Source organism: Bubalus kerabau, chromosome 2, assembly GCF_029407905.1.
Source record: "Bubalus kerabau isolate K-KA32 ecotype Philippines breed swamp buffalo chromosome 2, PCC_UOA_SB_1v2, whole genome shotgun sequence".
Classification (NCBI taxonomy): Eukaryota; Metazoa; Chordata; class Mammalia; order Artiodactyla; family Bovidae; genus Bubalus; species Bubalus kerabau.
In genome coordinates, this window is record NC_073625.1 from 190,562,367 (window position 1) to 190,701,253 (window position 138,887).

Consider the following 138,887-nt stretch of genomic DNA (forward strand, 5'->3'; position numbering starts at 1 on the left):
TCAACAGTCATTAACAAAGAAAAGACACCGACTTTTGTTCCCAGATTTGGGGAGTAAATGATGGGCTCCTTGCCCAGGACTGTTACTTAGGGAAAGTGCCCTTGGCCAGCTTGTACTGGGGATTTTTTTGGACAGAGCAGAACTTCACTGGGTAGGATGTTAGGACAAAAAAGGCAAGGACCCGGATCATTTGGGGAGGGTCCTGAGCATACAGCAGGCACCAGAGAAGAGGGAACCTACCCCAACCAAGCCTTCCCGTGTGCGCAAGTTGCCAGCCCTGTGAGACGGGCTGCAAATTTCCTGAATATTCAGTGGCTGTTTCCCACTGCCTGGGGTCCACTGCCCAGAGGGTCCAGCTTCAGGAGGAAGGCACATACAGGTTCAAGTATGCAGCCTTGGCTTGTGGGTGAGCCCGCCTTCGTCTTTGTATCCCAAGTGCCTTGCCTGTCTGGACCGCGGGCAGCCATGGTCCTGGGCCCAACTCAGTCACCGCCTTGGTCATAACCCCCTGGGCTTTGTCTTCTTTCTGTAAAATCAGGAGACATGAGCTTGTTCTGCGGCCGTGGCCGTGACCAGCCCTGTTCCCCCATCCCAGGGGCCGGACTCCCCAGACACCAACTGCAGGATTCCCAGCCCAGGCCCTCCAGTGCAATTGGCCCACTTTGGAACTTTGCTGAACACTCCCAGACAAGCCCTAACGGAACCCGGGGTGTGCACCCGAGATCTAAGCGCTGGGGGACACCCGGAAGCCCAGGTGGTGGGGCAGGGGCATCTTGGGCACAGCAGGAGGAGGCTGGAATCTGGCCTTGGAAGACTCTGCCGTCTGCGCTGAGATGGGCAGTGGGTCATGGTCAGCCCCTCCCCCCGGGAAGTGGCAATCACGCGTGTCCCACCGCGTGACGATGTTGTTAGGAAGCAGTGACTTCCGGCCATGCAAATGCTCGCGAGTCACGGCGTGGCTTTAGGAAGACACAGGCCGGGGGTGGTGTACACAGGTGACAGAGCGTGACCGGCTCTGCCCAGCGGGTGCGCACCTGCAGAGTGGCCACCGCCCTCATGGAGGTCTGGACCCCAGGCAGCCTGCCCTCTCAGGAGGGAGCTGGGGCAGCAGCCTGACCTTCTGCTCTCCTGCCCACGCCCACCCTCACCCCTATGGGCTGAACCCACGGGGAGGGAAGAGCTCCTTCTGCACGGTCCCACAGCCTGGGGCCCCTCCTGTGTGCTCTTGTCTGAGCAAAGAAGCCCGATCTCCTGCATTGGCAGGCAGATTCTTTACCACTGAGCCACCTGGGTACCATCTCGATCTCTTCTTTACGTGGTGAGACCAGGAGGTCAGCTCGAGAGTCTAGTGGAGGGAGTCCAGCTAGTCTGGAATTGTTTCAGAAAAAAACTGCAGGGGTTTTGGAATTTGACACAAACAATTTAAACGTGTGTAGGGAATTCCCTGGCTGTCCAGAGGTTAGGACTTCCACTGCAGGGAATGGGCTTGATCCCTGGTCCGAGGACCAAGATCCTGCAGGCTCTGCGGCACAGCTCCCCCTGCTAAAAATGGATAGACCTAGTCTGCATATGCATCTAATCACCCCTTCTGTCCACTGTCGTTTCCCTCTACACCTTCATCTCTGTGTCTCTTTCATACCTGTACCTGCCTCCCTGACCTACCTGCCTAGGGACACACATCTGAGTTGATCAGTGACTCACCCCGCAAACATGCCCAGGGCTCCCAGGACCTTGAGGCTTGAGGGGTGGACCCTGGAGCATTCCAGGGTGCATGTCCTGATGGGCAGTCCCTTGGGCCAGATCCACCTCCTCTGATGGACCTCAGTGGGGATCTGGGAAGAACGAGCCACCCCTTCCCCCAATCTCATGGTCCACCTCCTCATCAGACACCTTGCACCCTCCCTAGGAAGCCCCCAGGAGCGACGTCAAGGGGGAGCTAGGCAGCTTGGAGCTGGAACTGGCAGGTCTGGGCATGGGATTTAGGCAGCACTGAGCCACACCTGTGTGACTGAGCCTACCTGGCAGACAGGCCACCCCCAGCTCTGACCAGAGGATCTGCCTCTGAGGCTGGGCCTGGAGGTCCCTCCCCCAGGCTGGGGGCTGTCACAGCCCATCCCACGGACAGCTGGGCCCTGGGACGGACAGGCTCCTTCTCCCCCGCTCCAGCATCTGACAATCCTGTCCCCCATAGGCAGGCCACCCCGACAATCACAAAAGCAGATCTAGCATCCTAACCGCATCCTGTCCCTTCCCCGAACATTGCAAGCCCTCTCTCCTTGGTCCTCACAGAGCCATGGGCGGGGGTGGTGGGTGCGGGGGAGGATGGGGTGGGGAGGATGTGGGGGTGAGGCAGAGCACGGCGCCATCCCCTGTGGAGGGGCCTGGCCAACCCATCTCAGCCCCAGGCCAGCACCGTGGCCTCCTAGAGGCCCTCACACCTGGGGGGAACCAGGCCCACCGTCCTGGCTCTGGGAGGAGTGCCAGGCTTGCTTCGGGAGCCCTGCAAGTGTAAGAGGCTTCTTTCTGACTTGGCTTCTTGACGACAAAAGTTTCACTTCCTTTTTCAGGCCCTGAAGGCAGACAGGAAGTTTGGGAGGTGATCTTAAGCGAATTCTTTGCTTCGCCTCTACCCCAGCTGAGCTTTACTGCGATTCTCCCAGCCTGTGGGCCCGTGATCATCAGGGATGCCTCTGGCTCCTGCAGGTGTGCCCGATGGTTAAAGTGGGTGCAGAGCCACCCTCGTGACCCCCCACCAGTCAACCGCAGAGCCCAGGCCCTGCCCGGAGCAGACACCCTCATGGTACCCACTCCCCCCATGGACAGGACCACTGTCCCTGAGAAAAACAGCGGCAAATGCACTGCCAGGCCAGGGCACCGGTGAGCAGCTGCTCCACAGAGTCCTTCCAGGAATGTCCTGCTGAAGTCACAGTCACTCATTCTGATTCTGTGTCCAGAGTCACCCCGTCCTCAGTGCCTGGCGGGTCCCCTCTGACCTTGGGTGTCCTTCTGCCCTTGGGCTTCCCTCTGGCTGTGGGGTGCCCCCGACCGTGGGCCTCTCATCTACAGCCAGGAGCCCTTTCCAGACCTGGGTTTTTGTAGTTGACAGCTTTTTTCGTGCCCTTTGTCACAGTTCTACTTTTGGCTTTATTCTGTTATAGAAGGTGAGGGATTCCCGGGTTTATCCCATCATTAAATAAAGGTTTATAAATAGCCCTTGAAAGCTGGGGAGATTTTATTGTCCTCCAAAGCTAAACTTCAGGTTTTCCCGTCATCAACCCCTGACCCTGGCCAGCCCAACCCCTTAATCCCCTTCAGTGACTTTTCCCACCTGCCTCAAGCCCTGGGGATCTATCCATGAAATCCATGGTGACATGAAGCCTCTTCCTTCCCAAATGGGGCAGGGCAGGGGTTGGGGGGGGGGGCGGTCTGCTTAGACTCCCAGGAACAAAGTTTCATTTTCTAATGTGGAGGTTTCATTGGAAGATAAACAGGGAACCCAATCGGTTAACTAAAGTAGAAGGTTCTAAGAGGATGCTCGCAGACACGGGTGTAAACGGAAAACGGCTCTGCGGGTCAGGTGCTTCACGCCTCCATGCACACAGCCCTGCGTGTCCAGCGGTTGAGGGCAGAGGTGGAAAGTCCCTGGCGACTCAGGTGCGAGGCGCCCGGGCGGCTGAGCCGTCGGGACCTGTGCCTTCCTGTGCGCCGGCCATGCGGTGCTCTGTCCTGCGTCATGCCTGGCTGTCCCAGTCCTGCGGAAGCGGCCCTCGAGCCGTTGGTGAGGGTGGGGGGTCTTCCATGTCGTCCAGGTCTGGACACACCAGCCCCCGTGTGCTCTGCGAGGCCGGCCTCTCCTGGACGCTAGCTGTGCCTCCTGCCACCCCACCCCCAAGCCTGCCATGCTTCACTCGCAATTGAGTGAACATTTGGTTAGAGTCCTTCCAATGAATATTCAGGACTGATTTCCTTTAGGATGGACTGGTTGGATCTCCTTGCAGTCCAAGCAACTCTCAAGAGTCTTCTCCAACACCACAGTTCAAAAAGTATCAATTCTTCGGTGCTCAGCTTTCTTTATAGTCCAACTCTCACATCCATACATGACCACTGGAAAAACCATAGCTTTGACTAGACAGATCTTTGTTGGCAAAGTAATGTCTTTGCTTTTTAATATGCTGTCTAGGTTGGTCATAGCTTTTCTTCCAAGGAACAAGCTGAAAAACCCTAGCTCCAGGAGTTGGTGATGGACAGGGAACCCTGGTGTGCTGCAGTCCATGGGGTCGCAGAGAATCAGACACGAGTGAGCAACTGAACTTGGTTAGAGTCCAGGCTTGGCATTTCCCATCCACTCCTGTTTTTTAGGAAGTGGTTTTGGTTTTTATTTTTTAAGTAATTTTTACCTTAAAAAACTGAAGTGTGGCTGTGAAGCCTCTTGGATTTGGCATCTGGAGTGAAAATTCCAATGCTGGCATTTCCACCTAAGTCAGCGTAGGGGCTGGCCTCCCCACCAGGCCTTGTAGGGTGGGCGGTCTGCAGTGACCCTGGGCCTGGCCAAGTGGGGAGGGGTGGGAGACAATGAGGAGGTGGTGCCTGGCATTCAGGGATAAATGGAATCTGCTGGACCTCGTCCTCCTGAGCCTGAGCCCCGTCGCTCTCACAGCCCCTCCCCTGCAGCCTTGGCCACAGCTGCGTCTGTCCTGTCCCTCCTCCAGGGTCAGCTGCTTCTTCTTCCAAGGACCCCTTTGCCAGCTTGGCTTCCAGCCTTGGCCCAGTGTGCATGGCCTCCTGAGACCCAAGACTCTGATTCCCAGCATCCCTTGTAGCAGGCCATGTCTGAGTGCACGTACTCCGGGAGGGGTGCTGCCCACACCTCCAAAAGGCTCTGACCCTGTGGGCAGGGGGCATGGGTCCCAGGGAAGGCTCAGAACAAGGTGGGGGCCTGTCCCTCCCCAGGCTGCACAGCCTCTTTAGCTGCCCTATGGGCTCAGTGCTGACTGCAGGCTGACCTGAGGTTCAGAGCTGGACACCGGCCAGGATGGGGATCTCGGTGAGGAGGACACGGGGAACCAGAGATAGCGCCCTGCAGAGCGACTTGCGGGCCCCCCTTGTGGCACCCACGAGGCACTCCTGCAGGGACAGAACTCTGATCGGCACAAAAGTGGGGGCCGGTGTTCACCCACTGGGCCCAGCTCCTGCAGGTGCTCCTTGCAGGGGAGGCGTGAAGAGGGCCATACTGGGTGCGGTCATCACAGGGGGAAAGGGCGGTGGCCACTGGGTTGGACCTCAGCCCTCCCCTCTGCTCAGTCTCTGCCCTCTCCCAACCCCCCTGGGGTCCCCTTCCCATTGCTCCATCTTTCTCCCTCCTCCTCCTGAGAGCTGTAATGAGTTGCTTGGAAATGAGCAGTTGCCTCAGTGGTGTCTGGCTCTGTGACCCCATGGACTGTAGTCCGTCAGGCTCCTCTGTCCATGGGACATTCCAGGCAAGAATATTGGAGAAGGTTGCTGTGCCCTCCCCCAGGGGATCTTCCCTGGAGTCGCACAGGGTCCCCCAAATTCATGTCAGGGAACCTCACTGGGAAATGGTCTCAGCTGATGTCACTAGTGAAGATGGGGTCACCCTGGGTAGGGTGGCCCTTAATGCAGTGACCCATGTCCATGTAAGGAGAGGAGAGCGCCAGAGACAGGGCTGTGGGCTGTGCCGGGGTCACCTGAGGCTCCGGAAGCTGCAGGAGACACAGAGAGGTCAGGGAACCAGTCCTGTCCACACCTTCACCTTGGACTCTGGCCTCTAGACCCAGAGAGAGCCGACATTTGCTGTTCGAGATGCCTGGGGCCCCTCCCAGGAGCTCGCAGCCTCACAGCTTGGGTGAGTCCAACCACCCTTGCCCCAGAGGAGGCAGACCCCGCACAGAGGTCCTGCCTGTCGGGGCCCCTGGGTCTGGGCCCAGCAGCCCTCTCAGGCTGCATTTTAGCCAAACCGCGGTGTCACTTTCTGGGTTTGGGTGAGGGGTCCTGCCCTGGATCTGCTGGGAGACTGTGGGGAAGTGCACGGGGCACCTGAACCACAGCCGCTCCCTCCAGACCCTCTCCTTCCGTGGACCGGCTATGCCCGGGGTCCTCCCCTGCCTCTCTGATTGCAGCCCCCTGCCTTGGGGAGACCACTCCCTCCCCCAGCCTGGGCCCCGGTGTGGCAGTGCCCCCCTTCCTGGTTGGCCCACTCCCAGCAGCTTCGGCACATGCAACCTGGGGATGAATCGCCCTCAGGGGGCGGGGGCGGGGTGAGCTCAGGCTCCAGGACACTGTGAGGGCGTGGGGACTGGAGCACGGTGAGGAGGGTGGGCGGCAGAGGAGGAGAGGAGGATCCTGGCGAGTTCCTGCCTGGGGCACACCCTGCCCTTAGGGTCACACCACCAAGACCCAGATCTATCCAAGTCCTTAGGAGACTTGGAAGGTGGTGTGGCCGTGGTTCTATTCCTGACACAGGGTGGCTGGCCAGGGCCTGCACAGCTCCTGGGCGTTGGGGCCTGTTCATGGGGGTCTCATGGGGACCCAAGCCCCCACCCCCCAGGAAGTGTGCACTGTGCCCTCCCAACAGCAGCAGTGGCAGAAGCCCCCTCCTGGGAGCTCAGGCTGAGCCCGGGGGTCACTGACACAAGCCCCTGAATTCCTGACATTAAAGCCCCTGGACAAGGTCCAGCCTTCCCCACACCCTCACCCCCCTGGAGCTGCCCTACCCTGCCCCTGTGACAAAAGCCCAGTTTCTCACTTCTCCCTGATGACGGCAGAATCAACACGGATTCGAGGAAAGTATGCCGTGTTTACTAGTAATGAAGGAGGCTCTCCCCATGGGACTCAGGAATCAGGAAGGAGCCCTGGGCAGCTGGGGATTGTGGCGGGGGCGGGTGCTGAGTCAGGGCTGGAGAACATTCAGGAATGCAGCAGACGGTTAGCGGTGGCCGGTGGGCCTGATGAGGGTGGGGAACACAGGGCAGGCCACGTTGGGGGGTACTATCTTTGGGCTGGGCCAGCGTGGGGATGGGGCGCCAGTCACCAAGGACGGAATGGTCCCAGGTGAGTGCCTTCTGACTGGAAACGGCCTCTTTCTGAGAAGCCGGGGCCTGGAAGGAGATGCAGACAGGATACGCCTGTTGAGCGCGGGCATTGTCCTGAGCTGCCTGCCAGCTTCCGGCCCAACCAGCAGCCAGTGTCACAGCGCCCGGGCCTCACGGGCACCGGCAGAGCAGGCTGGCCCTCTCCTGAGGGTCTCCAATGCCACGGCTGCCCTCCCCAGGGTGGGAGCTGCAGTCACGGAGAGCGTCCAAGCTGCAGGGCCCGGGGAGGCAGAACCAGGCTCCAGCTGCCTGCCTTGTGGGAAAGGAAACTGTGTGCTGGTCACACAGCTTCCCTTCTGCCCTCTGCCCTCTCAATGAGCCTCCCCGTACCAGCGGGCTCCACCTCCCTGACAGGTGTTTACTGGGGCCATAGGCTCCCAGAGACCAGACTCCTGCAGCCTGTGGCCTCCACCCACGGCAATGCCAGCACCCTGGACTTGTGCCCAGCCTCTGAGCTGGAATGTTCCCCGGTGAACCGTCAGTCACCTCTCCTGTACCCCATGCACATGGGGACCCCAACAGCAGCTCTGCTGTCCTGCCCTGCGAGGAAAGGTGACATGGGGATCCTCGGTCTTGGCTACTGACCTCTGGGCAGGACCCCATCTGTGTGGGACGTTGAGAAGTAACCCCCACCATCAGTAGGAACCCCCAAGAGTGACCAAATGCCTCCACACTGACCCATGTCCCCCAGGAGATGGGGCCACCCTGGAAGGGCAGGAGCTGGGTCCCCCACCACAATCAGGACTGGCCAAGTGGACTGAGTTGGTCCGCATGCTGACCAAAGTGTCTGGACCCAGGCATGCCAATAGCTTATATTCTCTGGAACCAGGCTTCCAAAAATGTCAAAACTCAGCACTCACATGCTATCCATAATACAGCTTGAGACGCAAGCAGAGGCCCCAGCGTGAACTGGCCGGGGGTGACCTGTGCGAGCTGGACAGAGTCGGCACTGCTGTGGCCCCAGAGGCCCGGAGGCAGCCAGGAGGGTGGGTCGGAGCCCAGCAGGAAGATGACGACTTTGGCACGGAGCCTGGAGGGCGTGGCCTCAGCTTCGGGAAGGCCAGGGCCAAGGCAGAGCCCACAAGCAAGTGGGAGAGAGTCCCTAGGGGCCCTCCCGGGCCAGGGTGTCAAGGGGGCCTGAGCCAGAGCCAGCCCTGCCGCTTCCCCAAGAATGAAACTGTTTCTGATTGGAAACCTGGAACCAGGCTCGGTCTCCCTGCAGTTGCGCCATCCTGCCAGGCTGAGATGCCCTCTCCCCACCCCCCCAGCCAGGGGCTGCTCAGGGTCTGCAGGCCGGGCCTCCGGCAGGGTGATGGAGCAGCGCTCCTGGGTACCTGTCCTGGCGTCACAGCAGAGTCACTGTGGGCGGGCCACGCCCACCTGCCCGTATCCACTTGGCTGCTCCTACCTGCCCGGCCCCACCTGCCACTTGGGCTTCTCACTCGAGATGCCGTGAGTCACCTTTCTGTCATTCTCTGAGGAACCACACATGCCTTCTAATGCTTTCATGTTAAAAGTCTGTGTGGATCCCACATCACACTCACGTACAGGCCATGTGAGGGCTTTTGGTACAAACACACACAGGATTCTTGAAACACTATTGGCTTAGAATCCACACCAAGCCGCCTTGTTGAGTTTGCTGCGAGTCTGAGTCTAGGAGGTGCAGGTCTCACATGCCCGTGGGTGCTGAATGACCACAGGGCGACAGGCCTGTTTCCTGTGGCGCGGGGGAGGCGCCCACCAGGCAACCTGGCAGACTCCGTCACAGAACCTGCTGGGAACACTGAACTGCTGGATGCAGTCCCGGAATTAATATGAAAACCACCTGGGCGGGGGCAGGGCATCGGGCCACCTGCTCCTGGACTTGGCCATGGCTCCACTCCAGTCACTCAGCGGGCCTGGTGGGCTCCAGGGACCCCCTGGGTGAGGCAAGGTTGCTGCCATGACCCTGCAGTTTCTCAGGGGAGGCAGGTGGGGGCACAGGCAATGGTGAGAGGCTGGCAGGGGCTGCCCAGCGAGATTTGAGGGAATGTCTGCTGTGTTTGAAGAAAAGCTGCCGTGGCCAGGAGGTCACCCTCTGTCCACTCATGGCCCCACTGTGAAGGACCATGACGCTCACCTGTCCACATGGTGTCCACTGGAAATGCTTGTCCCAGACCTGCCCACGTGTCCTCTGCAGTAGAGTCCAAGCCCTTGGCTGCCCTGTCCAGCTGCTCCGCCCAGCACAGAGCTTCTCCTAAAATTCCACGTGCTTTTGAGGAGGGAAAACTAGCTTCTGACCAAAACAAAGAAGGTTGGGTTTTCCTCCCAGTCAGCATCCTGGAGAGACGTGAATTCAGGGGGGCTTTCCAGTGTTTCCTGTTTTGTGCTTCAGGACACGCACATAGACACGGGGCCATTGGGCTGGAAGTGGGGTGGGAGCCTCACACGCAGACCCAGGGAGTGGCCGTTGAGTCTGGAGCGACCACTGCCCAGCACGGGTCATCTGGAAGAGAGGGCTCCCACACACCTCTTCCTGGACCAGACATTCTTCCTCCAGCTTCAGGAGTTCATCCCACAGCGAGTCCGGTCCAGGGCTGGGGGCAGGAAGGAGCTGTCATGGCCCTTCTCTTGTTCTGTGTTTGGCGGCAAAGGTAGGGGGCCCACCTACTTGAGGGCACGTGTAGCCCTGGGGAGCCACCATGCCAAACTTTTGAAAGGTTCATTGGGATCAGGGCAGCAGCTGGCACATGCTCCCGGGATCAGCGTGGTCCTTCCAAGGGTGCCTTTCATGTCCCCTGGATGCCAGGAGGCCAGTGTCCATGCAGTCCCGAGCTTCTGGCAGAGATGGTCCACTCTGCCCGGCCTGTCCGAGTCAGTTCTTGAGCTGCCATCCGACGTCCCAGCTGGCGGCATCTCCTGGGAGCCCTGGCCTCGTCCTGGGGGGTCCCTCATCACACGTGCTCTTGGAAGGAAAGAGGGGAGAGGGCGTGAGCCTGGAGTCCACTCATTCTCATTTCGGTGGCAGAGACTAGTCTTCTCAGGGCCCAGCACAATGAAAGCAGGGTTGAGAACGGCTGCAGGCAGTGCACACTGGACTCTCAGGTCTGCGGGCCCGGATTCCTCAGCAAGCTGTGTCCCGCATCCTCCAGGATGGGCCTCGGGGACAGGCCTCGGGAGTGCATCTGCTGCGGCACCAGGCAGCCGCGGGCCGGGAATCACCTGGATGAACAGGTGGGCAGGCACGTCGTGTGGGTCGTGCTCACCCTCCCCTGACAACCCTTCTCAAGGGCGGTTGGGGGGGAATGGGGTTCAGAGAGGTGAGGCCACTGGCTTCAGGCATGGAGCTGGCTGGCGGGACCCCAAAGGCCCTGGCAGCCCGAGGCACCTGTCAGTGGGAAACCGAAACCCAAGGCCCTGTGTGTGATACTTTCCCAGAGCGGGGCAGGAGCCACGTGACGTTTGCGTGGGAACTGTGAGGTGCTCGTCTGCACAAAGGGTCTGGACTTGCTGGAGAGCCCCACCCTGAGGGCTGTGATGGACGGAGACCAGGGGAACGGAGACAGGGTGTGGAGCGGGGGCATCATGCTCCAGGCTCTCTGCTCCTGCAAACGTTTGGAAAGTCCCAGAGTCAGCAGAGGACAGGGCAGCACGCCAAGAGGGAAGGCCTCCACTTGGGGTTTCACCAGCTGTGCACTGAAAGCACCTACTCCCTGGGCATTGAGCCACGCTCGTGCAGAGAGCCAAGCACCCAGCCACCCTGCCTGAGTGACCCAAGCTTCCTCCACACGTCTCCTTCCCTCCCGGCAAACTCACCTGCGAGCGCTAGCTCTGGCCTTGCAACCTGGGCACCTGCGGGAATTAAGCATAAATGCTCAGGGTGGGGTAGTGAAGCAAGGCCTCTCTGAAGACCCCAAGGGCCCCATGCTCAGTACCCTTCCCCGCCCCCACTCAACCCTCCTCTGGCTTCCTGCTCGGGTGAGGGGCTTCGCAGGCCACCCTGAGTCCCAGGACGAGACTTTATAGGAGGTCAGGTGGGAAGCACCTGGAGAGGCTTGAGGGCTTTCACGGCCTGGGTTCCAGGGCACCAGGCGACATCTCTAGGAGGTGGAAGCTGGCAGCCAGGGGGACACCCCAGGGCCACAGGTGGAAACCCCTCTCGTCAGGGCCTCCCACCATGAGTTGGATCCTGAGTCCAACCGCGCTCCCCTTCCTCACTCTCTGGGGGGTCTCAGCGGGTCCTGACTCTGTTAATAGGACCTCTGGGGATGCCCGCTGACCTCCACCTCCAGGCTGACCTGGGGAGACTGTGCTGGGCCCAGGCCAGCCATCAGCCCCTCTCGCTGACCCCTGGGTGCTTCCAGGGCCCACACTCTTGGCTTTCCCACTCCCACTGTGAGCCCTGCTTCGTTTCACGTAGCCAAACCCCAGACTTCCTGTATCTGTCTGAGTTTGGCCAGAACTGGACAGAAGGCCTTGAAGGGACTGGAAGGCAGCTCAGCCTCCACAGGGGCACTGCGACCTGACTTCCACATTAGTAGAGTCCTCCATCCTCCCCCAAACCCAGGAGACTGGCCTTCCCTTCGGGGGCGGGCAGTGTCAGGATCTCGGAGGCTGAGATCACACCCAGGAGCGTGCTGTGGCTACTACGCTCACTCTCGTTAGTGTGGTTAAACTGCGTGTCCCATGAAAGCGACACCTCTCAGAGCTTGTAAACATCTTGGGAAAGGCGGCCCCACACCCCAACAACACAACAGTGTACTGTCCACAGCACAGGTGTCCCCATACCTGTGTACCTTTTGGGTGGACACCTGCTCCTGCACAGCCAGCCTATGGCGAGAGCCAGGAGCACGATCACGGCCAGCACGGCAAGGACGCTAAGAACCGGCTGGTGTTTCCCGCTGTGGCTGCCATCGACTGGGTCCTCTGTGATGCTGTCCTTGGTTCCCGTGAACGTTTCTGCAGGAGAGGAAAATCACGCAGGGCTTACAGACAGGGAGGAAAAGGGGGTTTTTTCATCCTGAAGGACTGGGCGCTAAGAGAAGCACTGATCCAACAAGACTTCCTAGAGGCACTTGGTGGTTTTTAAGTTATAAAGCTGACGGAGACAAAGATTTCCTCTTTCAGGTAAGCCTTCCTCTCTTCTTGGGATGCCCCTTCTCCTCAGCCCACCAGTGAGACCTGTAACCCCAGTGCTTCCTAGAGGTTCACACCTGGGGATGGCGTGGAAGGAAGCATAAGTCTTCCTGGCTTTTTAAACTTTAATTCTTTCTAGCTTAATTGTTGGCTTAAAAAAAAAAAAATGGTGAAATTCACATAACAAAATTAACCATTTTATAACCATTCAGTGGCCTTTACTAATTTACAAGTTCATGCAGCCATGACTGTTATCTGATTCCAGAACTTTTCATGCCACAAAGGGAAACCCTCTGCCCACCAGCAGTCACTCCCCACCCCCTCCCCCGGGCATGCGTGCATGTTCAGTCACTAGGTTGTGTCTGACTTTTTGCAAACCTGTGGACTATAGCCTGCAAGCTCCTCTGTACATGGAATTCTCCAGGCAACAATACTGGAGTGGGTTGCCATTCCCTTCTCCAGAGGATCTTCCCAACCCAGGGATGGAATCCAAGTCTTTTGGGTCTCCTGCATTACCACTGCATCACCTGGGAAGCCCTTCCCTCCCCCGGCCCCCGGCAAACTCTAATCTACATCCTGTCTGTTTGGGTTTACCTATTCCGGACATTTTGTACAGTGGAGTCATATGCTATGAGGACTGTTCTGTCTGGCTTCTCCCACTGAACATCATTTGCATGGCTCATCCGCGCTGCAGCATGCTCAGAGCTTCACTCCTTTTTGTGGCTGAGTAACGCTATACCTTGTGGATGGACACTCTGTGCTCACCCCTCTGTCCACCTATGGACTCTTGGGCATCCCCACGTTTTGGTTACTGTGAATAAGCTGCTGTGAACATTCACGTACAAGTATTTGTCTGAGTCTCACTTCCAGAGCCCTTGGCCACACACCCAGGTGTGTGGACCTGCTGGGTCACTGCTGATCTTGTGTTTAGTTTTTTAAGGAACCAGCAGACCGTTTTCCAGGGCGGCTGCACCACCCCGAATCTGTTGGAAGTGCACGAGGGGGCCAGCCCCCTGTCCCAGTGCCCCACCATGGTGCCTCTTAGGGAGCGGTTCTCAGGGGCAGACAGGCAACACCCTCCCCGGGCGGCTTGTGACAAGTGCCCCATGTTTCCCAAACCTGGAGAAGCTACAAACCAGACAGTGGCGAGGCCCCCCATGTGCCTTAGAACCCCCCGGAAGCTTTTCAACACATTCCAGAGGTGCTGATTCAGAGAGTGTGGGCACGTGATGAGGGGGCACAGGGGTTCCCAGTTGTTCCCCAGAGCAGCCAGGCTGAGACCACAACCCCAGGAGACCCTCCTGCTCTCCTCCCATCCCCCCTCCCCTGCCTCTGACTATCCTGCTGGGACGCAGAGTCAGAGGAGGCCTTTAGTGCAGCCAGAGGACCGTGACTGCTGAGCCACAGGGCTGCACCCGTATTCCAGGAGAATGCTCGGGCCAGACACTCCCGGCAGCCAGGATGCTCTCGGTACCAGGCAGGCCTGGACCCCATGCCCCAGCTCCTGCCTTCCTTCCCCAGCGTCTCAACCCTGCTAACAGGGACTCACAGACCAAGACAGCCTATGGCTTCAAAAAGGAGTCACCTGCCTGCACCCTTTTACGGCGGGCCTTGGGCAGTGGCTGGGCTCAGCTGGACCTGCTGGTGGAGTTGTTCTGGCTTCTTAGGGGGCACATGTCCAAAGAGTGTGGAAGGGGGCCATGCTGGATGGGGCTTCATCCCAGTGCTGCTGCTGCCTCATTCTGTGGCTTCTGAGATTTTCAGAGCCTCAGTCCCCCATCTGTGAAATGGGTCACCAAAACTGACCCCCCCCCCCGAGCACCAGCCAGCTCCTGCCCTCAGCATGGTGACACTCTCACCTCCCCTCCCTGCCCCGCCTCTGACGCCGCTGCCCAGTCTCCTCATAGGGGCTTTGTCTCCTGCCCAGTCACCCCCGGCCCGGCCTTGGGTTGGGGTCAGCATGCAGCCCCGTGGGGTCCCCTGGGACCTCACCTGTCTGGCCGCTCGTCAGGTTCTGGTGTAGCAGCACATTCTCAATGCAGCAGCCCACGTTGACATGGGGGGTTCGCCCGATTCTCAGGACGCTGACCACATCATACAGGCCCCGCGCATTCAGGAACACCGTGTTGTTCTGCAGGGCGCCGTCCAGCACGCTGTTGTCCGTCTTGTTGATCCAGTACACATTTGGCCGCGGGTAGCCGTTGGTGGACGTGCACGTGAAGGTGAGCTCCTCGTCCTGGGACGGGCCACTGACCACGGGCATGCTGTAGTTTGCTGCAGGGAGAGAAATGGGCTGAGGGGTGCCAGGTCCTGAAGGTCAGAAAAGGAGGGACACATGCCAAGGGCCAGGGCAGGGGGGAGGCAGCCATTGAGCCCGTGATGCTGGAGCGGGGGCAGGACCAAAACTGTGGTCTCGTCAGCAGCACAGGCTCCGTTCTGCCCAAAAGCCACCCCCCAGGTCAATAAGGAGGCTACTGAGTCTGGTGAGCAGTGAGCAGTGCCCACTTCCTGCCTCAATGGGGCTGGCCTCACTTGAGTCTAGTGACACGGACAGCTGGTGATCCCCCGTGTCCACTGAAGGGTGCCCCGAGCAGCCTGCTGGAGACGCTTTCATTTTCTGACTCTCCTGACCTCATTTAGTACCTTACAGCACTGCTTTCTTATTTCATCAAAAAACCTAGTTTGAGAGGTTTCCTTGGTGGCTTAGTGGTAAAGAATCTGCCTGCCATTCCAGGAGACGCAGGTTTGATCCCTGATCAGGGAGGATCCCACATGCTGCACAGCAACTTAGCCTGTGGACCGCAACTACTAAGCCTGTGCTGTTGAGCTTGGAGCCTCAACTACTGAGCCCATCACTGAGCTGCGGCTACTGGGCCCACATGCCCTGGAACCCGTGCTCCACAACAAGAGAAGCCGCCACAATGAGAGGCCGCACAGCACAACTAGAGAGGACCCTCTGTTTGCCACAACTACAGAAAGCTCGCGTGCAGCAATGAAGACCTACTGCAGCCAAAAATAAAATAAGTGAATTATGTAAAAGAGTCTAGACTGGGTTGAGCTGGAGAGTTCAAAGCAAAGACAGCAAGATGGGGAGCTCCCATATGGAAGCAGGCAGCCTCGGATACTGGAAAACAGTCTCAGGAGTTGAATGATCTTTGCTCCCCTTAGCTTGTACACACAGTTAAACACCAGACCACAGAGGGATCGGGGTTTTCTTTAAGGGAACACACAGGTGAAAGAGCCACAGGAAACGGCTGTCACTTACTGACACTTCTTCCTGGACATAAGGCTGGGATGAAATCAGCTTGGCCGTTTCCTCCGTCTTACCTGCCACATGCAGCGTGACCGCAACTTCCAAAATCTTTTTTAATTCCAAGGACTTCCGAAACACCAGGCAGTTGAACTTCTGCTCATCCTGGGGGGTGACGTTGCGCAGGTGCAGAGAGAAGTCGCCCCGCTTCATGCTGTCCAAGGACAGCCGAGCCCGGTCCTTGTAGTGGTTGTCACCGTGGCTGGCAGAGCTGTTTCCGGACAGGTGGTAGGTCACCACGGAGTCCACGTTCCCTTTGCCCACCATGCTGATTTGCCAGTAAACGTAAAGGTCGTTTAAATCGAAGCTGTTTCTTTCAGGGTAAATGCAGCGGAGCTGGACATCGCTGCCCACCATCGCTCGGACTTCTTCTTGACTCTCTGCAACCACCCACAGAGAACAGAAGTCATCTTCTGCACCTGACCCCCAACTTTGACATCACCCTATGGGGGGCGGAGGGGGGAGCTGCTGAGTTGCAAGACTCAAACTCCAATTGTGACTCATGTCAGTAGGAAAGGAATGTGTTAATAAGAAGCACAGAGGGAACCCAAAGTATTGTAAACATTCAGACCCTGGCGGTGAGCTGCTCCAGTGGAGGGCCAGGGCTGGTTTCCTGTGATCAAGCGGGAGACCAGCCTTGGGAGGATCAGGCCCTGGGGCACTGGGACTGCTCCTCACAGTTTCTGCTACTTCTTGGGATTTTAATAACAAATTCAAAATAAAAAGATTAAAAAAAAATTTAGATGTTTTCAAAGGAAGCATAAGCTTCTCAGTATCACTGTGATACTGCTTGCACTGCATCAGTGCAGGCCCAGCGAGGCTCTGGGGTGTTCCAGCCATCGGAATGCCAGCAGGGAGAGTGGCCACGCGCCCTGGCCCGTTCCTCTGCGGGCTGGAGGGCCGGACAAGGCCTCCATCTCCACTGTGGTGCCGCACCCCATTTCATGCTCTCCTGGATGCTGGTGGCTTTGGGGAGCACAGGGGCTGCAAGAAACAGGAAGCCCAGCTGCTGGCTCCTCTGGGAAGTGGAGGTTCTGAAACACTTGGGGGGAACTGCACTGTGCTTGCCCCAAACATGAAACAAAACAAAACCTTGGGGGCTGGTGGAGCGCTCCCTTTAGTGACTGTCAGTCCCACACGTTACCTCAGGCTTGGGGGCCCAACTTTGTCATAAGGACCCCTGGAAAAGCAGGCAGGCCTGTGAGGAGGGCCCCACTGACACCTGCCTCAGCCCTGGGTCCTACTGCTCAGCACTGAAGGGCTTGGAAGCCTCCCCAAGAGCACCTCCTGCACTTACCAGCTTGCAGGACCCAGAGCAGCAGCAGGAACAGTCCAGGACTGGGAAGAAACAACCAGAAAGCCAGGTGAGTCCCGCTTCTTCCAGACTAGGCAAGAGCCGGTTACACACATCATCCAAATGGGAATACATCCACAACCAGCCAGCCCATCAGCCCAGGGTCCCTGGGGCAGCCAGGAACTCAGGGAGAGGAGCCAGGACCGCAACCTCCCTGCCCAGCACAGCAAGCCCCTGCCAGGGACCAGCTCTGTGTTAACAGAATGCCCCTCACAGCAATTTTGAGAGTGAGATAAAGGGTATTGAGAGGGGTCACCAGACCCTTGGTAGTGTGGCTTCGCATGGATGGGGTCCAAGAAACTGTATAAAATCAGAAAAAAAACACTTTCCCGGCATTTGAAATTTGAAAGACAGGATGTAAGATGCTTGCCTCAAGGCAAGGTCAGAGCAGCCCCAGGACAACCTTCTGAAGGAACACAAGTCATTCTGGAACCAGAGCTGGTGGCTCCACCCAGCCTGTGGGCAGCTCAGCCCTGGGGGCCAGCAGATGTGTCTCAGCGCTCCCAGGCTCCCGGCACCTTCGGTCTGGGAGCCTCTGCGCCCTGAATGCCCCAGCTGTGACCCCCACCCCCCTCCACCCCCCGCCTCACCCGTGGCCTCCCTGCCCCTGCCCCAGCCCACAGCTCCCTGGGTCAGATAGGAGAAAGTGCACACTCAGGGGCAGGGTGGCTGGTGGCTGTGACATCCCAGTACTTTTATTTTCCTTTCTTGAGGGAATAATCTTTACCTGCATTTCTAACTAGGGAGACTAAGTGGTGGGACCGACGGGACGGAGGGGGGAAGGGGGTGGAAGGAGGGGGGAAGGAGGGGGGGCTTCTGGGTTGTGTGATGGGACACCTGGGGATGGGGTACCGCACCATCTCATCAAGTGGGGCACAGGCTGCCTACCCTAAGACTTCCCTGAAGGCAGCGTTTTGGCCAAAAGTGGAGGGGGAGTTGGGAGCAGGGGGCGGATAGTGGGGGCAATCCAGGCTTCGGGGGCGGTGGGCACCAGCCCGCATTGGAAGTAAATGAGCGACTTGGGCACAGCGCAGTCACGCCCTTCTTTTCCTCTGGGTAACCGCTGGGACAGGGGAGGGCAAGGGGGGAAGTGAGCGTGGGTCGCTGCGTCTTCTCAGCTCTCCGCTCTCCCTCCCTCGGCTGGGACCCGGCCCGAGCACACACCCGCGCAAGGCCACGGTCCTTCGCCGCCCTCCCGCCCGCACGTAACCGCACCTGCCGCGGCCCAGCCCGAGGCCGCCCCGCCTCCGCTGCCCCGCCAGGCGACTGGTCCCCGGAGATAACTTCGCTTCCCGGCGCCGCGCCTCCGCGCCGCGCCTCCGCTCCGTCCCGCGAACCTACAGGACGCGGCCGCGCACACACTCACCTCCTCGGCCGCATGGTGGAGGCGGAGACCCCGGCCCGCCCCGGAGATCTCGGGGCGCTAGAGACCGCAGCCAGAGGGAGGTCTCGGGCGGCGGGAGAACTCCGAGCACGGGCGACCTCGGGCCGCGGGAGCCCTCGGAGCGGCCGGCCAACACCAGCCGAGCTCCCGCCGCGCCTCGGAGGCTCTGGGCCCTGAGCGGGTCATGGGCTGAGAGCCGGGCGGAGATCGGCCTGGCCCCGCCCCTGGCCTCGCCCCCGGCCCCTCCCACTGCCTCGGCCGGGAGCTGTGGGAACCGAAGCGTGGACACTGACTCCCTAAAGTTAAGCCCTTCCCAGGCAAGGGTGCAAGTCTGGCCCCAAGGGTAGCAGGCCGGAGGCTCCAGGCCCGGCAAGTTGAGGACAGGGAAGGCCCCATGGAGGAGGGCGGCGAAGGCCGCTGCGGGAGTACTTACCTGGCTGAAGGGAGGCTAAATGCTGTCCCCCAAAGTCGCACAGAACGTCCGCGCCCCCAAGCGCCCAGCTTCCGCCGGCGCACGCCGGCCGCCCCACCCCTGCGCCCAGAGAGCCTGGCTGGGCGGGCTGGGTGTCAGTCTCCCGCCCTCCTTCCCCCTCTCGGAACTCAGTCAGTTCCTCCAGGGCTAGGTGACCTGAGAACTCCACGACTGTTCAGGAACGAATGAATGAGTGGCCGGAAGGCGGAAGGTAGGCAGGCAGGCCCCGTCTTCCAGTCCAGGCCTAGGTCACCCCCTGCCCCGCCGCCAAGTCTGGCTCCTCTGTCCTTCCTCCATCCTGGGCCTCCTGCCGCAGCACTCAGTTCAGTTCAGTCGCTCAGTCTTGTCCGACCCTTTGCGATCCCATGACTGTAGCACACCAGGCTTACCTGTCCATCACCAACCCCTGGAGCTTGCTCAAACTCATGTCCATCGAGTTGGTGATGGCATCCAACCATCTCATCATTTGTCGTCCCCTTCTCCTCCTGCCTTCAATCTTTCCCAGCATCGGGGTCTTTTCTAATGAGTCAGCGCTTCCCATCAGGTGGTCAAAGTATTGGAGCTTCAGCTTCACCATCTGTCCTTCCAATGAATATTCAGGACTGATTTCCTTTAGAATTGACTGGTTTTATCCACTTGCTGCCCAAGGGATTCTCAAGAGTCTTCTTCAACTCCACAGTTCAAAAGCATCAATTCTTCAGCACTCAGCTTTCTTTATGGTCCAACTCTCACATCCATACACGACTACTGGAAAAACCATAGCTTTGACTATACAGACCTTTGTCTGTAAAGTAATGTCTCTGCTTTTTAATATGCTGTCTAGGTTTGTCATAGCTTTTGGTGGCTGTGACATCCCAGTACTTTTATTTTCCTTTCTTGAGGGAATAATCTTTACTTTACTTTAAAAGAAGCAAGCATCTTTTAATTTCATGGCTGCAGTCACCATCTGCAGTGATTTTGGAGCCCAGGGAAATAAGGTCTCTCACTGTTTCCCCATATTTGCCATGAAGTGATGGGACCAGATGCCATGATCTTAGTTTTTTGAATGTTGAGTTTTCAGCCAGCTCTCACTTTCATCAAGAGGCTCTTTAGTTCCTTTTCACTTTCTGCTGTAAAGGTGGTGTCATCTGTATATCTGAGGTTATTGATATTTCCCCCAGAAATCTTGATTCCAACTTGGGTGCTATTCAGCTTGGCATTTCACATGATGTACTCTGCATAGAAGTCAAATAAGCAGGGTGACAATATACAGTCTTGTCGTACTCCTTTCTCAATTTGGAACCAGTCTGTTGTTCCATGTCCAGTTCTAACTTTTGCTTCTTGACCTGCATACAAATTTCTCAGGAGGCAGGTAAGGTAGTATGGTATTCCAATCTCTTGAAGAATTTTCCACAGTTTTTTGTGATACACACAGTCAAAGGTTTTATTTAGCATAGTCAATGAAGCAGAAATAGATGTTTTTCTGGAATTCTCTTGCTTTTATGGATGTTGGCAAGTTGAACTCTGGTTCCTCTGCTTTTTCTAAATCCAGCTTGAACATCTGGAAGTCTCAGTTCACGTACTGCTGAAGCCTGGCTTGGAGAATTTTGAGCATTGCTTTGCTAGCATGTGAGATGAGTGCAATTGTGTGGTAGTTCGAATATTCTTTGGCATTGCCTTTCTTTGGGATTGGAATGAAAACTGACCTTTTCCAGTCCTGTGGCCACTGCTGAGTTTTCCAAGTTTGCTGGCATATTGAGTGCAGCACTTTCACAGCATCAACTTTTAGGATTTGAAATAGCTCAGCTGGAATTCCATCACCTCCACTAGCTTTGTTCATAGTGATGCTTCCCAAGGCCCACTTGACTTCACACTCCAGGATGTCTGGTTCTAGGTGATTGATGATGGTTATTTGGGTCGTTAATATCTTTCTTGTATTGTTCTTCTTAATATCTTGCCACCTCTTCTTAATATCTTCTGCTTCTGTTAGGTTCATACCATTTCTGTTCTTTATTAAGCCCATCTTAGCATGAAATGTTTCCTTGCTATCTTTAATTTTCTTGAAGAGATCTCTAGTCTTTCCCATTCTATTGCTTTCCTCTATTTCTTTGCATTGATCATTTAGAAAGGGTTTCTTATCTCTCCTTGTTGCCTTTCACTTCTCTTCTTTTCTCAGCTATTTATAAGACCTCCTCAGACAGCCATTTTACCTTTTTGCATTTTTTTTTCTTGGGGATGGTTTTCATCTTGGATTCCTATACAATGTTATGAACCTCCATTCATAGTTCTTCAGGCACTCTATATAGCAGATCTAATCCCTTGAATTATTTGTCATTTCCACTGTATAATTGTAAGGGATTTGATTTAGGTCATACCTGAATGGTTTAGTGGTTTTCCCTACTTTTTCAATTTAAGTCTGAATTAAAGGCTCTGAGAAGCCCACCTTGTGGAAAGTTGTTCAGTTTTTGCTCCTCCAAGCCTGTGGGACTTGATGCTCTTGTTTTCTGGTCTGGTAACACTGGGGGAGCCCCAGAACCCCACGCTAAGGACAAACACTCTGTTTATTCCTTCTTCACCCCTCCCAATCAACTTGGCCTCTCTCCGGGAGTCCCAGCTGAGTCAGTGCTCCCCCTCCCTCCTTCCGCACAGGGCAAGTAGGTGCCAATGAGGTGAGGGGATGGAGCCACGAGGGAACAGGTGCCCTCTCTGCTGGGCATCCCTGGAAGGACCTGATCTCCTAGGCACCTGCCTCAGGTCCGGAGGGTCATGTCTTGGGTGGAGCAGGCAGGAGGAGTGTATGCTGCTGCCCTGGCTGATGGAGATGCTGAGACTTGCCTTTGGAGGGGGGTAGGAGAGGGAGGGTGTAAGGTGAGGGCAGAACCAAGGGGGCTCCCCTGGCCCCAGCCATCTCCTGCACGCTATCACTCTTTCAACCAAAGTTTAGTGCCCACCCACCATGGCCTGTGTGAGCACTAATGATAACAGCTTAAAACAAGAGAATCTCCGCCTGGTGGAAACCATCACTTCTCTGGAGACAAGAACAAACAAGACAAAGAAGTAAAAGAGATGGGCTGGGAGGTGGGATGAGAGGGTGGGGTTGCAGGTGGCCAGGGAGAGAGGCCTGCAGGCCTAAAGCCCAGGGGCTTCACTCCTCCCAGGTCAGGCTGGGAGACTGGGGTGGAGGATTTAAAGAGGCAAAGGAGGATTTACCCTCGCTTTTCTGTGGTCAGGAGCAAAGAAGGGACAGGGGTCCTGGTCAGGGCTCCTGGTCAGGTGTCCAGTGAGGGCACAGACAGTCTGAACCTGGGTGGGGGACGTCCTGAAGGGGCTGGAAATGGGAGCCAGGAGGAAAGGTAAGATTTGGCCAGGAGAGCTGGCCGTGGGCATGAATCAAATCAGAAACGGGGACTCAGGACGCTTCCCATTGTCAGAGCCAGAAAACCAGCGCTGCATCTAGAACACACTTAGTGGGGACACTTGATGATGGGAGTGAGCACCGCATCAGGCCTAGTGGGGCTGGAAGGGGCATGATATCGGTGGCCTTTGATCCTCTGCCTCAACAGCTGGTAAAGGAGGACAGCGTTTGCGGAGAGCCAGCCCCAGCATCACCAGCGTCACGGGTGAGGAGGAAGAGACAAGGGACCGTCTGCGCCGCGCTGCTTCTCACCTTCCCGGGTCCAGCCCCGCCAGCCCCGGGGTTCTCTCTGATTGGACAGGCGGAGGGCTGCGCTGCACTGACTGGCTGACGGCTGGGTTCTCCCCACCCTACCTGGCTCCCAGTAGGATGCCGCCTCTACCCGCAGGGAGGGGGAGCGGGACCGGTGGACCCCACTGCAACCTCAGATTGTTGGAGAGTACCAGGTCGAGCCCCCCTCGGTTAAAGTCTCCCTCGGAGGGTGCCGGCTCACGTGGACCCGGGAAGCGAAGGTGCCCAGTCGGTGTCTGGAGCGCAGCCTTCAGTGCCTCCCAGTTACTGCCCCAGGGCTGCGGAGAAGGAAACGCGGTGGGCTTCAAGGGGCTGACACCCTCGAGTTGGCAGCTGCTGGGCACTGGTGCCAGGCTCTGGCAGCCCTCCATGCCAGACCCCAGAAGACCAAGTGTTGCTGCCAGGCCCACCAGAGTGTGGGGACCCCAGGCCCAAGGAACGAGCTGTTGGTTGAGCAGGCAGACAAGGGTAAGGAGTGCCGCCAGGTTGGAAGGGGGCACCCACGCTTCTCAGGGCAGTGGGGCAGGGGCACCCCTGGAGTGGGCAGAAGACCAGTCCCAGGAACCTCAGACTGGCAAGTGCTCCTCAGGAGCAGAGTGATGTTCAGCAAGTTACTTAACCCTGCTGTGCCTGTGATTCCCATTTGTGAGGTGGGAATAGCCTTGATGTGAGGTCATCGTGAATGAATACATATAGAGCATACACAGCAAGACCCCCACGTGGGTTACTCACGGAGGGTTTCAAGGCAAGTGGATACACACAAATGGCCCTCGGGAGGCTTCCTGTGGGTGAGGCAAGGTTCTCCTCTCTTCCCTTCACTGTGACTGCTTCTCAGGCAATCGGGGTGGGAGTCAGGGGTTGGAGAGAGAAGCCCTCAGAAGGTTGTCTATGCATAGGAACCAAGAAGGATCTGAGGATCCAAGGCTCTGGGGGCAGATTCGGAAGCAGGACCCCACTTCCACCAAGTGGGGGCATAAAACAACAGAAATGCAGCCTCCTATCCAGTTCTGGGGGCTGGTTGCCCGAACCAGCCATCCTTGAGGGGCTCCAGGCCCATTAGGCTTTAAGCTCGCTCTGCCCCCGGGGCCATGCACTTGTCCTCTGAACGGGATCAGGTCTCCTCTGCCTCCCCTGACCAGGACCTTCGGGATCACACAAAATTCAGCCTAATCTCCCTGTCTCTACCTCCTCACCTCAGCCAAGTCCCCTTTTGCCATATAAGTTGATATTCACAGGTTCTGGGCTTTAGGACAGGGACATCTTTTGGGGGTCATTGTTCAGCTGACCACAGGGGGGTCACAAGGGGCCCCTGTAGTTGGGATTAAATATTTTTCGAATTTCAAGGTGTTTGAGAAAAAGCCAAAGATGTAAAGCTGCTTTGAGAGGCTCTGGGCCCCTGCCTGGCAGCAGGCGAAGGAGAGCAGACACCAGCAGGTCAGCTCTCTCAGCAGCGGCTGCCTTGGGTGGAAGTAGCTGGAGTCAGCCTGCTGGCAAACAGCTGTCACCAGACCTGTCCTGGCCTGGACCCAGAGCTTGGCCTCCCCAAAGGTCTCACCTGTGCTCGAGGCTCCTGTCCCCACTGGCCTTGCGTGTTTTCTGGGGCTGCATGACCTTAGTTCCATTACAAATCTTTAGCCCCTGGACAGGAGACCTGTGACATCAGAGTTCAGGATTGTCCTCCTGCCAGCTTGGAGAAAAGGTCTTCATGAAGATGAGGATATCTGTATCAGCTAGGGCTGTGTGTGTGTGTGTGTGTGTGTGTGTGTGTGTGTGTGTGTGTAGAGAGAGAGAGAGAAAATTGATTTCAAGGAATTGGCTCCTGTAATTATGAAGGGCTGATGAACCCTGAATCTGCAGGGTGAGCTGGCCAGCCTTTTTGCTCAGGGGAGGTTAGGTCTTTGATGGCTCAGGAGTTGCCCCCTGTCCCAGTATGATGGGGCCACTATGGTGAAATCCCACATACTGGGCAGCTTGCAAACAACAGAAACATCCTGCTCGGAGTGCTGGGGCTGGAAGTGGTGGATCAGGTGCCTGCAGGGTCAGGTGAGGGCCCTTTCCCTGGTCACACACTTCTTGGTCACACAGGCAGGGGTGGGTGAGAGAGCTCCCTGGGACCTCTTTTGTAAGGGCACTAACCCCATCTTGGGGGATTCCCTGGTAGCTCAGACTGAGAAGAGTCTGCTTGCAATGCAAGAGACCTGAGTTGGATCCCTGGGTCAGGAAGATCCCCTGGAGAAGGAAATGGCAACTCAATCTAGTTTTCTTGCCTGGAAAATCCCATGGATGGAGGAGCCTGGCAAGCTGCAGTCCATAGGGTCTCAAAGAGTTGTACATCACTGAGCAACTTCACTTCACTAATCCCATCTTAGGGTCACCTCTCAAAGGCCCCACCTCCTAACACCATCACCTTGGAGGCCAACTTGGGTTAGGATCAACAGGTGAATTATGGGTCACAGACATTCAGACCACAGCGCCCACCTGCCTTGTGAAGGGTTGTCTGCTTTACTCAAAGTCCACCGGTTTGCCAACCTACCCAGAAATCCTTTCACAGAAACCTCCAGGTTAACATCTGAACAAATGTCTGGGTACTGTAGCCAAGTCAACACTGAAATTAACCATCACAACTTCCATTCTATTTCAAAATATTTTAAAAACACCCTTCAGAAGTTCAGTTTTAACCCTCCCCCTTTCTTCCAAAAACCACCAGCTTGATCCCAAGCTGATCAGCACCAGCTGATCCCGAGCACGCCCCCAGTCACAGGGTGACGCCCAGGACAAGCGGAACCTGCATGCTTATCTGAGTCTAGGTCCCTTTGCGGGGTTTTCTGGTTAGTCTGGAAAGATCCCTTGTGGGTTTATCACATGTGGTTTGGAGCCAGCTGTGTCAGGGCTGCAAAGTCCTCACCAGAGCCCAGGGCAGACGGGGACCCTGCCTCCACAAGCAAGTCCCTCTGGGTTAAGGAGGACAGAGGTCACACGCTTCATGAGTGGACCTGGCCTCGGCCTCAACTCCTTCCCTTCAGCCTGTCCTCCCTTTGCTGACCAAGCAGATATTCCATGCTTTGCAAAGGTTTGGGATGTTTCATGTGCCTCTCACCAGGATGGGTGGTTTTAACCATCACAGCACACAGCAGTTATGAAGGCATTGGCTACGTGTAAGAATAACACAGGTGCAGCGGGGGCTTATAGCCACGTGTCCTGCTCCTCTTACACACACGTCCCATGTCCTACAGGATAAGGTAGCCCTAGTGGTAAAAAACCCACCTGCCAATGCAGGAGACATAAGAGACGTGGGTTTGATCCCTGGGTTGGGAAGATCTCTTGAAGAAGGACATGGCAACCTGCTCCAGTATTCTTGCCTGGAGAAGCCCATGGACAGGGGAGCCTGGCAGGTGCTCCCCTGAGCGACTTAGCACCTAGCACCACACACAAAAACACCAGAAAAGGACCTGTAATGATCATAATAAATATATTTGTAACTTCTCAACTGGACAGAAATGCTTCCGGCAGCACAAGGTGCATGACAACATCGGTCTCGTCCACCGTTAGACCCTGGGCTTCACCTCCTCCCACCAAAGGTCACAGTGGGGGCAGAACCACCAGATCCAAAGGGTGATGGTGGGTCTTTAGCAACCATGGGAAATCCAAAGTTAAGCAAATAAAATAATAATTTGAAAAGGAAAATAGAGACAATGTAAGGAAAGTTGCCTTTGTTCTAGGAAATGTCTTTTTTTCTTTTTTTTCACGGTATATGACTCATTCATAAAGAGGAAGTGAGTTCTGTTGAAAAATACTTGAAATACTCTCTCAGGGGGAGAAAGCAATTCTTCACCAGTGTGGCCGGGTCCTGGGCAGGGGACTTCACTCGCTGCCTGTCCTGAGCCAGTAGGGAGAGTTCCTCCTGGGACACCAGAGCCGAGTGCCTGCTGTGAAGGAGAAAGGGGCTCGGTGCCCACCCGAGGAACCCACAGACACCCTGGAAGCCAGGGGTACAGCCTCGCCAGGCTCCCCAAGGTCTCTGAGATAAACACGCTTATAAGAGCCCCCACCCTGTGTGAGTGTCTCACCCAGTGGGGGGAGGTGGTGACAGGTGTGTCCTGGGGAGTAGGGGACAATGGCCCCCACACCTCCCACTTCCCCCAGGGAGGAGCCATCCCTGGAGATGGTTCCCAAGGACAGACTACTGGCCCAGCTCACCAAGTCCCAGTTTGCGTGTGGAGAGGCCACCACGGAGCAGACCCACAGAGGCGGGGGGGTGGATCGGGGGCAAGGCTGGTCCAGCAGCATTCTGTGGCCTCCCTGTGGGTCCGACTGCACCCGAGCTGACCGTGGCCACCTGCAGGCCCTGGACCGCCTGGCCAGAGGCCACTCAACAGGGACCCCGCTCACCATGTGATGCAACCCAAGGACTCAAGGCTCCTGGACGTGGTGCTGGGCACCTCACTGGACTTGGGGAACATTTCCCAGCTCACTTTGGGGGTGAAGCCCACCCCAGCTAGCCCTCTCCATCTGCAGCTCCACCGTCCAAGGGAGTCTGGGGCTGTCCAGAGGCAGCTGCCCGTCACCTGGGCAGAACGCTCCCTACATCCAGTGAGGCAGGTCTCGCTCACTACTGAGGCAACATGGGTCTGAGGGGAAGCACCCGCTGTGTTTCTGGGGCCCAGGTGTGCCCCCAGGCCCCACCACCTCCCTCCAGGGGCCAGAAGTGGGGGGAGATGCCGTAGACGAGGCTGGGTGACCCTCAAGTCTTCAAAAAGACAGTGTTTCAGGAACCTGCTCCACCTTGCTGCCCACCTCCCCCCACTACAGTCCTGGGTGGGGGCCTGGTGGGCACCGCAATGTGAGCAGAGAGAAGGCTGGCGTGTGAGGTGGCAAAGAGAAGTTTCCAGAAACTGTCAAGAGGAGGGCACATGACTTACTGCCCTGGAAGATGCAGGCAAGACAAGGGCAAAGGCCAGATGCATGAGGTTTGGGGGAGGAGGCAGCCTTCTCCTTTAAGGCCCGGGGAGGGCATGCGGCAGGGTCAGGAGGGGAGGACGGTGTCGCTGGAGCAGTGGGGTGGCTGGGCCAGGGCTAGGGGTGTGCAGGGACAGCGAGGGGCTATTCCTGGGGATCAACAGTCCTGAGGATGTTCCGGGAGCAGAGAGGGGGCTGTGTGTGTCTTCATGAGCACATGTGTGTGTGCGTGTGTGTGCATGTGCTTGTGTGTGAAGGCCCTAAGCAGACCTGTCTGAGGGGCTAGAAGCAGCTCAGTGTGGCCCAAAAGTGCATGGCGAAACATGAGTGAGGATGTGGGCCTGTGTGAGTGTGTGCTCTGTGTGTGTGTGATGAGTGTGAGCTTATGAGAGACTGGGTGTGTTCACATGGGTTTGGGGGTGTGCAGGGTGAGGCAGGTGCCCGGAGCTTGGGGACAGGGGACTGGGGCACACAAGCCGGGTGGCTCACGTCCAGGAGTTCGTCCAGAGGTGAATTGCTCAGAAAGGACCAGTGTGAAAGCGGGGAGGAGGTCCCTGAAGTGGAAAGGGGGGCTGCTGCCCTTGAGCTTGTCCAGAATTTGTGGGGTGCCCCAAGCTGGCCACAGAGGCTGCCTGGGCACGGCTCCCTCAGCTGCCCTGGGTTCCCTGGTGATGTGCCCACAGCCGGTGTGCTTCCAGGCCTCCAGGGACCTCACGTGCACAGGGAGTACCTCTTCACAGCAGGGATGTTGCTCCACACATGCACGGCATTCTGGACAGTTCTGCCACGGACATCCTGGATGGTCACCGGGTCAATCTGAGGGATGGGAACACAAACTGTGACCTGGGGGCACCCACAGGCCTCAGCCACCACGGGCGCCCTGTGTGCACCCAGAGCACAGTCTCAGCCCTCCTGGATGGAAGCTGTCTCCCAGTCGACACTGTTCACATGGCACGTCTGTTTTCTTATAAATCACCTTATAAGGATAAAACTGAGTTACTATTTTAGACCTTTTAACCGGCAGATTTTTCATTTCCAAAGGTCACATGCCCAGGGACTCCCCGTCTGCTCCACAGCAGAGGTGGATTCCGTGAAGGACAAAGAATTCCTTGATCTCTGAGCCAAGAGCTGTGTCATCTCCGGCAGATAAGAAGCTTTGCGGGCAGACAGCAGACTTCCAAAAAGGTTGATGCCTCGTGATCCAAGGGAGCACCTGGATCCTGGGGCCAATCTCCCTCAAAAGGTCAGGGGAAGAGGGGCTGGGGGAGCCATGGCAGGAGAAACGGGACTGAGAGACCATCCAATCCCCAACATGCACCCTGGCGGCCTGGACTCCACCTCCTCAGACTCAGTCGGGGTGGCAGAACCTTTCTGGACATGTCAGCCTCTCCCGTGTCCACACCCCTGGCGGGGAGGAGAGCTCACAGCGGGATGTACCGGCAGGTACAGGGTAGAGACAGGCAGTCCTGTGTCTGGCACGTCTAGTTGTTCCCTGCCATCAGCAGAAATGTGGATCTACAGCAAAGTGGGAGCAGTCACAGGACACACGGTGAGTTCTCTCTCCTGCCTACTTTCGATTCGGGACTGATTCCGAGCGACCAAATGTGCTCCCAAAACGGTCAAGAGCCAGCATCTTTGCTGTCCCCCACGTCTGCTGGCAGCTGCTGCCCAGGTTTGGAGACTGGCTTTGGCTGGACTCAGGATCACATATTCATAGACTCGTCAATAATCAAGGAACCTTACAAGCCTGGTCCTCACTGCTCGTATGTGGTACCATGCCAGTATTTTTAAATTCAAGGTTCCCTAAAAAGGAGAAATAACCACAGATGGCGGAAGAAAGTAAGAGAATCATGAGGACACTTGGCTCAACTCTATGAAAATGATTTTAAACTTTACTTAAATGGATGGCATTCTGGGAAAACATAACTTACCAAAGTGATCTCAGAAAAGATTGAAAATCTTAACAGATTAGTTTCTACAGAAGAATTGCTCCTGTTTAAAACCTGGTTGACAATGACCAATCCAGACAATTTCACCGTTGTCAAATCTTTAAATATTTGTACAAAGCAAGCTTAACATTGGCATCCAAACCAATAAAAATAGCACAAAGCCAATAAAAACCTCACACACCTCTCTTGCACTTGTCAAAGCAAAAATCCTACATGAAATGCTGTTCACCAGAATTCAGCAATCCGTCAAAAGAGCCGCACACATGACTAAGTGGGTGAGTTCAGGAATGCAAGGACAGATGACCACTAGAAAATCTATTAGCATACTGTACTGTATAAAGGGCTTCCCTGGTGGCTCAGACTGTAAAGAATCTGCCTGCAATTTGAGAGACCCAGGTTTGATCCCTGGGTCTGGAAGATCCCCTGGAAAAGGAAATAGCAACCCACTCTAGTATGCTTGCCTGGAAAATCCCATGGGCAGAGGAGCCTGGCAGGCTACGGTCCAAAGAGTTGGACACAACTGAGAGACTAACACTTTCACAACAGATCTAAAGAATAAATTCAATTATCTCCATGAACATAAAAAAGAACATTTGACAGAATCCAACAATTATTCTTAATTAAAATGGATCAAAAACATAGAAATCAAGGGAAATGACTAGAAATTTCCTTAAGATAGTGAAATTTATCAACTGTGACCTCAAAATCAGCATCAGCCTAGGAGAGAAACACTGGGAACATTTCAGTGAAAGTTAGGAGCCAGGCAGGCATGTCCTGCCACTACTGTGATCCAGCGTGAAACCAGAGAAATGCAAGAACAGCGAAATTTGAGGTACAGAATCGGAAACAAAAAACTGTCACCGCTTGCAGAAATCTGCTCAAACACCTAGGAAGTCTACCTGAATCAACTGCAAACCACCGTCATCCACAAAGTAGTCCAATAAGGTGACAGGAGCTAGATCAATCTAGATAGATCGATAGTTTCTTGAATACAAATCAAAACCAGTAAGATACAGAATGGAAAAATCCCAACTGCGTAGGAGGAAAGAAGAGCAGGATACTTGGAGCCAAGGAAGGAAGGCAGAGAGCTGGGGACACCCTGTGGGCAGGCAGGGGAAAGAGCAGCTCTGCCGTCAGAGGGGCTATGCAGACATCCTGGGGGTGGGGGGCAGCATCTCTGAAAACAGCACATGGACCCCGCAACCTCTCTTCCGGAATCCACCCCCACTGACGTCCCCCCTCACATCCCTGCCTCGTAGCAATGTTTTTAGGAGCGAGAGATTAGAAACCACCCAACTGTGTGTTCATGGAAACAGGTTGAAGGCAATTTTTTATGTCCATACAAATAGAACAAAACAAAAACACGTAAATTAAAACAAAGAAGGAGAAAGGCGCTTTCCCAACAGAAGGATTTCCAGGGTAACAGGTGAGTGAGAAAAGCCTGTGGGCAGATTTGCAAGTTTGTGGAGATGTCCTGGAGGTGACAAGGGACCTAAAGACAAATGCAGTGGGAGTGGTGGGAGCGGGCGGCCAGGAGACATTTGCTGTCAATTTATAAACACCGGAACACAGCAGGGGCACGTCCTAAGATGAGGGGACACCCAGCCTGGCCTGGGGCTGCCCTGTGTGGGGGGTGAAATGAGCTGAGAAGGATGGGCCGGGTCAGGCCTGGACAGAAGGTCACTGAGTCCAGAAGTGGCCTAAAGGCCAGGACTTGGGCCTGAGGACAGAAAGAGCAAGGCTGTTGGTTCCCCAGGATGGGTGTGAGTGTGAGTGTGTGCACGGGTGTGTGCGTGCATGTGTGCAGATGGAGCTGGGTGGGGGGAGAAAGACATGGCCCCCAGTGGCAACTTCCTGAATCCAGAGCAAAGCATTGAGAAGGCACCATTGGGGCTTAGTGGTACGACAGCCCTCGTGGGCTCCGTGAATTCTAAGAAACCAGTCCTCAGGGCCGGGACCTAAGTGGTGCCCCCACCAAGGGACCTTAGTGTCCCCTGCAGAGGCCCCGACCTGCACGTACCTCCAGGAATCGAGTGGCCACGTCCAGGTCCTCCTCCGTCAGCACCAGGTTGTCCACGAACATCCAGAAGAAGGGCTGGGGGCTGCCAGGCAGGGGCCTCGCATACTGCAGGATGCGGTGGAACTGGTACACGTACCACCCTGTGGAGGGGGCGGGCAGGTGAGTCTGGCCTCCACCCACTGGGAGGGGCCTGGGACAGGAGTGCGGGGCTCCGGTGGGAGTGGGGAGGGGAGACCTCAGCTGCCTTGCAGCCGCCTGCCCCCCAGCAGCCTGGAGGGCCCAGATGTGCCTGACACCAAGATAGCACAGGTGCGAGGGGCTGGGTGCCGCCCCTGAGGGACATGCAGCCGAGCAGATGGGGTGGGAGGGGCGCCAGGCCGCCCTGGGGTGACAGACCCGCTCGCGCTGTGGTTGTGGTGATGGCCTCACAGGGCACACAAGACCCACCAGGACGTGCTCACTGAATACGGACACTGATACCTGTCTCTGATGCCCCAGCAAAGCTGTTTCTTTTTTTTTTAAGTTGCAGACAATTTTGCAATTCCTGCCCTCCCTGAAGAGTGCTGGGTGGGGTGTGTGGGAGGGGGTGGGGGACAAGAGACCCTGGAGTTTTAGCAGATGGCAGTTTCTTACCCGGGGGGTGGTCGCAGGGGTGGCCCAGGGCGGGCGTGGAGCCATAGGTGAGGTCGAAGGGGCCCCACTCATCTATCTGCAGGAGGACAGGGGCGGCTCAGGAGGGCAAAGTGGTCCCCTGGGTTGGGCACCTCGTTTGTCTAATCATGTGACTCAGGCTGACCCTCATGGAAGGGGTGGTGGGGCAGTGAAACCCACTGGGTCAGACCCACCTCTGTAAGTCAGGGGGTGTGGAGAACTCACTTCCTCCATCTGGAGGAGGCGGCCCTGGGAATCTGAGCACCATGATTCCTTTGTGCCCTCAAAGACCCTCCCGGGAGGTTGACACCTGGGCCCCCAGATTCATGCGTATTTCCTGTGTTGCTGGAAAATACACATCGAGCCCCTGATGGGTCAACGGACAGTGGGAGCATGAGCTGCTTCTGCCGCTGCAGCAACACCCCCACCCCAAGGCCCCCCAACTCCTCCTGAGTGGAGGACGTGCTTTCACCACCAGGGGCTCAAGTGCCCCTCCCACGTGACCAAGGGCCCCGGTTAGAGATACTGGCCCAAGTTATTCTTAAAAACAAAATAAATGAGACCCAAACACTGGATGCCTGGTTCAAACACTGGATGCCTGGTTCTGTGACAGCAACCCGTCCAGAGCAGACTTGGCTTCCCTGGACCCTCACCAAACCAGTGGACAGAAGCCCGTACCAGACACCAGCTCCCCACCTCGCGGCCTCACATGCCCTCTTGCAGCCAGCTCTGCCTCTGCCCCTGCCCCTGACTAGGTGCGCTCCTGGTGCTCTATAGCAGGGCCTCTATCCAGGGCTCTACTGCAGGCTGCAGACTGGGATGAGTACAGAGGGGTGTCTGGATGGGGAGGAGGCAAGGGGGCTAGAGGAGGCGAGCTTGAGCTGGGGGGCCGGGGTCTGCAGGCTGGCGGCTGCTGTGACGACCCAGAAAATGCCGTGAAGGAAGCAAGGTCTTCCTTGTTCTCCCCAAGAATCCTCCAGCGAGCACTCTGAATCCCCTGAGACCCACAGACACGGACAGCCAGATGCCGCCGTGCAGACATGGGAGCGAGTGGCAGCCGGATGCCCCGTCTCCAGGGTGCTGGCACTACAGGAAGGCCTGGGTCACGATCCTCACGAAGAGGACTGGGCGCTGGCGGGACTGAGCGATGACGACGCGCATGGCCGTCACTGTCACCACCGAGACTCCGAGCTCATCATGGGGGGGATCTAGACCCTCCACACACCAGCAAGAGCCCCTCCACGTCTGCTCTGTCCTGCAGCTCTGCAGCTTGAGGGGGGAGGCCTCGTATCACCGTCCAGCCCCGCCTGGACCATCCTGCCCTTTAAGGGAGGACCCCGCCTGGGGAGCCTAGGATGAGTGTGACCAGAATGCTCCAGAAATGCTCCCTGGTGGGACATCTGATGGGGCCAGTGGGGCGAGAAGACCCTGTTCTGGGCATCAAGGCAGGGCAGACCCCAGGGGGATGGACCGGTGGTGGGGGAGTCCCCAGGCTCAGCCAGAGAGGAGGGCTGGCCCCTGGACACACCCTTGGGTCAGACCAAGATGGGGGGGAGTAGAGCTGTAAGGCTCTGACTGGCACCCTGGGGGCAGAGTGGACTCCCTACGCTGGCTGTTTCCTTGCTGCCGCCTGCAATGGCCAGCGCTCCGGCCCCTCAGGCCCTGTGCCTGGGGTGGCTGGGCTCTAGGGACAGTGGGCTTTAATCCCGATGTGAGGGGCTCTGTGGGCCTCGGGCGAGGGCCCAGATCCTCCTGCAGAGGCCCCCGGAGGAGGCTTCCCATCCCTTTCCCACCCCAGGACGCTCTTGACCAAGCTGGCTGAGTCACTTTTAGGCCCTCCCTCCCAGGCCACATTCAAGACAGCAGGAACAGGCAGCGTGGGGGCCACAAAGCTGCCTCTCTCATCTCCCCTGTTGTGGGGACAATCCCCATGAGACCCCCCCCGAGGTCAGTCCTGCAGGGGGCTGCCCCTCCCCCTCTTTCTGCCTGGTCCCCTGTCCCCTTCCCCCCAGTCTGCTCTCACCAGGGGCCTGGAGGAGCTGAGTCTGCCCTCACTGGGGACCTGGAGGAGCCGGCAGTACTTACGTCCCTCCTCACTATGTTGGTGACGTCATCCAAATGTTTCAATCTTCCCGGCTTAGAACCATCTTCCAAAAAGCCCAGACTCGTCAGCTCTGGGTGGGGAGCCAAGAGGACACAGAGGGCTGGCGTTGGGTTTTGACCCAACGTGGAATCAAAGGCCAACGGCTGATCAGAAAGTACGGCTATCATATGGCGAGCAGACTTTATCTTTCCAGCGACGTGACGGGGTGACTAAGCACTGATTTCACAAAGTCAAGCCACGTGTTGCATGACCAGCGCTACAGGCTGCAGTGCCACTCTCTGGGTTAGGGAACCACGGGGCGGTGGCGATGCATGCTGACGTCACCCGGTCAGGCTGGGAGACAGGGCTGGGCTGCAGGAGAGCGTGCAGCCGAGGCACTGGAAGGTGAGCCCAGAAAGGACCTTGCGAATTAATAACGCATTGTCTGGGCAGGGCCTGGAAGGCTGAGTGGCCGTGGGCAGTGACTCCTGGGTTCCTTCAGGGGATGCTATGCTCTGTGTGTCTCGGCCCCCAGATTCTTAACACAGATGTGCACGGGGCCACTGTGATCATACTACCAGGCACTCGGCGAGCGCCAGGAGCAGGGCAGATGGCCCCATTCCACTTGGCCAGAGACTAACAGATGTATTTTCACTGATTCCTGTTACATCTGCTGAGCCCACAAGAGTCCACAGGATTTCCAAAGGTACCGGCAGGTGGGGGTCTGCTTGGGGTCTGCAGGGGCAGGACACCCAGGCAAGGCTAGAATGCAGCATGTGACTGCCTGGGTGATGGGGGCGTCCGGGTAGAGATTGAGAGTGCAGAGGGCCCGGCAAGGGGTGGGGCAGGTAAGGGGGCCAGGTGTGTGGAGGTGTGTGAGGTTCAGTGGCTCTGGGCAGGGCTGTCCTAGCAGAGAGCTGGCCCTATGGCCCTCACTGTGGCATTTCACACCCACCGTCTTGCTATGCGAATTTTCTTTCCAAAGCAGCCCAGCTGAAGGAAGGAGCCCCAGGTGCTCCTGCACAGCACACCCCTTGCCTCCTGGAAACGGCCCCCAGTCCCAGACATGCAGTGAGTGTGATGCTGGGGACCTTCGCACCCCCGCCCTCATTGCACACACCCTGGGTCCCCTGTGGGTCCCCTTGGAGGGGTCGCTCCAAGCAGACCCCTCTTATAGCATGAATCCTCAGGTGTCACTGCACCGACCTTTCTTGATGTCCCCAAAAAGGGATAGCACCCGGATGGGCTCTCTCTTCCACACAGGCACAGTTTTGTACATCTCAAGGGGACTCGCCTATTTATTAAAAAAAAAACCCAGAACATTCTGATGACTACCTAATCATAGAGCCCATGAGTGTCAAGACAAGTTCTTTCTGGCCTTGCACACCTGGAGGGGGCTGGCCACTCCTTGACCGCACTGAGCCCCCAGGCCTTCATGAAGACCCGGCCCATCCCCCAGACCAAGGCTCTTGCCCTCCCCCGCCAACTGCATCTCCAGCAAAGGGAAGGCAGATGCTCGGGACTTCACTGCTTGTGAAAGGAGATAACTCTGTCCCTAGAGAAACCACTTCCCTGTATTTCTTGGGAAGAGTCTCTGACCTGGGGCGCTCTGAACGCCCATGGCCATGGGAGACACTGGATCCCTCTCTGTCCCTTCTGCAGGCTCTGAACCCAGGCCCCAAGTCACCCGGCACCACCCGTGAAGGCTACCAGCGCAGGGCCTCTCCCAGGCCAGGCCTGAGCCAGCACCCATGTCTCCGCGTAAAGAGGTCAGGCTGAGGACAGGAGCCGAGAAGGTGTCCAGTAACACCCACCCTCCCATGCAGGGCACCAGCTGGCAGAGATGCGGTGGATCTATCCAGGAAACAAGCACTCCCGAGCCCCTGACCCCCGGGAGGCTTCTTGGCCTCCTATGAGCATGACATCGAGCTGTGGATGGATGACCAGGCCTGAGCAGGGGTGCTGCCTGCAAGCAGTGGAGGGTGGGGGTCCCAGGAGACCCTGAGCCCAGGACTGGAGCAGGTGGACGGTGCCCAAGGTGGGCAAAAAGTGAAGCAATGGGAGAGGGCAGGTGGTCCTGGGCTTCCTGGGGGCGTGGGGAGGGCAGGGCATATCCCGTGCAGGCACAGCCCTGACAGACACTTGGGGACGCACGTCCTGGTTCCCTGTGGCAGCTGCAGGAGCCATGCCTCCTTCTCCCTGCTCCCCTGGGGCAGTAACAGTGGTTCAGAGTATCTACCCTTTCCCCCTTGGATGAGAAACCCCTCCTGCAGTTTGCTGGTTTGGGGTCTTTTACACAGAGATGGGTGGCTTCTGCCACAAGATAGACCTGAAGAAGGCTCTATGGGGAGGGCAGGTGCCTAGTTTAGAAAAGCACCTTGAAGGCACCTGCTCCATCCAGTGTCAGGGAGTGCAGGGCGGTGGGGCCACCACGTGCCCCCATGGTTGGCCCAGCAATGCCAGGTGTGCAGCGACTCCCCAGAACCGGCCAGCCTTGAACAGCAGAGAAGGAACCTGAGGCTCCAGGCCGCCCCGGTCAGTGCCCAGCCTGCCCCGTCACTCAGCCCCCACCCCCTCTCCATGTGTCTCTATCCTACTCCTTCCTGGTAGATGACACCAATCACTGCATTTCATGTCACCCCAATCCAGGATGACCTCACCTCAAGATCCTTCTCTAAACTGCGTCTGCAAAGACCTTATTTCCAAAATAGGTCACATTCACAGGTACCGGAGGTTAGGACTCGGGTGTATCTTTCAGGAACAGACCTCAAACTACTGCGATGAGCCCACACTCCTGCCTAGCTCATGGCCCCGGCCTTGATTCCAGAGAGGACCCATGTCTGTGCCAGCTGTCCGGGCTGGACTTGGAGATCCTGCCCAGGCATTTGCTCCCACTTGCTGAGCTCAGAGGCCCACGTTTGCTGGGCACTCTCCTACCTCCTACAAATGCCTGGTTCCCAGGCTTGGGAGAAACAAATCTGCTGCGCTAAAGGGATTTGTGGAAGACAGACACCTAGTGGACACTGCTATCAAAGAGGAAGGTGAAAAAAGTGCATTTGCTCAAAAGCCTTTAACTTCATCACATAAGCAGAGCGGATGGGCATTTTGCAACCAGTCGCCGGAGGAAATGAGCCAAGTTAGGGCTGGCCGTTCGCCCGTTCTATCCTCCAGCCCCAGCTGCCACTCACCGCCTCCCGGTCATAGAAGGCCTTCAGCCACGTCCGCCACTTCCTCCTCCTCTGCAGTAGCCCGCTTCGGGGGAAGGGCAGACAAAGGAAGCAGACCCAGTTGCTCATGGCGTGAACCTTCCCCGAGGTCCCGGGGCCAACCAGGGTGTCAACGCACTCGAAACAGTAGCATCTGGAGTCAAACAGAAAACCACAGCGGCAGAAATGACACTGCCTCATCTCCAGGTGAAACCCCGGTGGCCCACTAGGCAGCAGAGAGCCTGCTCCTTGTTCTGGAGTGAGTGAAAAGACAGGTGGAAAGACAAAGCCAGCAGGGTGGGGAGGCAAGACTGTGGCTGAGGGAGGGGGTCAGTCCCTCTCAGGGACCTAGAGCCACAGGGCCCCCGTCATCTGCAGAGGACAGGGGGACCTGTGGACAATGGCGGATTTTCAAGACTCCCCTACGCCAGCTGTTCTCCTCCTCCAAACTTTAGCAACTAAGAAAGCAGGTGAGATCTCCCTATGAACTCAAGCACAGGAGCACCCACTGAGGGGACAGGGGGGCAGGTCTGGGGTGGGAGCTGTGGGTACAAGGATGGCCCAGAAGGGCTGCAGGGAGGGACTGCAAGTAAAGCTCAGGTGGGCACACAGCAGGGGAGAGCGAAGGCACCTGCCTGACTCTGGCCCCATGAGAGTCCTGTCCTACTTAACCATCAAGGGAGCAGCTATGCCTTGGCAATAAAAACAGAAAGAAAAATCACAAGCACACAGCTTTTGAGACCCCCTCCCATAGGTCAAGCGTACATGCATGCTAAGTCACTTCAATCGTGTCCGACTGTTTGTGACCCCACAGATCATAGCCTGCCAGGCTCTTCTGTGTGTGGGATTCTGCAGGCAAGTATACTGGAGTGGGTTGCCATGCCCTTCTCCAGGGGCTCTTCCCCACCCAGGGATCGAACCAGCATCTCTTACTTCTCTTTCACAGGCAGGCAGGCTCTTTACTACTAGTGCCACCTGGGAAGCCCCTCCCATAGGTCAAGGCTCTTCAGCAAATGAAACATTTGAGATGGAAATTGAAAGCTTTGGAGAAAGTCATCCTTTGGGGAGGTGGGGTAGGAAAGTCCCTTGCACTCCTGGATGCAGAGCCCAGAAGGACGGGTGTTCCCCAGGTTTATGGGCAGCAGTCCTTCATGACTCTGGATCCCCTGCACCCCTGGCCTCACCGGGTGCAGTCGGGATTCTCGCAGATGAGCAGTGTCTCCCCGGCGCAGCAGATGGAGCAGTAAGACTGGTACCCGTCATCGTCGTACAGGAAGAGGCACTCCAGGAACTTGTCCTTGACAAGGGCAAAGCCAGGCTGCCCACTCCGCCCTGAGGCTGCCACAAAGCCACCCTCACCTCCCTGCTTACCTTGCATGGAGCACACATCCCCCCCTCAAACAGAGGGTGCTGTGTGTGCACCTGGAGACTTCCACAGCATATACACACATCTGAGGCAGAAACCCACAGTCAACGTGTGTCACGGCACCGCCAGACAGAGCAACAGACTTAGCAACAACAGAAAAAGTGCAAGACCTTTACACTGAAAGCCACAAACTGCTCTTGAAAGAAAGTTCAGATGGGAGGGCATCCCATGTTTGTGGATCAGAAGACTAATGAGTGTTAAAATGCTGTGTGTCCTCAGTCACTCAGTTGTGTCTGACTCTTTGAGACCCCACAGACTGTAGCCCACCAGGCTCCTCTGTCCATGGGATTTCCCAGGCAAGAATACTGGAGTGGGTTTCCATTTCCTTCTCCAGGGGATCTTCCCGACCCACAGATCAAACCCACATCTCCTGCATTAGCGGGCAGATTCTTTACCACTGAGCTACCAGGGAAGCCCATTAAAATGGCAAGCCTCCCCAGATTGGTCTACAGATCTCTCTCAAAATTCCAGCTGGGATTTTTTTTTTTTTCTTTCTTTCTTTCTTTTTTTTTTTTTTTGCAGAAATTGCTAGCCTGATCCAAAAATCCATGTGTAAATGCAGGGGATCCAGGCTAGGCAAACCCATAGAGAAAAAAAGTAGATTCGTGGTTGCCTAGAGTTGAAAGAGGGGAGGGATAAGGAAGGAGTTACTGTGGGTACCAGTTTGTTGTGCAGGTGATGAAAATGCCCCAAAATTAGATTGCAGTGGCGGTGGCACTTTATGCATGATTATACTAAAAGACACCTTCAATGATGGGTCAGGGTCTTTAGGGTAGGTGGAGGGGATACAAGCTGGGCACCAGCCGTGTCGACTGCCCTCCTCCAGGGATGGACAACCTTCTTGAGCGGGCTCACACCCCTTCGCCTGGGCAGGGTGTGATGCTCACCTTCTATGTCTCGCTGGTTGACCTTGACTTCATATGCAATAAAATCTGGAAAAGAAAAGACGTAGTCCCTGCCTTAGCCTGTCTCCTACATCAAACAGGTCAAGAGACGAGCCTCAAAGTCCATCTTTTGAAGTTGCAGGACCCAGAGGGCCAGCACCACCCTCCCTCCTCCACCTTTCATACTGACATTTAAACATCCAAGCTGATCGCTGGGGTGGGGGAGGCTTGGAGTGGGGCCCTCCTGCTCCTGAGTGAGGCGTGATTATTCCAGAAGCCGGGAACCCTGGACAGTGTTCAGGCTTGAAGTGGGCATCCCAAGTGATGGGCCCAGTACTCAAATGAACCCTCACCTCTGCGGGGCCCGGGAGATGGTGGGGATGACAGTTCGCTGGAACCCACTAGGATGATGTCCAGACTGTGCTCCGCCTCCGGGTCCAGGACTAGGGTAGCAGACAAGGGGACACCAAACCAGGAGATAGGACAGACAGCGGAGAGTGAGAAGGTGCCCCATCAGCCTCCGTCTCAGAGCCTTGGAATCCTGGAATCCTTGTTCAGCCCCTACCCACCTCCCACAGTGACACTCACCCCTCCCAACCCAGGGCAGGGATGGTGTTGAGGGGCAAGAATATCGGTGGTGAGTGCCAGCCTCGAGGGGGAGTTCAGGGGTTGCCCATCAGGTGGGCCACTTGGGTCTCACAGGGCCCTAGGTCCTCCGTGGCACCTCCTCCGTCTGCATCCCCCCAGCTGTGGGCCCCTCAGCCACCCCATGTTCCTGCTGCCCCAGAGTCTCCCAGACCCCATCCAGCCTTGGTCTCTCCCAAGAACTCTTGAAGGCCGGGGGGCTCCTGAGAAAAAGAAAGGGCCTCACTGATTTCACAGGGCGGGGGCCATTGCTCCCTATCCGGCGGCAGGGCTGGGTCAGGGTCTGAGCCATCCATGGTGTCCAGGTTCAGGGTCCCGGGGGAGGAGCGAGCCATGGAATCTGGGAAGGGACTTCTTCCAGAATCAGCAGGAAACCAGGGTGCTGGACTCCTGGGGTGGGGGCGCGCAGGATGACGTAGGGATGAGGGCAGGGGAGGGCGGGGACCCCTCAGTGCCACTGGGTGTTGGGTGGAAGGGTGGAGGGCTCCTTTGGGGGTTCTCCTGCTGGGTGGGGGATTAGGGAGTCCTGGGAGGGGGAGGGGGAGGGGGAGGAGAGTCCTCACAGTGAGGAGGGATGAGAAGACCCGTGTGGGAGAGGAGGGTTCAGGGGGGCGGAGTGAGGAGGCTCAGTGATGGGGCCTGAGTGCGGGGGTGGGGGACTCAGGGGCGGGGCTTAGGGCTCTCAGGATTCTTGGCTGGGGGCGGGCGCAGGAGGGCAGGACCGGCTAGGAGGGAATTCAGGGGGGTTTAGGCATCTAAGGGGTGTGGTGCCTAGTGAGGGTGAAGGTTCTGGGTGGGATAAATGGTCGGGAGTGGGAGGGGCCAAGGGGCAATTAGTGGGGAGGAAGCTCAGTTGGCCTGGGGAGGGCTCATAGCTCCCTCCTTTCAGCTTGGGTGTGGTCCAGGTGGCCTGACTTACCTGTGTAAAGTTCAATGAGTGCTTCCCTGGTGGTCCAGTCGCTAAGATTCCAGGCTCCCAATGCAAGGACCCAGGTTCTATCCCTGGTCAGGGAACTAGATCCCACATGCCCCAACTAAGACCTGGTGTAGCCAAATAAATAAATAAATTATATATATATATATATATATATATACACATACACACACACACACACACACACACACACAAACACACTTTAAAAAGCTCAGCAGGATGTCAGGCAGTAGCTCTGCAGGGAGAAACCTGCCAAGGTCAAAGTTGACAGCAGAGTGGTCAGCAGAGTGGACAGTACTGCTCCCTACAGGGTGACACGAGGATGGTGTGTCACCTCTGTGGGCTCCCTCCCCACCTGTGACTCAGCCGCCACCCATGAGAGAAGCGCCGGAAGATTCCAGGGGCGGGACAGCCTGCAACATAGCAACATACCTGCCTGGGACTCTTCACAACTGTGTTGCTCATCAGAAAAAATCCGAGAAACTGTCACACCCAAGAGGAGCCTAAGGAGGCATGACGATTAGACTAAATGGGACAGAAAAATGACCTTAGAGGAAACCAAGGACATCTAGTAAACTATGGCTCATTAGCCTCAAGAATATTGTATCTGTTCAATTCAGTTATGTTCAGTCACTCAGTTGTGACCGGCTCTTTGCGACCCCATAAATCGCAGCACGCCAGGCCTCCCTGTCCATCACCAACTCCCGGAGTTCACCCAAACTCACATCCATCGAGTCGGTGATGTCATCCAGCCATCTCATCCTCTGTCGTCCCCTTCTCCTCCTGCCCCCAATCCCTCCCAGCATCAGAGTCTTTTCCAATGAGATAACTCCTCACATGAGGTGGCCAAGTATTGGAGTTTCAGCTTTAGCATCAGTCCTTCCAATGAACACCCAAGACTGATCTCCTTTAGAATGGACTGGTTGGATCTCCTTGCAGTCCAAGGGACTCTCAAGAGTCTTCTCCAACACCACAGTTCAAAAGCATCAATTCTTCAGTGCTCAGCTTTCTTCAGTCCAACTCTCATATCCATACATGACCACAGGAAAAACCATAGCCTTGACTAGACGGACCTATGTTGACAAAGTAATATTTCTGCTTTTCAATATGCTATCCAGGTTGGTCATAACTTTCCTTCCAAGGAGTAAGCGTCTTTTAATTTCATGGCTGCAGTCACCATCTGCAGTGATTTTGGAGCCCCCAAAAATAAAGTCTGACCCTGTTTCTACTATTTCCCCATCTATTTCCCATAAAGTGATGGGACCGGATTGCATGATCTTAGTTTTCTGAATGTTGAGCTTCAAGCCAACTTTTTCAGTCTTCTCTTTCACTTTCGTCAAGAAGCTTTTTAGTTCCTCTTCACTTTCTGCCATAAGGGTGGTGTCATCAGCATATCTGAGGTTATTGATATTTTTCCCTGCAATCTTGATTCCAGCTTGTGCTTGTATCAGTAGTGATTCACTAATTGTTACAATTGTATCACACTGAAGCAAGATGTTAATCACAGGGGTATGGGTTTGTGGGAGCTCTGTCCTAGCTTCAGAGATTTTCTATAGATACAAAGTATTCTAAAATACTTTCTTTTTTAACCACACTGTATTGACTAAACTCCCCAGGTGGCTCAGAGATAAAGAATCCCCTACCAGGGCAGGAAATGAGAGTTTAATCCCTGAGTAGGGACTATCCCCTTGAGAAGGAAATGACAACCCACTCCAGTATTCTTGCCTGGACAATCCTATGGACAGAGGAGCTTGGCAGGCTACAGTCCAATGGGTTGCAAACAGTCAGACACAACTTAGAAACTAAACAACAACAAATTATTGACTGTAGTCATCATGCAATACTTTATATCTCTATTTGTGAGTTATTTCTCTTTAACTGAAAGTTTATACCTTTTGACCCTCTTCATTCATTTATCTGGGCTTCCCTGGTGGCTCAGAGGGTAGAATGTCAAGCTGCAATGTGGGAGACCCAGACCCATTTATCCAGTCTCCACCTTTGGCAACCACCTTCTCTGTATCTGTGAGTTTGAATTTTTTATTTGTTTTTAATCCCACATGGAAGTGAGGTCATATGGTATCTGTCTTTGTCTGGTTTGTTTCACTTGGCATAATGCCCTCAAGGTCAATCCACGTTGTCACAAATGGCAAAATTTCATTCTTGTTTTATGACAGAGTAGCACTCCATTGTATATACACATTGTGTTTTCTTGATGCATTCACCCACTGATGGGCACTTTTTTGTTTATGTCTTGGATATTGTAAGTAATGCTGCAATGAATATGAGCGTGCAGGTATCTTCTCAAATCAGTGTTTTCATTGTTGTTGGATGTATACCCAGAAACGGTTTTGCTGGATTGTGTGGTAGTTCTATTTTTTATTTTTTGAGAAGGCTCCTTAGTGTTTTCCATGGCAGCTGCACCAATTTGCATTCTCACAACAGGGCACAAGGGTTTCCTTTTCTCCACATCCTTGCCAGCATTTGTTATTCTTGCATTTTTGATAACAGCCACTCTGACAGGTGTGAGGTGCTAACTTGCTGTGGGTTTGATTTGCATTTCCCTGATGATTGGTGATGTAGAGCATATTTTCATGTACCTGTTTGTTGGAAGACATACAGAAAACATCCATATATCTTCTTTTTTTTTTTTTCAGCATTAAATTTTATTTATTCCCACCACCATCTCTCTTCCACCCCAATGTATGTAACAATATCAGAAACCTGATTCTTCCCCCCCCCTTTTTTTTTTTTCATATATCTTCTTTGGAAAACATCTATTTAGATTCCTTGCCTAGATTGTACATCAAATTGTCTTTTGTTTTGCTATTGAGTTGCTATTGAAATTCTTCATATATTTTGGATATTAAGCTTTCATTAGATATATGATTGTCAGATATTTTCTCTAACTCAGTATGTTGCCTTTTCATTTTGTTAATGGTTTCTTTTGTAGTAAAGATTTTTAGTGTGAATATAGTCTCATTTGTTTGTTTTTGCCTTCACTGCCTTTGCTTTTGGCATCAAATCCAAAAAACCATTGCCAAGACCCAGGTCAAGGAGTTTACCACCTATATTCTCTTCTAGGGGCTTATGGTTTCAGGTTATCTGTTCAAGCCTTAAATCCGTTTTGAGTTAATTTTCGTGTATGCTGTAAGACAGAGGTCCAGTTTCATTCTTTTGCATGTGACTGTCTAGTTTTCCCAGAACTGTTAATTAAAGAGGGTGTTCTTTCCCCATTATGTATTCCTGGCTCCTTTGTCGTACATTACTTGTACATATATATGTGGATTTACTTCTGGGCTTTCTATTCTGTCCTATTGAGCCATGTGTCTGTTTTCGTGTCAGTGCCATACCATTTTAATTAGAGTAGCTTTGTAAAATAGTTTGAAATTAGGATGTGTGATACCTCTAGCTTTGTTCTTCTTTCTTAAGATTGCTTTGGCAATTTGGGGTCTTTGTGGTTCCACACAAATTCCAGGATTTTTTTTTTCCCTTTCTGTGAAACATGCCATTGGAATTTTGATAGTGGTTTTGTCAAATCTATAGATTATGTTGGATAATCAGATCAGATCAGATCAGTCGCTCAGTCATGTCCGACTCTTTGTGACCCCATGAATCGCAGCACACCAGGCCTCCCTGTCCATCACCAACTCCCGGAGTTCCTCAGACTCACATCCATCAAGTCAGTGATGCCATCCAGCCATCTCATCCTCTGTCATCCCCTTCTCCTCCTGCCCCCAATCCCCCCCAGCATCAGAGTCTTTTCCAGTGAGTCAACTCTTCACATGAGGTGGTCAAAGTACTGGAGTTTCAGCTTTAGCATCATTCCTTCCAAAGAAATCCCAGGGCTGATCTCCTTCAGAATGGACTGGTTGGATTTCCTTGCAGTCCAAGGGACTCTCAAGAGTCTTCTCCAACACCACAGTTCAAAAGCATCAATTCTTCGGTGCTCAGCCTTCTTCACAGTCCAACTCTCACATCCATACATGACCACAGGAAAAACCATAGCCTTGACTAGACGGACCTTTGTTGGCAAAGTAATGTCTCTGCTTTTGAATATGCTATCTAGGTTGGTCATAACTTTCCTTCCAAGGAGTAAGCGTCTTTTAATTTCATGGCTGCAGTCACCATCTGCAGTGATTTTGGATCCCAGAAAAATAAAGTCTAACACTGTTTCCACTGTTTCCCCATCTATTTCCCATGAAGTGATGGGACCGGATGCCATGATCTTTGTTTTCTGAATGTTGAGCTTTAAGCCAACTTTTTCACTCTCCACTTTCACTTTCATCAAGAGGCTTTTTAGTTCCTCTTCACTTTCTGCCATAAGGATGGTGTCATCTGCATATCTGAGGTTATTGATGTTTCTCCCTTCAATCTTGATTCCAGCTTGTGTTTCTTCCAGTCCAGCGTTTCTCATGATGTACTCTGCATAGAAGTTAAATAAACAGGGTGACAATATACAGCCTTGACGTACTCCTTTTCCTATTTGGAATCAGTCTGTTGTTCCATGTCCAGTTCTAACTGTTGCTTCCTGACCTGCATACAAATTTCTCAAGAGGCAGGTCAGGTGGTCTGGCATTCCCATCTCTTTCAGAATTTCCCACGGTTTATTGTGATCCACATAGTCATATTATCATTTTAATAATATTAGTTCTTTCAACTCATGTGCATATATTTCTCAATATTTTAGAATATTTATTCTAAAAGAGTTTATTAAGACTGTGTTTTAGTGGAGGGAAGAGAATAATGAAACTGACAATGATGATTAAATAGTTTCCCCTATGTCTGAGTACACTGTCTTGATTGCTTTCTCCTCCTTTTATTTATTTTAGTTTTTAAACTGGGACATCAGATTTAAAAAGATTATAAGGGCCAGAAGGGATTGGGGTGTAGATCTGTCACCTGATCACACACCCCTGCTCCCTACTGTGCCCTGTCTGTGTTGTTCCTGTGGCAAAAGAGGAATATGGGGGTTCCAGGGACCCATTCTAGCTCTACAGAAGGGACAAACTTCTTGTTGTTGGACCTGAACAGCAGGGAAGGCATCCTGGGGGCAGGAGCACCTGACCTAGCAGTGTGGAGCAGAGGCTTCTGGAAGGTTCCACCCAGAGTGTGTGGACAGGTACAGGTGGGGCCCCAGGACACTCCTGTACAAGTGCTTTTCTCTCAGGGTATCAGGGTACCATGCACCCTGAGGCAGCTTGGCAGAGACAGTGCCATCCGAAGGGGAGCATGGGGTAGTGGGAAGCCTAGTGGATTGGAAACAGGCCTCAGAGGAGCTGGCCTCTGGGTGACCAGCTCAGTCTCTGAGGCCACCACCAGCCTCAGACCCTGACACATCAAGCCCCTCTGCTGGTCAAGGGCACACTGTCCTCACCTGTGGACACCCCAGGAAGCCTGAAGATCACGCATGTGGGAGCAAAGGGCAGGACACAACACAGGTCTCCATCTCCAAGAGGACTGCATGCCAGCTGCACCTCTCCCTATGGCCTCACACCCAGCAGCGGATGGGCCCTGCTGGGGTGGTTCTGAAGATTCCTGGGTGAACCCCAACCTTGCCCAGCCCAGCCCAAGCTGCCTGACACCCTGCTTTCCCCAGTTAGGATATCCGTGAGGCTGGCATGGATGCAGTGAGGGTCTGCTGACACCCCTGCATGGAGCCCCTACCCGTCAGAGCCTCAGTGGGCCTCTGGTTGGTAGGTCCTGCCTGGCCTGGTGGTCACCCTCTGGGTGCTGGCCAGATAGGATGACCCACAGCTTGCTCCCAGTTTAGTTCAGAGGCTTTGGGGCCCAAGGGCATCCTGAATGGCACCTGACTCCAGTCAGGCTCAGCCCTGCACCCAAGGCTGGTCCAAATGCAGGGGTGGAGGGGGAGACATACAGCCTGGGGGGATCTTGTCTCAGTAACAGGGCACTGACCAGGTTTCCTGGGAAAAGGGAGGGACCCCACCCTGCTGCCCTTGTGTTGTCCTTCTGCACTCCTGCGAGGCCCCCAGAGCAGCAGGGGCTCAAGGCCCACAGCAGGCATCTGGAGAGGATTTCCAGGCACGTGAAACAGAGAGGGGGCCTGGGAGAGGTGTAGCCTCACCTTTCCTGGAGTGCACGCTGACCAGCGGCTGCTGACAGGACTGCTGTCCTGCATCAGGGAAGCAACAGTCGCATGAGCATCCACTGGGGACTGGGGTTCAGGGCTTCTCCTTTGTCTCAGGTGCCAGCTGTGAGCTCCTGGCCACTCGTAGGTCATTCAGGAGGAGAAGCAGAGACCACCTCTCCCAGACTATGGGCCTGGATGAGGGGGAGGAGATAGGAGCCCAGAGCTGACCCCCCACCACAGTGTGGGCTTGCTGACTCCAGACCTTTGTGCTTTCACTAGACAAAACTCCTGGGGAAATGGGCTCAGGGAGACAGGTTTCTGGGGAGATGGCCTGGGAGCAGTCGTGTCACATATCAGAAGCTGATTCCCTAACTTGTACTTCACACATAAGTGTTTTTAAATGTCCTGAGAAGAAAACAGTCTCTGTGGAAACAGCGTTGGGGAAAGTGGAGGATTAAGTGGGCAGGACTTAATCCTGCAGGGGTTCTCAGACCTTTATGCAGTGATGGAAACTGTGAAGTTCTAAGCAGGGGGTCACACACAGCCAGACCCAGACCCATCCCGTTCCCCAGGCTGCCCATGAGCACACTTCTAGAAGGTGGGAGAAGGGGCCGGCTGCCGGCCTGAGGCTGGTGCTCAGGCTCTGGCCCATGTGCCCATGTAGCCCTCCTCCGCCCTCCAGCCTGCAGTTGTCTTAACCATTAAAGTGTTAGCCACTCAGTCGTGTCTGACTCTTTGTGACCCTATGGGCTGTAGCCTGCCAGGCTCCTCTGTCCATGGAATTCTCCAGGCAAAAATACTGGAGTAGGTTGCCATTCCCTTCTTCAGGGAATCTTCCTGACTCAGGGATCAAACCTGCATCCCCTGAATAGCAGGCAGATTGTTTACTGTCTGAGCCACCAGGGAAGCCTGTCTTGGCCATTAGTGATGCCTTCCATATGCAGAGAGAGGAGACCCGTGGACAGCTTGACTAGAGTTGGGTTCGCGGCCTAACAGCTTGGACTCCTGGTGCTGCTGGTGGATGCCTGCGGCCACACAGAGCAGAGCCTCGGGCCCACCAATCGGTGCCCTGATGAGGGGAGCGGAAAAGATGCGACCTCGTCCTAGTCGCTGTGAGCACTAAAGCAAGGGCCTCCACCACCCCCAAAAGTGACTAGGCATCCCCCTCTCCTGGCCAAAACTGTGACTGCACGTCTTCCCTGCTGCTGCACGAGGTGCCCTAAGATGCCCAGTCCCTGCACATCCGCTCCCCAGTGGCACCCCATCTGGAGCCACTGCCTGCCTCGGGGAGGCTCGGGAGCAAGGCTGTGTCCAGAACCACTCAAGGTGGCATCCCTGAGGACATGACGGTGACTGCCCGCTTACTGGGTTTAACCTGCTGTTTCTCAAAGCTCACTTACACAAAGATAGTCCTCTCATGGTACCTTTGTAAACACTACATGGAGAACACTAGTTATATTTTCTGTGCACAGGCTATATATTTTTATAGACCAATATCCAAAGGTCTCAAAGTTTTCAAATAGTCGCTTTGAAACATTTTACCACATGAAAAATGGACGACCAGTGGGAATTTGCTGTATGATGCAGGGAGCTCGAACCTGGTGCTCTGTGACAAGCTAGAGGGGTGGGATGGGGTGGGAGGTGTGGGGGAGGCTCAAGAGGGAGGGGACATATGTATACCTATGACTGATTCATGTTGATGTATGGCAGAGACCAACGCAATATTGTAAAGCAATTATTCTCCAATTTAAAAAAATTAATTTTTAAAGAAGTCCCAAAGTAGACAATGAAATGGTGCTGGAGTCTGATTCCTTATTGCTACTGGGCTGTGGAATAAAACTTCAAGGTCAAATCTCTTTTCTCTTTAAACTCTTGAGTATTTGTCTTTTTCTTACTGATCTGAGAACTCTGTATGAGAGATATTAACTCTTAGCTAATCCTCATATACATGTCACCAATATTTTCTTCACCTTGCTCTATCGATTTAAATTTTTTTTTTTTTGCAATCTATTAGACAAGACAGCCTGTTCCTTGAAATAATGGAGAGCCAAATTAAAAGACCTGATTTGCACACACTTATGAGCTACCATTTAAGACAGGAGAGAGACAACAGAGGTGTACTGCCACTCTGGCACTTAATTACACTCAGGATGAAAAAAGGAGGCACAAAGAAGTACCCAGCTTTTGGGTGATTCACTAGAGACTGAAAAAGCCTGGCACTTTGAATGGACACCATCTTTAGGCCAACCTGCCATGAGAAGTCTAACTTGTCACCTCAACCACTTGCCTGACAGTTATTAGGGTTCTGGATGATGGGAGCGGAGGAAAGGGAGATGGGGGCGGGGGATGAGGAATAGAGGATAAGTCTTTTGTGAAAAATGGAAGGCTCTTTTGAGTTCTGGCAGGAAACCTGGAGATTGTTTACCAGAAACCAGAGTGGGGGTGACAAAGTTCTAGAAGATGTCCATCCAGTAGGTAGCAGTCAAGGGAACAGCCAGTAGCAGGCTGTTTTTTTTTAAATTTTTTTATTTAATTTTTAAATATATTTTTAATATATTTTAATATTTATTTAATATTTATTAATTTATTAATAAATTAAAATTTATTAATTTAAAAAATTAAAAAATTAAAATTTATTAATATTTAATATTTAAATATATTTATATTTATATTTAAATTTTTAAAAATATTTTAACACACAAATATCTTTGTCTTTTCTGTAATGGTTTTCACTTTTCCTAGCATACTTAAAAAGTTTTTCTCCACTCCAAAGTGATGTTAGCATTCATCTTTATTACGTTATTAGATAATATTAACATTCATCTCTATTTTAGCATTTTATTTCAGGATATTTTCTTGGTGTTTGGTAGGAGTTTTGCACTGATTAGCTGGTCTGACAGATTCATCGAGGGGTCCATCTGCCCCTCCCCACTATGTGTTCCTGGCAATGGAGTTATCACCCATAATTCACAGGTGTGTTTGGGTCTCGCGCTGAGCTTTGCCATTCACTCCAGCCATCTGCATCTCGGCACCAGCCCTCCTGTCCTCCTCTCTACAGCTTTTTAATGTTTTGTCTAGGCAGCTTCATCCCCTTCAAAAGTGTCTTGTCTCTGGTTCACTCATGTGCCAAAAGAACAGGAGACTCAAGTTCTAAACTCCCTTTAGTAATTTGATTGGAATTGTATTTGTTTTCGAGATTAAGGGCCACTTTTCAAAGCAATTTTTTATTGAAGTATAGTTGATTTAAAATGTTGTGTTAATTTCTGCTGTAGAGCAAAGTGATTCCGTTATACATTTCTTTTTCCATATATGTATCCTTTATACATATTCTTTCTCTATATACGTTCTTTTTCATATTCTTTTTCATTATGGTTTATCCTAGGATATTGACTACAGTTGCCTGTGCTATACAGTAGGTCCCGGTTGTTTCTTCAGTCTATATGGGACCGTTTGCATCTGCTCACCCCAGCCTCCCGATCCCTCCCTCTTCCACCCCGCCTCCTCCTTGGCAACCACAAGTCTCCTCTCGATGTCTGTGAGTCGGCTGCTGTTTTGTAGATATGAAGAATTGCTTTTTAAAATGCAATTAGGATATTAAATCCAGGAACATGGTGCATCTTCCTGTTTCTGTCTTCTTTTAAAAATATTATATATACCAATTACACCTTAATACAAAAGATACAAGCAAATGAATAATACAAATAAATGAAATGTGGGTACAGCACAGTTCTTACTATCTTTATTCCCAATTATCTGATACTCTGATTGGTATTGTGGATATTTCCCATGACATTCTATTTCCTACTTTTCATGTAAAAACAAACCTGTGCAGACAAACCATATTTAAGTGTATGGATTAAGTCGCAGAGTCCCTCTCGCTGTCCCCCCGCCCCCTGCCCAGAGCTCACACCTGCTCAGGCTCCTCCCAGATGGAGACATTTTCTTTTTCCTTCTCTTGTTTGCTTCACAATAACTGAGTCACCCCACACATACCGCACTGCTGTTTGCAGCAGATGGTAAGCACGGTGTGGGCCTGGACTCACCCCTCCTGCCCCTGGTCTGGCCGTCCACAGACGGGTGGCCTTGATACTCTCCGGTTTCCACTGAGGGACATTTTGGGGCTTTTCCTTCCTTCACCTTCACACGCAATCTGAGGGGGACTACCGTCTGACCCTGGAGCAGGTGACCTTTCTGCTTTGTTCCCTGCACACTCAGGGGGACAGGAACTGCTGGGGACCTTCCAGAAGGGATGTCCCCAGAGAACGCTGGTGTCAGTGCTCTTTCCCTGCCCACTCGGGCCTGGGTCCCACCCACCGGACTCCCAGAGAGGCCAGAGAGTGGTTTGTGTCTGCCTGGGGGACTTGGGGCCACAGGGGGAGGCTGAAGACCCTGGTGTGGGGGTGCTCACTACAGGCCCTTTGACCTGGAAGCTCACTTCATGCTTTCTGCTCCTGCACTGTGGGGGCCAGGTCCCCATCCAGTTACTCCAGGGTCACACTCTTCCCAGTGTCAGGCCATTGGCACTTCCCTGGCTGGCTCCCTTGTCCCCAGAAAGCAGGAGCTCATCCTCTTGTCCACTCAACGGGTCCTGAGCCTGCAGAGGGTGGGCCTGGTTAGGGCTGGGCAGGGCTGCAGCCTGTGGCCAGGAGATTCTAAAATCTAAGATGAGATGGCCACTCCCAGACTTAGAGAAAATATGCAAAACACTTCGGCAACATCTGACAAAAATTTGTGTCTACACTGCTATATTTAAAATGGATAATCACCAAGGGCCTACTGCACAGCACAGAGAACTCTGTTCAATGTCATATGGCAGCCTGGATGGGACAGAAGTTTAGGGGAGAATGGATACATGTATATGAATGGCTGAGTCCCCTCCCTGTTTACCTGTAACTATTACAATGTTGTTAATCCGCTATACCCCAATACAAAACAAAAAGTTGAAAAAAAATTGTGTCTAGAGTATGTAAAGAATTACAAATCAATGATGCTGCTGCTGCTAAGTCACTACAGTCTTGTCCAACTCTGTGCGACCCCATAGATGGCAGCCCACCAGGCTCTGCCGTCCCTGGGATTCTCCAGGCAAGAACACTGGAGTGGGTTGCCATTTCCTTCTCCAGTGCATGAAAGTGAAAAGTAAAAGAGAAGTCGCTCAGTCGTGTCTGACTCTTCGCGACCTCATGGACTGAAGCCTACCAGGCTCCTCTGTCCATGGGATTTTCCAGGCAAGAGTACTGGAGTGGGGTGCCATTGCCTTCTCCACAAATCAATGATGCAAACTAACCAATTTTTTAAAACAGGTGAGAGACTTGGACAGATAGTTGGCACAGGAAGATATGCCGATGGCCAATGCACACAAGAACATCAGTCATCAGGGAAACGTGAGTCAAAGCCACAGTGAGATGCCACCACTCACGCAGCAAAATGGTTGTAACCAGACATCAGCAGGTGTTCTGAGGACGTGGAGCAACTGGAACCCTCACGCGTTGCTGGTGGGAACACAAAATGGTGCGGTCGCTTCGGAAAACTGTGTCCCTGAATTCACAGTGACACTAAGGCCCAGGAATTCCTCTTCTGGCTAATAACTTACGCACAAGAAATGAAAACCTTGGCCCAACAAGGGCTTGGATGAGAAGGTTCACATTAGCCCAGATGCCCTCCAACAGGTGAGCAGATGAACTAGCTCAGGGGTCCAGGCAGTACCGGAATGGAGTATCAGTCCTCACAGCCTCACAGAGGAGCCCAGATGTACCTGGAGTGAAAGAAGTCAAACCCATGGAGGGTTCAGACCAGATGGCTCCCTTTTTACAAAGTTCCAGAACAGGCACAATGAACCCACAGTGACCTGAACTAGGTCAGAGGTTACTTCCAGGAGGTGGCACCAGGGAGCTTTGTGGGGAGATGGACATGTTCTGTCTGGTGACGGGGTATGAGTTACATGGGGTGGGTGAGGCGACCATCTCAGACAGGCACTCAGATCTGTGCACATCACAGCAGAAATTATATCTCATGTGAAACGCCAGGCTGGATGATGCACAAGCTGGAATCAAGATTGCTGGGAGAAATCTCAATAACCTCAGATATGCAGATGACACCACTCTAATGGCAGAAAGCAAGAGAAACTAAAGAGCCTCTTGATGGAAGTGAAAGAGGAGAGTGAAAAAGCTAGCTTAAAGCTCAACATTCAAAAAACTAAGATCATGGCATCTGGCCCATTACTTCATGGTAAATAGATGGGAAACAATGGAAACAGTGACAGACTTTATTTCCTTGGGCTCCAAAATCACTGCAGATGGTAACTGCAGCCATGAAATTAAGATACTTGTTCTTTGGAAGAAAAGCTAAGACCAACCTAGATAGCATATTAAAAAGCAGAGACTTTATTTTGCTGACAAAGGTCTGTCCAGTCAAAACTATGGTTTTTCCAGTAGTCATGTATGGATGTGAGAGCTGGACCATAAAGAAGGCTGAGCACTGAAGAATGGATGGTTTTGAACTGTGGAGTTGGAGAAAACTCTTGAGAGTCCCTTGGACTGCAAGGAGATCCAACCAGTCCATTCTGAAGGAGATCAGCCCTGGGATTTCTTTGGAAGGAATGATGCTAAAGCTGAAACTCCAGTACTTTGGCCACCTCATGCGAAGAGTTGACTCATCAGAAAAGACCCTGATGCTGGGAAAGATTGAAGGCAGGAGGAGAAGGGGACGACAGAGTATGAGATGGTTGGATGGCATCACTGACTCAATGGACATGAGTTTGAGCAAGCTCCAGGTGTTGGTGATGGACAGGGAAGCCTGGCATGCTGCAGTCCATGGGGTCACAAAGAGTTGGACACAACTGAGCGACTGAACTGATGAAAGGCAAAACAGGGCACACCCGTGAAAGGAGCAGACTCATCTCGTCATGGCTGGGGTGCTGTAGAATTTCTACCTAACGTCAAAGTGGCTTTCATAGAACCAGAAATCTAAGACTGGGACGAGAGAGGGTCCCCACTGATGCCTTTCCCGGCTGTTCCCTCCCAGGCTTGGAGCCCCCTCTCCAGCTTCAGCACCCAGCCTTGTCTCCCACCCCCAAAGGCCTTGTGGAACCATAGGTTGCTGGACCCTCCTCAGGGTGTCTGACTCTGCAGACCCGGGACTCTGCATTTCTAGGTCCCAGGTAATGTGGATGCTCCAGGGCCCACACTTTGAACTGGAGGCTTGAGTCAGACTGAGAGGTGGGTGGTGAGCTGGCCATGTTACCAGCCAGGCCTGCCCGGGGCCACCTAAGGCCATTGCTGGCTCCAGGTCTCCCTCTCTCCTCCCCAATGTGACTCCTCTCTGGGCTGGGTCCCCCCCAGGTGCACATGTTTTGGGCTTCCCCCAGTGCTGCTACACTTTCCTGGGGTGTGTACCTCACAGCCTCCTCTCCTGGGCTGCACCTCAGTTCTCAAATGGCTCTAATGCCAGCAAGCTCATCAGTGACCCGTGATGGGCCAATGCTCAGTCCTACATCACGTGGCTCCCCCGCCAGCCTGACCCTCTCAAGGCTCCCTCATCTCAGCTGATGATGACCACATCCCTTGGTTGCCAGGGTCCTCCCTGCATCTCACACCCACAGCCAACATTTCTCTCTCTCCCTGTCTCTTTGTATTTAATTTTAAAATTTTTATTGGAGTATAGTCGATTTACAGTGTTGTGTTAGTTTCAGGTGTACAGCAAAATGAATCAGTTATACATGTACACGTACCCACTGTTTTTTAGATTCTTTTCCCATATTGGCCATTGCAGAGTATTGAGTAGAGTTCCCTGTGCTATACAGTAGGTTCTTATTAGGTATCTATTTTATGTATGGTAGTGTGTTTGTCAATCCCAATCTCCCAACTTATCCCTCCACCCCTTATCCCCTTGGCAACCATAAGAATGTTTTCTACTTTCAGCAAATCCATCCCCAGACATACCCAGCATGGGACCATGAGCCCCTCCTCCACCTGGGCCAGGCTGCCGTGGCTCCCGGTCACTGGGGTGACTTCCTGTTGAGCTTCCCAGTCTGGTTTCACTCTGAGGGGTGTTAGAATCCCAGGCTTAAGTCCACGGCTCTCATCACCTGCCTCTCCCCCTGCTCTCTCCTGCACGCACTGCTGCTCAGACACACTGGCCTCCACGCCAGGCTGGCACCCCCACAGGGCTTTGCCCCTGCCCGCAGATAGCATATCCACAGGGTCTCGGTTCAGGGTCCTTCTTGCAGGCTGCCTCCCCTCCTGTTGCTGCAGAGCCTGACCCCCCAGCCCCAGCCTACCTGCCCTCTTCCTTCCTGCCCTGCTTTCTCATCTGCACTTTCCCCTCTGGCACACTCAGGCCTCTTTTCTCTTCTCTGGGTTGTCAGTCTCCTCCCACTAGACTAGGATCTTCTTGGGCAGGGAGCATGAGCTGTTTTGTTCTCCTGGGACACTGGCTAGCACACAGGAGGTACTAAATAAATGCTTCCTGTAGGTCAAGGAGTCACATTCACATCACTCACGGGGCTCCTTCGTGTTCAAGCTGCAGTGGGCGTGGGCTGAGCTGGGCATGTCTGCCTGGCCCTTGTTCACCTGCCACACTCACACCTGCCCCCACCTGCACCCCTGGGATACAGTGTAGGGTGTGCCCACTGTCCTCTCGCTGACGCCTTTTATTCAAAGGAGCACGTGAAGAAACCCTAGACCCTTCTGTCGTGGCAACACCACCTGAGCAGGGGGGCACAGGCCGGACAAGCATGCGCCTAACACAAACTTGAAAACAGCTGTGTCACGTGCCTTCTCTCCATCGTCAGGAGATGTGTAGTTATTCAGAGAGTCCTTCCTGGCTTCACTGACCCAATAAACTTGGCTTTGTTGGACTACATGTTTATTTTTTAAAAAAGAAGAAGAAAAGAGGGATGTAATTAAGCACCCACCTCAAGAAACTGTAAGGAGAGCAGAATGAACCCAAAGCAAGCAGAAGGGATAGCAGGGTGAAGATAAGAGCAGAAATCAATCAAGTTGAAAATGGAAAAATAATAGGGAAAAGCAATGAAAGGAAGAGCTTGTTCTTTGGGATTTTTTTTTTTTTTTAACCAACAAACTTCCAGAAAAACTGACCAAAAAAAGAGATAGAGAAGGCATAAATTTCCAGTCTTAAAACTGACACAGAAAGTGTCACTACAGACCCTAAGGACATCAAAAGGGAAATGAGGGGAGATTATGAACAACTGTGCATTCGTAAATTTGACAACTTACATGAAATGAACCAATTCCTAAAAAAGGACAACCTGCCACAACTTACCTGTAGAAAATGATTGGAACAGCCTGTAACTATTAAGGAGATTAACTTCTTAATTTATCCCTTCCCCTAAATCTCTAGACCCAGATGGTTTCATTGGGGTTTCTATCAAACAGTTTAAAAAGTATTAACACTAATTCTACATATCTCTTCCAGAAAAACAAGGATGGAATATTCCCTGATTCATTGTATGAAGTTAACATCATCCTAATGCCAAAACCAGTCACAAAAAGAAAACTATAGGTCAATATATTAATACTTGTGAATATAAATACAAAAATCCTTAACAAAATTTTGGAAAATTAGATTCAATAAGATGTACTGTGGCCAAGTGGAGTCTATCCCAGGGATTCAAGGGTGGTTCAAAATTCAAAAACATCAATCCATGTAATTTGCCATATTAACAGGCTAATAAACCACTTCAGATGGTGACTGCAGCCATGAAGTTAAAAGACACTTACTCCTTGGAAGGAAAGTCATGACCAACCTAGATAGCATATTCAAAAGCAGAGACATTACTTTGCCAACAAAGGTTCGTCTAGTCAAGGCTATGATTTTTCCTGTGGTCATGTATGGATGTGAGAGTTGGACTGTGAAGAAGGCTGAACGCTGAAGAATTGATGTTTTTGAACTGTGGTGTTGGAGAAGACTCTTGAGAGTCCCTTGGACTGCAAGGAGATCCAACCAGTCCATTCTGAAGGAGATCAGCCCTGGGATTTCTTTGGAAGGAATGATGCTAAAGCTGAAACTCCAGTACTTTGGCCACCTCATGTGAAGAGTTGACTCATTGGAAAAGACTCTGATGCTGGGGGGGATTGGGGGCAGGAGGAGAAGGGGATGACAGAGGATGAGATGGTTGGATGGCATCACTGACTCGATGGACGTGAGTCTGAGGAACTCCGGGAGTTGGTGATGGACAGGGAGGCCTGGTGTGCTGCGATTCATGGGATTGCAAAGAGTCGGACACGACTGAGCGACTGAACTGAACTGAACTGAATGATGAAAAATCATCTGGTCATATCAATCAGTGCCAAAAAAGCATTTAACAAAACTTAATACCCACTCATGATAAAAACAAAAACAAAAACAAATTCTCATAAACAGGAATGGAAGGGACTTCGTGAACATGATAAAGAACATCATAAATAACCTACAGCTTTCCCTCTAGGGTTGGGAACGAGGCAAAGACATCTACTCTCCTGATTTTTATTCAGCATCGTGCTGGAAGTTCTGGCCTGGGCAGTGAGACAAAAAAAAGGAGGGGGGAACAAAAGGCATACAGCCTGGGAAGGAAGACATCAAATGGTTCCTGTTTACAGATGACACAGTTTTCTTCATAGAAAATCTCAAAGATTCAGCGACAAAACAAAACACTCCTAGAACAAATGAATCCAGCAAGCCTGTAGGACATGAGATGAACATGCAGAAAAAAAAAAAATCACTGGTATTTCTAAATACTAACAATGAATATAGAAACACCAAAACTAAAATTAAAAGCACTAAACTATGTATGCTTGCGTAAAAAAATTAAATCTTAGGTGTAAATATGACAAAACAGGTATAGAACTTTTTGAAACTACAACTTTTTGAAAGATTTTGAAAACTACAAAACACTGATGAAAGAAATTAATGAAGTCCTGAATAAATGGAGAAATAGGCATACATGAATTGGAAGACTCAATAAGTATATCAGTTTCCCCCAAATTGTAATTTCTACCAACATCCCAGCAAGAATTTGGTAGACGGAGACAAAATTATTCTAAAACTTACATGGAAAATCAAAGAAACTAGAGAATAGCTAAAACTATTTTGGAAAAAGAATACATCGGAGGAGTTGGTCTACTGGCTTTCAAGATTTATCGTATATTAATAGTTACAGTCAGTTCACTTCAGTCACTCAGTAGTGTCCAACTCTGTGACCCCATGGACTGCAGCACGCCAGGCTTCCCTGTCCATCACCAACTCCCAGAGCTTGCTCAAACTCATGTCCATCGAGTCGGTGATGCCATCCAACTATCTCGTCCTCTGTCGTCCCCTTCTCCTCCTGCATTCAATCTTTCCCAGCATCAGGGTCTTTTCCAATGAGTCAGTTCTTCACATCATTGGAGCTTCAGCTTCAGCATCAGTCCTTCCAATGAATATTCAGGACTGACTCCCTTTAGGATTGACTGGTTGGATCTCCGTGCAGTCCAAGGGACTCTCAAGAGTCTTCTCCAACATCACAGCTCAAAATCATCCATTCTTTGGCGCTCAGCTTTCTTTATAGTCCAACTCTCACATACATACATGACTACTGGAAAAACCATAGCTTTGACTAGATGGACCTTTGCTGGCAAAGTAATGTCTCTGCTTTTTAATATGCTGTCTAGGTTGGTCATAGCTTTTCTTCCAAGAAGCAAACATCTTTTAATTTCATGGCTGCAGTCACCATCTGCAATGATTTTGGAAACCAAGGAAATAAAGTCTGTCCTCTTTCCATTGTTTCCCCATCTATTTACCATGAAGTGATGGGATTGAATGCCATGTTTTTTGAATGTTGAATTTTAAGCCAGGTTTTCCACTCTCCTCTTTCACTTTCATCAAGAGGCTCTTCAGTTACTCTTTGTTTTTCTGCCATAAGGGTGGCATCATCTGCATATCTGAGGTTATTGATATATCTCCTGGCAATCTTGATTCCAGCTTGTGCTTCATCCAGTCCAGCATTTCACATGATGTACTCTGCATATAAGTTAAATAAGCAGAGTGACAATATACAGCCTTGTTGTACTCCTTTCCCAATTTGGAACCAGTCTATTGTTCCATGTCCAGTTCTAACTGCTACTTCTTGACCTGCATATAGATTTCTCAGGAGGCAGGTAAGGTGGTCTGGTATTCCCATCTCTTGAAGAATTTTCCACAGTTTGTTGTGATCCACATAGTCAAAGGCTTTAGCATAGTCAATGAAGCAGAAGTAGATATTTTTCTGGAATTCTGCTTTTTCTATGATCCAATGGATGTTGGCAATTTTGTCTCTGGTTCCTCTGACTTTTCTAAAACTTCCAGATGGAAGTTTTCAGTTCACTTACTGCTGAAGCCTAGCTTGGAGAATTTTCAGCATTACCTTGCTAGCATGTGAGATGAGTGCAATTGTGTGGTAGTTTGAACATTCTTTGGCATTGCCTTTCTTTGGGATTGGAATGAAAACTGACTTTTCCAGTCCTGTGGCCACTGTTGAGTTTTCCAAATTTGCTGGCATATTGAGTGCAACACTTTCACAGCATCATCTTTTAGGATTTGAAATAGCTCAACTGGAATTCCATCATCTTCACTAACTTTGTTCATAATGATGCTTCCTAAGGCCCACTCAAGGATGTCTAGCTCTAGGTGAGTGATCACACCATCATGGTTATCTGAGTCATGGAGATCTTTTTTGTATTGTTCTTCTGTGTGTTCTTGCCACCTCTTCTTAATATCGTTCTGCTTCTGTTAGATCCATGCCATTTCTGTCCTTTATTGTGCCCATCTTTAAATGTTCCCTTGGTATCTCTAATTTTCTTGAAGAGATCTCTAGTCTTTCCCATTCTGTTGCTTCCCTCTATTTCTTTGCACTGATCACTGAGGAAGGCTTTCCTATCTCTCCTTGCTATTCTTTGGAACTCTGAATTCAGATGGATATATCTTTCCTTTTGCCTTTTGCTTCTCTTCTTTTCTCAGCTATTTGTAAGTCCTCCTCAGACTATCATTTTGTTTTTTGTGTGTTTCTTTTTCTTGGGGATGGTTTTGATCATGGCCTCCTGTACAATGTTATGAACCTCCATCCATAGTTCTTCAGGCACTCTGTCTATCAGATCTAATGCCCTGAATCTATTTGTCACTTCCCCTGTATAATCGTTAGGGGTTTGATTTAGGTCATACCTGAATGGTCTAGTGGTTTTCCTTACTTTCTTCAATTTAAGTCTGAATTTGGCAACAAGGAGTTCATGATCAGAGCCACAGGTCAGCTCCTGGTCTTGTTTCTGCTGACTGTGTAGAGCTTCTCCATCTTCGGCTGCAAAGAATATAATCAGTCTGATTTTAGTATTGACCATCTGGTGATGTCCATGTGTAGATTTGTCTCTTTGTTGTTGGAAGAGAGTGTTTGCTATGATCAGTGTATTCTCTTGGCAAAACTCTGTTAGCCTTTGCCCTGCTTCATTTTGTACTCCAAAGCCAAAGTTGCCTGTTACTCCAGGTATCTCTTGACTTTCTACATTTGCATTCCAGTCCCATATGATGAAAAGGACATCTTTTTTTGGTGTTACTTACAGAAGGTCTAGAAGAGTCAGGCATGACTGAACAACTGAGCTGAACTGAGCTAGTAGGTCTTGTAGGTCTTCATAGAACCGTTCAACTTCAGCATTGGTGGTTGGGTCATAGACTTGGATTACTGTGGTAGTGAATGGTTTGGAAAAGAACAGAAATCATTCTATCATTTTTGAAGTTGCACCAAAATATGCATTTTGGACTTTTTCGTTGACTATGAGGGCTACTCCATTTCTTCTAAGGGATTCTTGCCCACAGTAGTAGATGTAATGGTCATCTGAATTAAATTTGCCCATTCTGGTGCATTTTAGTTCACTGATTCCTAAAATGTCAATGTTCACTCTTGCCATCTCCTGCTTAACCACTTTTAATTTACCTTGATTCATGGACCTAACATTCCAGGTTCCTATGCAATATTGCTCTTTACAGCATCAGACTTTACTTCCATCACCAGTCACATCCACAACTGGGCATTGTTTTTGCTTTGGGTCAGCCTCTTCATTCTTTCTGGAGTTATTTCTCCACTCTTCTCCAGTAGCATATTGGGCACCTACCAACCTGGGGAGTTCATCTTTCAGTGTCGTATCTTTTTCCCTTTTCATATTGTACATGGGGTTCTCAAGCAAGAAAGCTGAAGTGGTTTGCCATTCCCTTCTCCAGTGGACCACATTTTGTCAGAACTCTCCACCATGACCCATTCATCTCAGGTGGCCCTATACGGCATGGCTCATAGTTTGATTGAGTTAGACAAGGCTGTTATCCATGTGATTAGTTTGATTAGTTTTCTGTGACTGTGGTTTTCATTCTGTATGCCCTCTGATGGATAAGCATAAGAGGCTTGTGGAAGCTTCCTGATGGGAGGAACTGGCTGTGGGGGAATCTAGGTCTTGTTCTGATGGGCTGGGCCATGCTCAGTAAATCTTTAATCCAATTTTCTATCTATGGGTGGAGCTGTGTTCCCTCCCTGTACTTTCAGTTCAGTTCAGTCGCTCAGTCGTGTCCGACTCTTTGCGACCCCATGAATCGCAGCACGCCAGGCCTCCCTGTCCATCACCAACTCCCGGAGTTCACTCAGACTCACGTCCATCGAGTCAGTGATGCCATCCAGCCATCTCATCCTCTGTCATCCCCTTCTCCTCCTGCCCCCAATCCCTCCCAGCATCAGAGTCTTCTTCAATGAGTCAACTCTTTGCATGAGGTGGCCAAAATACTGGAGTTTCAGCTTTAGCATCATTCCTTCCAAAGAAATCCCAGGGCTGATCTCCTTCAGAATGGACTGGTTGGATCTCCTTGCAGTCCAAGGGACTCTCAAGAGTCTTCTCCAACACCACAGTTCAAAAGCATCAATTCTTCGGCGCCTTCTTCTAAAGGACCTACAGTAGTCAACTACTTGGGGTACGGATGGATGGACAGACATAGAGATGAATGGGACAGAATACAGAACCCAGAAATAGGTCCACACAAATATGCCCAATTGATTTTTTAAAAATTAAATAATTTTTATTTTGCTAAAATATACATAACCACTTGAGAGTTTAAAATTCAGGAGCAATTAATACATCACAGTTCAGTTCAGTTTAGTCACTCAGTCGTGTCCGACTTTGTGACCCCATGAATTGCAGCACGCCAGGCCTCCCTGTCCATCACCAACTCTCAGAGTTCACCCAAACTCATGTGCATCGAGTCAGTGATGCCATCCAGCCATCTCATCCTCTGTCGTCCCCTTCTCCTGCCCCCAATCCCTCCCAGCATCAGAGTCTTTTCCAATGTGTCAACTCGTTGCATGAGGTGGCCAAAGTATTCGAGTTTCAGCTTTAGCATCAGTCCTTCCAATGAATACCCAGGACTGGTCTCCTTTGGGATGGACTGGTTGGATCTCCTTGCAGTCCAAGGGACTCTCAAGAGGCTTCTCCAACACCACAGTTCAAAAGCATCAATTCTTTGGCACTCAGCTTTCTTCACAGTCCAACTCTCACATCCATACATGACCACAGGAAAAACCATAGCCTTGACTAGACGGACCTTTGTTGGCAAAGTAATGTCTCTGCTTTTGAATATGCTATTTAGGTTGGTCATAACTTTCCTTCCAAGGAGTAAGCATCTTTTAATTTCATGGCTGCAGTCACCATCGGCAGTGATTTTGGAGCCCCCCACCCCCCCAAAAAAAAGTCTGACACTGTTTCCACTGTTTCCCCATGAAGTGATGGGACCAGATGCCATGATCTTAGTTTTCTGAATGTTGAGCTTTAAGCCAACTTTTTCACTCTCCTCTTTTACTTTCATCAAGAGGCTTTTTAGTTCCTCTTCACTTTCTGCCATAAGGGTGGTGTCATCTGCATATCTGAGGTTATTGATATTTCTCCTGGCAATCTTGATCCCAGCTTGTGCTTCTTGCAGCCCAGCATTTCTCATGATGTACTCTGCATATAATTTAAATAAGCAGGGTGACAATATACAGCCTTGACGTACTCCTTTTCCTATTTGGAACCAGTCTGTTGTTCCATGCCCAGTTCTAACTGTTGCTTCCTGACCTGCATATAGATTTCTCAAGAGGCAGGTCAGGTGGTCTGGCATTCCCATCTTTTTCAGAATTTTCCACAGTTTATTGTGATCCACACAGTCAAAGGCTTGTTATAGTCAATAAAGCAGAAATAGATGTTTTTCTGGAACTCTCTTGCTTTTTTGATGATCCAGCGGATGTTGGCAATTTGATCTCTGGTTCCTCTGCCTTTTCTAAAACCAGCTTGAACATCTGGAAGTTCATGGTTCATTGCTGAAGCCTGGCTTGGAGAATTCTGAGCATTACTTTACTAGTGTGTGAGATGAGTGCAACTGTGCGGTAGTTTGAGCATTCTTTGGCATTGCCTTTCTTTGAGATTGGAATGAAAACTGACCTTTTCCAGTCCTGTGGACACTGCTGAGTTTTCCAAATTTGCTGGCATATTGAATGCAGCGCTTTCACAGCATCATCTTTCAGGATTTGAAATAGCTCAACTGGAATTCCATCACCTCCACTAGCTTTGTTCGTAGTGATGCTTTCTAAGGCCCACTTGACTTCACATTCCAGAATGTATGGCTTTTGTATAGTTCTTCTGTGTATTCTTGCCAACTCTTCTTTATATCTTCTGCTTCTGTTAGGTCCATACCATTTCTGTCCTTTATCAAGCCCATCTTTGCATGAAATGTTCCCTTGGTATCTCTAATTTTCTTGAAGAGATCTCTAGTCTTTCCCATTCTGTTGCTTCCCTCTATTTCTTTGCACTGATCACTGAGGAAGGCTTTCCTATTTCTCCTTGCTATTCTTTGGAACTGTGAATTCAGATGGATATATCTTTCCTTTTGCCTTTTGCTTCTCTTCTTTTCTCAGCTATTTGTAAGTCCTCCTCAGACTATCATTCTGTTTTTTTTGTGTTTCTTTTTCTTGGGGATGGTTTTGATCATGGCTTCCTGTACAATGTTATGAACCTCCATCCATAGTTGTTCAGGCACTCTGTCTATCAGATCTAATGCCTTGAATCTATTTGTCACTTCCCCTGTATAATCGTTAGGGGTTTGATTTAGGTCATACCTGAATGGTCTAGTGGTTTTCCTTTCTTCAATTTAAGTCTGAATTTGGCAATAAGGAGTTCATGATCTGAGCCACAGTCAGCTCCCGGTCTTGTTTTTGCTGACTGTATAGAGCTTCTCCATAATATATCACAGTGTTGTATTAATCATCACCATTGTGTATTTCCTGAACTTTTTAATCACCCAAAATAGAAACTGCATATTATTAAGCTTTAGTCTTCCTTCCTACCAAGAAAGTCATTTCGTAGGTAGGTTGATAAGAAGTCTAGGGGTCCTCAAGGAGAGAGGGGTCTGGAATTCTCAAGGAGGAAGAAAGGACAAGCTTTTTTTTCCTCTACATTCCTTAAGATTATATAACAATAATGTATCCTGCCTGAGGACAGTCTCTGGATTAAACCTTTTTTGGCTAATCCTGTTACCTTAAAATGTAATTTATGGGAGCAGGTCTGGTCTTTACAAGGATTATATATCCTGCCTGAAGACAGTCTCTGGATTAAACCTTCTGGCTAATTCTGTTATCTTAAAATGTAAATTATGGGAGTAGGTCTGGTGAGGTCTTTACAACCTCCAGACATTCTTTGGGTTCACTGGAGAGTATATAACTCCATTGCTAACACTAGCAAGGAGGTACTCTTTCTGCCCCCTTCTGATGCCTATGTCAGAAGATTTCTCTATCTCGTTTATACTTTACTAACCTTATTACATGAAAGCTCTGAGCGATCAAGCTTCATCTCTGGCCCCGGATTGAATTCTTCTCCTCTGGAGGCAAAGAATCCTGGCGTCTTTTTGAGGTTCAGCAAGAACCTTTCACTACCTGCTCTCACCCCCTGCAAATCTGCTTTCTGTCTCTATGCATTTGCCTCTTCTGGGTATTTCACATGTGTGAAGTCACACACCAGGTGCCTCCTCCGTCTGGCTTCTTTCACTTAGTGTGGCGTTCTCAAAGTTCACACATGTTGCAACTGAGTAATATTTTATTGTATGAATGAACCCTACTTTATCCATCCTTCTGTAGATGGACATCTGGGTTGTTTCCGTACTTTGGCTGTTGTGGATAGTGCTATTATAAACATTTGGGTACAACATTTTGTTTGAGTATCTGTTTTTTACTCTTTTGGGTGTGCACCTAGGAGTGGAATTTCTGGGTCATACAGTAGTGCTATGTTGAACTCATTAGAAAGTGAAAGCATTAGTTACTCAGTCACGTCCAACTCTTTGCAACTCCAAGGACTGTAGCCCACCAGGCTCCTCTGTCCACAGAATTCTCCAGGCAAGAATACTGGAGTAGGTAGCCATTTCCTTCTCTAGGGGACCTTCCCGATCCAGGGAGCGAATCCAGGCCTCATGCATTGCAGATTCTTTACCATCTGAGCCACTGGGGAAGCCCTGGACTCGTTAAGGAGAAGCCAAAGGTACTTCCAGAGTGGCTGCACCATTTTACACTCCCACCGTGAATGTGTGAGGGCTCCAGTTTCTCCACATCTTCTCTAACATTTGCTATTGTCTGTTTTTGATACTAGCCATCCTTGTGGAGGTGAAGTGGTATCTCACTTGGCTTTAATATGCATTTTTGTAACGAGTAACACTGTTGAACAGCTTTTCTCAGGAAGACAGGCCCAGACAAGGTCACACAGCTAGCTGGAGGACAAGAAGGTGCTAAAGTCCTGGTAGAGAGTCAGCAGGAGACCCACCACCCAGGAAGTCCTCAGGGAGCAGGCCCAGGGCCCCCCCTGCACTGATCCTCCAGCTGAGCCTGGGCTGGCATTCTGAGGCCCCTGAGATCATCCGGGCTCAGGATTCCTGACCTCTGGGACCCCATCCCTTTTGAGGGAGCCACACAGACTTCTCTGGTGGCTCAGATGGTAAAGAATCTGCCTGTAATGCAGGAGACCCAGGTTCGATCCCTAGGTTGGGAAGATCGCCTGGAGAAGGAAATGGCAACCAACTCTAGTATTCTTGCCTGGAAAATCTCATGGACCAAGGAGCCTGGTAGGCTACATTCCATGGGGTCTCAAAGAGTCAGACATGACTGAGCGACTAACACACACACAGACTGAAGCTTCTGTCTGGGACAAGAGGAGAAGATTGCAGTGTCCAGGCTTGCTTGAGGGGCCAAGGCCAAGCAGCCAAGGGGCAGGAGCCCCTCCTGTCCCCATACCACCAATGGGACCTCCTTCTCCCTGACTTCTGGGCATGTCACATAGGGAGCACTTCCTCCTCCTTGGGCACTGGGAGGGCCTGGCATGACCTGGGCACCCAACAAGTGTCCTGAGTGCTGAGTCCTGAGTGCTGGACACCATCCACCCAAGGCCATCTACTAGTTGTATGACTTTGGTCAAATTCCCTGGGATCAATCCCTGGGTCGGGAGGATCCCCTGGAGGAGGGCATGGCAGCCCACTCCAGTATTCTTGCCTGGAGAATTCCATGGACAAAGAGCCTGGTGGGCTACCATCCACAGGGTCACAGAGGTGAACATGACTGAGCACACAGCTAGTTAACTTCTCTGTGCCTCATTCTCCCAGTCTATGGAATGGGGACTGATAACAATGCTGATTGAACAGAGCAGTTCTGAGATTAGGTGAGGGCTGCTGCTGCTGCTAAATTGCTTCAGTTGTCTCCGACTCTGTACGACCCCATAGATGGAAGCCCATCAGGTTCCCCTGTCCCTGGGATTCTCCAGGCAAGAACATTGGAGTGGGTTGCCATTTCCTTCTCCAATGTGTGAATGTGAAAAGTGAAAGGGAAGTCACTCAGTCGTGTCCGACTCTTAGCGACCCCATGGACTGCAGCCTACCAGGCTCCGCTGTCCATGGGATTTTCCAGGCAAGAGTACTGGAGTGGGGTGCCATTGCCTTCTCCTAGGTGAGGGCAGGTGCCAGGTACTCAGATCAGGGCTGGTGCATGGTGGCACTGGGGTGTCTATTATGTAGCATCACCCAGATGTAGGAAGAGCTCCTGAGCTTGGTCCCTCACAGGTGAGGACAGAGCCTCAGAGATGCGCTACCAGGGGGCAGGCAAGTTGCTGGGGCGCTGCCTGGAGGAGGAGCTGAGGCTCAGGCCTCCGGGGCAGTGACCTGGCTGAAGGCAGGACAGGCCCTCACTGGGCCCTTCTGTGGTTGCGCAGGCCGCCTCCAGGTCGCTCTGGGTTGCTGGCAGGTAAGGGGCTGCTGTGGAAACTCCCTGCGCAGTGGAAAGTCCAAAACTCTACAGGAGCCCGTGTGCTAATCTCCAAGGCAGTGGCCAGGCAACACCCAAAGCTGCCAGGCCAGCCTGACGACGCAGAGCCACCTGCAAGGGTGTTGGGGCTTTAAAAAGTGAAGTGAAGACTTTGGTCTTCTTGGCAGTTTGTAAATTTCCCTTGAACAGTTGGCTTGTGGCTAAGGTGTCCCCCGATGACCACTCAGCCCCCCAAGGAGAAAATCCACCAGGTGCAAAGTGATGATGGAAGACCATGATGCTGAAAGGGGAGGCCCTCTGGGCCGATCACCCCAAAGCCACAAACATGGGTCCCTGGCATCCCAGGGCCTCTGTGTGTGAATTTGGGGGCAACTTAGGACTGGGAACCCAAGCCCCACACCTCCATGTCCGCACCCACAGCAGCCACTGGGCTCAGTGCCCCTGAGGTAGGCAGCACCAGGGCCCTGCTCCCAGGTCAGTTTCCAGAACATTCTACAGGACAGCTAGCCCAAGAGAGCCACCCTCAAGTTCTGGCCCCTGAGATGACAACAGTCTCCGCCCTCACCATGGCCTCCTGCGCCTGATCCCAGGCTGTTGGAGCTCACCTCTGACACCCCCTCCCCAGGCTTGGAGCAGCCCAGGGCCCAGGACCTGGAGGTGGGAACACCAAGGCAAGGCTCCTGCATCAGGAGGAAGGGGCCCCACAATCCCCCCACCCTGAACCCTCACCTCAGTGTAAAACATGAAGGCTGACACACGTGAGAAGTCTTGGGGACACCACCAGCCAATTGGTCATGACTCTCCCCTCTGACCCATGTGGCAGGTCCCAGCCCAGTGCTGGCCCTGACCCCAGGCTTCCCCCCACTCATCTGTCCCCAGGTGTCCAGCTCTTCTCCCTAACACAACTTGGCCAGATGCCTTCCTCCACAAGCCTCCTGGGCTCTGCAGCCTGACCACATGGATGGGCCTTCCCACCATGTCACATGTCCCTGCCCCCCACCCAGACTATGCTACCTGGGCCACATGGGCTCAGGGTCCGTGGACACCCTGGTCCTCTGCCCCTGCCCACCCATTGCTGGTATGCTGTTCCCATCTCATGGACCAGGGACCCCTGCTACGATCCTCCAGGGAGCCTTCCTCACTTCCCCCAGAAGCTTCTGTCCCCAACCCTAGGAAGACCCCTGGGGTGCCCCTCCCTCAACTGTGAGCCAGCAGACAGGGGCTCCCATGGCTAATGCTCAGACATGTCTGTCCATGGGGTTAGTCACCTTCCTAGAAGCTTTACTTCCCAACACACCCAGAGGAGGCAGAGGATGGATTGACCCTGGGGACTCCCAGTGGAAAGTGTCCATTTCAAAGATGAGAGAAGGAGAGACACTTGCCCCGCATCACCCAGCCTCCAGGTGATGCCCAGCACTGAACTCACTGATACACTAAGTCATATCCCAGGGCACCCCTTATCAGATGGCACCCGTCATTGGACCCCTCCTACAGCCCCAGACTAGGGATTCTGAGCAGCAGCTGCGGAGGCAGCAGTGCCCACTCCCTGCCCCGGCTCAGCTCCCTGGAGGCTTCCTGCGCTGGCCCCTGGCAGCTGCTGGAGGACACCCAGCACTGCTTTCCCCCATCAGAACAGTGCCCCATGGGATGCTGGCCGGAAGCACGTTTTGGGAATTGAGTCTGGACGCTTCTTTACAACGGAAAGAAAAGTCAACAGCCTGCCGGAGGTGTTCAAGGGCGCTGGCAGGTGGCTGGGACCTTGGGGAACTCAGTCACGGGGAAGTTTCTGGCCCCTGAGGAAGCTGCGTGGGCCCTGATTGGCGGAGCGGCCCTTGCTCTCTCCCAGGAGACGCAGGTATAACAGACTCCGGCCCCGAGGAGGCCGGAGGAAGCTGTCAGGACTCCCTCTCCCTGAGCAGGTGAGCCCGCCCAGGTGTCCCCGGCGCAGGCGGAGCGCAAGGACCAGGAGGCAGACACGGCCCGGACACCCCACAAGGCCAGCGGCGCCCTGAGGCCCCAAGACCCCAGGCAGGGAGAGGGGGCCCCCAGCGCCGCGTCCCCGGACCCCGCGATGGCGGGCGAGGCCCGGGCCGGTGGGGACGCGGCGCTGCGCCGCCTGCTGAGGCTGCACCGCACGGAGATCGCGGTGGCCGTGGACAGCGCCTTCCCGCTGCTGCACGCGCTGGCCGACCACGACGTGGTCCCCGAGGACAAGTTCCAGGTGGGCCGCGACCCAGAGCCGCTACGCGCGGGAGACTTGCCCCAACGCCGGTCCCTGGAGCCGGCAGGGTCTCGGAAGATGCGTTCCAGAGAGACCTCTCCCGCCCTGCCCCACTCTCCGCCCTCAACGCCCCTCTGCTCCCCGAAGCCGCAGAGCCAAAGGGTCCCAACTCCTAAGCCGCAGCCTGACCACGCCCCACCCACCAGCGGAGGGCGTGGTCTCCAGGACAAGTTACTGCGCCCCCAGCACCCTCCCTGCCCTCCCCCAGGCGCCTTTAAACTGAGCACAGTCCCATAAGATGAAGCCCAGGTGGCCCCCAACGTCACCCCAGCACCCCCACGCCATCCCCACACCTGCCCATGCCTAGGGGATGGACACAGCTGCCTTCCTCGGGGTCAGCATTCGCCCTCCGACCCGCGGTGGAGGTGGCAGGAAGTGGGGCCTGGACGCGGCAGGGCAGGGCCCCCACTCCCACCTTTGCTCCAGGAGACTCTGCGCCTGAAGGAGAAGGAGGGCTGTCCACAGGCCTTCCACGCGCTCCTCTCGTGGCTCCTGACCCAGGACTCCGGCGCCATCCTGGACTTCTGGAGGGTTCTTTTCAAGGACTACAACCTGGAGAGATACGCCCGGCTGCAGCCCATCCTGGACACCTTCCCCAAAGGTGGGGGGCGCTGGGGGCTGGGGTCCTGGCCAGCTCAGCCTCCTTCAGAGGGGCTGGGGCAGCTGGAGTCGGCTTCTGGGCCCCAAATGGACTGTAAGAGGGGAGGGATGGGGTGTTTAGGGAGCCCCTGATGTTGCCTAGACCGTCTTGGGTTCTAAGAGACCAAGGGTCAGGCCTCACTTCCCCGAATGAGGCATCAGTTCTGGGCTTGAGCTCAGCCCTTGGCCCTGCGCGTGCCCCGCAGATGTGGACCTCAGCCAGCCCCGGAAGGGGAGGAGGCCCCCGGCTGGTCCCAAGGCCACTGTGCTGCTGCCCAGGCCCCCCACCAAGAGGAAGGCACTCGAGGACCCGCGGACTGCTCCACCAGCAGCCCCGTCCCCAAGGGGCACCTCCAGTCCAGGTACCCCATTTGAGAAGCTGGTGGGGTCACAGATCCCCTGGGGAGCTCCACACCCCCACCCCAGACCGCACCCCTCCCTGACCACCCCCTCCCAACCAGCTCCGGGAGCATCTGTCCCTCCTACTTGACCAGCCTGGCAGAGGTCTCTCCAGGGACATGGGTGAGCCTGGCAGTCCATGCTGCCCCCGACCCCCCTGGGTAGGCAGACAGGTGTTCTTCCTTTTTCCTGATGTGGACACCAGAGCTGGGTAAAGCAAGGGGATCCACCAGAGTCTGGGAGTCCCCTGCTGGGGCTCTCCCACCTGCCCCTCAGCCTTGGCCTAGCAGAGGAAAGAGGGCCAGGCTGTCGGTTCTCCCCTCACCCAGCCAACACAGGCTCCCAAACCAAGGCCAAGCCCGCCAAGAAGCCTGAGAGCAATGCAGAACCACAGCGCCTCCCGCTGGGCAACGGTAAGCCAGGCCCAAGGTCCTGAGGTCAGGGGCCATCCTGGGAGCTGGGACCATGCTGGCCTGGAGTCACCCCACCTGTGCCCATCCGAATGCCCCGACTGTCAGGGACAGCTTGGACTCTGCTTCCTCCAGAGAATCCTCCTTGTCCCTCGGCTGGACACAACCTGGGACCCTAGAGACCTCTCGTGGCCAGCTGGTGCCAACCTGTGGGCAGGCCCTGGGGACCCTTCCCCCTCCCAGCACTGTCCAGGGTCATGTCCCAGGGTCCCTGTTCATTCCTGCCCGCTGTCTTCAGCCAGCTCACAGCATACACTAGGCCATACCACATAGACGTACATACACACACATCATGGCCATCTCTGCAGTGACAGGCAGGCTGTCTGTCTGTCTGAGTCTGGCCTGCCCTGGGTGGGAAGAAGGAAGTTTTCTGTTGCCCAGACCCCTCTGGCTCCCCACTGCCTGTGCTCAGGGGTCATCACCCAACTGATGACTGTCCCCCCGCTCCCACCCACTTTGATGCTCGCTTTCCTAGGAATTCAGACCATGTCCACTTCGGTCCAGAGAGCCATGGCTGTGTCCTCTGGGGACGTCCCAGGAGCCCGCGGGGCCGTGGAGGGGATCCTTATCCAGCAAGTGTTTGAGTCAGGTAGACGGCACAGGGAGAGGCTGCCAGTGCATCCACGTCCCCACGAAGCTCCCTGGAGGCTCTGGAGCAGCTGGGACATGGGCAAGGCAGCTGGCATGCCCTGCTCCCCCAGTGGGTCTGCCATCTCTGGAGGGGATGGTCTGGGCAGGGGGGACTCTTGGACTCTAAGGGGAACGAGCGCAACCCCTGCCCTGCCCGACACACCACTGCATCACCTCCTTCCTCCACTCCCTGTGCTGGGCACCCACGGGGCACGCGAGGACCCTGGGAGCTGATGCAGGCTCCAGTCTCACCAGGCTCCAGGGATGGTCCCTGCAGTAGACTCCTAGGGCTGTTGTGACAAATTGCCACAAACGGGGTGGCTTCAAGCAACTCCAAAACCGCCATGCGAGCAGGACCACTCTTGCACCCTCACAAGGCTCTACGGCAGATCTTCCCAGCTCCGCAGCTCCTGGAGTGGCCGCCCCAACCCTGTGCCCTGGCTTGTGGTGTCATCACTCCAGCCTCTGCCTCCTCCCTGTGTCTCTGCCTTCTCTTCTCAGAAGGACCCTGTCCTTGGACGTAGGGTCCAGTGTGAGCCCATCTTAACATCTACAAAGACCCGACTTCCAGATAAGGTTGCTTGTGAGGTTCCAAGTGGATGTGAATTTGGGAGACACGCTTCCTTCCCCCAGCGGAGAACCCCAGCTGTGCCCAGGACCCTGGCCCCAGAGCTGACTGGGGGTGGGGTTGGGGGAGGAACAGCACATGTAGAGCCTCCCTGCCAGGCCCCCCCATCTCCCCCCAGGTGGCTCCAAGAAGTGCATCCAGGTTGGGGGGGAGTTTTACACGCCCAACAAGTTTGAAGACCCCACTGGGGGAAAGAACAAGACCCGCAGCAGCAGCCTGAAGACCCTGGTCAGAGCCAAGGGGACCCAGGCCCCTGCCCCTGTAAGCACTGCGGGGACCACCCCTAGGGAAGCCTGGCCTTCAGTCCCCTCCCCCAGCACTCGAGGGACAGTGGCGTCACCTTGGGTCAGGACTCTGCTGGGGGCTGGGGTCGGCCCCTCCTGCCTCCTCTGTCCTGTTGCTGACCCGCCCACATCTCCCCACAGGGTGGAGGTGACTCCAGGGCTGGCCCACGGGACAGGGCCCCAGCCCCTCCTGCCCTCCCCAGCGAGCCCCAGCTGCACCAGGTAGAGCCCGGAGCATTCCAGGATCTGAGAAGGGAGGGGGGTTTCTGTCACTCGTCCAGGGACTGGGGCATGAGAGCCAAACTTCTGCTCTCAGTGTGGAGTTCTTGATTTTAATTTTTTTTTTTTTCCCTGATAATACACAACTGTAAAATGTCACATAAGTCAGAGCAAGTGAGTCCTCCTGGGCCCAGGTGCCCACTGTCCCGCGCTCGTAGTTGGGCCCTTAGGTGGGACGGTGGCCCCTGCTGGAAGCCACAGAAGCTCTTGGGTTCCTCGCACTGGTTCTGAACAAAGTGGAACCAGCTCTAGAACCCGACACCTCCATCAGGTGCTCCCAGGAGCTCCGAGGCTGGCGGGGTCTGGGGTGGGGTATTACTATGGTCAGTGTGCTCATCGCTGTGCACATCAGTCCAGCCCTGTCGTCCCAGGGCAGGGGAGGGGGACTTAGGAGATGATGTCCAAGGAGGCACGGTGGGTTCGTCCAGCCAAGGGTGCCAGCAAGCCTTGGGCAGAGGGGACAGCGGGTGCCCAGGGCCAAGGGGAACATGGCTGGGCCTGCCCTCCACTGCCCTGTGAGGAAGGGGCTGCATGGGGATGGGCCTGCAGCCTCAGGGCCCTGGAGCACAGGCACCCATGGGAAGCCAGACTTTCTTAAAGACTGTTCTTTCTTCCCAAGAGAGGGTGTTAGGGGCTAGAGTCTCAGAGATGGTGGGGTTGTGGGGCGCCCCAGGGAGCAGGCAATCAGGGCAGGATTTCAGTTGGGAGTGGGCCAGGGGACTTGGGTGCCCCTGGGGGACTACTGTGGGGGTGGGGGTCTCTGGGAGGGCCGCCCCATCCTGGGTCTTCCAGACACACGTGTCTCTTGTCAGAAGAATGAGGACGAGTGTGCGGCCTGCCGGGATGGCGGGGAGCTGCTCTGTTGTGATGGCTGCCCCCGTGCCTTCCACCTGGCCTGCCTGACCCCGCCGCTCAGCGAGATCCCCAGGTGAGCCTCTGCCCCCCTTCCCCCTCCCCCCCTGCCCAGAAGTCCTATCGCTCGACCAGTGGATGGTGAGGCCAGCCTGGGAGGGGCCTTGGTTCAGGTCTCTGGGTGGTGGGTCTGGGGCCTGGGATCTTCCCACCCCACCTCCCCGCCTGGCCATACTGTCCCTCCAGTCTGGCCTATGGGGCCCTGAGACCCAAGGCAAGGAGGTCAGCTCCCCTGAGCAGCTGACCCCGAACCCTAAGCAGAGTCTGACTCCAAGTCAGGTTGGAAAGTACGGAGGCCATAGAGCTGCTCCCCAAGGGCCAGGGGGTTCCCCATCCTCTGCCTGGCGCTTCCCTCTGCCACCAGCTCGCATAGGTCAGGGCAGCCTGGTCTGTGGGGAGGACCATGGGGTTGGCATTCTCCACCCGGCCCTGCCCCACTCATCGCACGACCTTGACCAGGTCACATCTCTGGCCGGGGTCATCCCTCAGCTCCGCTCAACACTGCCCTTCCATTCTCTTCCTTCCTGCCCCTGACCGGCTCCCTTTCTGCTGGGCACCATCCCCCCAAGGAATTGGGGGAGGGTCCCAAGTGTGTAACTACACCAGCCTCGGAGGTCATGCCTGCAAGGCAGGGTCCATGGGAGCCAAACGCAGGCACAGGCCACTGCTGGTTCCCAGGTGTCAGGAATTCTCGGGGCTCATCCGAGAAGCACTCAGGGGACATGCCATGCTGGTGAAGGCCATCCCACCAGGGCTAGTGATCCTGGCCCCCCAGGCTTTCCTGCTGACGAGTGGGCAGACCCTTCCCCTGGTCTCCACCCAGGGTTCCCCCTCTGGGGACCATGAGGGTGGGTGACCTGGAGGAGCTCTCAAGCCTCCCCTGTGCTGCCAGTATGGGAATCTACTGTCCCCTCTGTCCTGCCCCACATGTCCCCGGCCGGTGACCAGTGGGACCTGGAGGTGCTCCAACTGCGTCCAGGGAACAACAGCCCAGCGGGACCTGCCCCGGGCAGAGCAATCCCGGCCCCAGGAGCTGCCCGCAGAGACCCCGGTATGCCCAGACTATTCCTGGCCCCTCTGTCTACTTGCTCCCTGCCTCCTGGCCACTATTATGGGTCGGACCTGCCCCAGCCATAAAGCCATGCACCTCTACCCTGGCCCAGCCCCATCAGTCTGACTTTATCCTTCCTGTGGAGCCATGGGGGTGCAGCCCACTGGGAAGTGGCCCTTATGAGGACTGGTTGCTCAGTACGCTGATTCTGGGCCCTCAGCTGCCAGCAGACACAGGGGACACACCTTGATCACAGATAACATTCTCCAAAACGGAGTAAGTGTTCTGTCGCCACAAAGGCATGAAGGACATGACACGCACCCCAGAGTGTTTACTCTGACTGCCTCCGAGGGCCACGGGGCACTGCCTTCTGGTGGGGAGAGGGCCAGGGGCCACAGACCCAGGAACTGTGCCTCGACTTTTCCCACCCAGTATGGGCCCCAGGCTCCCCATGCTCATGAACCCTGGGATGGTTCTAGGCAAGCCCCCTGCAGCCCCTCTGAGAGCTGACCCTCTGCTTCCAGGCCTTCCTGGGTCTGAGGTCAGGGGAAGAGGCGAGGGCACTGCCCACGGGGCTGCCCCCTGGGACGGACGCTGCGGTCACCTACAAGCACCTGCTGGCCCCGCCCTCTGTAGCTCCCCTGCCCGTGCTCGACCCCTCTGCCCTGCGCCCCCTACTGTGCGTGGGCCCTGAGGGGCAGCAGGTGAGGGGGTGCTGGGGTCAGGGAGCCCAGGGTCCATTGGGGCAGCCAGGTGAACCTGAAATAGGACAGTCGCGGGCAGGGGGGGTTAAGGAGGTAGAAGTCAGACAAGGGTGGGTGTGGAGCTTTCAGGAGCAGCCAGGGCGGCCATGGGGAGGGCAGATGGGAGGAGGCTGAAGGGAGGTGCAGAGGTTGTGGGGGCTGTGAGATTACCCAGAACAAGGTGGGGGCTCTTTGGAGAGGGTGGGGGAAAGGGGGCTCCTGGAGGGATTCCAGCCAGGGTGACCATTCTCTCCTTGCTCTTGAAACCGAGCGCCATCCGCCTCCCCCCCCCCGCCCCCGCACCCCCAACGCCCATCCACCCCACCAGGGCAGAACAATAAAGCAGGTAGTTCGCAGTCTACCTGGGACCTGGGGCCTGGTAGTCCCAGGTCTCCCAGTCCCTCCTGCATCCTCTGGAGCCCGGCCTCCGGGGACCTCTTGACCAGCCCTGGAGGGGGCCTGGGCCCACCAAGGAGGATGGAGATGGGGCACCTGGTTTCTCCAAGCCGCAGCCCAAAGGTGCTGGAGTGCCCTTGACCTCTCCTGGTCTGGATCTCGGACCCGCTCCCCTACCCCGTGCGCCCCTCCCAGCCGTTCAGCCCCGGCGGGGTCCGGGCGGTCCTGAACTCGAGAAGCTCAGGCCACCGCCACTTCCCCATCCTCCCTACCCAACCCCTGCCTCGCCCGGGCCCTCGGTCAACCCCGCCGTGGTCTGTCGGTCCACAGGGCCCGGTGCCCGGCGCGCGCTGCGGGGTGTGCGGGGACGGCGCGGACGCGCTGCGGTGCGCACACTGCGCGGCCGCCTTCCACTGGCGCTGCCACTTCCCCGGCTGCGCCACTCGGCCTGGGTGAGTGCGGGGCTCGGGAGGGGGAGGGGGAGGGCCGGCACCCCCCACCAAGACTCTTCGAGACCTGGGTCCCCAGAGGGCGCTCCCAGCCTGGCCCCAACCGGGCAGCCCGAAGCCTCTCCTCCGCTCGCTAGGGCCGCCCTGCGCTGCAGAGCCTGCTCAGGAGACACCGCCCCGGCCCCTGGGGAGGGGGCGCCTGCCGCGAGCCCCGCCCGCCCGGCTCCCGCGACCCCCAAGCTCACCGCCGGCGCCGTCGGCCCTGGGGCGCAGGTGAGGGGAGGGACGCTGGGGGTTGGGGGTGGTGGGCACATCGCCAGGGGAAGCCCGGGGGCCAGCTTCGCAGTGAGCACCAGACCACCTGACGGTTATGTATGTATGATATTTTTGTTTAAATCTATTCTTGTTTAACTTAAATCTACCTAAAAAGGAAACCCTCCTGGGACTTCCCTGGTGGTCCAGTGGCTAAGATGCTGTCCTCCCAATGCAGGGGGCCAGAGTTTGATCCCTGGTCAGGGGACTGGATGTGGAAACTAAGACCTAACACAGCCAAATAAATACTTAAAAAAAAAAAAAAAAAAAGGAAACCCTCCTAAGCAACAGTGGCTGTGAAGTCATTGGTTGGTTGCAGGCCTGGCTCACGATTAACCCAGGCTCAGGGCTCCGCTAACCCCCAGCACCCTACCCCCAGCTTCCCTGAGCTCATCGCCCCCCACCCCCCACCCCCACCCCCACCACAAGTTTCTCCTGTTCAGAAGCCTCCAGCCCCCAGCAGGGACTTCCTAACCCCATCCCTGCCCAGGAAGAACCCTTGGGGGTCCCCGGGTGGTGATGTCCTACCCCTGTCCATGGTCCATCCCACCTCCCAGCCCCGCCTCCATCTCTTCCTCCTTACACTCTGTGGGTGACTGGGCTCTGGGACACTGAGCACAGAGGGCCCCCACCTGCTGGTGCCCCGTTCCTTCTGGAAGTCTCGCCTCACCCCCAGCCGTCTGCTGTCCATGCTGAGCCACACCAGGCTGGTGGCCCCTCCAGGGGCCGGAACAAGTGGCTGTTTGCAGCTGCAAACCGGGCATTGTCTTATGGTTCCACTTAGTATGGCCTGTCCCCCCCTAACCTGTGATGGGGGAGTGTGCCTCATCTCTTGCTCTGGCCCCTCACCCAGGAGCAGGGCAGGGAACATATGACTGTTGGGTCACTGAAACGCTGGCTTGGGATCAGACCCTTCCTCTCTGGGCCTCAGGATTCTCATTGGTGACAGGAGTCCTCCCAGCTGCTCCTTCCTCCAGAACTGTGGAGGCAGGCAGGCCCCCGGGGCCTTGGGCAGCCACTTCAGGGGGGTGGCAGGGCCCTCGGTGGGCAGCCCCCATCTTACTCATGCCCACTCCGTCTCTGCCCCGCCCCCAGGAGCTGGATGTTAGAATTCAGTTCCCAGGGTCCCACCTGGAGAAGTACACACCACTCGCTGCCCTGGCATGGCCACTGCCCCCAGCCCTGCCCCCTCTGTAGAGAGTCCTGCTTCTGTGGTGATGACCCCAGCAGGGGTGTGGAAGTTGGGTTGACCTCCTATCTTTCTGGGATCCAGGCGGGGGACGATTCTGCTGGTCATGAGCCGGTTCTACACAGGGATGACCTGGAGTCCCTCCTGAGTGAGGTAACATGTCACCCAGCCCCCTCCTCCTCCCCTCCTCCCCTTCCTCCACGGCCTCTGAAGCAGTCAGCACCCCTGTTCCAGGCCCATGGCATTGCACGGGCCCCCATTGCCAGATAGCGCTGGCCCCTCCGTGCACAAACAAGCCAGAGGGGGCCCCGAGCTGTCCCCTTCCCAGCCTCCCTGGAGGTCCCAGGCCCAGGACCCTGAAGGACTGGCGGTGCAGAATCTGGCACCAGGGCCGCTGAAGCCTGACGTGGAGGCTGACACTTTCCCCAGGTGCGGGTGGGGGCTGGGCACTCTGGACCCTGTGGATCCCTCCCTCACTGCTCTCAACGCAGGCTTCTCTACCCGATGATGAGCAGCTAGAATAACTGGGAAGAAAAGGTGGCTTTTAGGAAAGGTCAAATTTCTCCAGCCACCCCCAGGCCTCAGGTGGCCAGCGTGTGTCCTCTTCAGGACCCTGGTGTGGCACTTGGGGATCCCAGCTGACCATGGAGGCCCTGCCTTATGTGATGGGCTGGGCACGGGCAGGTCCCAGACACTACAGGTGTCTTAAGAGAGCCCAGGGCCCCAGGAGGCCGGGGTGACCCGAGGTGCTGATATAAGAAAACAGAGAGGGCAGATGCACAGGCCCTTCTGGAGCAGATCACCTTGTTCTGTTGGAATATTGGGCGTTCCCGCGGCTCCCCCAGTCCTGCTGGAGCACCAGGCAGGCCCTGCAAAGAGCTGGGTGGAGGGAGGGAAGGAGCTGGCTCTGCTGGTCACCCGGGAAGAAACCACAAGGAGCTGAACAGCCGTGGTGGCCATGCCCAGGCATAAGGGATGCTCGGAGGAGTGGACGTGTATGCTGGGGGCTCAGGCCTCAACGTCCTCACCTCTGAGTAGGACAGCTGAGTCAGATGTTGATGACTCAGTTGGCCCTGAAGGCCAGGGCGGACGGGTTGTGGGCCAGGCAGGCACACCTGCCTGCTGAGGCTCCAGCCAGGCCCTGAGCCCGCTCTCTGCTTTCGCAGCACTCCTTTGACGGCATCCTGCAGTGGGCCATCCAGAGCATGTCCCGCCCACTGGCTGAGGCACCCACCTTCCCCTCCTGATCTGGATGCTGGGCTGACCCAGACTGGGCTGCAGGCAGCATGGGAAGGGGAGAGAAGGCACCTGTGGACTCTGCCGGAGCAGACTTCACACTTGCGACCACCAGCTCTGACAGGGATCGAGGGAAAGGTTAGGGCCAGGATCTGAGATGTTCCACGTGCCATCAACACTCAGCTGATCAGCACCCTGTCTGAAAGTAAAGTCATTTCTGTGTGCCCGACATGACTTCTGGTGCAGTGTGTTTGTTTTGGAGGGTCTGTTTCTGGTGCCCATCGTGCAGGCTGAGCTGGCTGTGTCAGAAAGAGGGTGCCAGAATGCCGCTGGAAGCAGGAGTCCCTCTGCTCCCCCTCTGCAGGAGCCCCTGGCACAGCCCCTGCCCCACTGGTCTGGCTCTGCCCACCTCTGCCTGCCCCCCGCCCCGAGCCTGCTCCTACCACCTCTGCCCCTCAAAGGGCCCAGCCCATCCCCACCTCAGGGCCTTTGCACGGGCTGTTCCCTCTGCTTGAGGTTCCCCTTGGTACTTCACCTGTCTCTTTTTACACCCATGGGAGGTCTCAGCTCCAAAGCCACCTGCTCAATCTTTCATTCAGAGGGTCATTTATTCGGGAAACCCTTACTGTGACTCTTCTGTACGCTGAGCACTAGGGGACATTCTGGTGGCAGGTCGTTCACAAGAGGAGGGTGACCTTAGAAACAGGACACAAGACAGGGCCAGGGGGCCAGCGGGCCAGCGTGTGCGGGGGAGGGACCGGGTGCTGGTGCATCTGGGACAGACACCAGGTCAGGGGTGGCGGTGCTCTGGGCTGTGGGGGACAGCACGGTGCTTATCCTGCTCACCACACCTGCCACCGAAAGCGAGCCCGTCAGAATGGAGATCTTTCCTGGTGGTCTCTGTCTCCCCTCTACAGCAGCCCCTGGGGACCTGGGACTCTGTCTAGTTCTCAGCCACGTATGTCCCCAGGCCCTGGCACAGCTGCTGGGTCACTGCTGCTGCAAGGAGATGGCAGGGCTGTCATACCCCTCTCCTGCAGGGACCCCTTGGTGGAAGCCCTGATGGGGGTCAGAGCCCTGGGAGGAAGGGGGTAGCCGCAGGCCTGCTGTGCCCTGTGAGTAGGGGGCAGCAGTGGATGTGTGTGGACTTGGGACTCATGGGTTGTGTTGCCACCCAGGGTTGGGCAGGCAGGGAGCATTCTGCCTATCTAACAGGAATGGGGGTCCCAGCCTGGGACTCACAACCTTCGGACTTTGGTGGGTCTAGCAGCTCACTGAGCCCCTCCGGAGCCCCTCTGTCCTGGGCACACATTAGGCAGCCTCTGTGGGGGTGGGGCTGGGAGTAGCTGACTTGGGACAGCGCTGCGGAGGGGCTGGCAGACACCCTCCGCTGTAGGGGTAACTGCCCCGGGTCACAGGGTGAAGTTGTTTATTCGAACAGGGACCCACTGAGGAGGACGCCAGTGTCACATGAGCGAGTGGGCAGCTGTTCCAGGGCAGCCAGGCTAGGCGGGCAGCAGTGGGAGAGATGGCAGTGGACAGTGATGCCAGGCCGTGGCCACACGTGGAGCAGCCCAGCTGGAGACTGGATCACATTTGTGGACAGGGCAAGACCCAGTGGAGGGAGACACTAGAGACCAGGCTTGGGTGGCTGATGGGGGGAGGAGTGAGCAGGGCCCGTGGCGGGGCGTGGAATGGACCAGGGGCGTGATGGAGCAAGGGCTTTCTGACTAGTAGGGGGGCCCTGCTTGTCTGAGAGCTGTCTCTTCCCCATGGAGCCCAGGGGCTGTCCCTGCCCCGTCCCCCACCCATAGGATGAAGCAGGGCTGGATGAAGGCTGCAAAAGCCAGTGGGGGTGGCACGGTGGGGGTGGCACCGTGGGTTTGACACCATGGGGACAGTGGCAGTGGTGGAGGGGCATGTCAGGGAACTGACCAGGGTGGACCCAGATGTCACAGACACCCTGTCCATCATTGTCCACATCCTCCAAGGACCCCCACGGCTGCTGAGCACAGCCGTAACCAGCCCTCGTCTCAGCCTACTGTAGCGCCCCCGCCACTGGGTCTCATCCAGGGCTCTGGAGACCCCCGCCTCATCAGAATCCCTCTGTGGACAGGTCCATGAAGACCCTCCCTTGGGAGCTTAGTGCTCCCATGGGTGGCCCGGTGGCCTCCACTGCACCCGTGTCACTTTCCTCAAGTTCAGGAAATGTCACTCCGAACTTGAGCAGGGGGTGGGGTGCGGTAAGGGGCACACAGCAATCCCGAGTGTCGTCTGTCTGTCCATCCATGGTGTGCTTGTGGGAAGGAGGAGGTGGGGAGGGGCCATTCCTGCTGTCAGGAGCCTGGGTTGGTGGCATTGTGTTCGTACAGTGGGTTATGCTTAGAGGACAGGAGAGAACGACTGTCGGGAGTGGGCCCTGCCCTTCTGCAGCCCCTGTGCTTTGCTCCTCAGGGGCTGACTGACCATCTGCTGCTCCTGTCCATCTTCCTGTGGGGCTGGAAGTTGGTCTTGCTCATCTGGCAGTCAGTGGCGGCTGGCTACATAACCCCCTGCAGCATGTGTCTGCCCAGTGGGTGGGCGGCACCGGCCAGTGACTACATTTGTACATCCTGTTCCTGGACTCCTTTCCTGGGCAACTGTGACAAAGTACCACAGACCAGGCAGCTCAGACAACCTTGGCCTCTGACCTTGACCTCTGGCTTTGATCCTTACAAGTCCAAGTCAGTTTGAGGGAACCCCCTCCCTTGGACTCTGAGCTCTCTGAACATCTGATCTGTTTCTCTTCTTCAGTCTTCGTACTGATCACCTGCCCTCAGTAAGGGCCCTGTCGAGGGGCTTAGCCATATACCCAGGCCCCAGTGTTTGCTCTTCGAAATCTCCATCCACTGGCCCCACCTTGCTCCTTGGCCATAAACCCCCACTTTCCAGGTTGTATTCGGAGTTGAGCTGGACCTCTCTCCCCTCCTGCAAACCCCACTGCAGGGGTCCCTCCCGCCCAAGTGTAGTCCCTTGCATGCCAAGTCACTTCAGTCCTGTCCGACTCTGCAACTTCATGGACTGTAGCCCGTCAGGCTCCCCTGTCCATGGGATTCTCCAGGCAAGAATACTGGAGTAGGTTTCCATTTTCTCTCCAGGGGATCTTCCTGACACAGGGATCGAACCTGCCTCTCTTGTGTCTCCGAATTTGGCAGGTGGGTTCTTTACCACTAGCGCCACCTGGGAAGGCCCTTAGCACCTTAGTGAGTGTCATGGGCTCCTTTTTCTTCAACATGGGCAGGATTTGGCCACGACATTGCTCTTTTCATCCACATGAGGCTGTCAGAGGTCTTGTTGATCCACCCTTGGTTGGAGGCTCAGCTGTCACTGTTCAGAAATTGTTAATGATTTGTGAGCAAGGAGTCTGAATTTCATGTTGTGCTGGGCCCTGGATGGGGTCAGGGGTCACTGCCAACAAGCGGTGAAGAGCCTGGTGCAGGTGGACACATCGGGGCTTGGTGGGCTTGGGAGAAGACAGTGCTCTGGACAGTCAGACTCAAGATAAGCAAGTGGGCTGAGCTCTTGCCTCGTGGGCTGAACTGGACTGGACGCAACCTCTGTCACCCCCTGTGCCCCGAGCTCCATCATCTGATGTCACCCTGGACCTCCCAGGACCGTTGTCTCACCTCCATTGATTCTCTAGGGACTTGGAGGACATCTGGGAGCTGAGTGGCAGCACTGAAGGTGGGGGTCTCACGGGGTCCTGGGGACAGGTGCTAGTGGGGCCCAGGCCCCAGGGGTCTCTGATGGCCGCTTGGTTTCCACCTGCAGCTTCTGCAGCCTGGCTCTAACCGGATAACAGATGTCCACAGCAATGCACTCCATGCAGCCCCACTGAAGGCCCCCAGCCTTCCAACAGAGACCGCCCACTACAGGACGCCCCTCCTGAGCACCATGTACCCCAGTCTCAGGGAAGCCCCTTGTTCTCACCATGGCCTTGTCTCCACACCTTCAGGGCATAGGCCCCTTTGTCTGGTCACTTGCTCTCTGACCGTCCCCTCCAGACTGTGTGTGCCAGGAGCAGGTCTGCACAGAGCCCAGGCTGCTCAGTGCTCAGAGTGAGTGAATCCAACTCTGAAAATGAACTAAACGTTCAGTATCCATGGAGAAACAATGTCAGAGGTTGGGATGCTGTCCAGACAATAAGAATGATAAACACAAGCCCAGTGGGTAAACTGAAGTGTATTAAATTATATTTAAAATTAGAGACACCAAGGGAAAATTTCATGCAAAGATGGGCTTGATAAAGGACAGAAATGGTATGGACTAACAGAAGCAGAAGATATTAAGAAGAGGTGGCAAGAATACACAGAAGAACTGTACAAAAAAGATCTTCAGCCAGATAATCATGATGGTGTGATCACTCACCTAGAGCCAGACATCCTGGAATGTGAAGTCAAGTGGGCCTTAGAAAGCATCACTACGAACAAAGCTAGTGGAGGTGATGGAATTCCAGTTGAGCTATTTCAAATCCTGAAAGATGATGCTGTGAAAGTGCTGCACTCAATATGCCAGCACATTTGGAAAACTCAGCAGTGGCCACAGGACTGGAAAAGGTCATTTTCATTCCAATCCCAAAGAAAGGCAATGCCAAAGAATGCTCAAACTACCACACAATTGCACTCATCTCACACACTAGTAAAGTAATGCTCAAAATTCTCCAAGCCAGGCTTCAGCAATATGTGAACCATGAACTTCCAGATGTTCAAGCTGATTTTAGAAAAGGCAGAGGAACCAGAGATCAAATTGCCAACATCCACTGGATCATTGAAAAAGCAAGAGAGTTCCAGAAAAATATCTATTTATGCTTTATTGACTATGCCAAAGCCTTTGACTGTGTGGATCACAGTAAATGTGGAAAATTCTGAAAGAGATGGGAATACCAGACCACCTGACCTGCCTCTTGAGAAACCTGTATGCAGGTCAGGAAGCAACAGTCAGAACTGGGCATGGAACAACAGACTGGTTCCAAATAGGAAAAGGAGTATGTCAAGGCTGTATACTGTCACCCTGCTTATTTAACTTATATGCAGAGTACATCATGAGAAACGCTGGGCTGAAAGAAGCACAAGCTGGGATCAAGATTGCCAGGAGAAATATCAATAACCTCAGATATGCAGATGACACCACCCTTATGGCAGAAAGTGAAGAGGAATTCAAAAGCCTCTTGATGAAAGTGAAAGAAGAGATTGGGAAAGTTGGCTTAAAGCTCAACATTCAGAAAACTAAGATCATGGCATCTGGTCCCATCACTTCATGGGAAATAGATGGGGAAACAGTGGAAACTTTATTTTTTGGGGCTCCAAAATCACTACAGATGCTGATTGCAGCCATGAAATTAAAAGATGCTTACTCCTTGGAAGGAAAGTTATGACCAACCTAGATAGCATATTAAAAAGCAGAGATATTACTTTGCCAACAAAGGTCTGTCTAGTCAAGGCTATGGTTTTTCCAGTGGTCATGTATGGATGTGAGAGTTGGACTGTGAAGAATGCTGAGCACCAAAGAACTGCTGCTTTTGAACTGTGGTGTTGGAGAAGACTCTTGAGAGTCCCTTGGACTGCAAGATCCAACCAGTCCATTCTAAAGGAGATCAGTCCTGGGTATTCATTGGAAGGACTGATGCTAAAGCTGAAACTCCAGTACTTTGGCCACCTCATGCGAAGAGTTGACTCATTGGAAAAAACTCTGATGCTGGGAGGGATTGGGGGCAGGAGGAGAAGGGGACGACAGAGGATGAGATGGCTGGATGGCATCACTGACTCAGTGAACTTGAGTTTGAGTGAGCTCCGGGAGTTGGTGATGGACAGGGAGGCCTGGCGTGCTGCAATTCATGGGGTCGCAAAGAGTCGGACATGACTGAGCGACTGAACTTAACTGGACTGATAAATATAAAATCTACACATACACATAGAGCATATATATATATATAAGTGAAAATGAAGTTGCTCAGTTGCAGCTGACTCTGCAACCCCATGGACTGTAGCCCCCCAGGCTCCTCTGTCCATGGGGTTTCTCCAGGCAAGAATACTGGAGAGGGTTGCCATTTCCTTCTCCAGGGGAATCTTCCCTACCCAGGGATCAAACCCAGGTCTCCCACATTGCAGGCAGACTCTTCACCCTCTGAGCCACCAGGGAATATATATATATAGAGAGAGAGCTTCCCAGGTGGTGCTAGTGGTAAAGAATCTGCCTGCCAATGCAGGAGATGCAAGAGATGTGAGTTTGATCCTTGAGTCCGGAAGATCTGCTGAAGTAGGAAATGGCAACCCACTCCAGTATTCTTGCCCAGAAAATTGCATGGACAGAGGAGCCTGGCGGGCTACAGTCCATGGGGTCGCAAAGAGTCAGACACAACTGAGCGACTAAGCACAGCACAGCACAGCATTCTTTGTCAAACTACCTCCCTATCTCTTTATATGTATATATATATACACATACACATAATGTGTGTATTTGTGTATTTAGAGTGTCGTCTGTTCAGCTAACTAGCTACAGATTATGTACAGTTGATCCTTGAACAACTCAGTGGAAAATCTGAGCATAGCTTTTGACTTCCTTAAAACTTAATTGCTACTGTAGATCAGAAGTCTTAGATCTACTGTAGATCAGAAGTCTTACCAATAATATAAACAGTTGGTTAATTTGTATTTTGTATGTTGTACGTATGCCTATATATATTTTATGCATTCATACATGCCCTTTCCTTATTTTTTTCTATTTCTAGGCTACATGGTTCTGCTAGATTTTTTAAATGTCAAAAATCTCCAAAAAAGTTTTCCAATATATTTATTGAAAAAAATCTGCATATAGGTGGATTAAATTGATGTTTTCAAGGGTCACCTGTATATACACGTACATTTAAAAAGTGTATATGTATACATAAATAGACAGGATATATATGAAAAGACACTACGTGCTGTGCTTAGTCGCTCAGTCGTGTTTGACTCTTTGCGACCCTGTGGACTGTAGCCTGCCAGACTCCTCTGTCCATGGGATTCTCCAGGCAAGAATAGTGGAGTGGGTTGACATGCTCTCCTCCAGGGGATCTTCCCAACCCATGGATCAAACTCAGGTCTCCTGTATAGCCGGTGGATTCTTTACCATCTGAGCCACCAGGGAAGCCGCCCCCCCCAAAAAAGATACTATATGTATGTATTTATTTTTTCCCACCACTAAGTCAAATTCTTTACTTCTTTGCTTCCCATTAGTGATGGCTAAATGGAGGGAGGAGAGGGCAAGAAGAGGAAGACAGACAGAGGGAGGTGATGGGAAGGGAGTGGACAGTAAACCACTGTTGTGTGAAGTCTCAGGAGGCCAGTGCTCAGGGTAAGAAAGAGACCTGGAGAACTGTCCGCAGCTGCAGGGAGCATCACGTTTGCCTTCTGTGCATAAGTCCCTGGGGGGAAAAGGCTGCCACTGCACCAGGCTGCAGGCAGGCAGGGAGGGAGTCCCTTCGCCAGGGGCCGATCACTTACCCTCGTTGCCACACTGGTGCACTGGTGGACTTTGTACTTTATTGCCTCTGCCATGCACTTGGCCCAGGCTTCACCTCTATGTGTTAATACCTCATCTTCCGTCTTCTACTTCTTGGCTACTCCTCCCAGATTAAAAAAAATTTTTTTTGACATGTACACACTGCTATATTATATTTTTGGCTGTGCTAGGTCTTTGTGGCTGCACACAGGCTTTCTCTAGTTGCGTTGAGCGGGGGCTACTCTCTAGTTGAGATGTGCGGGCTTCTCATTGTGGTGGCTTCTCTTGCTGCCAAGCACGGGCTCTGAGGCGAGCCGGCTTCAGTAGCTGCAGCTCAGAGGCTCAGTGGTTGTGGCATATGGGCATAGCTGTGCCTCGGCCTGTGGGATCTTCCTGGACCAGGAATTGAACCCCTGCCTCCTGCATTGGCAGGTGGACTCTTATCCACTGCGCCACCAGGGACGTCCACTCTTCCTGTCTTGAGGGCTAGTTTGTTCCCATCTCTGTGCTTGCCCACGAAGCTGAGTGTGGGGCCCTGGCCGCACTTCCTCTTCAGATCCCCAGGCCTGTTGGTGGTGGTCGGCTGTTCTGGTTGCTACTGTGGGCCTGGGCAGCCCCTCTGGCCTCTGCCACTGCTCCTCCACCTTCCAAGTGAACAATTCCGGGAAGCTGAAGTTGCTGGAGAGCAAGTTCACGCCCCCCAACACAGGGCTCGAACCAGCACCAGACACTTCATCATCCAGGCTCTTCATAATGTGCGGGTCCCGACTCAGCCCCATTGCCTCCCAGCCCAGAGGCCCAGAGTATATATATTTAGATGTGTGTATGTATGTGTGTACATATGTGCGTAGATATGTGTGTGTATAGAGGGAAATGCTGGAAGATGAAACTGAAAAGGTGGAGACAGTTGCGTGAAAACGGGAGTATAGATGATTTTTCCTTTGTAAACTATCTTGTCACCCTGAATAATTTTTAGATAACTTTAAAAGTACGATTTACAAAAGGCACAGCCGCTCCCCGTGTGTCCTTGTGTCCCGACCTACATGGGCTGGCACTACAGGTGGCCAGGCTGTGCTCTCTGTGACTGGGTAGTGCCCCCCTCACCCTCCGCACTGAGCCCAGGCTGCCCAGCTCCGGCTCCATGGATCCCTGTCCAGCGGGTGCATGAAAGCCAAGGGCTTCCTCCTCCCACGTGTTGAATGGCAGCGCTCTCTCCCGTGGAGGCCGAGCTCCTGGGGCCTTGTTCCCTGTGAACAGCTGTCATCCCAGGGCAGCGGACATCACTTTAGGGGGGTGATCGAGGGCAGCCCTGGGATGCGACAGGAGGAGCAGCTGTGCTGCCAGAGCAAAAGGGGCGCCTGGGAGGGCAGAGCGACCCGGGGAAGAGGATCTCCAGCCCTGGCTGCCCCTCCATTCCGCAACCCCCTCCCTCAGCCCCACCCATGCCCAAACTCTCCTGCTGAACCACCCCCCAACCCCAGACACCTCACAGACCGGTCCCCTCTCTACTGGAATAGCCATCACTGCTCTGGCCCCTAGACACTCCTCTCCTTCCATCTTCCACCTGGAGTCATTTTCCTGAAGTGTGGACACTGCCCTGAATGGACCCTTGGAGGGGGTGGGGCTGGAGAGAGGGGCTTGGGACCATCTTACTGCTCTCTCAACCCAGGGGCACGCTTGGATCCTCCACAGCAAAATGGAAGAGCAAGCCAACAAAACCCAGACCACAGATCTTTGAGGCTCTCCCTAGATGCCGAGGGATGATTGGAACACTTACTCTGCTCCAGCCAGGTCTGCCCTGCCTCCCTGCCTGGAGGAGCCAACCTGAGCGTTCACAGTCAATGCCCCCCCACCTCCCCAGGGCAGTGACCCCCTCACCTCCTGGAGCAGCACCCCTCCCACCTCCCAGGGCAGCGGCCCCTCCTTCTGAGGAAGACACTCCCACCTCCCCAGGACAGTGCCCCCACCAACTCCCCCGGGCAGTGCTCCCCAGTGCCCTCTCCACCTCCCTGGGGCAGTGACCCCCTCATCTCTGGGGGCAGTGCCCCCACCTTCTGGGGCAGACCCCCCACACCTCTCCAGGGCAGTGCCCCCCCACCTTCCCAGGCAGAGGCCCCTCCCCACCTCTCTTTCCAACTTGGTACCTCATGTTCAGCACCTGTGTGACCTGGGCCCACAGACCATGAGCCTGGAGCAGGCAGACAAGGCTTGTGGTGGGAGCCTCAGGTGTCCCCGTGGTTGATGGGCCAGGATCTGGGGGTGCGGACAACTAGTCTGGGCCAATTCAAGACCAGTGACCTGGCCTCCTGAGGGCAGGGGTCCAGTTTGTTCTTGTGACTGGCTGGATCCCCACCCTGGGGGGAAGGGCTGGACCAGGGGAGGAGCTTCGTGGCTCCCGCTGTCCTGACCCATGAAAGTGCTGCCTGGGGTGCAAGGTTTCCAAGGGTCCAGCTAACATTTCCTGTAACCGGATAGGTGAACGAATGAACGCTGGCCGGTTTTCCTCTTAATTCTTCGTGCCTTAGTCTTGCTCCCCTCCAAGTGGGGGCGTGCCCTTAGGCGGGGTAGGACTCTCTTGACTCCTGCAATGAACAAACTTGAAACAGACGGGCGCCCAGAATTACAAATTCCTGTGAGAAGCAGGGCAGGCAGCGATTAGCAAAAGGACACGTGGGGCTTCCCTCAGGTCCGGTCAAGGTGCTCGACCAGCTTTGCCGCAGGTGGTGACCAACAGATCTGGACGGCCACCGTCCGCCCCCCTCAATAAATGCGCTCCGTGTCAGATTGAACAGGCTTAAAACTTGATCAGAAAAGACGCCGGTCCCTCCGCCCAGGAGCGGGGTAGGGTGGGGTGGAGTGGCGGAGCGGGAGGTGGTGCGGTGCGCGCCGGGACCGGAGACATCCGCACGGGCACGTCGGCCCCGCCCCCGCCTCGACCGCCCCGCCCTCCTCCCTGGCCGCCCCCGGCGTGGACTGCGGTGACCTCACACGGCGCGGGGCGGAGCGCAGGGCGCGGGGCGGGCTCGGCGACAGCGGCGGCGCGGGGCAGGACAGTGAGCGGGGCAGAGTCGGCGCCACCATGGCCAGCGTGGATCTGGAGAAGCTGCGGACCACCGGGGCCGGCAAGGCCATCGGTGTGCTGACCAGTGGCGGCGATGCGCAAGGTGGGCGCGGGCGCGCGGCGGGTCGCTGGCGGGCGGGGGTTCTGCTGTCCCCGGGTCCCCGCGGCGTGCCCGCCACCCTCGGCCCGGATCCGCGGCGCGCGGTCGGCAGGTCCTCCCAGCCCAGGTCCTCGTCCCTGTCCTGGATCCTCCCCGGCGCTCCGGGTACCCGCGTACGTGCCGCCCACCACGGCATCTGCGCCCCACCCGCCTGCCCCCGCCCCCGGGGGCGTGTCTGCGCGGCCGGCTGTGGCCGGCGACCCGGAGCTCTCCCGGCTCTCTCTGCCCCAGGCGGTCCCGGCACCCCTTCCCGTTCAAGTGTGTCAGGAGCCCCATTTCCTGGAATGCACGCTGAGCGGAGGCCGCCGAGGGCAGGGCAGTCACCGCAGGCCTGGAGAACCCGTCTCTTCCTGGTTCTGAAACACGACCCGAGGGCTCAGCGCTTCCCCCAAACACCACCTTCAGGGCGGGTCTGGGGCATTTCTTTAGTGCAGGCCTGTCCTCAACGCCGCGTATCTAAGACGATGGTCTTCCTGGGGGACCTGCCCAGCGTCCCGCAGCCAGGACCTGGCAGACCCAGGCTATTGCCCTTCCTGGGGGTCTGTCTTGGCAGCCCCGTCCTGGCACCCTGGTCCTGTCCTGACCACTGCTCTCCAGGACCAATGGCTTGGGATGGCTCGTGTCACACCTGTGGGGCTTGGCCACATGGCCACACCACACACCTTGAACCCCGGGAGAGACTTTAAGTAGCCCAGGAAGCGGGAGGGATGGAGCCAGCACCCTCAGGCTGCACAGTGAGCCTGGTGTGCCTCCTTCCGGATCAGAAAGTCTAGACGCTTAATTTGTCTCTGCCTCAGACCCCTGACTCCTGGTTCCCCCCTCAGACGCAGGGGAGAGCATGGAGGAGGGGCCTTTCATGAGGGAGCCAGACCAGGTCGGCTGGGATCAGCGGCTGTCTGCACCCTCACCTGCATAGACCTTCCGCGGGTTTGGCTGAGCCCTCCGTTTCTGAACTGGTGGCGGGCAGTGTGGTCTGCAGCCCTGTGTGGCCAGAGCGGTTGCCTATTGCTGGGCAGTGGCGGCTGGAGACCTCTTAGAGCAAGGCTGGTGGGCCGGGGCCGGGCAGGAGGAGAGTGGGCTTGGAGGGTGGTCTTGGGGAAGCATCATCCTGTGAGATTGGACCACGGGAAGGGCCAGGTGTGTGGAGGGCAGACACATCACCAGAGGGCTGGCCCCTTCCTCTGTGAGGTCTGGTGTGGGTGCAGGGGGTCTCCACCCAGGCTCCTGTTGCACCGTGGTGACAGCGGCCCTGCAGGGAGGGCTGGGGAGGATAAACGAGGCACACTTAGGCAGGGCAGCGGAGCTCAGTGCTGCACAGACAAAATAGGACAAGGGGCTGGACGGAAGGGACCCTGGCAACAAGGGTGCTGCTGGCCCGGGCTGGCAGCCCAGCTGAGGGCAAAGCCTGTGACTGAAGGTCTCCTCTTGGCCAGTCCAGCCCTGGTGCCCCACATGTAACGGGGAGTGCTTCCTGAATGCCCTGGAGTGTAGCCACCCGTGCGCCGCTGGCTGGGCTGACCATCGGCCCCTCACCTCATGCCCTGTCCTCACTCTCCTAGACGCCTGGCTGTGACATGGTTTTATGGTTGAGGCTGCGAGAGAGGTTTCCGCAGACTTCCCTGATTTAGGGCTCAGGCTGATGCCTGGGGGAGGATGTGGGCCAGCTGGCTCTCTGCGGGGCAGAGCCCTTCTGCTCTGTAAGTTCTGGGAGCCCGCCCATGGGTGTCTGCCTGAGGCTGCTCCTTCTCGCTAGCGCTGCGCCAGAGAACTGGCTCTAGGCAATGGCTTCTCAGTTTTCCCTCAGGGACCCCCACCACTGCCTTCCAAACAGAGGCTGACCTCTGGGGACCTGATGGTGCCACTTGGCCTTCCCCACGTGCCCTCCCGTATGTGGCGGGGCTGACAGCCACGTGGAGAATGGGCCTCCACCCTGACCTGCACTTGACTCACAGACTTAAGCGTCTGCTCTTGGGGTGAATGGAGGCCAGCCTTGCGATGGGGAGCCAGCCTTGACCAGCTCTATGACTTGACCCAAGCCCGATCCTGGGGCCTCAGTTTCCCTCAGCTGTCCAGTCCAGCTCCGTATCCTCACATCGACTGATGAATAAATGTGCATCTGCTGGGCCCTGTATTCCCCCAGGATCAGATCACCTCTTTCTTGTACATTTTGTTTTTCTGGAAGCGAATTATGATGAAAAATCACCTTCGGAACAGATGCTTCCACCTCTGACATCACTTTGGTTGGTGTCCATTTCCTCCAACAGGAAGTGATCGGTAGCAGTCTCCCTGGCCCACTCTAGGGCGGAGGGTGGAGGAGGTTGGGGTGGAAGGTCGAGCAAGGGTCCAGGGCTGGCTCATCAGTAATGGATGCAGCTGCTCTCCTCCTCGCTTCTCTGACCCTGGGGCTCGTGGCTGCCATCCTTGGTTTATTTTGAGAAAGAAAAGCAGCTTAAAGGGCAATTAAAAAGGCCCTCTTAGGAAGGCAGCTTACTGTGAGGTTTACAGGGAAGCCCACACCCTTAGGCCTCTGTCTCCATGGCAGCTGGCACAATCCCATTCGAAGAGTCATGAGTTTTCCTGTAATACGGTCATTTGTTCTCCTCTGCAAGACTGAGAACAGCACTCTAAGAATGGGGACCTTTGCAGTCCCTGGGGCTGCAGATAAGCCCACCAGGCTGGCTAGGGAGATGACCATAACCTCTGAGTTGAGTGGTGGCCTGGTTTCCAGCCACTGCCCTCACCGCAGCCCCGATCCAGAACTGCTGGTCTCCCTCCTGCCACCAGAGGTGGGGCTTGGACCTTGAGCCTGTAGTGAGATCACAGTGGGCTCACCCCAGCTGCGTTGACCAGGGAGGCAGATACTTGAGAGTGGAAAGCCTGGGCTGGCCAAGGCCCCAGAGGTGGGCAAGTGCTTCTGCAGGACCTAGGGCCTGCTGGGGACAGGAGGGGCAGCTTTGCAGCCGTCTCATCTCTCTCCCCATCTCCACCAGCCCCACAGCTCGAAGCCCTTGACCTCCAGCAGCAGGACTGTTGGCCTTCAGATCCGGTTCCTGGAGCAGCCTGGGTGTGTGTGTGGGTGGGGGCGGCTACGCTCCCTGGGCTCCAATTGCTAACTTCAGTCACTGTAACCCCACTTCCATACATTACAGGAACGTGCGAGTTATGATTTCTTTAGAAATGGAGTTCTCTTGATAAAGGCAGGTGTGTAAGCCCTGAGTGTGTCTGGTTCAGGGCCGCCTGGCCTCTGTACCCTGCCGGCTGTGATGTCCAGGCGCCCCTGCCTGGGGAGTCCCTCCAGTCGTCAGAGAGCAGAAGCCTCGGCAGCTGGGTGGGGATGGGGCAGCCTGCTGTGCCCAAGGTGGGGGTTCTAAGGTGTCTCCAGGCACTGCTCGCACCAGCTGGGGTCCCAGCAGTCCCCCTCCCTCTTTCTGGGGCCCCAGCTTCCCGTCTGGAGAGTGACCTTTGTGCTGACCTCGGAGCCCAGTGCCATGAGCCTCCACTGGGGCAGGCTTTGCCCACCAGGCTCTTCCTGAGGTACTGTATGCGGTCTAAGCCTCACGGTCCTCCCACAGGATTCCCAAGCTAATGGGCACTGCCCCTCCACCAGCTCTTGGGCCTGGAGGGCAGGGCTCCTGGGCTCTCGGTCACTTCCAGCTGGTGCCCCGCCTTTCCAGGGAAAAGCTTTCACAGCCTAGGGACAGGTCATGGGATGTGCATGTGTTCTGAGCCAGGACCACCAGGAAGAAGGCTGGGGGAGCAGGGGTGGTCCTGGGGTCAGACCCAGCATCACCTCTGTGACCCGGTCCCCAGACCCAGTGTCACAGGCTGGAACCCAGGGCAGGTGACTGGCCACTTTTCTTCCTCTCCAAGGATGTGGGGCCGCCCCGCCTGTTCCTAATGCTGACATCTTTTGTGATGGGCAAGAGGGTTTGAGGCAAATTGCCTACAGCCGCTGATTGCAGGCTCCTGCTCCCGAGCCCTGAGCGCGGAGCCCCTCAGCCGTCCGTGTGCCCTAGCCCTGGCTGCCCGCCAGGTGGCAGTCAGTGTGCGGGCTGGGCCCTCCCCGGTGCCTGCACAGGGCCACGGACCCGGTACCTGACCTGACCTGTCCAGGCCTGCAGCAGCTGCAGCCCTGCCACCGGGCCACTCGGGGGCCTGCTCCCTGGGCGGGGCCGCGTCCCACCCTCAGACAGCAGCAGGGCCACCGCCCGGGGCCACTGCTGGTGCTCGAGCCTCGGGGGCTCCCTCAAGTCGTGCTAGTGAACCTGACTGTATATGAGACCGCAGGAGCACAGTGAGCGGTCTTCCATGGAGGAACCTTAAGGACTCGATGATCCCCTACAGCGACCTCAGGGACCCCTTTGCCTTCTGTGGGTCTGTCTCAGGACTGTCCGTGAGGGAAGGGAACTGGGGTTCCTCTGAGATCCTCTGAGCATTTCCTACAAGCTGTCTGCTCCTCCTCCCCGTGAACATCTGTCTTTCCACGAAGTCTGTGCTGCAGGGTAGCTGCTGTAGACGGGGGTGGGGGGACGGTAGGGGGTGGGGGGACGGTAGACAGTGGGGTTGGGGCTAGGGGACAGGGAAGAGAGGTGATCCGCTGAGCCTGGTGGCCCTGGTGTGCAGTGCAGGTTGGGAGCAGGGGCGTCAGCCGAGTCAGCTTCACTGCCTGAGGTCCCCAGACCCCCAATAGCCAGACCTTGACTCTCGGGGGCACTGCCCCCCTCTCCTGGCTCACGGAGGCCCCTATGGGCCTCATGGCCCCAGGGCCACAGGCACGGAGCTCGGTATGGTGGTCTGAGACACTGGTAGAGGATGACGGAGAGTTTGAAAGGCGGTTGTCTCCTGCGTCTCGCCAGCCCCCTCTATCATCTTGGGGCCAAGTCCCCAACCTGCTGGGATTCCCCCAGGTCAGAGCCTTGAGGTCCAGGGAGAGGGCTGTGCCGAGCAGCAGAGTCTGCAGGTGAGCACTGGGCGAGGATGCGGCCGGAAAGGATGTGGCTGGTCTGCAGGTGCCCGTGCAGAGTCAGGAGTGCAGGCTCAGGAGTTGGCCTGGTGGGGGCCTTCCCGGCGTAACTCTGGGGGTGGCATATTTCCAGATGCGAGGCTGAAACAACCTTAGCAGTTCACCCCGGGCTGGACTCAGACCCTTGGCTGGGCTCCCTGAGATGTGGGGAGGGGTGGTCGGGGTTCCCCCACACTCTGTGTCTCCACTGATAGGCGTCTCCCTGACCCCTTGCAGGCATGAATGCCGCTGTCAGAGCCGTGACTCGTATGGGCATTTACGTGGGGGCCAAGGTCTTCCTCATCTACGAGGTAAGGTGCAGGGGTCCTCGCCCCAGACTCTGGTGGGTGGGCCTTGTGCTCTGGTGGGTGGGGAACACTGGGTGGGGGGGAAGGGAGGAGGGACCCTGTTCTCTCAGGGTCTCTGGTCCTTGTTCAGCCCGAGGGCCAGGCCCAGAGAGGGGCTGGTGAGCACAGTGGATGGGGCGGGGCCCTGGCTCCGAGCTGTTGGGTGGAGCCTGCCTTCAGGCTGCACTGGTCCTTGTTCAGCCCCTGAGGGCCAGGCCCAGAGAGGGGCTGGTCAGCACAGTGGATGGGGCGGGGCCCGGCTCCGAGCTGTGGGGTGGAGCCTGCCTTCAGGCTGGGTTCTTGGGCGCGGTTGTGTCCTTTGAGAGAGAGGAGGGCATGAAGCTGTGGTCCTCCTCTGAGGCCAGGACCTCAGCCCACCGTCCTCTGACCCCCAGCCCTCCTGCACCCTCCTCGCCTAACCTGAGCTTGAGTCACCCTAGCAAACAGCCTCCCTGTGCAATGCAACAGAGAATCATTGTTCTGCTTTGTTCTGCAGAAGCTGGGGCTCCCCTTTGTTCCACCCTCCTCATTCCTATCCCCCTAAATCCGGGTTTCAGACTTGCAGCAGATACATAGACACAGACACATGTGGGCGGCCCTGGAATTCCTCACACCCTGTTAACTGTGTTACTTTGTTTTCACTCCTTACTAGAATGCAGGAACCCCTGCCTGCTCTGCTCTCCCCGGAGCTTCCTCCTCCCACCTTGGGCGTGTCTGCATCCCTGTCCCTTCTCCCTGACCCAGGTCAGGCGTGACTTCCCAGCCTTGGCTGTACGGGGCCATCTGAATGGACACATGGGCAGAAATTTCTGCAGGCCCCTTCCTCCTGCGGGATCCAGACCCTCAGACCAGGCTCAGATGGCCAGAGTCCTCAAAGTCTTTGGTCATGTCTGGGGAGCCATCTCCTCAGGGCCTCAGGGACCTGTGCCCTCAGGAGCTGGGTGGGTGGGGCCCACACCCCAATAATGGCCCAGAACCTTCCAAAGAGCAGGGTGAGATTCTTCAGGGAGTGGCCGAGTTTTGTGGACAAGTGGTCTCTGATCAGGTGGGGTGGGTCCAAGGCCAGGCTCCCGGAGGTTATACACAGGGCGCTTGGTGGTGCCCGGAGGTTATACACAGGGCGCTTGGTGGTGCTTTGTCTTCTCACCATTTGTGAAAGCGCGTGGCCTGGTCCAGACTGTATAGAGCTCCTGCTAATGAGAAGGGCTGGCTGTCCAGGCGGCCAGTGGCTTATGGGAAATAACATGGTTCGTCAGCGGGTTTGTCAGCGGCGCTCAGGGGAGATCCCACGTCAGGGGCCACATGCAGCCTCCGGGATGGAGACCAGCACGGCCTGGCACTGGGGGAGAGGCGCCCAGAGGCCCGCCCTGCCCGTGTTGCTGACGGACGAGGTGGCCACAGCACGCGGGGCGCTGTGTAGCAGTGCCCTCAGAGGCTGGCCGCACACCCAGTGACGCAAATGTGTTCTTCGCAGCATTACGTCCAATATTCCCAAACCGGATCCCTCCGGAGGTCCACGAACGGTGAACAGATCATACACTGGGCCTGCTCGGGGGACTCCCGCACGGCAGTGAGCAGGCACAGCCGCACGTGGTCCTGTGGGGCCACACAGTCAGCCAGCTGAGAGAGGGAGGCCAGGCAGAGTGGATGCTGTGCCTGTCATTTCTGAATCTCGCTGGTGCCCCAGGAGGCACAGCAGTGGGCACCTCTGGAGGAGAGGGTCCTGGCAGGGCAGAGGGGCCACAGGGCGCTGACTGGTTCTGGTTCCGACCCAGGTGTGTGACCCAGGTGCAGCTCATGGACACGCATCAGAAGGTGTGCCTGCGACAGGAGCACTTTGCCGAGCGAGTCGCGCTCTGTAATACGCCATCCTGCAGGCCCTGCAGAGGGTGCTCCGGGAGACCCTCTGGGTGCCAGGCCTCTCCCCCGACACCCCTGATTCCAGCCAACCCCAGCTTTGTCCCGTACCACCCCTGACTCCAGCCGACTCAGCTTCGTCCCCCAAGGCCCTGGGAGTGGAGGGGCCTCTGCAGTCAGGACCCCTGGGCCTGCTTCCTGCCAGATGGGGTTTTGGCCGAGGTTCCATGCATCTTGCTCCTGTGGGCAGTGTTCTCTGCAGCCATGGGCACCCATCTCACGTCTGTCCCCTCACTTTTCAGGGCTATGAAGGCCTCGTGGAGGGCGGCGAGAACATCAAGCAGGCCAACTGGCTGAGCGTTTCCAACATCATCCAGTTGGTGAGCCTGAGACCCTCCCTGCTGTGAGCTTGTGTGCGTGCCGGGACATGCACATGGGCACATGGAGGAACAACAAGGGGGTACACAGATGCACACACACAGACACACGCAGCGACACACACAAGGGTTACACGGGTGCACATATCAGACACACACAGAGACACAACACATAGAGGGACACAAAGAGGGACAGACAGACACGAGACAGACACACACAGGCACGTGAGCACACAGAGGGACACATGGGGGATACACAGGTGCACACACACAGAGACACACAGAGACACACAGGGGGATGCACAGACACACACAGAGACACACAGAGGGACACAGCCACACACAGAGGGATGCACAGACACACACAGAGACAGACACACACACACACACACACAGAGGGACACACGGGGATACACAGGGGCACACACACAGATAAACACAGAGACACACAGACACACACAGAGGGATGCACAGGTGCACACATCAGATACACACAGAGACACAGAGACGCACACAGAGACACACAGAGACATACACACACAGAAACACACAGGGGGATACACAGGTGCACACACACAGACACACACAGAGACACACAGCCACACACAGAGGGATGCACAGGTGCACATATTATACACACACAGAGACACACAGAGGGACACACAGGGGGATACACAGGTGCACATATCAGATACACACAGACACATAGACACACAGAGACAAACACACACAGGGGGACATGCTCGCCTAGGGACACAGGCTACACACCATCCCTCAGGGGATTGGCTTCAGGCTGACTATGCCATCCAGTCGCCTTGGGGTCACGGGGGTGGGAGGTGGTGGGTTTAAGAGATCACAGGGCTGGGATGGCCCCAGATGTCTCAGCTTCCAGCTGCGGGCTGAAGAGGGCCCCCTGGAGGGGGCCTGCGCGGCCTCAGCCTCTCGGAGCCTCCCCCGCCTTCCCCTTCATCATCCTACTTAGTGAGGGTGGGGGTTGAGCAGCTCAACACCCCCCTGGAGTCAGGGATTCCTAGGCAAGGGGGTCTTTGAACCAGGGGTCTATGGAGAGACCCTAGTCCTCCCAAAGAGCAGGGAGCTTTGTGGGGCGCCTGTCACCTCTGTGTCCTGGGCCACCAGCTGACACCTGCTTACTGAAGTGATCTGTTGTTATCACGAGCCACACATGGGTCAGCAGAGCAGTGGTGATGGGCCTGGACCCAGGGTCATCCAGGCACGGCCAACCCTGAGGTGCTACCCACCCCTCCCGCCCAGGGTGGACATTCCCAGGGCATGTGCTCTATAGGCACCCTTGGGAACCAGCTGGTTTACCGAGGCCTGGTGGGTCCAGCAGGACACAGACGAGCCCTGTTCTTGGGCCTCGTCAGACCCCATCCCCTGTTCCCCTGCTCTGGAGCTGTGCTCCCTGACCCCGTCATGGGTGGGGCTGCGGCAGCCTGGGTACCTCGTCCTCCACCCCACGGGTCCAAGAAGGACAGCCGTCCTGCCTCAGGCCTGGGTCCAGCTGTCGCTCTGCTCCGACCCTGTGTCTGAGGATGGCCGTCCTTCTGTCCTGAGAAAGCACCGAGGGAAGGGGTATTAGGCCAAGTGTTAGCTGGGAAGTGAAGCTGCATGAAAGGTGGGCACTAAGGATGTGGGAGGAGCTGGTGTTTGGGGAGGAGTGAGGAGAAGCACAGAGCATGGGGGGTAGAGGGGGTGGGAGCAAGGGGAAGGGGGCAAGAGGGTCTGGAGGGGCTCCGGGAGGGAGCGGGCTAGGCCAGGGGCAGCTCTGACTCACATTTTCCATGAAGTCTGAAACCAGCCTCCTGGTCTTGGGAGCAGCATGGCGTGGCCCGGGCACATTGTCCTCTCCACCTGGCTGAGAGCAGGGGATCCACAGGTGTTCTCGTGGGACAGTCTGGGGACCCCCGGCTGAGGCTGAGTGGGGAGGGGCCACGTGGATGCAGGCATGAGCTGCCCAGGCAGGTCTCTGTGTTGGCTCCCCATGTATCCACCAGAGTACATGCATGTGTATGTGCATGGTGCACGTGTGCATGTGTGTGCGCATGTGCATGCATGCATGTGTGTGTGCATGCACACGTGTGTGTCTGTGTGCACCTTACAGATCTCGGAGCCTCTCACTCCTTGCCTTGTTGAGCTCCCTGAGCCTGGTGTGGACAGTCTTCTCCTCGCACACATGAGGAGACATGCCAGGGAGCAGGGGACATCTGCCCAGGCTTCTGAGGAGCCCCTGGCCTCAGCCCTCTTAATTCTTTGGGGTCCCCAGTTCCCCTGCCCAGTGCCCAGGCTCCCGCCGTGCCCCACTGGCTCAGGCTCCCCCTCCTCCATGCAGGGTGGCACCGTCATCGGCAGCGCCCGCTGCAAGGCCTTCACCACGCGGGAGGGGCGCCGGGCGGCCGCCTACAACCTAGTCCAGCGCGGCATCACCAACCTGTGTGTCATCGGTGGGGACGGCAGCCTCACTGGGGCCAACATCTTCCGCAGCGAGTGGGGCAGCCTCCTGGAGGAGCTGGTGAGCGAAGGTGGGTTGTGGCCCAGCCTTGACACAGCAGCTCGAGGGCAGGGAGTGGGCAGGATCAGAGGAGGTGAGAGGCCGCCTGGCTGCTGGCCGGGAGGAGGGGCCTGGACGCTCCAGGAGGTGCGGGCCAGGGTGGGAGGTGCTCACCTGATGCTCTGAGTTTGGCCAGTAGTGAGGCCTCCTGGGGCTAGACGGCAGTTCCCAGGCTGACCTACCTGTGCTGCGGGATTTGTTCCTGGATGTTGGTTATGGGCTTGTCCTAGTTTGCAGAAGCGTGATAGTTAAAATCTGGTAACATAAGATGTAAAGTCCTGGGGATCCCCGATTGGAAAGTGGCCTATTGGAGCTCCCTTGGTTCTGTGCCACTCATGGGGATGTGGAGGTGAGGGGTGCACACTCCAGGATTTCCCTGGGGGTCTCTGGGTAGGGGATGAGTCTGTATTCGATTCTAGTGGTCCAGCCACTGCTCCCCTCTCCACACCTGGGACCCCTGCTGCAGGACCTGGGGCGGGGGAAGCCGAGCCTGAGGGCCTGATCAGGTTGCACTGCGGGTGGGCTGAGGGAGGTGATAGGGATCAGGGTCTGAGCCCCATGTTGTGGCCACGGGAGCTGGGTGGAGGCACGGAGGCTGCAGCTGGACTGGCCCCTTCTTCCCAGGCAAGATCTCAGAGGGCACGGCTCAGACCTATTCGCACCTGAACATCGCGGGGCTGGTGGGCTCCATCGACAATGACTTCTGCGGCACCGACATGACCATCGGCACAGACTCGGCGCTGCACCGCATCATGGAAGTCATCGACGCCATCACCACCACCGCCCAGAGGTGAGCGAGGCCTCCACCCGGCCAGGCCACCCAGCAGGCAAGCTCGGGATCCCGTCCCCCAGCCAGGGGCTGAGGTGGCCGCTCTGCAGAGTCAACAGCTTGTCAGTGTGATTCCATCCCTAGGGGTCTGTGCTGGCTGCCCTCAGCCCCCAGTTGGAGGGAGATTCACAGTGGGGTGAGCAAAAAGGCCTTTGGGTCTGGTCCCCACCCCTCCAGGTTCCCTTGAGCCCTGGGTGGGCCACGGCTCATACAGGGCTCCTGTGGCCCTGGGCGATGGTGCATCCCGCAGGGGTCCTCAGCTGCTAGCTAAGACAGCCAAGCCCAGGCCAGGCAAATGGCCTTTAGCCTCAGGAACAGAAGATCAGTGAAAACCTGTCTGACACCTGGCATGAGCCCAGCAGAGGTGACTCTCAGTGCAGAGACTTGGCCGCCCTGGGAAGGACAAAGGCGGTCTGTCCTTGGGCTACCCCTGTGTCCTCTGTGTCTCCCAGGCGTGCTCTTGGCTGAGCTGGGGCTGTGGGTGGCAGGACACAGGAGTCCAGGCCACTCTGCAGGCCTCGGCACTGATGCCCACTGTCCTTTCTGTGTCCACAGCCACCAGAGGACCTTCGTGCTGGAGGTGATGGGACGGCACTGTGGGTAAGGGGTGGTCCCGGTCAGCGGGGGCCCTTGACTCCTGGGGAGCCGGGGTAGGACGCGGGGCCTCCTCAGTGCCCTGCCCGTGGCGGGTGCTCCCTCGACACTCTGGGTGTGAGAGCTGGGGTGGGGACTGGGAGCCCTGACTCTGGGGCTGGCTGCCGCTCAGAGCTGTACCTGCCCTGTAACCCTGGGCTCAGGGTCTGGGGTGCTGGGTGGGGGTCCACCCGCTGCAGCCCCACCCCCTCCTGCCCATGCAGGTACCTGGCCCTGGTGTCTGCCCTGGCCTCGGGGGCCGACTGGCTGTTCATCCCCGAGGCGCCCCCTGAGGATGGCTGGGAGAACTTCATGTGTGAGCGGCTAGGTGAGGTGAGCGGCTCAGGGTCTTCTCCCAGGGTCCCTGCTGTGAGCATGGCAGGAGCAGGGACAGGGTCAAGCTGGCTTCCTGGGGGCCCTGACTGCTGAGCCCGAGTTGAGGGGATGGCCTTGTGAAGTCAGCGCACAGGGGCGTGTGGCAGGGGCTCGTGGGGGTGGGAGCAGCGGGGCTGAGGCCTCATCCAGGAGGGGTGAGCGGGGGCGCCTGAGCCAGGGCGCCCAGACGCAGCTCACTGGTCCCTCAAGATGAAGTTGCGGCCTCTGGCACAGAACAGGCAGATTCTCTGGCCTAGGTAGGGATCCCCAAAGCCGCCAACTGGAATAAACTGGCCACTTGGCTAGGCCGGGGCTCAGTGGTGGACAGGAGAGCTAGGACAGGGGTGGGAGGCACCCTTCCATGAGGTGGTGCTCAGGGGCTGTGGTCTGGGTTCGAAGCCAGGGAACCCCTGAGACTGTGCTCCCAAGTTCACTCTCAGGCCCAGTCTGGGGCCCTAACAGGCTGTGTCCACCCATAATGTCCTCTGTAAACTGGCCCAAGGGCAGGACGAGCGTGGAGGCTGCCTGGGGCTGGGCCTGCTGTTCTGGCGTCCTGGGGGTGGTCAGAGCCAGGCCCTATGCTTCCTGCGTGTCCCTCTCCCCATGTGACGAAGGAGGTGGCCTCACTCCCATCCACTGGTGAATGCTCCCCCCACCGCCCGCCACCCCCACCACCCAGGGCTTTGTGTCCTTGCTGCCCAGGACAGTGGGCGGGGCTGAGGGTCATGACTGCCTTCTGGAACCTTACCCAGGGAAGGCAAGGGTGGGACTGAACTGAGCCTGGCAGTGAGGCTGGCCAGAGGCCTGTGTCCTCTCCTTGGCTGGAGTCCTTGTACCCCCGAGTGGCCACGTAGCCTCAATGGGTGGAGCACAGCTCTGAGGGTGATGGTCCCTGGCTGACCTTAGCCTTGCCTTTGACCTACTTGCTGAGAACTGGGGGCTGGCCTTCCTGGAAGTGGCCTGGACTCAGGCTCACACACCCAGCTGCTTTCCTGCTGTGTGTAAGGCCCTCAGCCCCAGCCCAGCCCCACCCCCCAGGGCTTCCCCGAGCCTCAGTTTCCCCACCTGTTACATGCAGGTGTCCTCTGCCCTGCCCACCTCCTGGGCTGCGGTGAGTGAGGCGGGGATGTGTGGGCCCTTCTGGCGGCTTCGCTTCACTGCACCACCACCACCTACTCCAGGCAGCCCTCCATGCCTGGCTCCCTGTCCCCTCTGCACCCATGCCTCGCAGGAGCTACTCCGATCCTGTCTTTGTCACTTTCTTCTAGTGCTGTGGGGCCAACAGGGGCTGGTGGATCAGAGTGACTCTTACAAATGTTTGTTGAGGAAATAGGTGAAAAGCACTTTTAAATCCCCCAAGACCCTCTCATTTGCAACAAGGAGTGATGCTAATTCATCCTCACCAGCTGAGGCAGGAAGGCTTCCCTCAGCCTGGGGAGTGGGAGGTGGGCAGGAATCCTCCAGTCCCCCAGCCCCCTGCAAGCTCCTCCTCCCTGACCCCCAACCCCAGGTGGGGCAGCAGGGTCCTGGTTCACCCACATGAACCCTGAGGCGTGGACCCCAAGGAGGGCTCCAGGTGTCTGGGGACAGGTGTCTGCAGGCTGGCGGCTGAGCCCTGGGGTGTCTCTGACCCAGACTCGGAGCCGAGGGTCCCGCCTGAACATTATCATCATTGCTGAGGGCGCCATCGACCGCAACGGGAAGCCCATCTCGTCCCGCTACGTGAAGGACGTGAGTGAACCCCTGGGTCATGTGGGATTGGCAGGGCCTTGCAGGGGGCTCCCCTTTATCTCCAGTCCCCACGTACTCTTGTTGGGGCCCCAACCCTGGCCCCTGGAGGGAGTGTCCTCATCCCCAATGATTGCCAGATGTGGGGTGGGCATGGCTGGGACCCTCTGAAAAGCCCTGGGCCCCCAGGCTGAAGTGTGGCCCCACCTGCTGGGAGCCCTGCATCTTCTGGCTTCCAGTCTTCATTCAGCACAGCCCCCCATCCTAGGAGCCCCGTCCAGTCCCCCACCAGTGGTCCCAATGGCTGAGTCTAGCCCCTGCCAGCCCCTCGGTGACAGGGGTGCCCACCGCCCATGCATATCAGTTTCATAACAGAACAGCTGGGGCTTTGGGGAATCCTTCCTACCTGTGACCCTCACCCACCTGCCTGGTTCTACCCCAGGGCCCTGGGCCCCCATCCCCCAGTGGGGCACAGCCCCTGGGAGCCTCCATGCCCCTCACTTTCACCACCCACCCTGTCCTCAAGTCCCGTCAGGTGCTGCCAGGAACTGGCCCGTCTGCCACTTCAGTGCGCTCTGTGCTTCCCGCTAGTGTCTGGCGGGGCCTGATCCACAGGAGCTGGAGGCCATGACAAACTCCTACAACCCGGCATGCATGTGGGAACACACAGAGTCACACGCAACCATGGTGACACGGAGGCACACACAGCCATGGTGACACGGAGATACACACCCACATACGCAGGAGCATGCATCCACACACACACATGGAAACAGCCCCCTGCACACTCAGGCTGGGCCAGCTCTGTCGGGCCGCTGGGGTTCTGACACCCTGAAATCCCTGAGGCAGATGGGGGACAGGGGAGGGAAGAGCATTGGGGGCCATGAGGTGGGCCTGTCCAGTGGGGAAGGTGTGGCAAATACAAGAGCCCCTACTTCTCCGTCCCCACGAGCAGCTGGTGGTCCAGAGGCTGGGCTTCGACACGCGTGTGACTGTGCTGGGCCACGTTCAGCGGGGAGGGACCCCCTCGGCGTTCGACCGCATCTTGGTAGGTGGGGCATCACCCTGGCACTGGGTGTGCATGCACGGGTGGCGTGGTGTGTGTGATGCCTGGGTGCGTGTGTGTTCACTGCCGCCGGTGTTCATAGTGAGACCGAGGCCTGGCAGCCCAGGCTCCCCAGCCTCCTGGCGATGACTTTGATGGGACCTTGGGGAGGAGGGCTGGGGGAGCAGCGGATATCAGGTCGTTCTGAGTCTAGCCAGTGGGCTGGGTGCATCAGCTCCAGGGCCCAGGCGCTGGGTCCTTGCCGGGGTCCAGCCCCAGCTGATCCAGGGTATTCGAAGGAGAGACAGCGTAGGCGAGGGTCAGGAAACAACTGTTTAATTAAACGTTAATTAAGGATATAAAGAATAATAGAATGAGGATAGCTCAGTAGGAAAGTTAAGTGGAGAAAAGAGGCTGAGTAGCTTGGTTTACACGGGGGACCAATAAAACTTCAAGACAAGAAGCTTGCACCACTTACGTAGGCCGCAGGCGTCCTTCCGTTCTCCCAAAGGAGAGGAGACACTGAGGCCTCCCCGGTCGGATCTTAGAAGCCCAGGCATAATTAGCAAGCATGGTGGGTTCCGCGCTCCAGATGGAGACTCAGCCAGAGTGAGAGAGAGACATGGGGAGACCAGTCTTTCGAGGAACTGATCCCAATTCTTTATTTTCCATGGTCTACTTTTATACACTGAGATGTTATGCAAAAGTCACACGGGATCGGCAGCCCTGACTTTTATCAAAGTCAGGTGCTTCATACAAATGTATACAGAGGTCTTAGGGGTGTTACATCATCTTCTGGCCAGGGGGCCTGCTGACAATTTATGACCCTCTCCTTGTGACAGCGGTCAGTCAACCAGGACACTTCTTTGTCCAGGGGTGATTATTCTTAAAACAGATGCCACCCAAATAAAGTTACATTCCTATAGGGTGAGGGTGTAGTGGGTTTTAGTTAAGGAAAGAATTTACTTAGCCTAAGGTCTAACGTGATTTATATCAAAGGTTAATACTTATTTCTTTTATATATTCATTAATGTGTGTAAGGGCAGGGGATATGGAGACTTAGCAACAAACATTGGCTCAACAAATGAAAAACCCTTCACCAATACAATTTCTAATCAGCCCACTATACTTATACTAATGGTTTTCTAACTTCTCAAAAGAACCTGTTTTTAGAAGGTTTAAAGCATCTCGTGCCTCTCACGGTTGGGAGGCTGTGAGCAATCACATGTGGCCGGACAAGCCTGTCAGGCAGGCTAGAGAACCTTCAGAGGAATTTGTAAGTTGAAACACTCCTGTCACGCCCAGGAATTATTATTAACTGGAGCTCTAAGTTAACTCCTTCTCCAAAAGAGGTGGTGGGGGACAGACCCCCGTAAAGTCAGAGGTGTAGGTAAGAGCACAAAGTAGTAAAGTAGGCAGGCTCTGGTTATGGGGGTAGATGCTTGAGAATTTCCAGGGGGGCTCCTGAGACTCGATCCCGCCTTTGCGTATGTCGAGCCTCCTTCCTCATGACCTTTGCCATGGGTGGAGTGCCTCACGCTGGCCCCCAACAGGTCCTGGCCCGAGGGGGCATCGGTGTCCTGATCGTTGCTGGTCCCCTCTCACCCTCTGCAGGGCGGGAACACTGCTGCAGCCACAGGGGGACAGGGACTCAGTCAGGGAGGCCCCTGGGTGGTAAAGCGCCTGCCCGTGAGGCCCTGGTCACCCTGGGGAGGGACTGGAGGCCGAGGGGCAGGTGGGAGCTGTGCCTGGGCCTCCGGTTCTGCAGATGCTGGTGGAGACACAGAATGCCTGGGAGGGAGCCAAAGGAGGAGCAGCTTGGTGCTGGTCCCCGAGCTCAGGCCCACAGGGAGTTACAGCAGAGGGGCCGGCTTGAGGTGCTCCAAGGGGACGCAGGGCCTTTCCTCCAAGGCTGTTCCCGACACTCACCCAGCCAGTGTGGGAGGCCCGGCGTGGTGCACGCAGGGACATGCTGTCTCACCCAATGGAGCCACAGGCCTCGCTCCCCACGCACCTGTGTGTTCCCACCGTCTGTGCTGGGACCCAAGTTTGTGGTTTGTCCCACGGAGGGCAGTCCTTACCTGTTTTAGCTGGTCCAGCCCACCAGACCATGCCCCCATTTGCACCCACATCAGAACAGCTTTGGCAGAGGGGCCGGAAATGAGAAACCTCATCATAGTGGAAAGAACCCCAGAAACCCAGGTCCAGCCCTGCCGCTGCAACCAGGGTGCAGGTGCCGCAGCCTCTAGCAGGGCTGCTGAGACCTGAGAAATGGTGCTGGTGGAGGTGAAAGATGACCATGTGCAGTCAGCATTTCTAGAATAAATGGTGCCACTTATTCTAGAAGCTTCTAGCACACAACTGTGTGTATATATGTGTGTGTGTGTGGTGGGCAGGATCTGAGGGCTGAGGCCTTGTGGGTCTGCCGAGGGACGTGTGTGTCATGGGGCTGGCTCCCTCCCGGCTGCACCTGCCTGAGCTCTACCACCCTCTCCCTGTTTAGAGCAGTAAGATGGGCATGGAGGCGGTGATGGCGCTGCTGGAGGCCACGCCCGACACGCCGGCCTGCGTGGTCAGCCTCTCAGGGAACCAGTCCGTGCGGCTGCCCCTCATGGAGTGTGTGCAGATGGTGAGCACTGGCCTGCCCAGGGTGCCCAGGGTGAGGAGGTGCCAGGGCCTTCGTGCTCTGCTGGGCTCTGCTGTGCTCCCCACCACAACCTGGAGCTGCCTGCCCTTCCAGGCCTCTCAGGGCCCAGCCAGCAGGCCTGCTGTGAGGGCCCCCAGCCCATCCCTCTCGGGGTCCTGCTGCTCCCCCACGTGTGTGACAGGGAGCAGGCGGCTCACGCAGCACCACCTCCTGGTGTGCCCACCCTGCTGCATTGCTGCTCACCTCAGCAGGCCTCAGGGTGTCCAAGGCCTGCAGTCATCCAGGGAGAGGGAGGTGTCAGCAGATGCCTCAGGTGAGACAAGTCCCAAGAGAGGTGTGGGGGGCTGCAGGGAGCTGCTGAGCCTGTGGGGTTCTGGTGAGCTGGAGTTTGCACGACCCTGGGGGGAGCCAAGGTCACTTAGCCTCCCTGAGCCAGTGGCCTGGGACAGGTCTTACACTGGGCGTGGCGGGGATGAGAAGGTGAAGGGGAAGCGAGGGGCCAGAACCACTGGGACATCTTGTATTGTCAGAGAAGGGGCCACTGGGAGGTGAGGGCAGAGAGAGGCTGGGAGGCTGGTGGAAATGTGGGTGCTGGCTCCCCTTCTGCAGCTGGGGGTGGGGTGGGGCCCAACCAGGGGAGGCAGGCTGGAGGCAGAGAGGGGCTGCCCCGGCGCTTCTCCTGGAACAGCCTCCTGAAGTGACCTCATGGGGCCTCACTTTGGGGCAGGCTGGTCATCGGTGGTGTGAGCCTGGGGGCCAGAACTGCCTCGCCTTTCGTTCCTAGGAGGAGCGAGGCCCAGGTGCCCCTTCCAGGGAGGGGAGGATCCAGCAGGCCAGATGGGGTCCCCTTGCCCTTAGACCTCCCGATTGCCAGCAGTGACGGCTGCCCGGCAGGTCTGGGCCAGACCCCTCTCAGCTGAGTGTGCCAGACCCCTGCCTCAGCCTGTGCTTCTTGTTTGTTTTAAGACCAAGGAGGTGCAGAAGGCCATGGACGAGAAGAGGTTTGACGAGGCCATCCAGCTCCGAGGCGGGTGAGGGCCTGGCGGGCCCCACATTGGGCAATGGTCTGTTCTGTGGGGCCCCCAGCAGACTCCGAGTGTCTCGCCCACGGCCACCCCCTGCCCCTGACACGTGGACGTGCCCACCTGCAGAGGTGGCGCTCTGAGCCCCTCTCCTAGGGCATGCATCAAGCAGGAGATGGGGCGTGACGGTCCCTGTGACCGGGAAGCAGGCGGGCAGCCTGCAGGGCTGGGTGTGTGTGTGGAACACTGCACAGGTAGGGTCAGGAAGGGGTACTGGGGAGGAGGCAGGGGGAGGGGAGACCACAGGAGGAAGCAGTGGGGGCAGGCCCGGGGCCAGGTCAACTGGATCCACAGGTCTGTTTCCTCTGGGTCCCTTGGCCTTGGAGCTGCTGAGTCCATGCTGGCTGAACGCGGGCACTTGCTTTGCTGAGGGGGCATTGGGAACGCGTGTTTAGAAGGGTCTCTGCCGCCTGGCGATGGCACCCAGCCAGGCTCCATGGCGACAAGAGTGGGGAAGTGGGCCATGCCTGTGTTTAGCCCCTTGGAGGCTGCATTCTGGGCTGGGCTGTGGCTGTGTTGGGCCAGGCTGCTCAGCTGTGGCTGCACCGTGCATGACCCGCTTCCTTTCCAGGAGCTTTGAGAACAACTGGAACATTTACAAGCTGCTTTCCCACCAGAAGATCTCCAAGGAGAAGGTGAGAGCGGGCTGCAGAGCCCACGCCTGGCTGTGCCTGCAGCCTCCACCTGCCAGCTCCCCCACAACCTGGCTCAGGGAGTAGGCAGCCGCCCCTGCTCAGGGAACCGGGACCCTCCCTCCTGTCTGGGGTCTGAACTGCGGGCTGAGGGGGCAGGCTTGGCCTCTGCTTGACCAGTAGGTCCCAACAGCCTGTGTCTGGGCCCGGGGATCACACTGGCCTGTCGCTTATCAAACGGCTGAAAGTTAAGTCAGGCCCACAGGTTTGCCTTGGAGAGCAGGGCTCCAGGGTTATGTTGTTGTTCCGTTGCTCAGTCGTGTCTGACTCTTTGAGACCCCATGGACAGCAGCACTCCAGGCTTCCCTGTCTTTCACTATCTCCTGGAGTTTGCTCAGATTCATGTCCATTGAGTTGGTGATGCTATCCAACCATCTCATTCTCTGCCGCCCCCTTCACTTTTGCCTTCAGTCTTTCCTGGCATCAGGGTCTTTTCCAGTGAGTCAGCTCTTCGCATCAGGTGGCCAAAGTATTAGAGCTTCAGCTTCAGCATCAGTCCTTCCAATGAATGCTCAGGACTGATTTTCTTTAGAATTGACTGGTTTGATCTCGCTGTCCAAGGGACTCTCAAGAGTATTAAGACATGTTCCCAAACAGCTAAAAACTTCAGGAAATAGTCTCTCTTCCAAATAAGGACAACAGCAGGATCCATCTCTGAAATCATGGGACAAAGAAAGGGTTACACCAAGACAATCTTGGGATGGTGGGGTCCTGGCCCACCCCCCTGTTTATCCCAAGAGCTGGTTGGGGGTGGGCAGCATTCCCAGGCAAGGCAGAGTAGTGTCCACATCTCCTTCCAGAACCCTCTGGGTCATGACCACCTCTGGGGCATCAGGCTGGTGTTACCAGGACCCATCAGAGCCACACAGCCCAGAGACACACAGAGCCAGTGGCCACATGTGGCTGCTGAGTGCTGGGAACGTGGCTGTCCCTAGGGGGGTGCCTGCGTGCCCCACAGATGTTGGGTCTGAGGAGCAGCAGGGGAAATGGGTGTGAAAGACCTGATTTCTTACATTGATTCCGAGTTGAGGCGATGACACATTGGTTCTATCAGGTTAAATCAACCATTGTATTACTATTAATTATTAATATTAAAGGGCTTCCTTGGTGGTTCAGTTGGTAAAGAATCCACCTGCAATGCAGGAGACTCAGGTTTGATTCTTGGGTCAGGAAGATCCCCTGGAGAAGGAAATGGCAACCCACTCCAGTATTCTTGCCTGGGAAATCACATGGACAGAGAAGCCTGGCGGGCCACGGTCCATGGGGTTGCAGAAAGTCAGACATGACTTAGCGACTACACCACCATTAATAGGAAATTGGCGTCGCCTGCTTCTTTGCACTTTGTTGTGGCTGCGGTGGCCCCCTTGTGCTGCTCACCAAGGATATTCTGGGGCGCTGAGCCCTGAGCGTGGGGTGACTGCCACTGGCAGGCACTGACTGTGATCCGAGCTGCACTTGGCTGACAGCGGCTGGAGTCCTGCTCCTGCCTTTGGCCCAGGACTGTGCGGGTTGTGGGCGGGGCCTGCACGGTAGCTGGGGTGGTCTTGAGCTGAGCATCAGGAGGCATCAGCGGGACACAGACCCTCCTGTTATGGGATCAGGAGGGCAGGTGTTTGTCATGCCCAGCGGAGTCCAGTCCCTGGACGGTGTCCAGGCTGGCCCGAGGACCGGGGCCCTTTCTCTGGAAGCTGCTGTCTGCTGACTTCCGTCTGGGTCAGCGGTCCCCGCAGCCCCATGCTCTCGCATTTGTCTCTCCCTCTTCTCTGAAGACCAACTTCTCCCTGGCCATCCTGAACGTGGGGGCCCCAGCAGCCGGCATGAACGCAGCTGTGCGCTCGGCGGTGCGTTCTGGCATCTCCCAGGGCCACACGGTGTATGTCGTGCACGATGGCTTTGAAGGCCTGGCCAAGAATCAGGTAGGTGAGGCCGTGCCCGAGGCCGATGGGGAACCCATCCTGTGGTGGTGGGCCTGTTTGCCTTTGTTCAGCTTAGGCTACGTCCCTGGCTGGCTTATAAACACACAAGGACCAAAGGACTCACAACGTGGGCACAGGGAAAGGCTGGGCCTGCTCCCCGGGGTGGAGGGGGCACAGCTGGATCCACCTCAGCCTAGGTCAGCCCCCGAGACCCTGCTCCGACCTGCGGCTGGAGGGTCAGTCCCTGGCCTGGCCTCTGTCCCCCCAAGGACGTGCACTTCTGAGCACAGGCCTGTCATCTGTGGAGAAGTGGGCAAGTGCCCTGGCCTGCTCCCTGAAGCCATGCCTCCCCCTACAGGTGCAAGAAGTGAGCTGGCATGACGTGGCCGGCTGGCTGGGGCGTGGTGGCTCCATGCTGGGGACAAAGAGGTGAGCAGCTGGCCACTGGGGGGGGGGGATGTCAGAGAAACCAGCCCCGTGGCCACAGGCTGGGTCCTCCCTGGCTGGTGGCCTGTCTAGAGTGGGACACAGACCTGCTGCCTGGGGCTTCCCTGAGGGCACCTGCGTAGAGGATGGCTATTCAGGTGACCCAGCCTGCAGAAGGCACCCCCTCAGGCAGGAAGTGAGGCTTACAGCCCAGGTGTGGGGAGGGCAGTGGCCAGTGCCCTGGCAGGTGCCAGGCCACCTGTCCTGCTGGTGGTCCCTTCACCCCCACCCACCCATGCCTCACCTCTGCCTCCCCTCTAACGGGGAATAATCACATTGCCAGGTCCCATGCCCACCTTCTGCAGTGGTCAGACATTGTGGACGTGTGTCCCTCCAGCCTGGCATTCTGTGCAGACTCGCATATCCATCTGATTTATCTTCTGCAGGACACTGCCCAAGGGCTACATGGAGAAAATTGTGGAAAACATCCGCCTTCACAACATCCACGCCCTGCTGGTCATCGGGGGCTTTGAGGTGGGGGAGCGCAGGGGAGCATGCGGGGGCAACCTGGGCAGGAGGACCAAGTGGCCGAGGGCCTCAGTCTCCTGCTGGCGAGGGGCCAGTCCAGAGGGCTCTCAGCGGAGCTCTTAGTACTGGGGGCATGTCCATGTGATGCTGGTGCTCGCTCAGCCCCCCTACATGACGGACATCTACTCCTGCCCTCTCCTGGAGGAACCTGAGCGCCTGCAGAATGGGTGGAGTGGGTCGGGGTCAAGGCAGCTGGCCTCCTTCCTGCCCTCCTTGGAGTCCAGTTCCTGGGGATGGTGGCTACAGAGCTCCTGGGTGGGGCCCACCTGGTCTCAGCCCTGAGGGTAGGGGCAGCTGGGCTCAGGTGCCCAGCCATGCATACACGTGGGGAGCAGGACCCAGGGGCCCCTTCTCTGGCTTTGGCCCCCAGACCAGCCTCTCCGGGGCTGGGCCTGAGCCCCCCATCCCCACAGGCCTACGAGGGGGTGCTGCAGCTGGTGGAGGCCCGCGGGCGCTACGAGGAGCTGTGCATCGTCATGTGCGTCATCCCCGCCACCATCAGCAACAACGTGCCAGGCACGGACTTCAGCCTGGGCTCCGACACGGCCGTCAACGCTGCCATGGAGGTGCGGGCTGGGCGTGGGCCGGGGGCTGGCTGGGAGTGGGGAGCGCGCAGAGGGGCTGCCGAGCAGGTAGGACAGGTATGGGGCCCCACCGAGGCTGGTGGACCATGTCGGGAGTGGGCAGGACCCGGCTGCCCCCCGAGGCCTCATGGATGGCACCGGGGGGGAGTGGCTGTGGGGTGATAGGGTGTGAGGATGATGGTGGGCAGGGCTGCAGCCGACCTAACTGAGCTGCTGTACTGGTGTGGACATCCAGCCATGGTTCTGTCTGGTGAAGCAGCCACATGTGGCTCTGGGGGTACCCAGGGCTCTGGCTGTGACGTGGGAGGTGGGAGCCTTGTTCCGGGGTGGGGGAGGGTCCCAGCAGGCTTGCCGCACTGAACTCCCCAGGGGCGTCCCCCTGACTCTCTCACTCTCCAGACCTTTCCCACCCTATTACCTCTCATGAACCCAGCTCCCCCGAGGGTCCAGCACCTCCCTTTGGGGGATCAGAAGCTGGAAGAGGGTATGCTGCTCTAATAAGTGCTACATATTATTGGATGAAGAAGAAAATACAAGTGGAACAAGAGACTAAAGGAGACCCCAAACCCCCCACCCCTACGTCCCCCTTCCCAGAGTACCACAATCCTCAGGGGTTTTCTTAGAATCCAGCCTCCATCTGCACTGGCTGTGGGTCGCTGCACCCACTGCTCTTCCGAAACTTCTGGTGCCCCTGAACCTCACCAGGTGGGGGAAGATAAGATTCTATTTCAGTTCACAATTCTGATTTCTGGTGCAGTTGAACATTTTCCATGCATTTATTGGTGGCCATTTGTGGATTTTTGGAAATTATCTTTTTCCACCATTTGCCTATTTTTTTCTGGGCACATTTTCTTTTTTATTTGTAAGTGCTCTTTACATATGTGGGACACAGACTCTTTGCAAACACTGTGGCCGTCTCCTCCACTTTGCTCTTCATCTGTCATCTGGGGTTGATCCTCACAGTTCAGACACCAGTGACCTGCTTACCTGTTTTGGTTCTCTTTCCTCAGTTCTTATCCAATACTCGCATTTCCTTGAACCATTCAGAGCTAGGATCGTTATCAGGCGTCACATTATCATTAGTGTGTGCAGAGCCCTCACTTCATGTGCTGTCTGGGCCCCTGTTTATGACCCTGACGTGGCAGGCATGTCTCCCGCTTTGGCAGATTAAGGCTCAGTACGTCCCTGGCCCAGGGTCAGGGAGAGCCTCCTGGCAGCGCCCCTGGCCTCCACCCACCACACTCTAGTGATCCCTCCTCGTCCTGGGGGCAGAATTGCCCAGACTGGGAATTCGATTCTGTGTGGCCAAGGAGAGGGTTCATGGTGAGGCCTGCCAGCACCCTGGCACACAGGGCAGGGGCTGTCCCAGCCCCTCCCTGCCTCAGCCTTGGTCCTCAGCTTGGGCCAGAGACCCGAGTCCCTGTAGCATCGTGGGTCCCTGCGGCCGGAAGGGGGGTCTCTGACTGCCCCCTGGCCCCCAGAGTTGTGACCGCATCAAGCAGTCGGCCTCGGGGACCAAGCGCCGTGTGTTCATCGTGGAGACCATGGGTGGCTACTGCGGCTACCTGGCCACCGTGACTGGCATCGCTGTGGGCGCCGACGCTGCCTATGTCTTCGAGGACCCCTTCAACATTCAAGACTTAAAGGTGAGCAGAGCCCCCGCCCTTCCTCCCGCTGCAGACCACTTGGAGGGGCTGGGACTCCAGCCAAGGAGCCACGGCCCAGAAGGCTGGGGACTCATCGCCTTCAAGGGGACCCAGCCCATGACCTGCTGCACTCCTTCCCCCACAGTGCAGTCCCCTCACCCCCACTCTGTGCAGCCCCCCCACCCCGTGCAGTCCCGCCCCCTCGCCCCCACCTCCATGCAGCCCCCCCTTCCCCGCCCTGTGGCTTTCCCACCCGGCCTCACTGTCCAGCCACTGGCCCACCCCCGCACCAGCCGTCCTAGTCCTTCAGGGCCTGCAGGACCAGCCTGCCCCCGTAGGCGGACCTAGGTCATGTTGGCCCTGCCTGTCGGGTATTCTGGAGCGTTCCTTCCTGGACAGCCGGCAGCTGCTGGAGGGGGTGGGCAGTGCTGACTGCTGCACCGACCTCACTCACTGTGGCTGGTCCTCCCTCTGCAGGCCAACGTGGAGCACATGACCGAGAAGATGAAGACGGAGATCCAGCGGGGCCTGGTACTCCGGTGAGGCTGTAGGCGAGCCCACAGGGCCCGGGGGCGGGAGCTTCCTGACCCCTGGGCTGCGGGTCAGGGCTGCTGAGGGGCAGCTGGGCAGAGAGAGGATGGGGGCTTAGGCAGTGGTGCTGGGGTAGAGCTTTCCTTCGAGCCTGTGGGCCAGCCCAGAGGGGCTCAGGATCCCGCGAGACTCAGGTCCCACCTTCCTCTTGCAGGAACGAGAAGTGCCACGAGCACTACACCACAGAGTTCCTGTACAACCTCTACTCCTCCGAGGGCAAGGGCGTGTTTGACTGCAGGACCAACGTCCTGGGCCACCTGCAGCAGGTGTGGGGGGGTGGGCACATGGATTCCGGAAGGCTGCTCCCTGACGCCTGTGCCCAGGTCCCAGGGGGCTGCAGCAGAGCGAGGACACTCCTCCATGCCCCTCCTCGTGGGGCACCTGGCTGTAGGGGCCGCTTCATCCGCACACCCCTGGCCCGAGTGCTCATCACCTGCTGCACAGGCAGGAGACCCAGGCTGTGTCTTGGTGAGACCCATGCTGTGGGTTCCCAGCCAGATGTGAGAGCTGTGTGCACCCACAAGGCACCCCTTCCCCAGGGGTTTTTACCCACTAGTGGTGTGTCTGCTGGATGCAGGGGCCCACAGAAGCCCCCCAGTCGATGAGTTGGAGACCCACTACCCGGCCTCTGGAGGTGGCCTTTGAGCCAGATATGGGATGGAGAAAGGGGCTGGGTTGCTACAGGCCAAAGGGATGGGGTGTCAGAACTCTCCGGGAGGGCTCACCTAGGTCATGGTCAGGCCAGGATGCTGGGCTCAGGCCAGAGCTGGGGCTGCCTGTGGCCCCACGGTTCCCCAAAGCCCAGAAGCTGGCCTCACCCACTGTGTTTCCAGGGTGGAGCTCCCACCCCCTTTGACCGGAACTATGGTACCAAGCTCGGGGTGAAAGCCATAATCTGGATGTCGGAGAAGCTGCGGGCAGTCTATCGCAATGGTAAGTGGGGGGAGGCAGCTGCTGGCCCAGCCTGCCCTCCACTGGCATCCCTGGTGGGGGGCTGCCATCACATGCCTATGCCCACAGGGCGGGTGTTTGCCAACGCCTCTGACTCGGCCTGCGTGATTGGCCTGCAGAAGAAAGTGGTGGCCTTCAGCCCTGTCACCGAGCTCAAGAAGGACACCGACTTTGAGTGAGTCCCTCCAAAGAGAGGGTGGACTGCAGGGCCCAGACCTGCCTGGGGCGAATGTGCTGGGGGAGGGGTGTGGCCACACTCAGCCCTGACCCCACAGGGTTGCCTGTCCACCACCGACAGGGTAGAGGGTGAGGGTGAGAGGGTAGAGGTCCGCGATGGTCAGGTCTGAGGGTGTACTCGATCTGCTGAGCCCTCCTGGGTGTGGGCCCCAGAGGGACAGGACCGCAACACAGTGGCCAGGTGTCCCAGAGGGGCACGCCTGGGAGCTACCCCTCCCCTGCCTCCGCCCCCTGACCCTGACCCCGCCCTGCCGCAGGCACTGCCAGTCCCACCCCTGAGCCCACCCTCTGACACTGCCCCTGCCCCGCCCCAGGCACCGCATGCCCCGGGAGCAGTGGTGGCTGAACCTGCGGCTCATGCTGAAGATGCTGGCACACTACCGCATCAGCATGGCTGACTACGTGTCCGGGGAGCTGGAGCACGTCACCCGCCGCACCCTCAGCATTGAGACGGGCTTCTGAAGCTGCGTCCACGCCCCGCTCACCCTGCACCCGCCTCCCCCAGCTCCTCGGGGCCGGGCTGCTGGACCCTGCGGGTGCGCGGGCAGGGGCTGTGGGCCACAGGGCCGTGCAGGCTCCAGGGTTCTCACTGCCCCACTTCCTTCCTGCCGCCCTCTCAGCTCTCTCCTGGGACAGAGCACCCTGGGCACCCCCTTCCAGTGCAGGGGCATGCGCTGGCATCTGTGTTTGGACATGGCTGCCCCTCTGTCTCAGCACCCCATGTGGCCTGGAGCCTCTCTCCTAGGCGGCCCTGTACCCTCACCTGCCCTGGGCCCAAGGCAGTGGGAGGGCATACCCTGTGGACCTCACTGTGACCCTGCTTCTGTGTGCACTGGCCGCCGGGGCTGAGCAGAGCTTGTCGCCTTTTCTAGGAATAAAATCACCTGACTCTGGAGTGCTGTCAATCTCTGGAAACCTGGGGAGGGTGGGTGGGCTGGTGGTCAACCCCCCACCTGTATGCATGAGTCTGGGGTCCTCCTTTGGCCTCTGGGCTGAGGCTGTCTCAGGGACATGCGTCCTCTGGGGCCACACCTCTTCCCTGAACCAACAGCCCCTCACCCCTGTCTGTGTGGTGACCTGACCCCCATGCCAGTCGTGGGAGGACTTCTGAGTCTGACTCTGCCTGGGCTGGGGTCTCAGAAGCAGAGCCAAGAACCCTGGGACAGGTGGTGGTGGGAGGGACCACCCAGGAGACACTGGTGGGGGGTCTGGGGGGCTGAGAGGCCGCTAGACACTTGTCACCACTGGGGGCTATGGGTGGCTGACCCCTGGAAGTCCCTGGCTTGCGGGAGTGCCTGGCTCCGCAGCACATGCCAGCACCGAGGTGCTGAGAGGAGGACAAGCTGGATGTGGACCACACGGCTGTGCTTGGTGGGTCCCTGTCGCTCTGAGCAGGCTGCCTATCCATATGTTTCCACAGCAGTCACCTGGGCACTTCGTCCAGGGCTGCTCCGCCTGCACTCTTGCCCTTGGCACCCACAGAGGTCAGGTGAGGTTTTTTGGGGAGGCCCTGACCTCGGAGGGTCCACAGGCCCAATTGGGAGTCCCCGGGTTGGGGGGCCTCCTGGTCAGGTCTCGAATGGCTGACAGGCTCTAAGGCCGAGGCTGGTACCCACTTCTCTGGTTCCTTCATGTCCCCACAGACCCTGGCTTTTTCCAGGGTTTTCGGGTTGGTTTTGCTTGAATGTGCAGAGTCTACAGATGCTGGTAAAACCCTGGAATATTGGCCTCGCAGGCTCTTTCTTGCTTCTCCAGGCTGGGCACTGGGTGTCCTGGGGTGGCCCGGCCCCTATCACTGCAGGAGTCAAGGGGAGCTGGGCATGGGTGAGGCCAGCACTGGGCAGTGCCTGGGCCAGCGTGGCATCCTGGCAGGCAGCAGTTGCCTCAGCAGCAGGGGAGGACCCGGCCCCATGCTGGCCTCTGCCAGCTAGGACACTTCCTCCAGGCCTGCCACCTGCCTCCTTGGAGCCACTCAGCCTCCCTGCCTGGGGCGTGCCAGTGCGGGGCACATAGGGAGCTGCTCCCAGGCTGAAGGACGTCAGCGGTGCCACCGGCCACCTGACCTGCAGCCGGAAAGCAGAGGGTGAGACTGCAGCAGCTGCAGGAGAGCCTAGGGGTCCAGCCCAACCGCTGTTCTGCTCGTCCCCGTCACCCGCTTTCCTTCTCTCAGCCAGTCCTGGGCTCCCCGAGCAAAGGGGCGTCCCTGTTTGGCCAGGTATGGTCTCAGCAGGACCTCAGTGAACTGCCTGTTGACAGAATTCCAGTGTTTGCTGCTCCTGAGCTCAGGGAGGGAGGGACCACGGCCTTCTTAGCCCTGATCTGAGGATGCCTGTCAGGGGGACTGAGGTCACCTGATCAGGGCAAGCCCACCAGGACACTCCCTTTAATTAAGGCAGAGTCACCTGATGAGGGGCTTTCCTGGTGGCTCAGCTGGTAAAGAATCTGCCTGCATTGCAGGAGACCTGGGTTTGATTCCCGGGTTGAGAAGATCCCCTGGAGAAGGGAAAGGCTACCCACTGCAGTATTCTGGCCTGGAGAATCCCATGGACTGTATAGTCCATGGGGTCACAAAGAGTTGGACACGACTGAGCAACTTTCACTTTTCACTTTCACCTGAGGAGGGCCTTCACTACATCTGTGAACCTCTTCACCTTGGCCATATAAGGCAGCATATCCACACTCAGATTGCCCTCCCACTTAGGGGTGGGGTCTTATCTGGTGGACACACCAGGAGTCAGGACCTTGGGGCACCTGAGAATCCCACCCCCTCCCCCAGACAACAAGCATGGGCCTCACTTGCAGGGGAGTGTGTGCGCTGCAGTTTCTCAGAACAGGGTGGGGTGGTGTGTACGGCCAAGGACACGCCGCAGGGGACATAGCTGACTGAGGGGCTGCGGGCCCAGGAGCAGGGTGAGCCAGAGGTCACGCATCACCCTCTGGCTGCCTGAGGCTGAGGAGGGGCCTGGGAGTGGCTGAGTGAGGTCTGCTGCAGACAGGGGTGCTGGGCATGTGTTCCCATGGTCCAGAGAGCAGGGGCAATCACCCTACCCGCCTTGGGAAGCAGCCTGAACCCCCAGTGCCCACAACTCCTGCTCAGCCCCCTTGGTCTAGGGCCACCCCGCTGGGAAAGGAGGGGAGTGTTTGAACCCAGAGCCCCTCTCAACACTGACAGCTGCCCCCAGGCCCAGGGCAGCTCTCCACAAGCCACACCCCCTCCCTGAGCCTGGTGCCCACTGGGGAGGCGGCCAGGAAAGGCTCTGGGACGCATGCGACCACAAGTGCATTGTTTTTCTGTCTCAGCATTCTCGAGCTCTTTCTTACGATGTGAAGACTATTATTTCAGGCCCTACCAAACCCTGCTATTTCTGCGAGGCTTCCAGGGAAGGCAGCCCATGAGTCATTCTTGCGGGGGTGATGGAACTTTGAACAGCATCCACCGAAGCAGACATTTGTGCAGCAGGTTTAACTAGAGCCCTTCTCTGTAATTCTACTGGCGGCAGGCTCAGCAGGTGCTGGAGAGTGTTTCTGGATGATCGTTCCAGAGGCTCCTGCACAGGTGCACTCCGATGGGGCAGTGGGAGGGACCTCCCCTGAGGGCCTAAGTGCAGAGAGTGGGGGAGGCCCTCAGACTCTGTTTCAGACCCTGGAGAGTCTGGCCAGGGGACATCAAGGCCACAGGCAGTGTCTGTCTCAGTCTGATGGTCGAGTTGGGGTGCCCACCCGTCAGGGTCCTCATCTGTCAGGAGTCCCACCCACTGGGTATGTGGGGATGGTGAGTGATACTGTCTTGGCTTTCCTACTTGTTGACATCTTGAGAAAGTGTTGATTCAGACACTACACCCCTGGCCTGGCTAAGGTTCATAGGTTTGTCTCTTCAACCCTGCCCCACCCACCAGTCCCCCGAGGAGGGGGAGGGGTATCTGTGGGGCTCCTCAGGCTGAGCTGTGGCCGCCCACCTCTCTTGCATGATGCTGTGATGGGCAGCTTTGCCTTTATGCAGAAAGAGTGCTTTCTCCTAATGTCAAAAGTGACAGTCCTGCAGAAGCAGAAAGACACCAACTTCCCAGGGAGCAGGCCCCTTGTTGAACAAGCGTGAAGACTCTCAGGTCGGTGACAGCAGAGTGCGGACCCAGCTCGGGGTCCCACGTGCCCATGTGCCCTGGCTGAGTGGCCACAGGAGCGCAGGGCAGGCACGACTCTCAGACTGGCAGTACTGTTGGCCTCACTCAACCGGGCCACTGTGCACTGCCCCTCCCAGCTGGTCTGGCACTCTTCTTGGCCCGAGATCTGGCGAGTGCCATGGTCGCATCTTGCCTGCACGGCATACCCAGGTCGTCCCAGGCTTTGGCGGGTCCCTTTGGAACCACAGGCTTCCCAGGAAGACCCTGGAGCCCGTGTCCAATCACAGTGCCCTGAGAACCACTGTCCTGGGAGCATGCTGGCAGCAGGGCCCTTTCTTGTCTGGTTTCCCAGATGGTTTGATGGGGGACCTGTGAGTGTCCCACAGGTTCTGGGACGGAGGCACCCACGAGTGCTGCCCCAGGGGACGACTATCAGAGGGTGACCCAGCATCCTCCTGCAAACGGAGCAGCCCTGGGCTTGGGGACATGGTGGGTCAGTGGCCCCTGGAAGGCTTGTTCCCTCCTGCTCCTTCTGGAAGGTGCCCCCAGTCAACACGATCAGAGGGCACCCTGAGAGTGTCTCCCCAGAACTCAGCTCCCCTTCTGACTCACTGTGGGGGTGGGGCAGGGCAGAGGGAGGGGCTGCAGCTCAAAACTGTGCTGTAGGGGCTCTCGGGGTCCCCACCCACCTGGCAGTCTGAGATGCGATATCACCTCCACGTGGGACGCTCTGGTGGGGGGACACCAGCCACCCCTGGTCTGGCTGCATGTGGCCTGGCCCAGTCAGTGCCACAGCCAGGTCAGGCCCAGACCCCACTTGTCCTGCCAGATGAGTGTTGGGCCCTCCATGCAGCATGCTAGCAACTGGCTCCGTGGACCCTGAGGTGGGGTCTGAGATAGTGACTGCCCTTGTTCCTGCGCAGCAGCTCACAGGGAGCGCGTGGCGTGTGGCTGACCTCTGGCGACACTGACGAGCACTTCAGATGAACAATGTGCCCTCCTGGGTCTCAGCCCTCCCCTCCATAACTGGGACCAGCAGGACACACTCACAGGGTGTAATGCCAACACCTGCTTTGCTCAGAAACCCTGCTCTCGGTGTCACCTGGGGACAAGCTCAGAGTAGGGGCTGTGACGTGAACATTACAGATCGGAGGCCTGGGGTCCAGGCCAGGGGTAGAAGCGCTTTGTCCTCAGTCCAGCCTGAGGGCTTCAAAAGAGCACTGAGTAGGCAGGTGGCTGTGAGTGGGACCCAATGAGTTGATGGGAGGCCGTGACTAAGGAGTCAGAGAAGGTGGGATGTGGGGGTGATGCAGAGTCAAGGGGCTAAGGCAGGTATTCATTCCAACCAGGGTGCAAGTCAAGGGTCCCCGATTGAGGTGTACCAGGACGTGGGGCAGGGGTGGTGGGTGTGAGAGGTGCCCGGTGGGCAGGGAGGAGGGTGTTAATATCACACAAACACACCCAGCTTGTTCTCACCAGGATGGACTTTATTGGGAGCATCCAACATCTCATAATTACAAGAGAAGGCACGTGCATGGCAGAGGCTATCCGTTCTGGATGCCCCCACATGGCAAGTCCCCATTTCTCAAGGCCAGAGCCCACCCCTGCCCTGAGAACTGCAGGGGGCCCCACCGATGAACCACGCCTTCCCCGGGGCTCCCAGGGGAGACGAGCCTCAGTGGGTGCAGCTCCCTCTTCCCAGAATCAGAGGTCTTCCAGGTGCTCAGCCAGCCCCCCTTGGGTCTGTGCACCCTCAGCTCCCGCTGGACGCCAGTGCCTGCCACTTCCAGCCCAGCAAGAACAGGCAGGCACTCCCTAAAGGCTCAGACGGCCCCTCCTCCCACTGTGGCCCCAGGACAGCCCCTGGGACTGCGGCTTCCCCGCCAGTGATGCTTCCCAATGGAAGAAAACCTAAGGCATGGTTTCCAGAAGCTGTCCCTTTCCATGCAGCTGCTGCTTCTGACCAGCTCCCTGTCATCCAGCCCCTCATGCAGGGGCAGCATAGGCCTGTGCCGTGTGGGGGCTCTCAACAAGGGACACAAAGTGCCCTGCAGACAAAACGTCCTGGAGGCAGCAGGCGGCCTGTCCCTACGGCTGCCTTCATTCTTGAAGTTCCCTGTGGTTGACAGAAATCCATCCCGTGACCAAGTCACAACTGGCATGGAGAAAACATGTGAGTAATGCCGTCACCTTAACAAGAGTGAACCTGTCATGGATGACATGCCTGCTCCCACACCAGACTTCGGGAAAGCATTTATTAGGAGGATGGCCGCAAAGTCCACCCTGAGGAGGAGCCACACGAAGGTGGTCCTAGGAGATAGGAAGCACCAGCCATGACCCTCCCAGCAGAGGGCGCAGGGCGGTCTGCCCAGCAGCCTCTCCTGCCCCTGCCGGGCGCTGTCTGCAACAAGAGCCCGGCTTCCCAGGGATGCAGCCCTGTGCCTGGGCTCAGCCTGGGGTTGGCCAGCAGAGGCTGCGGCTGGGAGCCCCCTTCCCAGGTTCGGGAAGACACTGGGCTTCAGCGCAGGGTCCCGCTGACTTGGGGTCACTCCATGTCCTCCTGCAACCCCTGCTTGTGCAGGGCCTGAAGCCGGCTGACCACGGTCTGGTGGACGGCCTCCAGCCCCTCGATGTCCAGCTCTCGCAGCAGCATCAGGATGGCCATCAGGATGTTGTTCTGGGGACACAGAGAGTCACAGCCTGAGTGCCACACCTGTGACGCTGGGCCACCCACACCACACACATCACCGGAGCACAGCCTTCAGGGGGGCAGCCTTCCAGACAGACCTGGGCGGACGGAAGCCATGGCTGTGGCTGGGGTACAGCGCTTGCCATCTGCAGGGACTTCCTAGGAACTGACTCACCTCCTGCTCACAGCCCCGAGGCCCAGAGAGGCTGAGTAACGGGCCTTCATCACACAGCTGGTCAGCGATGGAGCGGAGACCAGAAGCAGGTGCTCAGTAACATGTGCTCAAATGCACATGGGCTTAGTGTGTGACGCGCACACGTGTCCACACGACCACACCCGGTCCCATCTGCATTTGAGCAGAGAAACGCCACCTCTACTGGGAAAGTCCGGGAAGGATTTTACACAAAGGGGCTATGTGAGCTGATCCTTCTTGTGAGATGACCGGAGGGACGGCCACAAGCCAGAGCACGTGGCCCATGAGGACACGCTTGGCATGCTGGCCCCTGGCCTCTGCAACGCCCTAAGGCTCCTGCCCCCTCAAATCTCGCTAGCTCCCCAGGTCCCCAGGTCTTCCTGGCCACCAGCACCCGCACTCAGAAGCTTGTGGGGGGCTGGATGCCTCAGGGTCACCCAGCCTGGGTGACCACAGGGACCCTTGGAAGCAGGGCCAGACCCTTCTGTCCTCTGCTTTCAGAACCAGCATCTTGCTTGAGCAGGTGTGATAGTCTTCTGTATGTATCTACGGCAGGCACGGAGTTGAACCAGAACCTTCAGTCCCTGGTCCACTCTCCTCGGCAGAGGCCCTGCCATGGGGGTGGAGTGGGAGCTCCTGGCCTCAGCCCAGCCGCTGGGCAGACCTGCCACCCGCGATAGTACACACCTCGGGCTCCTCCTGAAATGTGTGGAAGGTGTGTGCAGGGACCCGGAGCTGTCCCGCACAGCCACCTCGCGCAAGAGCAGGCTGTGGTCCCAGGGGGCAGTGGCCCACTGGGGCGGGGCCAGGGGAGGGAGACTGGCCACAGGCCCACTGACTGCTCTCTGGACTGGCCTTCGGCCCACGGTCACACCCACCACAGCCCTGGGGGGGATGCCTTCTGGTGGGGACGGGCCTCAGTGTGTCCAACTCTGCACCTCTGGTAAACTCTGCGCCCATTTCAAGCCATCGCTGCACAAATGAGTGGGGGAGGCCCTGCTGTGGCTTTGGGCAGCCCTGCCTGGACGTAGCGCCAGCCTTTGTGAGCCCACAGGGAGGTCACAGCACCCTATGGCGTGGGTCAGGCCAAGCAGGGGCTGGAGCAGGTGCCAGGGGTCCCGTCTGCCCCCACAGACCCCAGTCCTGTTTGGACAGCCCCCGCCCCCCGTGCCCGGGTGGCGAGGTCCTCTCCAAGTTCTCCCTGCCAAAGACCGGTCAGGGGATGACTCTGAACCTGCTGGAAAGAGGGGGCACACAGGGAAGCTGCTGTGCCGGCCAGAGGACACAGAGGGAGAAATGGCTCCACCCTTCGGGGGTAGGGCGGCCTGTGAGCAGGGATGAGGCCAGACACAAGCCACAGTGACTTGAGCAGCAGATGGAGGAGACCCTGGAGGGAGCTGGTCTTCACTGATGTACCCCCGCTGCCCCCTACGTTCAGCCAACACCCGTGATCCTCACAAGGAAGCCTGTGGAGCCCGGGGGCCCGCTGCGTGGTCCCCGCGTAGGGATACCACCCTGCCCCTGCCCCTACTGGAGCATCCCCACTTCCGACGCAGGCGGGAGGGCTCTTCCCAGGCAGCAATCTCTCTGAGTTGAGCACTGCCACAGCGCCTTTCCCACCCCCCAGGACCGCCCTCAGCACAGCCCCCTGCGCTGGGGACCCCACTGCCCACAAAGGCACCCCCTCTCTGCTCGCCATGTCCAACCAGCTTAGATCTGGACGCAGACACTGGACCCAGATGGCTGGCTTCCCGCCCCCTGGGGCCTGGCTTTGCACTTCACTGCAGTGTCTCCAGCCCCATCCCTCAGCTCTCAGCCCCCAGTGTCCACACTCTGTGGAAGGGGAACCAGGGCCACCTCCCACCAGGTGGCCTCATCACACTTACTCTGCTCGTGCGACTGCTTGCGGCCTCCTGCTGTGAGAATGGAGGAAACCGGTCCAGGGAGGTGGGCTTCAGGCCAAGCTGCCCCTGGTCGCTGCTGGCAGGAGGAGGACAGCGGGGCGTGAGGCCTGAGGCGACTGGAGCCCAGCCCTCGCTGTCCACACATCCGTGGGTCCGGGCCCGGTGCCCCAGGGCACAGGGAGGAAAAGACTCCTAAAAGTAGACCCTACCCATCTGCAGGGAAACCGCCACTCCAGACTCTGCTTCTGGGGGTTGAGAGCAGTGGACAGGGAGGTGGGGCAGCACAACTTTTCTCAGCCCTGGGGTCACCTCCCTCCCCCGGAGCTCACACAGAATGGGGCACTAACACACACGACATGTGAGCCCCGGACATGGAGGGGGACCTGCAGCTAACCCCTGCCAGGCGACAGCCACGCCTCCTCCCGCCACGCCGCGGGAGGGCCACGTCCCCTCCCGCCACACCGCCGGAACAGCCACGCCCCCTCCCCGCCATGCCGCAGGAGAGCCACACACCTTCCTGCCAGCCGAGGGGCAGCCACGCGCCCTCCTCCCACACCACGGGAGAGCCACGCCCCCTCCCGCCACGCCGCGGGAGAGCCACGCGTCCTCCTCCCACGCAGTGGGGCAGCCACGCGCCCTCCTGCCACACTGCAGGGCAGCCACGCCCCTTCCGCCACGCTGCGGGAGAGCCATGGTCCCCTCCCACCACTCCACGGGGCAGCCACGCACCCTCCCGCCACACCACGGGGCAGCCACGTGCCCTCCTCCCACGCCAAAGGACAGCCATGTCCCCTCCTGCCACGCCGTGGGGCAGCCACGTGCCCTCCTGCCATGCCGCGGGAGAGCCACACCCCCTCCTGCTACGTGAGAGAGGCACACGCCCTCCTCCCAGGCCGCAGGAGAGCCATGCTGCGGGACAGCCACGCCCCCTTCCACCACGCCGCGGGACAGCCACACCTCCCTCCCGCCATGCCGCGGGACAGCCACGGGCCCTCCTCCCACGCTGCAGGAGAGCCACGTCCCCTCCTTCCACACCTCGGGGCAGCCACGTGCCCTCCTGCCATGCCGCTGGAGAGCCACACCCCCTCTTGCCACGTGGGAGAGGCACACACCCTCCTCCCACGCTGAGGAACAGCCATGTGCCCTCCCACCACGCCACAGGAGAGCCACACACCCTCCCGCCATGCTGCGGGGTAGCCACGCACCCTCCTCCCACACTGCAGTGAGCCAAACCCCCTCCTGCCATGCTGTGGGGCAGCCACGTGCCCTCCTGCCAGGCCACAGGAGAGCCACGTGCCCTCCTGCCATGTCGTGAAAGAGCCACACCCCCCCTCATGCCACGTGGGAGAGGCACGCGCCCTCCTCCCATGCTGTGGGACAGCCACGCGCCCTCCTGCCATGCTGTGGGAGAGCCACACCCCCTCCTGCCACGTGGGAGAGGCACACACCCTCCTCCCACGCTGAGGGACAGCCATGTGCCCTCCCGCCACGCCACGGGAGAGCCACATGCCCTCCTGCCATGCCGTGGGGCAGCCACGCACCCTCCTCCCACACTGCAGGTGAGCCAAACCCCCTCCTGCCACGCTGTGGGGCAGCCACATGCCCTCCTGCCAGGCCACAGGAGAGCCACGTGCCCTCCTGCCACGTCGTGGAAGAGCCACACCCCCTCCTGCCACGTGGGAGAGGCACGCGCCCTCCTCCCATGCTGAGGGACAGCCATGCGCCCTCCTGCCATGCTGTGGGAGAGCCAGCAGGTGGCCCTCATTTGCGAGTGGATGCCTGGCCTGTGCCCCACTGAGAACAGTGGTCTTCACCATGTTCCCCACGTCCAGTTTCTGCCCATAAACACCCATCAGCTGAGGTACCCTGTGGGTCAGAAAGGGCCCTTCCTCGGCCTGCACACCCTGTCATCCCCAGGACTCCTGACCAGTGGCTCGGGTGGCCAGGGTCACAGGGCTTCCCTTCGGCGCAGCCGGCCCCATACCTCCACCAGCTCACTGCCTGAGTCCACTGCTCCCCAGGAGGGCTGGTCTTACACTTGGCACGAGCTCCCTGCCCTGGGCCTTCTCTCAGCCATGCAGCTGACACCAGGCTGGGGCCCAGAGCCAGACCAGAAACAAGCACACACCCCCCCACCCCCAGTCCCAGAAGTGCAGTTGCGGGAGGGCTGGGGAGGCCCAAGGGCCATACCTGGCCTCCCCCTTGCCAAGGTTCAGAGGATCCTGTGTCGTCTCAGTGGCGGCGTCCACAGCACTCAGGGTGTAGGACAGCTCGGGTGGGCCGCTCCCCAAGTCCTCTCTGCTGGGGGCCGTGACCTCCTCTCCCTCCATCAGCGCCCGGGACACCTCTTCCTCCGTCACAGCTGGGGGGTGGTGCAGAAGCATCAGTGGCCTCACTGCACATGAGCCCACCCGGCCCAGCCTGGCTGTCCCCTTGGCTCAGTGCAGTCCCCTTTGGAGAGGTGGCTCAGCCCTCAGGAGGCCGGCCTCTCGGGCACCTGTGATGGGGGCAGGGGGATATAAGGGCACCCACCCTGGTTGTCCAGCTTCTGCAGCTGCGGCAGGGTGCGCAGGACTGTCATGCGGTAGAGGTGGGGGCAGGTGCCACAGCAGGGGTTCTCGGCCAGCCAGAGCACCCGCAGGCGCGGGAGGCCCTTCAGGTGGATGAGCTCTGCGAGGCTGGGAATGCTGTTCTTGCGCAGGTACAGCTCACTCAGCTGCCGGCAGCGGCTCATGGGCTCCAGGCTGGAGATGCTGTTGACACTGCGTGGATGCGGCCGTCAGCGCCGGTCCAGGGCCCCCACCGCACCACGCAGACGGGCACTGCCTGCTGGTGCCCACCTGCCCTCGCCTTAGGGTGGAGGGCAAGGGAGCCCCCATGCCCAAGAGAAAGCTTTACCCTCCAGCTGCAGTGGGAGTGACAGCCCCTACTCTGCTGAGGCTGCGAGGAGTCCATGTCGGGGTGGGAGTCCCGACAGGACAGGGGACTGAGGACTCCATGGGACATGCCAGTGAGCCCAAAATGGGCAGTAGCTAGGAAAACCCACAATGAACCTAAGCAAGCCCATTCAAGCCTCACATGACCGAGACCTGAACACTGAATTTCCAAACCCCATGTTCACAAAAGATTTAACTACAGGATTCAACTGAGTGAACTGGAAAGAGGAAATCATCCAGACACCAGGCAGAGACCTGCAGGTTTGAGCTGACAGAGCAGAGTCACCTGCACACCCAGATGGACCAGCCATGAATGCAGGCTCAGTTTGAGGGGGGTGGCTGACCATAAGCCTTAGGCCGTGGGGGGATCTGCCCGTCCTGCCAGACTGTCTGGACCACTCTCCGTTGGATGCTGGGCTGGGCTGGGCAGGGATGTCCTCACTCACCCCTAGGGTCACTCCCACCACACCCGACACTCACTGAAGCAGCGGGACAAGGGTGCTACCATCTCAGCACAAGTGAACCCGGGCTCTGGGATCCTCGCGATGAGGGAGCCACACAGACCATCAGGGTGGAGGCTTGAGGTCGAGGGCTTGAGCTGGCAGGGGTCGAGAGACCCCTCCTTGACCATTGGGCTATGGCCTCCCATAGCTGTTGCTACACACCGACTGTGTCCCCAGATCCACACATTGTGATCCTGACCCCCAGTGTGGTGGTGTGAGGAGGTGGGGCCCCCATGAGTGGGGCCAGCGCCATTATGAAATGGACCCCCAGAGCTGTCCGAACCTTCTACCAGGTGAGGACACAGGGCGCCCTCACCAGACACTGGTCTTGGACTTATGGCCTCCGAACTATGAGGGACAAATGCCTGTGAAATCCCATTAGAGCAGCCAGACCAGACTAAGCCTTCCCACCCACGGGCACTGAGACCAAACCAAAACGATGTCATTGCACAGGACTGCCGCCCAGTGGCCTGGGGTCAGTGGCTTAGCTGCGGGGCCCCCCAGTTCCAGAAAGGCTAGGAGTCCAGGTCACAGCCCTGGGGCACTGTCCCTCTTCGGGCCGCAGTGATGAGAACCACTGCGGTACGAGGGGCCTTGGCTCAGAGGCCGGGGACTTGCCCCAGAGCCCTCAGATAGCGCTCGGCAGAGACGGGGTTAAGTCCACACCTGATCCAAGTTTCCAACTATTTGGGGAATGAAAGATAAGGCCTTTTTTGTCAGGTAAGGCCTTCTAGGCGCACATCCCCCTGACAACTTCACTGACAATCGTTGACAGGTAAGTGACGGCAGACGCCAGGCGCTTGCACACACTGGCTGCTCCGTCTTCCCCACTGCATCCACTCCTCCTCGTCCCCCCGCTCACAGTCATTGTCTTACAGCTGGGGGAGCCGAGGCACAAGGGCTGAGCTGGACCCAGGCCGGGAGAGGGGCTCCGGGCCCACTCCTTCATTCATTCTTTCATCCCGCAAGCAGCTGCCAGCCCCAGCCTGTCGGGCCAGGGCCAGAGGTGGGTGAGCACAAGGGGGTGGCAGAAGGCACCCAGGGTGACCACTGAAGGCACAAGAACAAGCAGGGTCAGGAAGGACAGGGTGGCCAGTGTGACGAGGAAGGTAAGTCTCAGGACCTGCATGGGACCCAGGGCCTGCAACCCCACACACAGGGCGAGTCCCGAGACCTTCTGAGCTGCCAAGCAAGGAGTTAGCCTTCATTGCAGCACTTCAATCTCCACAAGGTTTACACATGGGGACCTGCAGAAAGCACTCCAACATCTGCAGGGGCAGCCTCCTCCCCAGACCCAGAGTGGGTGGGTCAGAGTTCAGGTGGGGAGAGACTTCCTCCTTCCCTCACCTTCCAAATGCCCCCACCCCACCCAGAGCCTGGAGCCCCAAAGGCAGCATTTGGCTCATTCAAGGTTTTTTTAGTCTGTTAAAAGGTGTATGACCCTGGAAGAGTGACTATTATCAAGGACAGACCATGCAGTGCAGGGAAGTTGGCAGAGCTCCGGGCACTGATGGAACCAGGACGGAGACAAGGCTGGCACTGGGGGTGCTGGGACAGACACAGCCACCCTAGGGTGGCACCCCATGACCCAGGGACTGGGGGGGGGGGCCAAGCTCGGGGGAGGCCTGGATGCCCTCCTGGTAGAAGGGCAGAGTTAAGGAGTAGCCAAGCCCTGGTGCTACCTCGGTGTAGCCTGCAAAAGCAGGCCTCCCAGACCAAGGATGGGAGTTATCAAAGGATAATCAGTTATTCAGGTTATTGACCAGCCCACGGGAGGGATCTGGACACTCTCCTCATCTTCCAGCCCCGGTGACTTAGGAGGGGTGGCCAGCCAGGGTTCGGTACCTGAGGGTGATCACTTCCAGGCTGGGCATTTCCCGGCATATGGAGATCTATGAAGGAAAAGAACGTGACTGCAATCATCACAGGATGCTGGCATGTGACATCACATCCCTCCAGCAGCCAAAAGAACCCAGGGGGAGCTGCTGCCCACCCCCTGACAAGGGCCCAAGCGGAGGAGCCTCCCCCCTTCCGACTAGGAACACGCAGGGCTTTGCAGCCCGCTCCCCTCTGCAGCCCAGACATCCCCTCTGCCTGATGGAGATGGCACCCTCTCCACAACTCGAACCAGCATCATTACCACCAAACGCTGCCAGCCATCGAGATGTGGCGTTTCTAATTGTAGATATCCTCAAAGGACCTCAGTGAGGAGACCTCAATGGCAGACAGCCTTTCTCCCTACTGTCCCTGACATCCAAGGAAAGGACAGAAGCCCCTTCTTGCCAACAGAGCTGTTCTGATATGGAGACATGCTCAAAACTAGACCTGAGAACACGTTAACACTGACTTAGGGGAAAGGGGCAGTGGGGCACAAGCTGGTCCATGAAGACCCATAACCTGCAAGACTGATGAGCAGTGGAGCCCCGAGTATGTGTGTGTCTGTCTGCCAGACAGCGGGCATGGGGCCAGAGGGAGCTCCTGACATCAACAAGCTGTCTGGTCAGAATGCTTCACATGTGCACTGGATCTGTTTTCTGTTACAGTAGTGTTTTGCCTTGTTTTTGCTGCTACAGAATCAGGCGCAACAGGCTTTTCTGGAGGGCTCCGACACTCAGCATGTCCAACTTTGCTTTTCAGGATAGGTACAGTTCAAGTTCCAAAACAGAAGTTGATAAGAACCAACTGCTGGGCACCCCACTCTGTGTGAGCTGGAGACATTCATCCCAGGACTGGGGGCTGGGGTCGGGGGTGGAGTTGGGAAGAAACCGAGTCACAGACACTCCGCTCCACCCAGCTCCTCTCTCTGCCCCTGCCCGGCCCTCATCTCTTCCTGCCACGGGAATAGGGGGTGAAGATGGATCTGACCAGGGAAGGGGCTGAAGTGAAGAAACTCCTTAGGGACATCAAGTCCAAGAATCTATTAAAAAAAGTTTAAGAAGACCCCCTCCCCCAAGCCAAGTGCACTGTTCTAAAGTCAACCAAGCACGTGGGGCCCTTCCTCAGGTGGGAGAGGTCTGCATCCTGGATCAGCCCCCTCCTCCGTGAGGCCTGCTTCTCATCCGCAGGAATATGTGTGAAGGGACTTTGGAATTAACTTGGGGCTACATAACTTCTTTTCACAAGTGGCTCTTCCTTGCTAAAGCTGCTAAAGTAACAAATGGACGGGGACCTGGATGGGATGGGTGTGGGTCTGTCCACTTAACCTTCCTCCCAGGGATCAGGGACCATTTGGAGATGACCCGCATGGTACTTACATCAGTGAGACGGCTGCCCCTGGGGAAAGAAAAGACATATGCACTTTTAGTTTGTCCAAGTTGAATAAAAAAACTAAAAACAAAAATTAATGACAAACGCCTACAAACTTTAAGAGTCTACGACTTTGGACTCCCCTTGTGGTACAGTGGATAAGAATCGGCCTGCCAGTGCCGGTGACATGGGTTCCATCCCTGGTCTGGGACGATTGCACATGTAACTGAGCTTGTGCACCGCAACTACAGAGCCTGTGCTCTAGAGCCCATGAGCTGCAGCCCACGCGCCTGCAGCCCGTGCTCCGCAACAGGTGAAGCCACCGAGATGAGAAAAGCCCACGTACTGCAACTGGCGTATGGCCCCCGCTTGCCACAACTAGAGAAAAAAACCTGCAGGTAGCAACAAAGGCCCAGCGCAGCCAAAAATTAAACACCTGAGTTTTTAAAAAAGAATCTACACGTGAGAAAAAAAAAACAGTATATGATTTCAATGACCAAGTAAAAGAAAACTTTCTCAGACAACTGACAAAGGTGCCCAAAATCATTTCCAGGTTGATTTTGGACAAAACCATTTGATGCTGGTGGCTGGTCTTCAGACTAAGCAGTGGCAGAGGCTGCCCCGTCTGAAGGACACAAAGACTCACTCATGCTCAAGGCTGCTGTGCCCAGGGATAATTCCCTAACATACATAAACAAGGGAGTCTTTGCAACAGGACAAGTTCAAAGGCTGAACTTATGACTTATGAAACACACTTCAGAAAGCCTGAAATGTGCTCGTTGTGCCTCCCTCCCGAGGGGAAGGCTGATTGCTCACGCAGAACAAAGGCATGCATTGTTGAAAACAAATGACACGAATGCTGTGGCCAAAATACCAGATGTGCGGGGCAGAGAGAAAGGCTTCTAATGAGCAGGCAGATCTCACTGCAGTCAATCTGCCTGCCACCACCAGGAGGATCGTCCGCTTCTGGCTGAGCGCCACCTGAGCTGTCCAGGGCACGGAGGCGCTCGGAGCCCTGCTTGGAGTCCCCAGTGAACACGGGCAGACCTTTCAGGAGTTCCAGGAGCACTGCTGGTCCTTCCTTGGCTCAGCTAGCCCTGGCCACCCTGTCTTTGAGGCTGCACTGACCCCACAGCACCTGTATCTCTAACCATTACCTCCTAGACAGTGAGTTCCCTGGGGACAATGCATCCCTACCCAGGACTCAATTACAACAGTGTTTACCGAAACATCACTTTGATGGAGCCTCAGTTTCCTTTCTTTGCCCTAAAAAGGGTGTTAGCCACCTTGATCTCCCATCTCATCAGCAGGCTTGGCTCCCAGGGCTGCTGGCAATTTCAGAAAAGTCACCTCTCTACAGAGAACTGTCTGCCCCACTATAGCCATCTAGAAGCCCAAGAGCCAGTCTTCAAGGGAATTCCAATTGTCCTGTGCAAGGAGGGCAGGTTTGGAGTTGTGTGTGAAATACCACCCGGTCAGGAGAGATGAAAATTCTGGAATGGTCTTGCCAAAGGCCCCGTGAGCTTATGCAACACTTCCCAGAAGCTGGGCGGACCAGACATGGGCCAAGAAAGTGAGGCCCAGGTGCCCCTCCTAGATTTCGAACCCCTCTGCATCCTCCGCAGGCCCTTGCAGTCCCCGCTCCAGAGAAGAGGTGGCGGGCAGGGGTCCCCGCTCCAGGGCGGAGGTTCAGGACAGGGGTCTCCACTTCTAGAAAGCTCTTCCCAGCCATGCCCCAGGGCGGGGGTCCGGGGAAGGGTTGCCGGGCAGCGGGGAGGACGCGCGGGGACGGGCTCTGGCCTCTGGTCCTCACCAGCAGTTGAGCTTCCTGACGCTGTGAAGCTCCGAGGCCTTGGCCCGGGACAGGACCATCTTCCGCGTCAGCTTCATGGCGGCGGGCCGCCAGAACCCCAGACCCCGGCAGAACTCTCAAATCTCTCGCTACCTCGGCGGATGTTGGTCAGGCCGGCGCGCGTCTCCAAGGGGCGGGGCCCGCATCGTTAGGTGCGCGTCCTGAGAGCCCATTGGCCCCCTCTGAGGGGACGGGCAGGCGCGAGTGCAGTGGGGCCGCTTGGGCTTCCGCCTCGCGTCTTGGCTCCTCCCCCACCTGCTCCGACCAGCCCCTGGAGACGCGTGCCTCGTCCTGCGCGTGCGCAGTGATGGTGACGCAGGGCTCTGACGTAGCTCTGCGGCGACTGGACTGGAGGCGCCAGTCGGCTACGAGAGACCTCACCCGAGTCCTGGATCCTAAGCCAGGTCCCCATCCCCACCCCGAACCCCGAACTCCAACCCCGGGCCCCAGTCCTGGCCCCGAGGCTGGTGAGTTAGAAGTGATGGTCTCTTTCAGTTCAGTTCAGTCGCTAAGTAGTGTCCGACTCTTTGCGACCCGATGAACAGCATCACGCCAGGCCTCCCTATCCATCACCAACTCTCTTAACTGCCTTGAATTAGGAAGATTTGAAGCTTTGAAACGAGAAATCTAGAAGAGTTCTAGGGCTGCGCTGATTCCTCTCCCTCTCAGCGTTTAAGGAAAGAAGGCAGGAACCAAAGGTAACAAGAGACCTCACAAGTAGTCAGACATTTTAGAAATCAAAGGGTTGCTTGGGCTGCAAAGTACATTAAGACAGGCGTCCGAGATCTCAGACCTCAGAGGTGACAAGACCAAACTCAGCCTCTGCTCTGACGCCTTTCCCACTGGACCCTGGTCCTGTGTTTGGCCTGACCAGCACAGTCTCAGCAAAGATCCTGTTGTTATCCCCACCCTGATCTCTGCGCACCCTCATTGTCTGATTTTGTTGCTCTTCCCTCCCTCACAAGTGGTATGTAATATTCTTGGCCTGTCGTTTGTAAGATCCTCCGCCCTTGAGGTCTCCTCAGTTCAGTTCAGTTCAGTTCAGTCGCTTAGTCCTGTCAGACTCTTTGCGACCCTATGAAATGCCCCACACCAGGCCTCCCTGTCCATCACCAACTACCGGAGTTCACTCAAACTCAGGTCCATCAAGTCGGTGATGCCATCCAACCATCTCATCCTCTGTTGTCCCCTTCTCCTCCTGCCTTCAATCTTTCTCAGCATCAGGGTCTTTTCAGATGAGTCAGCTCTTCACATCAGGTGGCCAAAGTATTGGAGTTTCAGCTTCAACATCAGTCCTTCTAATGAACATTCAGGACTGGTTTCCTTTAGGATGGACTGGTTGGCTCTCCTTATAGTCCAAGGGACTCTCAAGAGTCTTCTCCAACACCACAGTTCAAAAGCATCAATTCTTTGCTCTCAGATTTCTTTATAGTCCAACTCTCACATCCATATATGACTACTGGAAAAACCATAGCCTTGACTAGATGGACCTTTGTTGGCAAAGTCTCTGCTTTTTAATATGCTCTCTAGGTTGGAATCCTAGTAACTTTCCATCCACTTGCCCCTCACTGCTCCTTTTCTGTAAATCCCCCTAGTCCTTGTTGAATTTGGAGTTGAGCCCAGTCTGTCTCTAAGTGCAATAGTCTTGAATAAAGTCTTCCTTACCCTTTTAACAAGTGTCAGGATCATTTTTTTTCTTTCACAAGGGTCAGAGGTGGCTTTGCCAAGGTGTCACGGCAATATCCGAAGCCCAGGGTCCTGGAGACTGGTGGAGGACTTGCCTGTACGAGGGACTCCTGGCACAATCAGGGGCCCTGATCCAGTGGGGGAGAGTGGAATTTTGCTGTCGCCCAGCTATCTTTATTATAAAGACAATACAGGGGTTATAAAAGAGAAAAGCATCCCCACAGTAGTTTAACTGCTGCATTTCCTGTATTTTGTCCGGTGTGCAAATTGGAAGTGGTCAAACAAGAGATGGCAAGAGTGAATGTTGACATTCTAGGAATCAGCAAACTCAAATGGACTGGAACGGGTGAATTTAACTCAGATGACCATTATATCTACTACTGCAGGCAGGAATCCCTCAGAAAAAAATGGAGTAGTCATCATGGTCAACAAAAGAGTCCGTAATGCAGTACTTGGATGCAATCTCAAAAACGACAGAATGATCTCTGTTCGTTTCCAAGGCAAACCATTCAATATCACAGTAATCCAAGTCTTTGCCCCAACCAGTAATGCTGAAGAAGCTGAAGTTGAACGGTTCTATGAAGACCTACAAGACCTTTTAAAACTAACACCCAAAAAAGATGTCCTTTTCATTATAGGGGACTGGAATGCAAAAGTAGGAAGTCAAGAAACACCTGGAGTAACAGGCAAATTTGGCCTTGGAATACGGAATGAAGCAGGGCAAAGACTAATAGAGTTTTGCCAAGAAAATGCACTGGGCATAGCAAGCACCCTCTTCCAACAATACAAGAGAAGACTCTACACATGGACATCACCAGATGGTCAACATCGAAATCAGATTGATTATGTTCTTTGCAGCCAAAAATGGAGAAGCTCTATACAGTCAACAAAAACAAGACCAGGAGCTGACTGTGGCTCAGATCATGAACTCCTTATTACCAAATTCAGACTGAAATTGAAGAAAGTAGGGAAAACCACTAGACCATTCAGGTATGACCTAAATCAAATCCCTTATGATTATACAGTGGAAGTGAGAAATAGATTTAAGGGCCTAGATCTGATAGATAGAGTGCTTGATAAACTATGGAATGAAGTTCGTGACACTGTACAGGAGACAGGGATCAAGACCATCCCCATGGCAAAGAAATGCAAAAAAGCAAAATGGCTGTCTGGGGAGGCTGTGAAAAGAAGAGAAGTGAAAAGCAAAGGAGAAAAGGAAAGATATAAGCATCTGAATGCAGAGTTCCAAAAATAGCAAGAAGAGATAAGAAAGCCTTCCTCGGTGATCAATGCAAAGAAATAGAGGAAAACAACAGAATGGGAAAGACTAGAGATCTCTTCAAGAAAATTAGAGATACCAAGGGAACATTTCATGCAAAGATGGGCTCGATAAAGGACAGAAATGGTATGGACCTAATAGAAGCAGAAGATATTAAGAAGAGGTGACAAGAATACACAGAAGAACTGTACAAAAAAGATCTTCATGACCCAGATAATCACAATGGTGTGATCACTGACCTAGAGCCAGACATCCTGGAATGTGAAGTCAAGTGGGCCTTAGAAAGCATCACTACGAACAAAGCTAGTGGAGGTGATGGAATTCCAGCTGAGCTATTTCAAATCCTGAAAGATGATGCTGTGAAAGTGCTACACTCAATATGCCAGTAAATTTGGAAAACTCAGCAGTGGCCACAGGACTGGAAACGGTCAGTTTTCATTCCAATCCCAAAGAAAGGCTGTGTCAAAGAATGCGCAAACTACCACACAATTGCACTCATTTCACATGCTAGTAAAGTAATGCTCAAAATTCTCCAAGCCAGGCTTCAGCAATATGTGAACCGTGAACTTCCAGTTGTTCAAGCTGGTTTTAGAAAAGGCAGAGGAACCAGAGATCAAATTGCCAACATCTGCTGGATCATGGAAAAAGCAAGAGAGTTCCAGAAAAATATCTATTTCTGCTTTATTGACTATGCCAAAGCCTTTGACTGTGTGGATCACAATAAACTGTGGAAAATTCTGAAAGAGATGGGAATACCAGACCACCTGACCTGCCTCTTGAGAAATCTGTATGCAGGTCAGGAAGCAACAGTTAGAACTGGACATGGAACAACAGACTGGTTCCAAATAGGAAAAGGAGTACCTCAAGGCTGTATATTGTCACCCTGCTTATTTAACTCATATGCAGAGTATATCATGAGAGATGCTGGACTGGAAGAAGCACAAGCTGGAATCAAGATTGCCTGGAGAAATATCAATAACTTCAGATATGAAGATGACACCACCGTTATGGCAGAAAGTGAAGAGGAACTAAAAAGCCTCTTGATGAAGGTTAAAGAGGAGAGTGAAAAAGTTGGCTTAAAGCTCAACATTCAGAAAACGAAGATCATGGCATCCAGTCCCATCACTTCATGGGAAATAGATGGGGAAACAGTGGAAACAGTGTCAGACTTTATTTTTCTGGGCTCCAAAATCACTGCAGATGGTGACTGCAGCCATGAAATTAAAAGACCCTTACTCCTTGGAAGGAAAGTTATGACCAACCTAGATAGCATATTCAAAAGCGGAGACATTACTTGGCCACCAAAGGTCCGTCTAGTCAAGGCTATGGTTTTTCCTGTGGTCATGAATGGATGTGAGAGTTGGACTGTGAAGAAGGCTGAACACCAAAGAATTGAAGCTTTTGAACTGTGGTGTTGGAGAAGACTCTTGAGAGTCCCTTGGACTGCAAGGAGATCCAACCAGTCCATTCTGAAGGAGATCAGCCCTGGGATTTCTTTGGAGGGAATGATGCTAAAGCTGAAACTGCAGTACTTTGGCCACCTCATGTGAAGAGTTGACTCATTGGAAAAGACTCTGATGCTGGGAGGGATTGAGGGCAGGAGGAGAAGGGGACGACAGGGGATGAGATGGCTGGATGGCATCACTGACTCGATGGACGTGAGTCTGAGTGAACTCCGGGAGTTGGTGATGGACCGGGAGGCCTGGCGTGCTGCGATTCATGGGGTCGCAAAGAGTCGGACACAAGAGAGCGACTGAACTGAACTGTGGTGTTGTGAAGGGTTTATAAGTCAAGTCTTGGCCCGAACCCCCTCATCCATGCCTGGGTTCTGCTGTACAGTGGGTTCTCTTAAGTGAGTAGAACCAGTGTGAGGAGTTTGGGCAGAGAGCACGGCCAGCTGGAGTATAGGTGTTCCAGACCCACATGCCACCTGCACTGGTTTACTAGCCCATGTGGCCACACGGGGGCTCCTCTGATCAGCTGGTGAAGGTTGGCTGGCTCAGTGCTAGCTGCAGAATGTCTCCCTCAGTCCAGACTCTTTGCGACCCTATGGATTGTAACCTGCCCCAGGCTCCTCTGTCCATGGGATTCTCCAGGCAAGAGTACTGGACTGGGTTGCCAGTCCCTACCCAACCCAGGGATTGAA

The 138,887-nt window shown here is 56.1% G+C and overlaps 5 protein-coding genes across 13 annotated transcripts; 2 read left to right on the top strand and 3 right to left on the bottom strand.

Moving 5' to 3' along the window:
* Positions 1-2,350: 2,350 nt before the first annotated feature.
* ICOSLG (inducible T cell costimulator ligand) lies at positions 2,351-18,446 on the bottom strand. Of its 7 annotated transcripts, XR_008710782.1 has the most exons (8): positions 18,255-18,446; positions 16,832-16,872; positions 15,552-15,914; positions 14,217-14,498; positions 11,885-12,047; positions 10,905-10,940; positions 7,970-10,053; positions 2,357-5,720 (listed from the first exon to the last, which is right to left on the bottom strand). XR_008710782.1 is itself a non-coding variant. In XM_055569785.1 (7 exons), the coding sequence occupies exons 1-7, from the start codon at positions 18,266-18,268 to the stop codon at positions 9,756-9,758; spliced, it is 1,197 nt and encodes a 398-aa protein (XP_055425760.1). In that variant the 5' UTR covers positions 18,269-18,446; the 3' UTR covers positions 2,351-9,755. The 7 variants fall into 7 exon arrangements, 6 of the variants coding, with proteins under 6 accessions (XP_055425760.1, XP_055425764.1, XP_055425765.1 ...); XM_055569785.1 differs by having other exon boundaries at positions 2,351-10,053; XM_055569789.1 differs by lacking the exon at positions 2,357-5,720 and having other exon boundaries at positions 9,911-10,053; positions 11,877-12,047.
* A 7,743-nt stretch (positions 18,447-26,189) lies between these two features.
* Positions 26,190-40,057, bottom strand: DNMT3L (DNA methyltransferase 3 like; the record flags this gene model as incomplete). The annotated part of the gene is made up of 11 exons (XM_055570392.1): positions 26,190-26,355; positions 28,116-28,201; positions 31,355-31,494; positions 31,988-32,063; positions 34,091-34,179; positions 35,295-35,382; positions 37,277-37,448; positions 38,479-38,591; positions 38,666-38,745; positions 39,608-39,652; positions 39,958-40,057. Coding segments are annotated over 11 exons (1,155 nt in total), but the record flags the coding sequence as incomplete, so codon positions are not given.
* A 26,888-nt stretch (positions 40,058-66,945) lies between these two features.
* On the top strand, positions 66,946-79,485 carry AIRE (autoimmune regulator). Its single transcript, XM_055570136.1, has 18 exons — positions 66,946-66,977; positions 67,524-67,555; positions 68,202-68,247; positions 68,581-68,654; positions 69,496-69,797; positions 70,284-70,458; positions 70,703-70,858; positions 71,234-71,308; positions 71,841-71,954; positions 72,742-72,884; positions 73,049-73,129; positions 73,999-74,114; positions 75,047-75,149; positions 75,674-75,853; positions 76,619-76,740; positions 76,875-76,965; positions 78,323-78,391; positions 79,405-79,485. Exons 1-18 carry the CDS (start codon positions 66,946-66,948, stop codon positions 79,483-79,485), a joined length of 1,992 nt encoding a protein of 663 aa, XP_055426111.1.
* A 10,510-nt stretch (positions 79,486-89,995) lies between these two features.
* PFKL (phosphofructokinase, liver type) lies at positions 89,996-117,227 on the top strand. Its single transcript, XM_055569791.1, has 22 exons — positions 89,996-90,153; positions 95,450-95,523; positions 97,719-97,796; positions 100,144-100,333; positions 100,987-101,152; positions 101,747-101,791; positions 102,049-102,157; positions 103,835-103,930; positions 104,883-104,975; positions 107,476-107,601; positions 108,586-108,650; positions 109,273-109,336; positions 111,163-111,309; positions 111,668-111,738; positions 112,182-112,269; positions 112,737-112,889; positions 114,389-114,553; positions 115,031-115,092; positions 115,299-115,410; positions 115,978-116,077; positions 116,165-116,270; positions 116,647-117,227. The coding sequence occupies exons 1-22, from the start codon at positions 90,069-90,071 to the stop codon at positions 116,792-116,794; spliced, it is 2,343 nt and encodes a 780-aa protein (XP_055425766.1). The 5' UTR covers positions 89,996-90,068; the 3' UTR covers positions 116,795-117,227.
* A 4,692-nt stretch (positions 117,228-121,919) lies between these two features.
* Positions 121,920-133,981, bottom strand: CFAP410 (cilia and flagella associated protein 410). 3 transcript variants are annotated; one of them, XM_055569793.1, is made up of 7 exons: positions 133,738-133,981; positions 131,933-131,951; positions 130,524-130,570; positions 127,772-128,001; positions 127,430-127,601; positions 125,222-125,315; positions 121,920-123,130 (listed from the first exon to the last, which is right to left on the bottom strand). In XM_055569793.1, exons 1-7 carry the CDS (start codon positions 133,812-133,814, stop codon positions 122,999-123,001), a joined length of 771 nt encoding a protein of 256 aa, XP_055425768.1. In that variant the 5' UTR covers positions 133,815-133,981; the 3' UTR covers positions 121,920-122,998. The 3 variants fall into 3 exon arrangements, with proteins under 3 accessions (XP_055425768.1, XP_055425769.1, XP_055425767.1); XM_055569794.1 differs by having other exon boundaries at positions 125,222-125,312; positions 133,870-133,964; XM_055569792.1 differs by having other exon boundaries at positions 133,870-133,964.
* Between the last annotated feature and the right edge of the window lie 4,906 nt (positions 133,982-138,887).

Coding starts and splice junctions, on each gene's coding strand:
- CFAP410 (XM_055569792.1), bottom strand. CDS start 133,949: ATGGGCTCTCAGGACGCGCACCTAACGATGCGGGCCCCGCCCCTTGGA. Junction 125,316..127,429: donor CTTGGCAAGGGGGAGGCCAG/GTATGGCCCTTG, acceptor TCCTCCTGCCAG/CAGCGACCAGGGGCAGCTTG. Junction 123,131..125,221: donor CAAGCAGTCGCACGAGCAGA/GTAAGTGTGATG, acceptor CTGTGTCCCCAG/AACAACATCCTGATGGCCAT.
- PFKL (XM_055569791.1), top strand. CDS start 90,069: ATGGCCAGCGTGGATCTGGAGAAGCTGCGGACCACCGGGGCCGGCAAG. Junction 101,153..101,746: donor ATCACCACCACCGCCCAGAG/GTGAGCGAGGCC, acceptor CTGTGTCCACAG/CCACCAGAGGACCTTCGTGC. Junction 102,158..103,834: donor TGTGTGAGCGGCTAGGTGAG/GTGAGCGGCTCA, acceptor TCTCTGACCCAG/ACTCGGAGCCGAGGGTCCCG.
- ICOSLG (XM_055569784.1), bottom strand. Junction 10,941..11,876: donor TCCACCCAAAAGGTACACAG/GTATGGGGACAC, acceptor TAATTCCCGCAG/GTGCCCAGGTTGCAAGGCCA. Junction 10,694..10,904: donor GCCAGAGCTAGCGCTCGCAG/GTGAGTTTGCCG, acceptor AAACGTTTGCAG/GAGCAGAGAGCCTGGAGCAT.
- AIRE (XM_055570136.1), top strand. CDS start 66,946: ATGCTGATTGAACAGAGCAGTTCTGAGATTAG. Junction 75,150..75,673: donor AGCTGCCCGCAGAGACCCCG/GTATGCCCAGAC, acceptor CTCTGCTTCCAG/GCCTTCCTGGGTCTGAGGTC. Junction 76,966..78,322: donor GCCCCGCCCGCCCGGCTCCC/GCGACCCCCAAG, acceptor TCTGGGATCCAG/GCGGGGGACGATTCTGCTGG.